The following is a 108,457-nucleotide window of genomic DNA, read 5'->3' on the forward strand; positions in this document are numbered from 1 at the left end:
AAAAAAAAAAAAAAAAAAAAAAGTGACTGGCTGTAATGCAGGGGACAAGGGTTCAATCCCTGGTCCGGGAAGATCCCACATGCTGCGGAACAACTAAACCCATGCACCACAACTACTGAGCCTGCGCTCTAGGGCCCGCATGCCGCAACTACTGAACCTGCATGCTGCAACTACTGAAGCCCGCGTGCCTAGAACCTGTGCTCTGCAACAAGAGAAGCCACCACAATGAGAAACCCGCGCACCGCAAGGAAGAGTAGCCCCCGCTCACTGCAACTAGAGAAAGCCCACACGCAGCAACGAAGACCCAACATAGCCAAAAAATTAAAAATTAAAAAAAAAAGTGACTGGCTGTCTCTATACAAATTCTATATATTTTCCTAGTAAACTGCTTGTCTCTCTACTAGAATATGTATTCTTTGAGGGCAGGGACATGTTCTGGGTTCTACATCTTTAGAACCTAGAATACTGCCTGGCACATAATAAGTACTCAATATTTGGTGAATGAACAAAGGAATGAATGACTACTTTAAAACAACCTGCACTATAGCTGAACTTAACGTACCCGCTGGAAAGGAGTTCAAGAAATTGACCTCAGAATGATGTTTAGAAAGAAAGAAATCCCTAACTACTGTAAGTTACACAAACTAGAGTACATTTATCCTATTCACCTCTTACATTTGTGCTGGGCAATACTTGGTCATATGACATGTAATTTTACCTTTTTTTTTTTTTTGACAGATTTAATTTTATTTATTTTTTTTGGCTGCATTGCGTCTTCATTGCTGCATGCAGGCTCTCTCTAGTTGTGGCGAGTGGGGGCTACTCTTTATTGCGGTGCGCAGGCTTCTCCTTGCAATGGCTTCTCTTGTTGCGGAGCATGGGCTCTAGGCACATGGGCTTCAGCAGTTGCAGCATGCAGGCTCAGTAGTTGTGGCACGCAGGCCCTAGAGAACATGGGTTTTGGTAGTTGCAGCGCACAGGCTCTAGGGCGCATGGGCTCAGAAGTAGTGGCTCGCAGGCTCTAGAGCACAGGCTCAGCAGTTGTGGCGCACAGGCTTAGCTGCTCCGCAGCATGTGGGATCTTCCCCGACCAGGGATCGATCCTGGGTCCCCTGCGCTGGCAGGAGGATTCTCATCCACTGCACCACCAGGGGAAGTCCCTAATTTTACCTTTTTAACAATTATTTTATTCCGTTGGCACAGGCACAGTAATGAAACATTATTAGCATTTACAAGCTGAGTTTCTCCAGGACCTAAAACTGTAAACCGGCATAAAAATTAGCCCATGCCAATGACCTTAAAAAAAAAAATAGGTTGTATCTTTCAAAGGTAGACTGGTTATCTTATGTTATTTTTCCTACTTACCAAAGCAATGCATATTCATACACAAAGAAATTTTTGAAAATACAGAAAAACATAGAGAAGGAAAAGAGGCACCTGTATTCTCACTACACAAGACAGTGTGGGAATTTAATATCCTAATTTAAATTCCTGGGTCTCAGAACTGATATTTCAGGCTGCTGGCTGACTGAAACATCACATCACAGTTAAATAAAGCTCATTTAAGTTTTCTGATCCTTTCTACAAGCTCTTGTACACATCAGCTCATTCATCTACACACAACACTAAAACAGTTCCGAGATTAAGAGAGAGGACTCTGGAGCCAGACTGCCTGGGTAAGAACTCCAGCTCCACCAGTTACTAGGCGGGTGGACTTGCACACTTGAAACCTTTCTAAGCTTCCACCTTTCACACCTGTGAAAAGAAGCTAATAACAGTACTTACCTCAGAGAGCTGTCACGAGACTTCAAGGAGTTAATATTTGTAGAGCATTTTAAAGTGTCTGGTAACATTAAATAAGCATTTGCAAAATATGTTTTCAGAAGCAAAAATAAACTACCCTTTCAGCTTCGAAGTGGATAAATGGTCTGCGTATTGTATACAAAACATTTTGCCTAACGATCTTAAAAACAGGCTGCAGTTAGGTAGAGAACTGTTCCAAGAAACTATAATTCCTACAGATCATCTAATAAGTCTTAGGTTAAATGGAAGAGAAGAAATTACCTCATAAACTTGTCTAATATATCCTCTACCCACATGTGCATTCGGAGGGACTGAAATCCATAGTGCCAAATTAGTTTAATCATGTTTATTATAAACCAGCTGCTCTCCTCATATACCAGAGTCTCTCCGTTATACACCCCCACTAGGCCACTAGGGCTCTGAACAGCAGAGAGACCTGTAAAAACAAAGAAAGGTAGCTAAGTCAGTGGTTTCTGTACTGCTCAAATGAGAGAAGATAATCTGAAGCTATCGGGGACGTTCTGAAGTGAGTGAATCCGGGCTTCCCCCAGTTCGCAGGAGACATGTTAAAGGAGCTCTATCTTTAGAACAGTGGGTGATACACTAGACACCACACTTTCCAAAAGCGGATTCCCTGAAAGATGGGTTGGATGATCATGCAGATATATCAAAATGAGACTGGCTATAGTTAGTCTAAAAAGACTAAAAAGTCAAAAGAAAAAAAACCAAAGGATGAGCTGAATTCAACTTAAAAACAGAAATGTCAGACATGACTCTTGGCAGCATAAATGGCTCCTGGCATACACTCGCCCTCACGGAGGAAAGAGGCCCAGGAGGCGTCCACCGGAGATGTGGCAAGCAGCTAAGGAAAAGAAGTCAGCCCCATTCCTGTGCAAATCCTATTTTGCATAACTGGATTATTTCTGATAACTGGAAGAAGGCCAAAATTACACAATATTCCCTGAGGAAACCGCCTGCAGAGGCTGGCCACGCTTCCCCCACACCTGTCCAGTGCCTCTGCTGGTAGGCAAGCAGTCCGATGTCCCAAGTTCTAGGCACATGTTTGCACCTACAGCTGTATGAGTGACCTTAAGCCAGACACCTCAAGTCTCTGGGCCTCATTTCCCCAGCTGTAAAATGAGCACGCTAGGGTTTCTGCTAACTCAAACCATTCTTTGATTCTTTAACACGAACCCAGAGGTTTGAGAACCCACAGCAGCAACCATCCCCACCCTGTGCCCCATGGCTGTAATTCCAGATAACTGAAGATACAGATAACTAGTGTCCCATTACAGCAGAGCAGCTCCTGAGGCAGTACCAACTGCTAGCAGGAAAGTGAGGAAAGCAGTTTTACCAGCTTCACTGTAAAAGATGATTAACAAGGCAGGAAAGTGAGGAAAGCAGTTTTACCAGCTTCACTGTAAAAGATGATTAACAAGGCAGGAAAGTTTCAGTTCCCTATCTGACAACAATATCCATGCATATTGCAGTCTGCTTGGCTCTAAGACCAAATTACATACCCAGGTCCTTGACAAAACGCTTCATGTGCAGATTTAAAGGATGGATGACGGAACCTCCTGACTCATATTCTTGCCCCTGCATAGTCACGGTGGCCAGACGGCCCCCCACCTCTCCTTTTTCAAACACGTCAATCTTCACATCGTTCCCAAATTTCTGCCGCAGATAATAGGCTGCTGAAGTGCCACCAATGCCAGCTCCAATAATCGCTATGGGGGGAAAAAAAGGAACAGGTTTTTTTCCCTCTTACCAGCTTTGTAGGTTTGCTTTGTTTTTGAAAGGCCGTAAATCAACAACAGACGTTGCTGAAGCCTGTTATCAACAATTTAGGGAAGCCAAGTGACAGCTGCAGTGAAGATAGAATTATGAATCTGGCCAGACACTGCCCCCAGACAAAAGTGGTAGTTACACTTTTTTTTTTTTGCCAGATGGCCCAAGATTCTCACAGTTCGTTGCGGAAGAACCAAGTGGACCGCCGCACACCCTTCTTTGTGCCCAATGCAAAGGAACAGAGGAGGCGGGGCCTTTCCAGGACGCATTTCAAATAAAGTGGCCGCCATTTTTGCCTTGATTTGTTCCGTCTCGTTAATGTAAACAGGTTAATGATTCCAAAGGACACGGCTTAAAGGGGAATAAACAAAACAAAACAAAACATAATAAACAGGGGGAAAACAACCAAAACGACTCAAACTAAAAGAGTGACTGTTTCGGCTGTGTAGTCGTCCTAGGCAGAGAACTTGTGCAAGCCAGGGGACTGTGCCAGCCGGCCGACTTCAGCAAAGCGGACGGGGGAAGGGCGCCCCAGCCCATCACTGGAAGCAGACGCGGCCAGCGCGGTCAGCTTATCTGCGCTGCTTGGTGTGCTGTGCCCGCGTGCGCCTCTCATCTGCAGAGCGGAATTGGCCCGTCGCTCCCGGACCAGCCAGAAGACCGATCTCCCAACAAGTGCAGCAAGGGAAGGCCGCGGGAGGGGCCTCAGCCTCCCCGGAGCCCAAGGCCTCCGACTCAGGGGCTGCAGGGAGGCCTGGCGCCCGCCCGCCAGCCCGGGTCGCCCCCCTCCACGGCCCATTGCTCAAGTGGGCAAGTCTCCACGCCCGGGAAAGAGCGGTCCGTGGGGCACGTAAAGCAGTCCTACGGTGCGAACCGGGAAGAGCTCCACTTGCGCAAGGAGCTCGTTCTGCGCAGCCCGGCGGGAGTCGCGGGTGCCCGGCCTGGAGCATAAGGCAGCGGCCGCCCGGCGTGGGGCGCGCTCCCACCGCCCCCGCCGCGCGCCGCCTCCTTCTCGCCTACCGATATTCTCCGGCGGGGCCCGTGGCTCGGCGCTCCCAGGGAACCCCCAGCTGCACAGCAGCAACAACCCCAGCCACAGCCCCACGGTCGAGCAAGCGAGCCGCCCACCGGTGCGCCCCATGGCTCTCGAAGCGCTGTTGTCGGACTGGAAAGCCCAGTTGTCCGCCCGCATTTGAGTCTGCGCTCTCTGCCCGCCCCGCCCCCTGGCTGGCCTCGCCCCTCCAAGCCCCGCCCAGGTCCACCCCCAACCTATCCCGCTCTGCTGCACAGGCCCTTGACACCCCACGGCCGCCCTTGACACCCCAGGGCCACCCTTCCGTCCAAGAGCTGCCAACCCGGTCCTCTCGGTCCCCTAAGCCCGCCCTGCCCCTCCGAAGCCCACGCTGCTTCAGGGAGAGACCAAAGGCCTCAGAGGCGGCTCACTTCAGCTTTTAATTTCTTCAGTCGTGCCTTCTTCTGTCCCTTCAGTCGCTCTCGCTCAAACAATGCACACAGCTAATCGCTGCCAGAAACAGACCAGGTGTGCAACAAACACTTTACTGAGTGATCACTATGTTCGGGACTGTTGGGTACAGGATGAATGGGTAAATGGTACTAGGTAGAAGGAAAAATGGGGGGGACCAGGGATGGGGTGGTCCAAAGTGAAGGGAGTGGAAAAATAGTGACAAACATGAATGAAAGTAGTGTACTTACCTCATATGCTGGAACATTATGCAAGCATTAAAAAGATTTGTAACATCAGTATCTATTGTCCTAGTATTGTTAGGTGAGAAAATCTGCTGACTGAGTGATGGGTATTATATGATCCCATTTCTGTAATTAAAATACCCCCCCACCCAGTCAAAAAAAAAAAGGAAAAGAAAAAACTAGTACATGAACATGAAGAACAGTATGGATGGAAGGAAAACAAGTTGGATAAAAAGAAAGGTTAGGGACTTCCCTGTGGATAAGACTCCGAGCTCCCAATGCAGGGGTCCTGGGTTTGATCCCTGGTCAGGGAACTAGATCCCACATGCATGCCACAACTAAGACCCGGAGCAACCAAATAAATAAATAAATAAAATTATGGTTTAAAAAAGGATAAGCTTGGAGAAAGGAAGCAGAAAATCCACTACAAAAAAGGATTCATTTATTGGACAAATATTTATTGAGTTCCTTCCAAGTGGCATGCAGTGTTCCAGGAACTTGAGAAAAATCAGTAGAAAATATTGATTTTTTAAAATATTGATTCTAATGACAGAGACATTCTAGTGGAGGGAGACAGATGACAATTAGAGTAAACAAGTAAATGATGTAGGGTGGGGAAAGAGGAAAGGGGAATGGCTTGCAATTTTAAATAGGATGGTCAGATGAAGCCTCATTGAGCAGGATGGCATTTAAGCAAAAGTTTGCAGTAAGTGAGAGAGTGGACCAGGTGAATATCTAGGGAAAGAGCTTTCTAGGCAAGGAAAATGCCTGGCATGTTTGTGGAACAGCCAGTAGAGCACAGTAAGAAAGGGGGAAATGGAGGTGTTAATGGAACAAGATGCAAGTCACACAAGAAAAAAACACTTCCATGTAAGAACATAAAAATAGGGACTTTGCTGGTGGTGCAGCAGTTAAGAATCCGCCTGCCAATGCAGGGAATACGGATTCAAGCCCTGGTCCAGGAAGATCCCACATGCCACAGAGCAGCTAAGCCCGCGAGCCACAACTACTGAGCCTGTGTGCCACAACTACTGAAGCCCATGTACCTAGAGCCCAAGTTCCACAACAAGAGAAGCCACCGCAATGAGAAGCCCACGCACTGCAATGAAAAAAAAGAAATAAAGTCTTTTAAAAAAAAACAGAAAGAACATAAAAATATGAAGATTAAGTCTCCTTTTTTACAAGTTACAAAGAAAGAACTAAATTATGTGTTTTTTACTTTTCTTTTTCCAAACTACATTATGCCCACAACACCTAAGTACATTAAGCCTAAAAGCCCTTCAATAAATATATGTTGGTTGATTAGAATTTACCATGTCAGTGAACTTCACACACCTGTCCTAAGTGGAAACTTTCATTTCTGCTTCTGAAACATTAGGAAAGATTCTGCTGAAAGGACCCTTGATGAACAGACAGTAAAAATGACTTGCAAAGTGGAGGTGGATTGAAGGCTTTCTCATTCTGCACTCTTAACTTTTCAAAAGAATACTGTCACTAAAACTCAAAAAGATTTTTTTTAAGTCATTGGTGGAAAATGTTACCATGTACATGAAGTGTAATAATAAAGTAATATAAGAAATATTTATTCAAAGAAGTGTTCAAGAAAGCAGTCTCCTTAAGAACCTAGACACTAAGATCCTCTCCTTGACCAAACTCTAGCCAGGTTCTTCTGAGACCTCTTCTCAACAGGGCCTCAGCTTTAGCATATAAAGACTAACATAGTTTACAACAGCTCAAAGCCGCATCCTTGGAATGAGCCCAACTTCCCTTAAAGTGCCTATCTGGAAAAACTCAAGGCTGCCAAAAAAATTTAGTGTTAGTTCCAGCTAACAAATGAAGATAGAGTCCCTATCTTCTAGTCTTTGTGGAAGGACTGGAGACTAAATTTGATAAGCAGCAGTTAACGAAAGCAGAGGGATTTCACTTGCCTAACAGCTGCTTCTCAATTTTTGTAATTTTTCATTTCCCTGACTTTACTGGTCCCCTACTCATCTCCCCACCCCCATTCTCTCATTCTCCTTTTAAAACATGAGATCACCTATGTACAAATCGAAGTTGATTTGAACATTTCCCTATTGCAACAGTATATCATTGATTAAAACTTAAATGTTGACAGGTGTCCAGCTTTGTATTCACACTGGACTTTTCCCCAGTGAAATACTAAATTACTGATAAAAGTTAAAATTTAACAAGTGTATGGCTTTTTTTGTCTATGACAACACTGAAATCAATAATTCTGCTATGTCTCCAGGTTTTTTTTCTTCATTGGAACTACCTTAAGAAATTCATTTGCATATGTTGTTACTTCCAAACATCTCATTTCTTTCTTATTCTAAATAGTGTAAATGATATTTATTCTGTCCTAGGCAAGATAGGAAATTTAGAGGTAATATGAGAAAAGATAAACATATTTGATTACATAAAACATAAACATTTTCAGATGGCAAGAGATAAAATTTTAAAAGTTTAAAAAAACAATGAATATTTGCCACTAAAATGACAGACAAGATGGTGGTTTATATCACAAACATACAAAGAACTCTACAAATGGATAAGAAGAGGTAAACAACTCAATATAAATACAGACAAAGTACATAATTAGGTAAATCACAAAAGAGAAAGCAAGTGCCATTGGTCAAAAAGACAAGATGAAGAAATTCTCAACTCCAGTAGTAGTTTAAATGAATGTAACTGCAAACAAGGAGATACCAGTTTTCATCAATCATATTGGGGGAAACTAACAAGAATAATAACATCTTAATGCAGAAAAAAAGGTGGAGTAGACATAGATCTCAGGTACTGACTTTGTTGGTGGGGGTGTGAATGACTAAAACCTTTTAAAAACAATTATTTATTAAGATACATAAAAAGATAATATTGGGTTGGCCAAAAAGTTCATTTGGGTTTTTCCATAAGATGGGATGGAAAAAAACTGAATGAACTTTTTGGCCAACCCAATATTTAATTTATAAATCCCATGTTTGGAAATCTACAGAGATAAAATAATTAGTCATAAAGGTATATGTACCAGGATGCTTACTGCAACATTGTTTGTAGTGGTGGGGGGGGAATAGGTGTAAAATACTAGAAGACATAAGGGAGACATTCACTGGAACACAAAAATATTGGGGAATTAAACACCAATATCACATCAATGGACAGATCTCCAGACAGAAAATCAATATAGAAACACTGTTCTTAAACAGCACAGTAAACCGGTTTGACTTAATAGATATATAAAGAAAATTGCATTCAAAACAGCAGAATACACATTCTTTTCAAGTACACCAGGAACATTCTCCAGGATAGATCACATGATAGTCCACAAAATAAGTCTCAGTAAAGTTTAAAAGACTGAAATCATGTCAAACATCTTTTCCAACCACAACACTATGAGACTAGAAATCAACTACAAGAAACAAAAAAGTGCAAAAAACACAGTACAAACATGTGGAGGCTAAACAATATGCCTCTGAACAACCAATGGGTCACTGAAGAAATCAAAGAGGAAATCAAGAAATACCTGAAGACAAATGAGAAAACAAAAATGCAATGACCCAAAAGATATGGGACCAAGCAAAAGCCGTTGTAAGAGGGTAAGCCACATTACCCCCTGGTAACTGTAAGTTTGTTTTCTGCATCTGTGACTCTATTTCTGTTTCGTAGATAAGTTCATTTGTACCCTTTTCTTAGATTCCATATATAAGTGATATCATATGATATTTGTCTTTCTCTGACTTACTTCACTCAGTATGACAATCTCTAGGTCCATCCATGTTGCTGCAAATGGCATTATTCCATTCTTTTTATGGCTGAGTAATATTCCACTGTATATATGTACCATATCTTCTTCATTCATTCCTCTGTTGATGGAAGCATCTTAAGTGCCCATCAATAGATGAATGGATAGAGAGGTATATAAATATACATACATATAGATATATATATTTACTATATATAATGAATATATAAAATAAATATATATAGAAAAAATATATAGAAAGAAATATATTAGATATATATAAAATTATATATTAGATATTCCTTCCTATATATTACGTAGCAAGGAATATATTATACATAATATATATAAAGGAATATTACTGAGCCAGAAAAAAGAATGTGATCATGACATTTGTGACATCATGGATGGACCCAGAGGGTATTATGCTAACTGAAATAAATCAGACAGTGAAAGATAAACACTGTGCGATTTCACATATATGTGGAATCTAAAAAACAAAACAAATGAACACACATAACAAAACAGAATCATAGTTACAGAGAATGAACAGGTAATTGTCAGAGGAGAGAAGGTCATGAGAAGGAGTGAAATAGGTGAGGGAGATTAAAAGGTACAAAAACAAACAAATAAAAAATAGGTGAAACCTGAATGTATGTCAATGAATGCCATTTATCACTTATTCAATTTGCCACTGAAAAAATTATGGCATATTCTGTGGACTCTTTGCTGCTTTTAAAATAACAATTAATTAGATCCATATTAGTTGAACTGGAGAATATCTATGATGCAAGTTTAAGCGAGAAAAGAAAGTTGCAAGTAATATCCATGGTGTAACCACATTTTTAAAAATAACAAAACCACAAAGTACTTACAGACACGTGCATCTGTATGCATGCAAAGTAAGATGTGGAAGCTTACAAACTAATGGGGGGAGGATAAGGTGATTATTAATCATTTCCTTATTTATCTACATTGTTTCACTTGTGACAGTGAGCATGTGTTACTTTTCTGAAAATAAAATAAGGTCCTTTAAGAAAAAGTAAAAAAATAAGAGGAATCTCCCAAGGAAAAACATAAAAAATGGACCAGTGTGGCTAATGGGGGCCAAAAATAAAATGGGACAGGCAGTCATGACAGACCTGGGGTTCAGTCACATACTGTGTGTTCGTAGAAAAACCACGAACAAAAACTTTAAAGACTTTTATTCTACTAAGGGTCCTACGTAGAAAAGCCCCAATCAAGAAGCTCCAATGACAGCCAATCACTGATCATGATGGGAGGACTTGTAGTCAGTCTGCAAGGGCCATCCAATCCCCTTACAAGTCTCCCAGCTATAGCTTCTGAGGGTTTCACTTTTAAAAATCCCTCACCCCTTTCCCCCACTGAGAACACAATTTCAGTTTCAGCTGAGGGCTGTGTATCCCCAGTTTGCAAACCTTGTGAACAATAAAGCTGTCTTTTTGCTTCAAGATAACCCTGATGCTTTTCTGGGTGTTATTTCTAATTTAGGACAACACAGTTGTAACTTTAATACTTTATTAAAGTTTTTAATAAAGCTTTAAAAATATATATAATATATAATAAAATAATAAAGTTTTAACAAACTTTTCAAAGCTTAAAAAATACTTCTGCTGTATCCATTGGAAGGAATTTTATTCGGAACAAAATAAAGGAATGAAGTATTTTCTTTTAATTTTGGTTGCGTTGGGTCTTCGATGTTGCACGTGGGCTTTTTTAGTTGCATCGAGAGAGGGCTACTCTTCGTTGGGTGAGCAGGCTTCTCATTGCAGTGGCTTCCCTTGTTCCGGAGCACGGGCTCTAGGCGTGCGGGCTTCAGTAGTTGTGGCTCGTGGGCTCTAGAACACAGGCTCAGAAGTTGTGGCGCATGGGCTCAGTAGTTGTGGCACACGGGCTTAGTTGCTCCGCGGTATGTGGGATCTTCCTGGACCAGGCCTCGAATCCGTGTCCCCTGCATTGGCAGGCGGATTCTTAACCACTGCGCCACCAGGGAAGCCGAGGAATGAAGTATTGATACATGCTATAACATAGATGAACCATAAAAGCATAATGCTAAGTGAAATAAGCCTGTCACAAAGGACTGCATATTTTATGTTTCTGTTTATACTGATGCAATAATATTATTTTTAAGGCAGGACAAGAAAAATTTTAAACATAAAATTCTCTCTGCCTGTTTGGGCTACTACCCTTGTTGCACTGTACATCTGTATGATATATTAACCAGCTCTCTTTAGCAGATGTAGGAATGCCTGCTCAACCATAAAAACAATTTTTTCCTGGTGCCAGCAAGGTAACTTCTTAGGATATAACATGTACTTTTTAATCTTGTAAGGGGTCACCAATTACCCACTTCTTGCCTTATACAAGGAGATCTGAACTATGTAGACTGTCAATACATCATTTGATATATAACCTTTTGTCTCCAAAATGTATATAACTGTGCTTTAACTTCTAATGGGCAAAACAGTCCTCAGAGCTTTCTGAAAGACTGTCTTCTATTGGCTCGAATAAAATTATTTCCTTCTTAGATTGACTACTAATAATTTTTCATAGTCATTTGCATAGCATAGCCAGCAGGATATCAGAGATACCCATCAGAGGACACCTGGAGACTACCTGAACTGGTTGTTGTTCAGTACCAGCTCAGGTCCTTTGAGTTCCACTGGCTTCTCAGTACTTTTCAGGTGTTCCTGTAAGTTCTCCAGATCTTATTGTTTTAGGTGATGGTCCTACAAACTGTATTCAAACTGATTTTACTTAAGACTTGGAGTCTTAAAGAGCACTGGTACATTTCTTAGGGACTTAGGGGGATCTGGGTGGGAGGCTCAGGGAAACCCAGATAGGTGGCCAGGTTTTTGTTAAATTTGGCTTAATTGAAAAACAAGTAGATATATGGTCTGAACAAACGGCTAGTGAAATGAGAGGCTGAATTATTCCACTCCGAAGAAAAGGGACATTTGCTCCCTCTGGCCACAAGGTGTCCTCAGGCAACTGAGAACTTAGTGGAAGTGTCTGAGGATTAATCCTTGTGACATGGAGCAGTCTCACAGGAAATCCCAGTACTATTGAGTCATTTCTGCTCTTCCTGAGACACATGATGTAAAGACTGATCGTCTAGTGCTCTGAGCACCCAAAGCAGTTTTAGACTATCAGAGGGAAGAACAGAGACATGTAAAAGAGTCAAACCAATCCAAGGTTAACTCTCTGAGGAGCCAGACTCAGAAGCAGCACACATTCGATACACCACACTGTTCTCAGGAAGTTGTTGAATTAGGCTACCAAATTAATAATGGGCAATTGTTCCTCAAAGGCCAAACAGCTCCCTGACAGACAAGCACCTATGGGAACCCCAGCTGGGCTTATGTATTACACTTATGGAACTGATACCTGCAAGAGCTTACTTAGTTGGGAAATGTGGAAAGTCACGCCCTGAAAATGACCAAGATGGGTCTCTTTCTGACATTCCCAAACTGGCTTTGCATATGCAGTTATATAATGCCAGCTTGATAAACATCTTTTCAGAATTCAGACCCTAAGGGAACAAGATCTTCTAGGAGGGACTTGCTTTTCTCTCCCTATGCCTTGAGATGTAAGTGTTCTACCAGGACTCTCAGGAACTCTTACCTTACTCTTATCTAAACCATCTCCAATTCCTGAGACCGAGAGGAAAAAAGGTGGAAAAGAGGCTTTTTTAAACTCATGCAGATAAACTTAACTTACTCCAATTGTTATTTACAAACTAGTGAGTTTATATTGTAATACCTGATTCATGACTAGACTTGAAAATGAAGCTATGAGATCTTTGGTTGTGTCTGTCTATACGTGTGTACGTTATAGATATGATATATCTTTACGTTCGGATGGCTTTACCAAAATTAAATGCCAATTAATGTAAATTAGCTCTATTTAATTGGCTTAAATAAAACTAAGCTCTTATGTAAATACTCAGAAATATAAAAGAAACTAACCCAAATGAATTTCATGTTCACTGGAAAATATTCAATGTTAAATTAATATTTGGTATCAAAATTAGTTTAAATTTTTTGGTTTAACTGATACAGATGTGTCTGTAGAACCATCAACATTAAATACTAGGTTTACTAGAAGTCAAATAAGATCTTACAATCTCTGTTAAAAAATTTGTCAGCAAGAAAAAGAACTTAATTTGATGAGACCAAGTTTCTTTGTCAATTGCATTGTAATTAGATCTTTAACCATACCTTTTAAAGTCTTTTTGTTTTTTTTGCGGTGCGCGGGCCTCTCACTGTTGTGGCCTCTCCCGTTGCGGAGTACAGGCTCCGGACGCGCAGGCCCAGCAGCCATGGCCCACGGGCCCAGCCACTCCGCGGCATGTGGGATCTTCCCGGACTGGGGCACGAATCCATGTCCCCTGCATCAGCCGGCGGACTCTCAACCACTGCGCCACCAGGGAAGCCCTGAAGTCTTTTTTGCCACTTACGGACATCTATTGTTGTACTCCGATGCTTTTGAAAAAAAATGCTTCATCTTCAAGAATATTCATAGAAAGAAACTTTTGACAAGTACAGGTTTCTGTTATCTTTCAAATCATACCACAAATCTGGGTAAGAAATTAAAGAGTTCTAATGGAAAACCAAATGGCTTCATAAACTGTTAACAGATGATCAAGCAACAAGGATTAGCTACATAGGACTGAGTGAACTGATGAATATGGTTATCATTTTTATGGCTTTTTGTCTGAAATATTTTTGGCTTTTAATCTTTGTTTTCCAGTTTCAAGGAAATCTTTCCTCTTAAGCTAATAATGACTTATAGCAACTTGGTAAGTTGTACATTTTTAAGCAGAATTGAAATATTTATCCTTTCTCTCAACTTAATTACTTCAGAATTTGGAAACTCTTAGTGAATATTCTCATTTTTAGGCAATATAGTTATTTGTATAAGTTCAATAAGAATCTGTTCTTCTTATAACAGGACATAATTGGAAACATTGGTTATATTAACGTGGCTTTGACTGGAATGTTGTATTACAGAATATGATAGAATCAGATATGACCAAATAACTTTAAAAAACTAAGGTGAGCTTTACAGAGCTATAAAGCCCCTGGGAAAACAACCTGGTGCCCTGCTTTCAGCAGCCTTACCAGGTAAATAAAGAAGTCCACCTGCTGGCTGGTGCAGGAATCTCAAGATATTTTGGGGACCTTGAGAAGAAAGGAATTCACCCAAATCTATAGATACCGCAGGCTGATAGCAAGCCCTTGATGTGGCTTGCCCACCCTTGACAGGCCTTTTAAAAGTTTAACCTGAGATTCCTTATGAAAACTTCCAGCAAAGCCACTTTAAAGAGCCTACATAATCAATTACACTTATGTAAATAATTAAGATAAGTTTATTGAAGCCAGGCTTATTTTGCAAACAAATTAGTCTTTTTTTTTTCTTTTTTTACAAATTAGTCTTAATTTGGCTATATTTGGTGGAAATGAGGATAATTTTAGAGAGAAAAATTACTTGTGGATATTCAGTTCTAGCGTTGTTCGTGTCTTTGGGGTTTTATATTTACTACCTAGGACTCACTTCCTGAAGGGCTCCTCATTACTATGTTATATTATTATAAAGTTTAATTAACTTTTTAAAGGACATTCTAAGTTTCTTTCTGAAGCTTATCCCAGTAGTCTGTCTTTGGGCAAAGATCAGTTGTCCCATGACCTGCAACCAGGCAGATTATGCATACTGGGAAAGACATTATTTAAAGGGCCATCTCCAACCTAGATAGAAAGACCCTTACCAGGTACACTTGACTAGCTCATACACAGTAAAACTAAAGGAAATTGACTTTTGGATCCTTATTTCCCACTTTAGAAGGGTCCTGCACTGGGCTGGTCTATAGAGAAGACTGCTGACCTCAACTCACTTTAAAACAGTGCTCAAATAGAAGAGAAACTACACCCACACTAGGACAAAAAGACAATGACATCAGAAGTAGACAGCTATCTTGAGATGCTGGACCTGACTTACATGATTATTTATAGTGTTTTATTGATTTCGTGGACTTCTGCATATATCAATTTTTTCTATCATGGGCATAAAACCTAAGCAGGGTTTAAAATTAATTCAATTGTTGGCTTTACAGTGAGTAATCTACGACAGATTCTTCCGGGTGTACCTTGGTGGATTTCTTCTCTCCAAGGCTCTAACTGGATGGCCCTTAGAAATTTTATTTTAGAAGAAAGATACGCTAGGACTGTGCCAGCTACCACTGATGTCACTAAGTGGGACCCTCTTATTCAGCCAATGAATGACATTTGTTCAGAACCTGACTATAAATACTCCTTTTCACTAGATATTAAATATATTACTTAGGGCTTCCCTGATGACACAGTGGCTGGGGGTCCGCCTGCCAATGCAGAGGACACGAAGTCGAGCCCTGGTCCGGGAAGATCCCACGTGCCGCGGAGCAGCTAAGCCCGTGCACCACAACTACTGAGCCCGCGTGCCACAACTACTGAGGCCTGGGCGCCTGGAGCCTATGCTCCGCAGCGGGAGAGGCCACCACAATGAGAAGCCCGCATACCGCAAAGAAGAGTAGGCCCCGCTCGGCGCAACTAGAGAAAGCCCGTGCGCAGCAACGAAGACCCAATGCAGCCAAAAATATAATAAAAATAATTAATTTAAAAAGGAGATAATGGATATAAATAAATATATATATATATATTACTTAGCTCCTACCAGGATCCAATGGATTTATTGAACAATTTTATGGCCTTGCCTCTCCCCAGGTTGGTTAGGAAGATGCACAATGGGTTTTACTCATGCACAAGGTCACCTAGAGGTAGCCTTTGAAACTGTTCCTGCCAATCTGCCTTTAATGTGAACACACTGAGATCAATCAGTCTTGCATTGGTATGATCGTTTGGTCACAATATTTATTCCTTCACTTGGAATAGAAGTTGTCATTATTCACAGAGACTTTAACAAAATTCACCCAGCAAGCCTTAAATGATAGTAACCAAGCCATTAGCTTGCTCAATTCAGAAGTTTCCATGATGAGAAAAGAGGTCCTATAAAATCACATGGCCTGGGCCTCCCTGGTGGCGCAGTGGTTGGGAGCCCGCCTGCCGATGCAGGGGACACGGGTTCGTGCCCCTGGTCCGGGAAGATCCCACATGCCGTGGAGCGGCTGGGCCCGTGGGCCATGGCTGCTGGGCCTGTGCATCCGGAGCCTGTGCTCTGTGGCGGGAGAGGCCACAACAGTGAGGGGCCCGCGTACCGCCAAAAAAAAATAAAATAAAAAATCACATGGCCCTAGATATTTTAACTGCTTCCCAAGAGTCTTCTAATATAACCCATATTGTGACACATATGAAAACGCAAATTTCCACTCTAAATGATCTTCTTCCCAGTTTAAGAGAAATACTAGGAAAAAGGTTTGGTTCGGGGGGAGGGTCCTGCTTTAAATCTTTACTAATGGCATTCTTACTCCTGTTGGTAATTTTGATGACAGTTTGTATAACTTATAAAGTGATGGTTTCTTGCATTTCGTGCTATGTGTCACCAACTTCTACTAAAATAATAATATCTAAACTGATTGAAACTATTGATTACATCTATAGTTCTCTATAAAATAATGAACATGCACAATGCACATGCAATGTAAAATTGACATAAGTCCTACTGGGCAACTTGGAATTCACTGTCAGTGCTTGACAGACATTATACCACTACAGTCCCCCTAAAAGGAAAGAAAGAACCAGGCTTTTAGAACTGGCAATGGAGGGACATGACAGACCCAGGGCAGGTAAGCAACCACAGGTGGCATCAAGGGACCAAATATTTGATCACCTAATGCTTTCTATCAAAACATTAATGATCAAAAGAGGGAACTGATGAAATAAAACTATTTTTAAGGGAGGACAAAAAAAATTTAAACATAAAACTTTCTCTCTGCTCATTTGGGCCAATACTCCTTTTTAGTGTGCACTATGCTTCTACAATTATACATAAACCAGATCTCCTTAAAAGACACAGGAATGCCTGCTTGATGGTAAAGAGCAATTCTTCCTGGCACCAGAAAGGTAATTCCTTAGGCTATAACATGAGGGATGAGACATAACATGAGGGATGAGGCAGCATTGAACATGGGGCTGTTTTATTTCTTTTCCTTCTCAACTAAAGACGGTTTTCATTTCCAGCTCAAGTGTATTTTATTTTATTTATTGCTATTATTTTTTGGCTGCAGCACACAGCTTGCAGGATCTTAGTTCCCCGACCAGGGATTGAACACAGCCTGGGCAGTGAAAGTGCCGAGTCCTAACCACTGGACCGCCAGGGAATCCCCATATTCCTTTCTTAATCCTTAATCAAGATGACTCACTACTTGCCTTGTACATGCAGATCTGGACTATGTAAACTGTCAATACATCATTTGATATATAACTCTTTGTCTTCAAAATGTATATAACTGTGTATTCTTTTTTATTTATTTATTTTTTAAGTACAAACATCCCAGCAACAGCACATGGTGAGCTGTTGCTAAGGGCATAGGTCTTTATTGGAGGAGGGGTACAGGCAGGGCATGAGGAAGGTTCCCCCATTCTAAGAGGATGGGAACAGTCCTGGCTGCCCCACAGTGGGTTGTGTGGTGGGGGGGGGGGTCTCTGGCCAGGCCACAGTCCACATGGGAAGACACCAATCAGTCACAAAGTCATGGGAATGCCACACAAGCCTGGCTGTGGGCCCAGGCACTACACAGGAGCCCAAGGCAGGTCCCCTGGGCTAAACTATACAGGATGTTAAACTATACAGGATAAGGCTGTACATGAGTTACTTACAAAAGAGCTATACTTACAAAAATCTGTACACACATTTGAAAAACTCACAAAATTGTCATCTATGTATCACAAGTTGCTAAATGAAAATAATTTAAAATGGAATAAAATTATACATTTCTTTTCTCAATTCTTTTCAAAAGGATTAATATTTTTAAAGCACATATACTACTTTCCTTAGCAAATTCCACAAAGAGACTGAGCAGCCCAGCCCTCCTTGAGCCCCAGAGGACTTGAGCTATGAATGGGCCTGGCCAGGGGACACTGCCCAGAGTCAGGGAAGGGGAGTCAAGCCCACAGTGCAGAGCAGAATGCTGAAACACAAAAAAGGAGGAAGTTGTCTCTGGCTACAACTCTGGCATTAAATAAAAGAGGCAAACAGGATGGAAACATGCAGCCCTGTCAGCCAGGTTGAGGCAGAGTAGGGGAACAGGCAGCCTTGAAGCCTGGCTCCAAGAAAGGTGGGAACCAGGCCTGGGCATGTACCTTGATGGGAGAAAGTTGTGTTTCAACCAGTTGGGTGTGCCTACTGGGCCTGGCAGGGAGCGCACGCATGAAAGAAACAGGGAAGGGCAGGTGGGCCACCTTGGCCACAGCCAGCTCATCCAGTAACTAAAGTGGATGTAGTACAAAAGTTGCAACCAAGTACTATGGACATGCTACCTGCTTGCCTTAAGGGTCATGTGGCAATGTTGGGCCAAAGGCAGGACCTTGTCCTTGTCCTGGGTGCCTGGGTCCTCAGCCACAGAAAGAGCCTCAGGTTTTCCCAATGTGTGTGGGTCAGAGGAGACAGAACACTCTCCCCTTACATGTTAGCCGAGAGCTCCTGGGTCCAGGTATCAAGGCTCAGAGTTTGTGCTTCTCTTTGTAGTCTGTGCCCCCTGTTGGCACCAGCAGGCTGAGAATGGACAGAGGAATATCTGGGCCTCTCACCCCATGGCAGAGCACCCAGCCTGAGCTCCAGCTCAAAATATCACAACAGCCCTTCCACACTGACAAGGTGTCCAAGAAAACCCACAGGGTGGCCTGCCAAATAGGATGCGATGCACAGTTCCATGGGGCAGAGGGGCATGGGTGGTGATGATCCTAGTGGAGCTCCGTGGCCCTCAGGTCTGCATCAGGCCTGGGAGGGCCATAAATGATCACCGAGGCAATGTGGTTGTTCTGCATGACCTCAAAGATCATCCGCTGAAGACCAAAGCAGAATGTGGAGCCAAATGGGTTGGTGTTGTCTGGGGAGCTCTTGGATGTTGTCCCCCTTGCTGTAGGTCATGCACGTTTCTGTCTGACCATCTGTGTTTTCTCTCTTTACAGTTAGTGGATTCTTGAACTCACAGTGGTGATAAATGTTAAAATTATAATGTCCAGGGTAATTGGCGTATAGGACAAAGTTCTTCACTTTGAGTGTATTCGCGTCAAAGAGGATGTCCACTCCAAGAGTGAAGTAGTTAAAAAAGTAGTCATTGCACTTGGATGGAACTTGCTTATCAGGAGAAGGAGAATAAATCTTCATTTTGTCTTCTGACTTGTAGAAGACCTTGTGTGGAGAGGTAAGCATGCTAAGAACATCTTGGCAGGAACTGCCAAAATACACTAAGAATTCAAATACCCACATCTTGGCATCTGTTAATACGCTGGGTCTGCAACCTGCGGCAAGTAGGCGAAGTCATAAACCTGAGGGTCCAGTTCCATCTCAAAGAACATCTATACTCTCAGCACACACATTGCCCAGGAAACAGCTCGGGGCATCATGGGAACCTTGGTATCCTGTAGGCTGTTTCCACTGTAGATGTGCATTCGTTTCACAATTGCTTCGTGGGTTGTCTGGAGAGAAGCCAGACCATGGGCAAAACTGGGTTCGCACTTGGGAGCCTCGGTCCATGAATCTAGCTGAAAAGAGAAAGACAGTCCTCTGAAGCTGAGGTGGAAGAGCTGCTCAGTGGAGTTGTACACTCCAGGATGGGTTGCATCGAAAGACTGGTCAATCTGCTCAATGGTGGGAGCTATGGCTTGAGAATTGAAATGCACACCACAATATTTTAACTTTACTTTAGTCAAGTCATATATTTCGATCACCTTAAGTCTCTGATAGTTTGATCCCATCCTGAGCCAGGTTAAAGATGAGGTGATGGCTTAGAGGAGACCAGTGCACATTCCCATTGCTCGTTTCCCAGAGAGCACTGAGGCACCACCTCCACACCCAGCATTGGTTTGGTTCGCTGATCCGGCGGCCTCCCTGCCGCAGCGCAGACAGACCGGAGCTCACCTGACTGGCAGCAGCCTCGGGATGCCCTGTGCATTAACTTCTAATGGGCAGAAAAGTCCTCAGAGCTTTCTGAAAGATTGTCTCCCGGGCTATAAGCCTCAGGCTGGCTCAAATAAAATTCTCTATTGCTTTCTTAGATTGACTATTAATCAAATTTTTCGTGGACAATATAATGTCCAGAATAGACAAATCTATAGAGACAGAAGATTAGTGGGTTGTGGCGGGGGGTGGAATGGGGAATAGGAAGTGTCTTCTAATTGGTAAGGGTTTCATTTTTTCGGCGGTGAATGTTCTAACATTGATTATAGAGATGGTTGCACATCTCTATGATTACACGAAAAAAAAACAAACATCGGGGCTTCCCTGGTGGCGCAGTGGTAGAGAGTCCACCTGCCGATGTAGGGATCACAGGTTCGTGCCCCGGTTCGGGAAGATCCCACATGCCGCGGAGCGGCTGGGCCCGTGAGCCATGCCCGCTGAGCCTGCGCGTCCGGAGCCTGTGCTCCGGAACGGGAGAGGCCACAACAGTGTGCTGAAAAAACAAAACAAAAACACTGAACTGTGCATTCTATCTTTATACATTTTTTTTCCTTTATACATTTTTTTCCTTTTTTTTTTTTTTCTTTTTGGCTGCCAGCTTGGGGGATTTCAATTCCGCGACCAGGGGTTGACCCCAGGCTGTGGTAATGAAAGCCCGGAATCCTAACCATTAGGCAACCAGGGAACTCCCAAACTGTACATTTTAAATGGAAGAAATGTATGTTATGTGAATTACATCTCAAAACGTTGTTTAAAAATACTATCCACTATTAACATTTGTCTTATTCATCCCCAAAAGACTAATATTTGATATCTTTGAATAAAATCCCAAGAATGTGCACCAGATTCTAAAGACAATTCTAAAAATGGTTATCCAAAAGTATCGAAGTCTAAAGGAACTAGTCCAAAGAAAACACCACATTTTGGGGCATGTACATTTCCCAATGTTTAAAAACTTTTACATAACTTATAAAATGCAATACAAAACACATAATGAGTATACTGAAGTACATCTCAGAGCCCTAATTTTTCTGCTTCCCTGGAAGAGGGCTGAAATTTGTATATATTCTGAGTCAGTTGGTTTTAGAATTCTTGGGACCTATTTGCATTAAATAACTATTTCTTAAATATTTTTCAGTATACATTGAATATACCAAGGAAATTCAAATATAAAGAAAAATTCCGCTAAGATCTAGAAATACATTCCAGGCTCTCAAAAATGTGGTTAATACCAAGAAGACATTCTTTTTTTTTTTTTAACATCTTTATTGGAGTATAATTGCTTTACAATGGTGTGTACTTTCTGCTTTATAATAAAGTGAATCAGCTATACATATACATATATCCCCATATCTCTTCCCTCTTGCTTCTCCCTCCCTCCCGCCCTCCCTATCCCACCCCTCTAGGTGGTCACAAAAAAGCACCGAGCTGATCTCCCTGTGCTATTCAGCTGCTTCCCACTAGCTATCGGTTTTACATTTGGTATGTATATATGAAGAAGACAAATTCTTAATGAAACTTTTTGTTTTTTGGCCGCGCTGTGTGGCTTGCGGGTTTTATTTCCCTGATCAGGGATGAAACCCAAGCCCCCTGCAGTGGAAGCGCCGAGTCCCGCCACTGCACCTCCAGGGAAGTCCCTTGAAACTCTTTTAAGCTAAAAATAAAATTTTTTTAATGAGATTTTTTCCGTACAGAAAAAGCAGGAACATCCATTCAACTGTATCGGAATGAGAGAAAAGAAATCATTTCTTATATTAAAAGTAACAGATTATATGGACTCTCAATAAACTTTTATTTTTAAATAAATAAACAAATCTTCCGGGAATACACGTATGCTTGTACGTCAACCTAAAGCATTTCAGCAAGACCAAACACCGTGAGCGCCGCTGGTGTAGTGGTATCATGCAAGATTCCCATTCTTGCGACCCGGGTTCGATTCCCGGGCGGCGCATCTAACTTTTGTCCCTGCCTTAAATAATTTTTATAATCTTTCTTCTTCTAGAAACACAATTTTTCATTTCCATGAAGATTTATATTTCACTATAAATTACTGTTGACACATTCGAATCTGGAGTGGAATTCAAAAAAGTTTCCTGAAGTCATGAACTAGTTAACCTTTACGCCTGCGCAGTCTGAGACATCCCCGAGCGTCGCTGGAAGAGCGGCTGCGCAACGAGTGAATATAAGGACTGAGGTGCAGCCTGGCGGCCAGGAGGTTGAAAGTGCAAGATTCTTCTGCGCCTGCGCGGCCCGGGTCACTTCGCTGGCCGCTTCAAGGCTCCCGGCTCGCCGCCATCTTGTGTTGGGGCTTCATTGTTCGCGCTGGGCCGGGTGGCTTAGTGTAATTGCCGCCGAAGCAGGGGGCGGAGTAACCTCCGGTCGGCCGAGAAACCCAGCTATTTCACAGACATAGCAGCTCAAAAGATTTGTGAGGTAGTAAAGGGTAGAGAGCTGGACCCGGAGGCGCCGCCGCGACAGCAGCAGCCATGGAGGACGAAATGCCTAAGACTCTGTGAGTCTGGGGCAGCGATGAGGGGGGCGGGATGGTGTTGGTCCCGGAGCGAAGCTTCGGCTCTGCGCCGCTCCCCAGCCTATTGTTCCCCGCGGACGCCGCGATATCATGGTTCCTCTCCCTAGCGCTCACCGGGATGCCTAGGGACCGAGACCCGGGCTGTGAGGGGACGAGATGGACGGAGACGGGGCTCAGCCCTCTAAATTAGTCCCGGCCGCGTAACTACCCCACAGCGCCGCGTTTGGCTTCGTCCCGGGCGCTCTGTGGTCTTAGGCGTGGAGAAAAGATTTTCATTCAAACCTGTTTTTAGAACTCGGCTAGCCTTTTTGTTCTACGCTTTTCTTCTCTCCCCCCATCCCCCTCCCCCGCGTCTCGATTAACCTCTTTTGATTTTTACAGCCGTCTCCCTTTCATTTTACTTTGATTTTCTCTAGAAACTCTTCCTTTCATTGTCTTTCGTTGATAAGAATTTTTGTCTTGAAAATGCTTATACTGATTTTCAGGGACTTAAACTTTATTCTCGCAGTTGCCAACTGGAAAAAAGCCAAATGTTTTTTCTTGAACTTCTCTGTGGCTTTCCTTCCGTGGCACCCCCTCCCCTGATCAAAAAGCCCCTAATCGGACCCCTTAAGGATCTTGAAACTGCTTTTTAAAAATGGAACTCTCCCCCGGAGGTATATATCAACTGAGGGGAAGTGAATATAATGCATTTTTATCGTCGCTTGCTACTTTTCTGATTGACATGTCGTTGAAGCAGCGGGGAGTTTTAAATGAAGCAACAATTGATAAGTACCTTAACATATTTAGTCACCTCTGAGAATTTTTAGACTTAGTGTTAAGTGATCTTAGTTTGGGATCTTTTCTTTGTCGTGTTGCTCTCCCCGCCCCCTCTCCTTTGTTTTTTTCGAAATATTATCCGCTGAGGTGATCCTGCCTTTGTTGCTTTTCTCGAAAAGAAGAAAAAGCCCGATGAGTTTTTGACGTAGCTTTTTTGTTTTTATTCTTAGAATACTGGCAGTTTGAGAACTCAAGGCAATAAAAATACGCTCAGGTTTCTTTTTGCAACTCTCTGGATATCACAGTTGTTATGAAGTACAACGTAATCAATTATTTTTTTCGCCAACAAAATAGTTTACGTTTTGTAATCTATATGAGAAATATAGTTACACTTGTTTTCTTAATGAATAGGTAAACTTTTTTGATAGTTTGTCTCATAATCTGTTAGTTACATTATGTGTCTTTTTAATAGGATGCAGCAATTAGCCCATGACTTTTGTCTTTTGAAAGATTATATCTGTAGATGAATACTCCCTAAAACATCATTAGCCCCATAGAGTTTATGGAAACCTTTTTTCCCTCCTGCCTCTTCGCTAGAAGTATGATAGCCAGCAGCATATTGGATTAAGAACGGCTCATCTTTTATAATGTCTTTAAGATTCTTATTTTGAAGTTTTTAATTTCAGAAACTGCCAAAAATAATCTGAGAATTTAACCTATTTAGTACGTTGATTTGGGAATATCAAGTAATGAAGACAACTTAAGCTTTCCTAGGCCAGTCTACAAAAGCAAGCAGTACTAGCTTGGGGACAGGGGACCAACCATTGCAGGAGAATTAATGAAGTTTTATTTTTTATTTAATTTTTTATTTATTTATTGAATACTTATCGTTTGCCATGTGTTCTCTGTTAAGTGCTTTATGAGCTTGTGTAATCCTCGTCAGAATTCTGCAGTAAATGGGTCCATTTTACAGCTGAGGAAAAGCTAAGCTTAGAATTAAAGTAACTCATCCCAAGTCATATACCCTTTTGTTCTTCATCATCCTGCAACTCTACTGTCCTCAACTCTTGACACTTACATTTATGACTAATTTTGCCTTGTATGCTTTACTAGAACACCCCATCCAAGAATCTTTTCCCCAAAGTAGTCCATGCTTTAACATTTCCTATTATCCCCTCCCTCGCTTCTGCCTTTCTCAACCAAAACTCCCATTCTTCCAGTCAGACCAATCTTGATTAAATATGAGTGGGTGCTCATCCCTGATTTTTCCCAGCAATGTTTTTTATTTTTAATATAAAATGTTTGTTTGAATAACCTTGGGAGTCAGAGGCTTTTAATATGTTCTTAGCAATGTCTGGTCCATGGTAAGTGATCAATAAATTTGTTTTAAAAACTGGTACAGTTTCAAGCAGTGAATCAAGATTTTACTCATTCTTGAGGGTAAGATACAGTCTGAATTTCAGTATTGCCTGTGTACCTGAATGGCTCAGAGGAAGTGCCTTCCTTTGCCACAAATGAGTGTTCAGCAGTGCCTTGTTAGAGACTGTTCAATTTCTTGTCAGCAGTACTCTGGAAATGTACAGTTGACCCTTGGGCAATGCAAGGGTTAGGAGCTCCAGCCCTCAAGCAGTCAAAAATCCATGTATGACTTTTACAGTCAGACCTCAGCTTCTGTGGATTCAACCAACTGTGGATCATGTAGTACATATTTAGTGAAAAAATTCCATGTGTATATGTGGATCCACACAGTTCAAACACATGTTGTTCAAGGGTCAACCGTATTGTGAGAAGTGGTTTGATTCTGGAAATGTTTTGAAAACAGAGCTGTGGGAATTGCCAGTGGTTTGGATGTTGAATGTGAGAGTGAAGTCAGCAATAACTTTAATTTGCAAGCGCGTAATTATCAGCCATCTAGAATGTTAGTTTGTTGTAAAATATAATTTAAAACGAGAACTGTCCTGAGAGCATGGATATCTTATTAATAAGTCTTCTGGGCATAGTGTTAGATACTTTTGTTCAGACTGGTTTATGTACAGTTGGCCCTCTGTATCCACTGAAGTGGAACCCTCAGATATGGTGGGCCAGTTGTAAGAAACCTGAGCATCCATGGGTTTTGGTAACCATGGGAGGGGGCAGGTCCAGGAAACAATCCCCTGGGAGTACCAAGAGATAGCTGGCTGCATATGGTCTGTTCTCCAAGTGAAGGAGGTGCTAGCTGATAAAATAAGAGGGTTTCAGCTATCACGCAACAGAGTGTCCTTTGTGAAGAGTAGACAGTTGTTAAATAATAGTAAGGTTATGATGCTGGTATATAGTATTTGTATTATGTACAACAAGCATTTACTGTCATAGATAATTTCTTTTTTTAAATTGAATATAGTTGATGTACAATATTTTATAAGTTACAGGTGTACAGTATAGTGATTCACAATTCTTAAAGGTTATACTCCATTTATAGTTATTTTATAAATTATTGACTGTATTCCCTGTGACGTATAATATACTCTTGTCATAATTTTGTAATTAGTAGGAGACATATACCTTTCCCCCCTGAACTAGAGTGACTCAGGCAAAATGGGTTAATTCCCTAGCAAATTGCAAATGTTCAAAAGTAATTCTGAGAGAGTACAGTTATCTCTTTGACAAATATTTATAGAGCTCTTAAATATTCCAGGCAGGGTTCTAGATAGTAGATATATAGTATGAATGAAAAAAAAATCTCTATTCTTATGAAATTTATCATTAGATTAAAACGTATTCATGTTTTTCACTCAGATTTTCAGAGGCCTCATATCAAAGTCTGCATTTTTATACGATTGTGGCTCATAACAAACCCAATACAGCATTCTGCCTTGTAAATTTTTCTTTGTAGCTTAAATTTTCTAGACCTGTACTAATCAAAATGAATATTTAAAATGTTTTGGATTCCAGTGTTATAACTGTTTGAACTTAATATCAGCTTTAAAAATATATATTAAATTGACATGAAATCCTATCCCAGAACTGCCAAGTTTTCACTAGCATTGATGACTTGTTCCATTGAATTTTCTCAGGAGGCTTTTTTTTTTTTTTTAGATTTATTTATTTTTACTGTACACAGGATCTTTGTTGTAGCATGTAGATTTCTTAGTTGCGGATGCACGTGGGATCTAGTTCCTCGACCAGGGATTGAACCTGGGGTGCCTGCACTGGGAGCATGGAGTCTTACCCACTGGACCACCAAGGAAGCCCCTCAGGAAGCTTTTTATTTTGAAAAATTTTAAACCTATGGAAAAGTAGCAAAAATAGTACGTTGTAGACTTTTTTTTTTTTTTTTTTTTTTTTTTTGCGGTACGCGGCCTCTCACTGTTGTGGCCTCTCCCGTTGCGGAGCACAGGCTCAGCGGCCGTGGCTCACAGGCCCAGCCGCTCCGCGGCATGTGGGATCTTCCCGGACCGGGGCACGAACCCGCATCCCCTGCATCGGCAGGCGGACTCTCAACCACTGCGCCACCAGGGAAGCCCCCGTTGTAGACTTTGATAACTTTCATGTGGCTTTACCAATTGCTAATAGTTAGCCAAATTTGCTGAACCATTTGAGAAGACATCATGACACTTAGGGGCTAAATACCTCTAAGAATAGGGGCATTCTCTTATGTAACGGCAATATAGTTTTCATATTAAGGAGGCTACATTGAGTCAGCATTGTTAACTAATACACAGTTTATACTCATATTTTATCCAGTTGCCCAAGGAGGATGTTTACTTTCCAGTTCTGCACAAGGTTGGTACATGATCTCAGAGGTGATATAATAAATATCAACATGGGATACTTCAGTCTATGCTGTTAACAAAAAGTTCATGGAACACATAGAAAGGGATATTTTAACGTTCTTGAATAAAAAGCATCTTGAAAAATTAAAACTACATAAATGTAAGAAATTTACATTTTTGTTTAGTAGTCCAGTTGACATTGTGACAGGGAATTTGGCTTACAACTGCTCCAGTATCAATTTTTGTATCACTCGGAATTTTCTTAAACGCAAGCTGCAAAAAAATTCAGGCATAAAAGGAATTTGTTTAAAAAGATATTGGACGCTCCCAGAATTTGCAGGAAGGTTATGGAACCTGGCTTAGAAAATGTTCAGGAAAGAGAGACAACTGTCAGGCCTACAGTCCTAATCAAGCCACAGATCATCCCAGAAAGGATACTACCGCCACACCGACTGAGGACCTGATACTACAGCTTCCACTTTCACTGGGCATGGGACTCTGCGGCTGTTTGCCACCAAAGTGGATTCTCTTCAGTCTCTGCTGCTTTCACCCCTATCTTTGTCTTCTGTGTTCAGGACTGGTATCTGTAATTGAGCTAGCCCAGATCACATGCAAGGGAGACTATATAACCATATTTAGCCTTTTCATCTTCTGAAGAGGAGTCAGGCTTTGCCACAGGGTGAGGATTTCTCTAAAAACAGGAAGATATTTGGCAGCCTAAAAGAAAAAAATCAGTTACACAGGTAACTTAAATCCATGCTGTTAAGAGGAAATCCTTTCACTTCAGAAACAGAATAGTATGTGACAAAGTATGGGACAACTAAAGAAACATTTTTATATAAAAATGGGAATGAACTACATGTATATATGTTACTTGTAGTTTATTGTATTGATGTCGAAGGTTGAGAGCAAGTTGTTGTGTAACTTCCTCTGAAGAGACTTTCTCTAAACAGCTGTGTGTAGAGTTAATTGATAAAGCCTCCTGGAACATATAGTATACAGCAGGCCACATTAAATAAACAAATATAAAGGCAATACAGACCTTAGTGCTTTTTAAAGTATGTTTTATTATTATTAGCTATCTTCAAACTACGTAAATCACTTAGAAAATATTTCTGAGAAAATCTTAAAGTTTTGCAAAGAGTAAATGATAGACTCCGGGTTCCCTAAATACTGTTCAGCTTGTCACTGGATTATCTACCTTTAGCAAAGCAGATGTTAGAATTAAATTTTCAGAAGAGCCATTTTTTTCATTTAGACATATGCAACCCTTAGGATTTCTGATAGGCAAAAGAGTCGGGTAAGAATAGATACAGAAGAGTTGCAGAGATAGTACAGAGTTCTCGTTTGACCTTCACCCAGCTTCCCTTAATGTTAACATCTTACTTATATAACCATGATATAATTATCACAACTAAGAAATTAACAGTGGTACAGTACTGTTAACTACAAATTTTATTACCATTTCCCCATGCCACTAATGTCCTTTTTCTATTCCAGGATCTAATCCAAGATACCACATTGTGTTCAGTTGTCATGTCTCTATCCTGTAATATGTAAGGAGATATCTTTCATTACTGTGGCACTTTTGAAGGGTACTGTTTCTCCACTGTACAATGACTACTGTTTTTCTCGACATACTCTGTCAGTTAGAATTGAGTCACTAAAAGTAGCCGACCCTCAAGTAGAGGGAAATTAAGCTTCACTTCAGAGGGAGGTGTATCAAAGAATTCTTGTCAGTAGCGATTATTACTAAGGTGTTTTAATGGTGATTTCTCTCATTTCTTCTACATTTATTAATTAGAATTCTGTAAGAAAAAGCTCTTGCCCCCCCCCCACCTTAATCTAGAATTCAGTCAAGGATTATTCATTGTATTAGGTTGTCAGTGTCTTTTAAGTCCCTCTTAATCAAACACAGTCTTTTTTAGGACAATAATCTTTTGCAGATGATCAAATAAGTCGCCATATAATAATCAAATAAGTCGCCATAATACACATATATATATGTGTAATTGTTTTATATGCCCAATATCCTGTAAACTTAGATCTAAATTTAAGCTTAGCTAGATTCAATTAGATCTTTCTGATTTGAATACTTCATAGATTGATATTATATAATTCATATTGTACATACAGTGTCTCATTGTTTATCCATAAAATGATTTAAAGTTTGAACAGTGGGTCAAAGTGGCCAAAAGCTCTCACTTTTAAGGTGGGTTTTCCCTTTGCAGTTGTTAAGTGATCTATGTGATAATTTAGGCACCCTGCAAATATCCATTTTCTTACCAACCTTTCACCTAATAGTTTTATATCCATTAATGGTTCATGCCTGAGTCAATTTTTCAGTCAGGCTTACACATTGCTAATTTAATGCTCTCTGTCTACATTTATTGACTAGCGTTTTTCTATAAAGGACTTGTTCATTGTTCCTTAAGACTCAGCACTTCTCCCTTTGCCATTTTAACCTATACCTGTGCCTTCACAGTAAGCATTCAATATTCTGTTGAATGGGTAAATGGAAGGAAGGAATTGAATCCACACTTTCTGGCATGTATAGATGTTTATTTTGGGGGGGCGAGAGTCCATACCTTTCATCACATTCCCTGAAGGATTCTTAGCAGAAGAATGAGAAACTACAGTTGTTGGGAGACAACTTTCTCTGATTCCAGAAGTAATAAACCTCTAACTCTAACATGTCTGGAGGTAGTCTCATTTTAAAATCCCCTTTTGAAAATTAATTTATAAACCCTTTAAATAAGGATCATCCCCCTTCCCCCAGAAAAAGTAAAGATCATCCCAGTCATGTGGTCTTATAATACATTATTTACACTAATTAAGTTTGTTAGCCACCACTTCATATTATCTGTTAAAAGTCTCTCCTAGACTCTTTCTACTCCCTTTCTACTATCACTGATCAGTGGAAGGTTTCCCATTGAAAGGTTTCCGATTCTTTTGTGAGCATGTACAACACCTGATAAGTGATTTATCCATGATTTTTCAAAAATATGTTTACTGTGTAAGCCAAAGTATACCTAAATTGGACAGTTTTAGGGAAATCATGTGAATTAAAAATTGAAGAAAATTTAATGTTCTCAGTAATACTGTAGAAGTAGAAATAATTGCAAAGCTTTCCAGGATTGATTGTATAAAATGTTCTACATATTTAATGATTCATTTGAGAGATTTTAAGCATATCTTCCTAAGGTAAGCCTAGAAACTTAGAAACAAGCAACAGGTTTTATTTGTACAACCTTGAATAAAAACACACACACACTAGCTTCCCCTCTACTAACAGTGTCTCATTAATATATTTGCAAGTAACGTATCTTCCATATGTTTTGAAAGAGATTTTGAAGTTTTCACAAACTTTTAAAAAGTTCCCAAATAGTAGATCCCAAAGATCTACCTATTCCCCATATTCACTCTCCAGTAATCAACTTTAGGAACTGATGCAAAAGAAGCAAATTTAAAATGATGAATTGTTTTTCTTTGTGTTTCAGATATGTCGGTAACCTTTCCCGAGATGTGACAGAAGCTTTAATTCTCCAGCTCTTTAGCCAGATTGGACCTTGTAAAAACTGCAAAATGATTATGGATGTAAGGGTATTTTGCTTAGTTAACTTTCTTTTTTTTTCTTTTCCCTGAGGTTGTCCATGATACATTATTTAAATCCATTACTTCCAGGAACTCTTAAATTGCTTTATACAGTCTAAATTCATAGGGGTTTTAGTAAATTTGTAATGAATCCGTTTTGGCCACGAAGTTTGTTTTAGTAAGTAAAGAAAGAAGAGAATGGTACTAATCATGTCTAAAGCAGGTGACAACTATATGTGGGCTCTTGTTTTAAAGTGTATTGAGGCATCAGAATTGTTTGTTTTATATGTGGTATCAGTTGATTGGCTAAACTAGAAATTCAGTTATTACAATTAAAATGGGAAATTGGGTAAAAAAAATAATAGACTTTGATATTGTGAAAGTGTTTTTAACTTAATTTTAAAGGTCATGATTCAAGTTTTTCTTGTATTGTGGCAGTGCCCATCCATCAGACCTTAATGTATAGAAAAAACATAGAAATCACTCATCTAATTGGTATTAATCCTGAGCCATAATGTGTGTTAAAAGGCACCTTAAAATTCTTTTGATGAGAAAAACAGTGCTAAAGAGAAATCCTTTTATCCCTGGTCTCACCTACCTTTAAACTTCTGGTTTTCTTTTCTCCAGGAAAGAAAATCATATATGTGTCTGTATCTACTACTTTCTCTTCTATTGTATTTCAATTTGACTATTTTTTACTTGGTATTTTTAAAAATAATTATTTAGCCAGTTGGCTTTGGTTTGCTGTCTCAGATTTTAAAATGTCAAACCTTTCTCCTGGGATTTCCCCAGTGGTCCAGTGGTTAAGACTCTGCCTTCCAATGCCGGTTCGATCCCTGGTCAGGGAATTAAGATCTCATCTGGCGCGGGGTGCAGCCAAAAACTAAAATAAAAAACTTTCTCCTAATGTGGTAGGGTCACCTACATATAATATAGATGGATTCAACAGATGTTTTTTGTCCTTTACACTCTTCTAAAGTGTTGGGTTTTTTTGTTTTTTGGGGTTTTTTTGGCGGTACGCGGGCCTCTCACTGTTGTAGCCCCTCCCGTTGCGGAGCACAGGCTCCGGACGCACAGGCTCAGCCGCCATGGCTCACGGGCCCAGCCGCTCCGGGGCATGTGGGATCCTCCCGGACCGGGGCACGAACCTGTGTCCCCTGCATCGGCAGGCGGACCCTCAACCACTGCGCCACCAGGGAAGCCCCTAAAGTGTTTTCTTATCACATTTAATATCTGTATGCCTTTGGATAAAGAAGAAAAGATTTCTGTACCCTTAGAGAAAGATAAGAGGGAGAGATAGGGGACTATGATGGAGAATTTAAAACCAATCTTTCATCTGGGGCTCCTTCCTTATCTTAGTGATAGTATTTATGGAATGCCTACTGCCTGTTATTTTAATGCTGATGCCTTATCACAAATGCTCAATAGAAACATTACAAAGCAGCTGTTATTCTTTTTTTATTATTTTATTTATTTACTTTTGGCTGCTTTGGTTCTTTGTTGCTGTGCGTGGCTTTCTCTAGTCAAGGCAAGTGGGGGCTACTCTTCGTTGCGGTACGCGGGCTTCTCATTGCGGTGGCTTCTCTTCTTGCGGAGCATGGGCTCTAGGCACACGGGCTTCAGTAGTTGTGGCTCATGGGCTCTAGAGCGCAGGCTCAGTAGTTGTGGCGCAGGGACTTAGTTACTCCGTGGCATGTGGGATCTTCCCGGACCAGGGCTGGAACCCGTGTCCCCTGCATTGGCAGGCAGATTCTTAACCACTGTGCCACCAGAGAAGCCCTTCCTATTTAATATACACAGAAATGGGGCAAAGCAAGGATGTAAACCCAGATTGATCTATTCTCTCCATAGGTCTGTAGGCTGCTATTCTCTCTGTGTCTGGGTCTTTCTAGATATTTGCCTGTTAAAGATCACTAGGCAAAATGTTAATGACTGCTGGACCTACAGAAAAGGCTAGCTAGGTTACCTCTGCCACTTTGTATAAATTTAGGATTTTCATCACTCAAAGGCTTAGATTAACCATTCCTTCTCCTCCTCCTTATCATTATTTTATTAATATTAAAGTCTAAATTCCAGTCTATTCACACTGATGCACTGATGTTCATATTTAGGAATTTTATACTCCCTAGAGTATAAAGGCTGATAATGTATATGCTTAGAATTTTTTTTTAATCTAAAAAGTAGTTTGTTTTTTTTCTGGGTACAAATTAAGTAAAATGAACATTCTTATTTATTTGTTTGTCTTACTCTTAGGTGTAAGCCACTTTTCTAACCACATTCTGATGCCTGTCAACATTGATCTTGGTAATAGAATTCCCATTAAATATAACATTAGTTTGATTATACATTTTTAAAAACATTTTTATATTCTGTAATGTTTTTAAAGTAAAATAATGGATAGTTTCAATGTCATCTATTTTGTGGTTGCCTCCTTGCTCTAAAATTCTTTAAAATCATTGCCAGTGACTTTTTTTAACTGTTAATTGTGCTTGAAACAAAATGGCATATTTCTTTCTTCTGTTATCATTCTAGTCTTTTGAATTAGTTTCTTATTTTAACAGTTCTGCTTAGGAGATTATGGAAAGAATTAAAAAGTCGTTTGGTATTTTGTACTGATAGGTGTAAAATATTGGGTGTTTTTTCTGCTTCTTTAATTTATAAGAAAACATCCAGGCTTCACCTGTCATCAGACCTCAACTACTTGGAACACCAGTAGAAAAGAGGAGAGAGGTTTTTTTTTTCTTTTTTGGCCGCATCACGGCTTGTGGGATCTTAGTTCCCTGACCAGGGATTGAACCTGTGTCCCCTGCAGTGGAAGCGTGGAGTCCTAACCATTGGACTGCCAGGGAATTCCGAGAATTTTTATTTTTAAAAGATTTCTAAGCAGGCAAAAATTTTGATGTCAGAAAGTCCACATTCTAAAACATATTCTAAAACTTTACTTACCAGAGAACCTCTTCAGTTTTCAGAGCCTGTTTACTTACATTTTAGTAACAGGTTTAAGAAGGTTAATTAGAACACTTAGGCATTAATAAAAGATTAAATTATATATAGTAGTATAGTATAAGCTGTTGAAGAAGATAGCTTTCTATAAAAATAGTTCAATTTTTAGTGTTTACTGCCTTATCGAAACATTTACTTGCAGAAAAGACCCTTCGTTCTCCATGGCCTGTTACTGAGATGTATAAAACTTAAAATTGGCTTTTGTGTTTCTTCTTCAACAGACAGCTGGAAATGATCCATATTGTTTTGTGGAGTTTTATGAGCATCGTCATGCAGCTGCAGCACTAGCTGCTATGAATGGGCGGAAGATAATGGGTAAGGTAAGCTGTCATAATTAAAGAAGGTGACTTGCACTGGAGAATTCTAAGTTGTATACGGTTCTGTTTCCTTTTTAGAAGCATTGTATTCGCTTTACAGAAAATGATCACATTTAATATTAAGAAGCTGGGATAAAGCAAATTAGAGGGTATGTTTATGTTAGTGTTCTTCATGGTGCCTTGCACATGGTAAATACTAAGATATTTGTTGAATTATTCAAGCTTTAATGAAAGAGCTAGGAACATTGGATACTAATGGGGAAGAATAAAAGAAAAAAAATTTATTGGTACTTTAGAAAGGTTAGTTGAATGTTAACAAAGAAATATGTATGGTTAGGATTTGTTAACATTATTTGCGTAAGTGTACGTTAAAAAAATAAGTATTGAGGGCTTCCCTGGTGGCATAGTGGTAGAGAGTCCGCCTGCCGATGCAGGGGACACGGGTTCGTGCCCCAGTCCGGGAAGATCCCACATGCCGCGGAGCGGCTGGGCCCGTGAGCCATGGCTGCTGAGCCTGCGCGTCCAGAGCCTGTGCTTTTGAATGCTTCATCTCAAACGTATACGTATGTGTTCATAGATGCAAATCTTGTAATATCTGATTATTACCTTTATTTTTATGGAGTATAAATGTAGAAAAACTTTTTTTAGGAAGTCAAAGTGAATTGGGCAACAACCCCCAGCAGTCAAAAGAAAGATACAAGCAGTAAGTATATTTTATACTCTTTGAACTTTTGTGTTTATTGTACATAGTAGTTTTATTTTAAAGCATATAAACATCATACATTTGCAGTAATGTTTTGATCGTTATCCTAAGATATGATTGAATGTGTTTGTGTTAATAAATTTAAGAACAAATCTAATCTTTGTCATCAGGTAGTACCGTTGTCAGCACACAGCGTTCACAAGGTAATTGTATCTTCTTAAACATAAAATGAAATCTCTTGAAAGGGTATTCACTAACCACCTGAAGTTTTTTTGTTTGATATTGGGGGGAGCGGGGAGGGAGGGGTCGTATTTCTATTTGTCTCTCTGGCAATATTTTTCCCCCTTTTTCCCACTGTTGACCAATTGTGGTTTGTCCACTACTTTGGTGGTATTTTAAGTTCTCTGATCCCCATTGGTAGCAGCTGATGCCTTAGAAGTACTTTCACCACTGAAGGGCAAGATACCCTTTTTCCTTGAGGTCATGATCTGTGCTTCATACCAGATCGTCTGATTGCTTGAGTTGCTCCTGAAACTGTGTTTCCCAAATGGCAACCCAATATGTTGCTTAAGGCCTGCCAAATAGGGGTAACTTTTCTTTCCAAATATACTTTGTCAGAATTGATATATATGTCCATTTAAAGTGTTGATCCAACTATTTTGTATTTTTAAAGTGTTTCTTTTTTTTTGAGCATTGTCTTTTTAAGAAAACTTCACATATGGGAACGTTTTTTCTCTCCAGTGCTTTTTTAATGGCTCTGATATAAAGTGAAGGGATTACTGTTTTCATTCTGTTGCCTTCAGTCTTAGTTCACTTGCACATGGATTCACATAAACTGAATGGTGTAATGTCTGGGCAACCAAAACTGTTGGCTTTTGAGAAAACTGTCAAATACTTTAACATCAAACTGTTGCAATGCAAGGTATTTCTTTGATTGTTCTTCACAAAATATGGTTAAACCAAGTATATCACATAGGTAAACTGAATAAATGTAAATAAGTACTATTAGAATGGTAATGAAGTCATAAATATATATATTTTTTTTTTTTTTTGCAAAACTTATTATTATTAGTTTATTTTCTTAGACCAGTATAATAATTGGCTACAAGTAGAAATATAACTGTCAGTTTCCCATTAGATATATCATAGTCTTTAGGAGAATCTTTCCTGTATTGTCACCTTGATTCATTATGTTTAAAACTGATAGGATTTGTCTAGGTATAGGATAGTGTTATACTTTACTATAATCCATAAATTATTTTAAGAATACTTTACTGAATAGATTTTAGCATTTTTTTAAATTCTAAAATTATATTTTTCTTTTCACTTCCCCTTCCTTCCCCTTATAAGATCATTTCCATGTCTTTGTTGGTGATCTCAGTCCAGAAATTACAACTGAAGATATAAAAGCTGCTTTTGCACCATTTGGAAGAATATCGTAAGTAACAGAAGATAAATTTAAAATGCTTTATATTAGAAACAATCTTACATAGAGGTAATTTGAAAATCTATTGTGAATTTTGGACATTAATTTTAACACTTGAATGTGATGTATTAATATTCACTTGAATAAGTGTATTGTTTAGAGACTATTCAAGCAGTTAACAGCCAAAGATTATTTTCCCATTGATAAATCTTTGGTCTTCAATTATCTTAGAACTCTTTTTCAATTAGCATTAGCTTTTAAGAAACAAATGTGCTGTTGTGCATATTGTTTCTTATATGAGTGTCTTGCTAGCTTGGTCATAATCTTTAGTGAACTTGTGCTATGACTAAGGAATTTAGACCCTTTGGCACTTCTATGATACCATGCATTTTCTGTTAATATATTTTAACAAAAAGAAACCTTAACAATTCAACCCAAAACGCAGTTATTAAATGTTAATTCCCAGGTATCTATCCTTTTGTTGTTGTTGTTGCTATTAACAATAATAATAATGCCTTTTAGTGTTTTGTGAAGCACTGTCTTGCTTGCATTTGTTATTAATTGTATAGTTTAGGCCTTTTATAAAAAGGTCACTCAAGGAGTATTCATCATAAAAGAACTTTATATTTTGAAAAGCATGCCTGTAATAGAGTAAGAATAATAAGTTGATGATTGCACTTTCTTAGAAGTAATCGTTGAATTTAGAAAACAAAATTTTTAGAGTTTCTCGTTGCTTTATTATTGTTATTCCAGCTAGAAGAGTAGGAAAAAGGAAATGTTAGCTTTGGTTTGGTTTGATGAACAGACCAACAGCAGAGATGAGAAGGAGACTGGACAGTAAAAGCTGGTGGAATTGGTGTTGACTTTTGGAAGTTTTCGTTTGAAGAGTTTTAGTTCATTGGTAGGAGGATGAAAATGCATAGTGACCAAGGAATGACCATAAGTAAGGGGCCAACTTTAAAGGCAGTCACACGATTAGGGTTTACAAGTAGACCCTTCTGTTAGGTGACATTTTTCTTTGTCTCTTAGAACTGACTTTAGGAAAATAAAGTTCTAATTTCTTGACTGTTCCTTTTAATCTGTTTTAGGGCTTTGATTATGGTTAGCTGGCTTTCTAGCTGGCTTTCAAATATCTAGATTGGAAAGGTCTTAACCTTTGGCCTCTCAAAGTTTCTGTAAATCTCTGTATGCAAAATTTTATCCTTGCTTTCATTTTGGTGTGGAGTATCTTTGTAAGTTTTATCCTATTTTCAGATTAGTCACACGGGCCATAAAAGATTAAAGAACTCTGATATAGATCTTTGCTGCTTCTTCCTTAGAGAATCCTTTCAGATATAAGTAAGCATTAAATATATTTCAAGGCTAACATTTCCTGAAACTTACCTTTAAAAAGAAAAGGCTTTTCTAACATTTTAACAGATTAAATGCTATTTTATTAAATGTTTCGATTTTGATTGCAGTAGCTTTTCTGAAAGCATGGGAATTTTAGTTTGGCATTAGGTAAAGATTGTTTAACAATTGGTGAGTTTAAGTTAAATGACATTCAAATTTTAGTAATTTCATTACTTTTTAATCAAGGATCAATAATTTCTTTTTGTTAAATATGTTGGTATCATAATTATAGTCTAGATTTTCTTAGAGTCAACTATGATTACTGATGTATATATCATTTTTTCTTGGTAAGGCCTTTAAGTTTTATAATTTTCAGTCGAGATAATGTCTAAGCTTTAGGCTACCCAAAGAGTTAGTGTTTCTAAATTTGAAGGAACCATTTTCAGTTGGTAGCATCATTTCCTGATTTTTTTCAATTAAAGGAGATAAGTTGATAAATATATATATTAAAAGGTTCTCATGATAGTCAGATATTCCCCATAGAGATCCTACAACAGTGCTTGATTTATAAAAGGTGTGTAGTAAATGTTGGCCTATTAAAATATTTAGTATATAAAATATAGTACTTTCTTTCCCTAATTTATATAGCTTAAACTTTTCCTGTTCCTTGAATTTAGGGTAGTCTAACAAATTTTGCTATAGAAATGAATCAGCTACAAATTAAATGCATGTGTACCATACAGATAATTTTAATAAGTATTTTTACATATTGAGAAGTGGCTTGCATTAGTTTTCCCCTTTCATCATCACCTCTTTGTCATTTTGACCCTAAACACTTAATAAATCACTCCTAAATTGATCAAAATATGCTTATGTATACTTTAATATAAAATTATATTGCATGGCTTTCTGACTTGGGTTTTTGTTGTAAAAGTGCCTGTTTTGTTCATGTGTCCTGAGAGAACAAGCATTGTGACATACCTGGCTAACTTAAAAGCAGATTGCCTGTGAAGCACAATTTGAGTCCAATTTTTTGAGGTATGGAGTTTTAGCTATCATGGCTGGGTTTTTTACTCAATCTCAAATAATAGGGCTCTGGTTATTTTGCAGAGTATCTCTGAAGAATGGACAGAATTGCCCTGGCTAACTACAAGCTACGGTTCACAGTGGATAAATGTTGGCGTGCTTTTTTACTTTCTGACTTTTTAAAATTTTGCTTTTATATCTTATAGTTTCCAATCAATCTTATATGATTGCTATTTTAGAATTTAGTGTAAAATTTTCTCTTATATAGTATAAAACTAAAGTGTGTGTCTAGTATTTTTCTTCAATGATTTAACATTTCTGAAAAGTCAAGTTCTCAAAATTTACCCATAGTCCGGAAGGGGGGTATAAACTGATCTGAGAAAATGAAAAAATTTAATTAATTTAGGGAATATACAACTTTTCCATTCTTTTAGTTTCCAGTTTTCTATTTTAATTTTTTAATGATTAGGTAGTAAGTATATAGTGTCAAATAGCAAATTATAAATTGCATGGTTAAAGAAAGCCATTCATTTAGTGTGCCTGTGAACCCTATAAGTTAAGTAAAATTCATGTGAATAGCTGCTTTTACCATGCTTAATATTTAAAAATTTAAAAACTTTTTGAAGTGGGAGGCAGTTTCTGTACAATGTATACATATATATTTAAGAAGTTACTGATTTGCATGTTTATAAAATTAAGCCTCATTTGCTAATACATGATAAATTTTATAGAATAAAAGGTGAATTTGCATTAAAGGTTCATTTTAATGAAGATGAAACATGAAAATGAGTTGTGTATGAAATTCTCACTTGATATCCAGAGGAGAGTTTGCAAACCTAAACTTCCGATTGTTTCTGATTTCAGAGATGCCCGAGTGGTAAAAGACATGGCAACAGGAAAGTCTAAGGGATATGGCTTTGTCTCCTTTTTCAACAAATGGGTGAGCTAAATAAATAAGAAGTGCATGTGTGGTGCTTTAAGAGTAAAGGATAAAAATATTCATTTTGTTTTGATTGTTACTCATTTTCCTCATCTGCCATTTGTTCATTTCACTGATAATTAATACCCTTACTAGAGGATATCTTTTTTCTCCTGTTTGGTCATTTAGTCAGCATTTATTTAGCACCTGATGCATGCAAACTACTGATAAAATGTTTTCAGAATATAGAAAGTAGAGTTGTTTAAATCATCAGCCAAAGTTAGATATTGACTATCTCATTTATATATTTAATTCATTATGTCCCTGTTTTATATTCCCATGGTAATTCAAACGTAGCTAGTGTGATAACTCAAGGTTCCAAACAATTAAATGCAGAGATAATCACATTTCTAAAAATATAGGGATGGATGGTAGGAGAATTTAATGCACTAATCCTGGAGTATACACTAAGGTTTCATTAACCTTAGATTTTATTGTATTGCCTCTATGTTACGACTGTTGTTTGCCAACGATTACTACAAAAATATTGTACTTTCTGTGTAAGAGTGCCTTAGAATGAGCCATTAAAATTTTTGATAATATAAAATTATTTTAGAAAGGATTTTCTTACTTTAGTAAATAGAGTATTTGAAATAGATATCATTTCTTGATGACTTCAGGTCAAATTTATGAGCATCATTCTGAGTCTTTTAAAAATACACCCATAAAAAAAAAAAAAATACACCCGTTCGCAGTTATGCCAAATAGTGTCAAATTGTCTTGCTTTTTTCTAGTTCCTGTCTGCTTACATTGAAACTGTTTGGTTATTCCTCCCTATGAACTCTTACTATCCAGCCAGCTTGCAACCATTTTGCCCCAAATCTACTTTTCAAATAGCAGCCAGCTTGCAACCATTTTGCCCCAAATCTACTTTTCAAATAAAAAAATCTGCCCTAAAAATGTTTACGTGGCTTGTAAGTTAAGGCAAAAGAGGGTAGAATGCACTGTAATGGTATGTCCGCTGATTGCACAGTAACATCATATCTTGCAATCACATTGTTTAAATGTATAGCTATCATCTTCCTCTCATGAAGTGAAAATGCCTTCTAAGAAGTAGGTTAGCCTAAGAGGTCAGGAAAAATCCGTATATTAGAAGAAAAGTTGCACATGGTAAAGCATATTGAGAGGTGAAGGGGTAAAAGCTCCGTCATGTATGTGTCCCATCTACCAAGTATAAGATGAGATAAGGAAATAAAAACTATGAGAATGTAGCTGGTTCTCAAAGCTTTACTGTTAATCACAGCATAATATTTAGGAAAGGTAGAAAAATACCTCATACAATGGATTGATAGCCACAATTAGTATGAGTTCCTTAAAGGATTGATAAATAGGATATTAGTGTCTTGTGCTACTTGGGGAAATAGGTTGAGGGCTTTGGGTTGACTAAGAGCTCATTTTTTCCATTTGAGATTATGGAATATATACCCCTGCTATATGAAAGTCACTATTTAATGCATATTTAGTATGAAAGTCGGATAGCAAACGATGTCTGTGTGTGGCCTCTGGAATTAGCCAGAGATGGATTGTAATCCTGACAGTCATCATATGATAGGTGTAACTTAGAGTAAGTGATTTAATGTGATCTTCCCAAATTTATATTTCACTTTCTGTACATTTGAGATATGTGATTCGCAGGCATTCTCAGTGCCACAGCGCTGACTGAAATTACCCCTGGCTTCCTTGCCTCTTCCTGTGTTGTGTGTGCTAGGCAAACTCCAGTACTGGTTGAACATAGCCTCTCTGCTTACTCTGAAGTAATTGAGTATTGATAGAGAAAAACTGAGTCAATGGTTTTGCTTCTAATTTAATGGTCACACATTAGATGAGTACATGTTACTGTCTTTGCAAACCTATGTTTCTCTAGTAAATATGATTTCCTGTTCTTCGATAACTATTTCATGCCCCCTCATTTCTCCTTGGATATTCCTCACTTTTCTCCATCACCACCCTGAGCTTCAGCTGAGAAAAATAGAAGCTATCATACAGGAATTCCCTGAGCTTTCAACCACCAAACCTACATTAAATGCACTCACCTTCTCCCTCTTCCTCCTATTACAGTGGAGGAAAGGTCCTGTAAAAGACCAAATCACTTATGATTGGGGTCCCACCACTCCATCCTTTTTAAGGACTTTGATCACGTGGTTATTCTGGGTTTTTTTTCCCGACTAAAGCTTTATTGAGATATAATTCACATACCATAAAATCCACTCATTTAAGGTATATAACTCATTGGTTTTTAGAATATTCACGATTATGCAGCTACCACCACAATTTTAGAACATTTTCATGACCCTGAAAAGAAACTACATACTCATTAGCAGTCACTAGCTTTTTTCTTCTACACCCTCCCCCCTCAGCCTTGAGCAACTATTAAATCTACCTTCTGTCTATATAGATTTCCCTGATCCAAACATTTTTTATAAATGGAATTGTATAATATGTGCTCTGCTTGTTCTTTTGTCCTATGTCATCAGTCTTTCCCTCTTCACTGAATCATTCCCATCAACCAAAAAAACATGTTCTGATGTCTCAATAAACTTAACCCCATATCCCTTCCTTATCTGTATCCCTATTTCTCTTAATAATTCAGACTCCAACTTCTCAAAAGAGTTGTTTGCACATTCTTCCACTTCTTTGTCTCCCACTCACTATACGCATACCCCCTCAGAAAAAACTTTCCCTCTTCTGTGAGCAAGTAATTGCATTTGTTTTCTAGGGCTGCTGTATCAAAGTAGCTGAATGACTTAAAACAACAAAAATGTATTCTTTCAAAGTTCTGAAGGATAGAAGTCCAAAATCAAGTTGTCATCATGGCCATGTTCCATCAGAAGACTGTGGAAGAATCCTTCTTTCCCTTTTCTTAGTTTCTGGTGGTGACTGGCAGTCTTGGTACCCTTGGCTTGTAGCTGCATCACTCCAGTCTCTGCCTTGGTCTCCACATGGCCTTCTTCCCTCTGTGTGTGTCCACATTAGCTTCTCCTCTTCTTACAATGGCCCTTCTTAAAGGGCCCACCCTAATTTGTATTGACCTCATCTTAACTAATACATCTGCAAAGACCCTATTTCCAAATAAGGTCACATTCACAGTTATGGGCAGGGTAGATAGGACTTCATATAAATTTAAGAGACACAGTTCAACCCACAACAGTAATTAAACATCGTATGGAGCTCAGACTTGTTAGTGTGGTAAGCAATATTTGTTTCTTTTTTAAGAATATGCATTTCCTTTTTATGTGTCTCAAGAACAGCTTTTAGTTTGCCTGTTCTTTTGTGCTAGTTTAAGCTGACGTTTGACATATGCAAACCAAAGCTGAACCCCATCTACTTTTCACTGTACTCTTTATTTTAATAAGTTTATTTTTTTGTATATTTATTTATTTTTGGCTGCGTTGGGTCTTCGTTGCAGTGCGCGGGCTTTTCATTGTGGTGGCTTCTCTTGTTGCAGAGCATGGGCTGTAGGTGCGCGGGCTCAGTAGTTGTGGCTTGCAGGCTCTAGGTGTGCAGGCTCTAGAGCGCAGCCTCAGTAGTTGTGGCATACAGGCTTAGTTGCTCCGTGGCATGTGGGATCTTCCCGGACCAGGGCTCGAACCCATGTCCCCTGCATTGGCAGGCAGATTCTTAACCACTACGCCACCAGGGGAGTCCCTTTCAGTCTGCTCTTAAGCTGGCTTTTGTTCTTACTCTATACCAGCACTACCCTTTTCAAGTTCACCTCTTGACTTCTGCTTGCTTGACCCTGACAGCACTTTTTTTTTTTTTTTTTTTGCGGTACGCGGGCCTCTCACTGTTGTGGCCTCTCCCGTTGCGGAGCACAGGCTCCGGACGCGCAGGCTCAGCAGCCATGGCTCTCGGGGCCTAGCCGCTCCATGGCATGTGGGATCTTCCCGGACCGGGGCACGAACCCGTGTCCCCTGCATCGGCAGGCGGACTCTCAACCACTGTGCCACCAGGGAAGCCCTTGACAGTAGATTTTTGAGGGTTTCTTCCTTCATCACTGGCTATTCCTTCTTAGTCACCTTAGCTAGTGATCTCTCCTTTACCCAGATTTCAGATTTTGCTGTTTTTCAGGACTCTATCCCAGGATGCGTTCTTCTCTCTAGTCTTTCTTCATGACTCTGAATCTTATATCTCCAGCTCCGTTTACTTCACACTTACTAACAAATGGTCTTCATTTAGATGTCTTACAGATATCTCAAACTTAATGTGTCTTAAATCATCTTTGTTTCTTCCTCAAACTTGTTGCCCTCCTCCCTCCCAGGCTTCTCATTTCCATTAATGCTAGCACTATCCTCCCTACTGCCCAAGCAAAACCTAGGAATTATCTTTGATTCCTGCCCTTTGGCTTACTGTGCACATCCCTCCCCACCAATTCTCTTGACTCTTCCTTTAGATTACATCCACTGCTACTGCATTAGTCCTGGTCACCGACTGTTTTTTTAATTTGGATATTGCATTAGTCTCATAAAGTGTCTTTTTCCTTTTACTATCTCCCCAAACTGTTCTCCTTCTTAAAACATAAGAATGGCCTTCTTAAAACATAAATCGGATCATGATAATCTTTCTTAAAATAATCAGTTTTTTCCTCTGGCACTTTTCCTTTTTTGCACACTAGATTCCAGTAAAACTAGTCATCTTTCACATGCTTCTCTAAGATGCATACCAAACATTTTCCTGCGTTAACACACCTTGCAGTGCTTTTCCCACTATCAGGAACACCCTGGTGTTTGGACTTTTCTAGCTCCTCTTCCTCTCTATTTCAGCTTAAATGTCATTTCAGAGACCTTCCCTAATCATGCTGCTCTAAAGTAGATCCCCATGCCTGTATCTCAGCATGGGATATTCTCTCTCTCAACCTTTTGTTTCTGTCATGGCATTTACCACAATCTGTAATTACTTTATTTGTCCCCCGCAAAAGAATGTAAGTTCTGTGGCAGCAGAGACCATGTCTACCTCATTGACCAACATTTCCCTAGCACTTAACCTGCTGTCTAGGACATGATAGCTGTTCAGTATTTACTTGTAAGATGAATGAGAAACCAAACACTGTCATTAAAAGCATGTTGGATTGTATAAAGTGCAATTTTCATCCATAATAGTATGGGTTGTTCCATGAACTTTACAATGGCTACCTCAATAAGGGCTTTTGGGCTCGAGTCTTTCAGGTGATTAACATTCCCAAAGTCTGATATCCAAGTAAAAGAAAGACAGTTTAAAAGCACCATTGTGTTTTAGGAAAGCTGTCATATATTGTGTATTTCACAAAGCATTTCATTCAAAAAACATTTGTGAAAAGCAACCATGAGTTTTCTCTATTGCTAACAATTGTTTAACGTCAACTAATAGTGGCTTCTTTGTCATTTCTAATGTTGTGTGGAACAGGATGCTGAAAACGCCATTCAACAGATGGGTGGCCAGTGGCTTGGTGGAAGACAAATCAGAACTAACTGGGCAACCCGAAAGCCTCCAGCTCCAAAGAGTACATATGAGTGTAGGTGAATTGGAGAAGAAAAGGAAATGTGGAATTTTGGAGGAAAATACACTAGATTTTAAATGTTAGAGCTGTTCCCGGAGACTTATTGCAGAAATAGATGAGAAGCAAATCAAGACTACTGTTCAAAAATGTACTTAGTTTTCATTTTTGTAATTATAAATAATAAATTATATCTCTAATGTCAAGTCTCCTATTAAATAGAGAATATTGAGTAATTTTTAGACATTCTTGGGGGAGGTTTAATCTTCAGTCAAATGTAATATGTATTAAATAAGCATTTTGATCAAGGTAAATATTACCATTACAGTAGTGTAGTTAATGTTGCTTTACTCTTTCTGAACATTTTATTTAATGAATTAAAAATATTACATTTTTCCTCCCCAGCAAACACCAAACAGCTATCATATGATGAGGTCGTAAATCAGTCTAGTCCAAGCAACTGTACTGTGTATTGTGGAGGTGTCACTTCTGGGCTAACAGGTATGGGGGCTTTACCTATGTGGCATCTTGAGATTAATTTTTAAACTAAAAGGCTTGGTATTTGTAGGATTTTAATGCGGGGTTGTTTTTTGTTTTTTTTTGTCTAACAGAACAGCTAATGCGTCAGACTTTTTCGCCATTTGGACAAATAATGGAAATTCGAGTCTTTCCAGATAAAGGATATTCTTTTGTTCGGTAGGGGTGGTTTTTAAAAAAATGTTTCCCCCCAGATCATTTTTGAACATTTAACTTAGTGGTTTTCTTTAAAATTTACTTTGGTTATAAAGAAATAAAAATTTCTCTAGTGTTTATCATATTTGCCACTTTTTTAATAACTCCCTCCTTCCAACACAAGGCAAATAAAACATTCTGTTAAAAGAAGTTTCCCCAGAACTATAAGATCTTTGAGGGGGAAAAAAAAATGAAAATATGCCATTTTATTGATTCTTTTATATTAACTTCCTGTTATATTTCAGGCTTAGTTTGATTTTTAAAAATAGGTTTTATTCATAAGCACTTTAAACTATTTATTTTTAACATCTTTATTGGAGTATAATTGCTTTATTTACAATGTTGTGTTAGTTTCTGCTGTATAACAAAGTGAATCAGCTATATGTATACTAAATAATTTATATTGGTAATTCTTAATATTATTTTCAATAGGTTCAATTCCCATGAAAGTGCAGCACATGCAATTGTTTCTGTTAATGGAACTACCATTGAAGGCCATGTTGTGAAATGCTACTGGGGCAAAGAAACTCTTGATATGATAAATCCCGTGCAACAGGTGAGAAGGTTCTTGACTTTGCAGAGTAATTGCTGGGCTAATAGGTATTTTTAAATGAAATTGTTGATAATCGTCATTAATGCTTCTAGCTAAAATGATAGCATATAAGGGCTCTTCATGTATTATAGTTCCAGAGTAGTGGTTCATGGATGCAGGGGTGACATGATGAATGTGACCACCTCGATTGACTCATGCTCACACAGTGGATTTTAAAATGCTGCAACAAACTTAACAGGGTATTAAATTTTTTCTAATACTTAGTAGATTTATTCACATACTATTTGGAGGACTCACAAGCATGTTTTTTTTTAATTATTATTTATTTATTTATCTATCTATCCGTCCATCCATCCATCCATCCATCCATCCATCCATCCATTTTTGTTTGCATTGGGTCCTTGTTGCTGCGCGTGGGCTTTCTCTAGTTGCGGCGAGCGGGGGCTACTCTTCGTTGCATGCATGGGCTTCTCACTGCAGTGGCTTCTCTTGTTGCAGAGCATGGGCTCTAGGCGCAGGGGCTTCAGTAGTTGTGGCACATGGGCTCAGTAGTTGTGGCTCACGGGCTCAGTAGTTGTGGCTCACAGGCTCTAGAGTGCAGGCTCACTAGTTGTGGCACATGGGCTTAGTTGATCCGCGGCATGTGGGATCTTTCCGGACCAGAGCTTGAACCTGTGTCCCCAGCATTGGCAGGCAGATTCTTAACCACTGCGCCACCAGGGAAGTCCTCACAAACATGTTTGATTCAGTTGAAACAAAAGCTATGAATATATTTAGGACCTTGGCATTTTCTTCCAGATTTTGCTGCCTTTGTTTTTCCAGGCAGTTCTAGTGGTTCAAACTTGACCCCACAAACATTTCTATGAGGAAATGGAGCGTCAAGATAGGAGTAAGAAAATCCTAAACTATATAACTTTCTTAAGTAAACTGAATATAGGAATAAATAGTCCTTATCTTCCCTATCTTCCCTAGCTAAAAGAAACGGTCATATGGATAATTTACAAAACACCTAAACATTATCCTGAGTTTAATAACCCTAACCCTAACCTGCTGCCTTACAAAGAGTACGCCATTTAGAACATCATTGTAGAGTTAAAGCAGTATAACCTCACTTTTTTTTTTATTAGCCGTGACTTTATAAACTTTTCTGTGTCCTTTAGTGTTTTCTTTTTAATATATGTATAAATTTATTTATTTTATTTATTTATTTTTGGTTGTGTTGGGTCTTTGTTGCTGTGCACGGGGTTTCTCTAGTTGCTGCAAGTGGGGGCTACTCTGTTGAGGTGCGCGGGCTTCTCATTGCGGTGGCTTCTCTTGTTGCAGAGCACGGGCTCTAGGCACGCAGGCTTCAGTAGTTGCAGCACATGGGCTCAGTAGTTGTGGCCCGCAGGCTCTAGAGCACAGGCTCAGTAGTTGTAGCGCCCGGGGCTTAGTTGCTCTGCATCATGTGGGATCTTCCCAGACCAGGGATCGAGCCTGTGTCCCCTGCATTGGCAGGCGGATTCTCAACCACTGTGCCACCAGGGAAGCCCTGTCCTTTAGTTTTAATTGTAATTATGGCCCTATGTGTTATGGCTATGTATTTGTGGTGTATTAGGACTGTATATGCCCCTATAACTTTAAATAATATTAAATTATCTGTTATAATTTTACTTAATAGCAGAATCAAATTGGATATCCACAAGCTTATGGCCAGTGGGGCCAGTGGTATGGGAATGCACAACAAATTGGCCAATATATGCCTAATGGTTGGCAAGTACCTGCATATGGAATGTATGGCCAGCCATGGAACCAGCAGGGATTTAAGTAAGCATACTTGTTCTTTTCCTTTATTGTTAGCCTTTGAAAATGTCAAGAACTTGGGAAGAGATTTTAAGTAATTAGTAGGTAATGTGCCTTCTTTCTAAAGCATAGCCTTTGAAAGACTTAGAGAGGTTTTTACTTTATAGTTTTAAGTGTATATCTAAAATTTTGCCTAGAAATGTGTTGTCTTGATTTATAACCAGCGTTATGAGAATTTTGGTAATGCTTGGCAGTGAATCAACAAATATTTAAGTAAGGAAATAAGAACTTAATAGTTGGCTAGGCTTACTGGATACAGTTATTTTGATCCTAATTGCTTTATTCATTATGCTTTTTTTTTGTGCAAGAGGGTTTATTCATACATTGTTATATGAAAGCTTCTTTATACATCCTGAATTACAATTTTACTTAAATTTCTGAAAAACAAACTGGAAATTAAAATGCTTTGCCATTTTTATTAAAAAGAATCTTGTAATGTTGAGAAAATTTATGAGTTTACATATACTAATAATTATCTTAATTTCTTCTTTGAGTAATATAAATGCAAGTCCGTATCATACCAAATGATCACGTTTCCTTCAGGTAGTGGCTTGTTCAACATATGTCAAACTCCAGATGGACAGTTTTCTGAGATTAGAGATGAGTTTTTCTGAGTTCAAGGGAATAAATGTTTATAGATAAAGGATATTTTCTTAGCTATAATTAAACTAACAGAATTAAACTGTACAAATTAAAGCTACAAGGATGCTTGTTTTTAAAAGAAAAAAGCTTTTGCCTTTGCTTTCTCTGGCATAACAGTTATTCTTATATTTGGGCTTAAGAAAAAGGATATTTCCCACGTATGTGTTATTTATTCTTGGCATTATTTATTCTTGGCATTACATTTTATTTTAACCAGTGGATTTCCCCTCCCCTCTGCTTCTTTCACATTCTGCACCAGTCAGACACAGTCTTCTGCACCGTGGATGGGACCAAATTATGGAGTGCAGCCGCCTCCAGGACAGAATGGCAGCATGATGCCTAATCAGCCTGCAGGGTATCGAGTCGCAGGGTATGAAACCCAGTGAAAAAGGACTCCAGAATCTAAAGCCAGTGGCTTAAGGCTACAGGGAGTGTAGTAAAGCCGTTGTTTACTTAAAGATTTATCAAATCAGTCAGTGCAAATGTCAGATACAATGTATTTATTTAAAAGATTCATTTTTTAATCATGAAATTACTTACCATCCGCATTGTTTTAAAAAGAAACAATATGCTGGATGTCTGCCAATTTTTGCCTTCATTACCTTTTTTGATAAAGTTTCTCAAATCCTTGTTTCAAATACAAATGCAGGGATTGCTGCCACTTTTTTAAAATTGAGGCAGAAAATTGCACAATGTTGAACTTTTTTCCACTGAAGTAGTGTGCAGTTCTAGTTTGCATTCCTGATATGATTTAAAACATGTAATATAAAGATGTAAAAAAAAAGAAAAAAGGAAAACCAAAACTGTGCAGAGTCTAGAAGTTCTTTGTAATCTTCAGCTTATGCACAAATTCTATTTTAGGTTTTTTTGAAATAGGCATTGTTCGAGCTGTCCCATCTCCACTGTTTTCCCTTTGGGGTTTTTTAATATAAGTTATTAGTTTACATCATTTTTGTATCTACATTTTTTTCACAAATTTGTCTTGCCTTATTAAAGTTCTATGAAATATACTTAAATGGAAAAAAATGATCTTTAGATTGAAAACTTTTCTCAGATGGATTGATAATTGCATTCATCTTGTGTTTTATATGAGAAGGTGCCTCAAGAATTCCCTGTTGAATTTGTTTAAAAGGGTTTTTATCTTCTGTGATAAACTTTGCTGTGTACCAGGAAATATAAAAACAAAAACTTGTTACTAAAGAAAATCTCTGAAATGTGATAAGTTCTTATGAACCCATGTTAATTTCATGTGTCAACTTCTACATTTACATGTATCATTTCATTATGTAAAATGTTTTAGCAATTTAATATTTTGCACAGTTAGCAAACTTTGTATGTCATTTCCTCCTTAAAGGCATCATGCAGAGTTGACAGGAGATTTATAAGGTTTTGTTTGCATGTGAATATCAAATACACACTTTGGTAGTCTTTGAATACAAAGTCATCTGCTCTTGTTTTTCAAGAACTTTGAGACACAAAGTTGTATGTAAAGAAATATATTAATTTGCCATATCCTAGTTATATTTACTCAAAAAGAGTAAATCAACTTGATTTTAATATGTACAAATGATAGCTGTGAAACTGTAGAATATCCTTATGTCAGGCTTGGGGTTTCTTGTGAACTCCAAAATTAGCCTGAATGACCAGCCGGGCAAAGCATTTTTTAAATGTTCAGAGGCCAAAAGATAAACAAACAAAAAACCGTGAAATCCTACCTCCTTAAACAGCCTTCAAAGAGGAGAATCCTCAGTGCAATCATTACTTTGATTCTTTTGGTACCTGTTTTCCTGGAGTTCCCAATTTTATTATTTTGGGGTGGCTCCGAGCATTAAGAGGTTTAATCTTTGATGGCATTGTTCTAGTTTTGAAATTTCTAGTATATTTCAGTCTCTTAGAAGAATTGTGGGAGATTTTGTTTTGTTTTGTTTTCAGCGAAAGTCACAAACTCTCCTCTTCTTTGACTCACAAAGGGGAAGGGTCCCCAGTATACATATTTGGATGCTTGGTTGTTTTTAAGACCAGAGAGCTTCTGGTGTTTTATTTAGGAACAGAAAAGGCCCATGGAATCCTAAGAGTTTCCTGGCCTGTATCCTCCAGGTAGGAGCAGATGACTCTAAGCTGGTCTCTAAGCCAATACTCCTGTAAACCAGAGCCCAGGAAAGACAGCTCATAAATGTATAATTCTCTGGAGCTCAATTCTATGCAGTTGTACTGATGTTTCATCAAGTCACTGTGTATTTTCTAAGTGTTGATACATTAAAAGTTGCTTTATGGAAGATGAGTAAATTTTTTAAACACTTGGAAATTTTATTTCCTTGTTAATTAACCTTCTACAGATCAGGGCATGCAACCAAAAGCAGCTTAAATACTCAAAAAAAATAACAGGATGCTGTTTTTAGATTCTTCTGGTTTATGTTCCTATTTTAGGACCCTCACTTTTCTCTTATTCAAAAGTATTTTATGTCCTATACATCTGTGGATTGCAGGGTAAATTATTTGGGCATAAATAATCCAAGCAAAAGTATAGTTTTTCTTTCATCTTGACTATCTCAAGAAATAACACTTTTTATTAGCCAATATTTTCTTATTGCACAATTCTAAAATGTACATTGACTACTTTTTGAGAAGAAAGTAGCATTACTCAAAGGCTTATTACTACTGAACAAATTTGCAATTCAGGAACATTGCTAACTTTGCTTTAAATCTTACTCTCAGTGTTAAATCATTTTAAAAATTTACAGTCTAAAAATCATACTGGTATTAGTATCAGGTAAGGAAATTAAAGTTTTTTAAACGGATTCATTCTCTGCAATATGCATTCAGATTTTACTTTAAAATACATCTGGTACTGTAAAGAACCTAAAGTGGTTCACACTTAATGGGTCATTAATCCAGTATTCTTTGCCCTGACTGTTTGGATATTAAAGTTCCTTTATGTTTTCTATAACCTTTGGGATCTTCTTGCAGTGATTATTGTGTGTGAGAGATTTTTTTTTCTTTTTGGTCTAGTTATATTGTTATATTCACTCTGGTATTTGTTAGATTTCTTTTTAATCTTTTTTCAGAAACCATGGTTTGCATTGGGTTAGTTTGATACCACAAAGAATTGCTGTAGATTTAACTCACTATGAAATCAGGATCTCATTTTCCTTGTTAATATTCTCTCCCTGTTGAAAATGAGATTCACATTCTAGTTTTATTCTTCTCCTGTTTTGTTCCTGTGCTTACTCAGCTTCCTTTTGTATGTGTTAGAGTTCTATTACTTTTGAGAAGGCGGTTGATAAGGACTAGTTTGCATACACAAAGAGAGTTAAGTTTACCAAGAGCTACAGGGTGCTCTTGAGGTTACAGTTGAATTGGAAAAATAAAATGTGTTTGTAGGAAATAAAAGAACAAACCCTTTCAATGAAAGAGTGATGATTTCTAAAAACAAAATCTTTTTGTAGGGGCTTGTTATCGTTTTTTCCAGTCACTGCATTTGACTATTTAGAACTTGAAGAACAACAAATTTTAATTTAAGAGCCTTGATAAAATGTATGTGAATGTTTCTGGGTTGAATAGGACTTTACACTGTGGTCTCTAAAGTTGAAGGCTGAAGTTATTCTGATAGTAATTCACCTAAAAAAGGGAAAAGTAGATTTCTGACTCAGGGTTAATAAGCTCGGGCGAGAGGCTGTGCAGAAAATAGTTATTAAGCAGCTTTATATACTAGATAAATGAGATCCCTAGCTCCTTATTTGTGTTCAGCTCTAGAAAACCAACAGCCACACTCAAACACACCAGGCAAGATTTGGAGGCTCCTACTGTGGAAAAACTAAGCAACTCTTGAGTGAAAAGACAGATGCTGACATTTGAGGGTCCCCGCCAAAAAGTAACTGGCCAAGAGTCCCCTTACGGTGGAGCGTACCAATCAGTAAGCCCTGCCCACGTACACAGACCTTCCAAACAGGTTTTTAGTGCTTCACTTCTAAATAAAGACAGCCAAAGATCACCAGAAATTGAGAAAAACCTTGACTGTAAAAGGTAGAGCTAAATAAAAGCAACTCTCAAGAATCAGAAAACTTCAACAACTATCATATCCTCAAATAAGATACTGTACTCAAGAAATTAGAACAGGATACTAATAAAATGTCACAACAAGAACTTAGAATATGAATAAATTCAGTGAGAATATTAAAAGAGATGTTCTATAACAAATCAAAAGTGTAGGGAAAAAAATAAATATGGATCAATTCAGGAGGTTTAATATTAAATCAATAGGAGTTCCAGGAAGAAAACAGAAAATAGAGGATTGAGTAGAATTTATTAAATAAAGGAAAATTTCCCTGATGAAATTTTGAGTTTCAAGATTAAAAAAAAGCTAATGTTGAATTTGCACAATAAATATAAAAGACCCATACGAAGCCATACCACTATGAAATTTTAGGATGCCAGACCTATAAAGAGAATATTCAGAAATTTACCAGGTAGAAAGAGGATCAAGGAAAATACTCAACGGCAACATTGGAACCTAGTGATCAATGGGGTGCTGTCTTCAAAAGTTTGAATGAATTATGTCTTGGGTGACAATAGAATAAAGACATTTTTAGACATGCAAGTTCTCAAAAGATTTTCTTCCTGTTCACTGATTCTCAGTTACTGGATAAACTCCATCAAAATAAGAGTAAATGAAAGAAAAAATATGATGTAGCGTCTAGAAACAGGATCAAACACGAGTGAGATAATGGGAAGTCCCAGGATTGCAGCTGTGAAGCGACCTGGCAGCCAATCCAGACTGATGGTCAGAGGGCTAGACTTAAGGTTATCTGAGACGCCAGCCTGTGTATTGTGAGATGTTTTATGGAACTATGGAGCATGTGAAAAGACTAAATAACTGGAAGAAAAGCAAATGGAAAGAGACAGTTGTCAGGGAAAGCATTCTATAAGAAAGGAAACATTCCCTGAGCCAAGTACATGCATCAAGATAATATTTCATGTTTTCCTGAATTATATTCACAAATATTTGTATCAATACTATTCCACTGCTTTGGTTTTCTTTGGCAATTCCAATTGTGTGTTGGATTTCCTCTGCCTGACATGGTTTCTATCATTTGTTCTTAATTATTTTTACCTTTTTGTTGGCGTTTTTCATTTCTAATCTCCGTTCCTTAATATGCTTCCTCTGGTATCCAGACTCACTTGTGTTCCTTTTAATGTAATCTTCATTTCTGAAAAAAAATTTTTTTTCTGTTTTCTAAATTCCACCAATTTTTTGTTTGACTTCAGGGATGTCTCTTCCCTGAATTCTTGTTTTTCTTAGCTGCATTTACTTCATTAGATTTTTAAAATTCATATTGGAATGTCTATATTATTTTCAACTGCTTTGTGGGAACATTTTTCCTGTGAGTCTTCTCCAGGGAAACTGTAGGTAAGTTTTGCCGTCTTATTTTTAATTACAGTATCTTGATACAAATGCTGTGCTTATTCCTATTTGTTCATATTTGAAACAGTTGGTTTTTCCTAGACCAAGTACCAGCAGGAGGATGAAGGGGAAAGACCTTGTCGAGGTTTCTCACCTCCCCCTGTGGCTACAATGAATTGTCTCCTTAAAAGTGTAGCCATGGGTCTTCTCTGGGATGTGATCTTGTTCAGAAGTTCTGTGCCAGCTCTGAGCTCCCTTGGTTCCTTCATCTGCTACATTAAGGGACCTAACTCATGTCTTCAATGAGATCCCCTAACTTGCTTTCTGAAAGACATCACCTTTGGACCCCTTAGGCACTTCACACACCTTCCCTCCCTGCCTCTCCCACACTCATATGCTTGTTCAGTCCTCCCCACAGCAGGCTCCAGCCAGGGTTTGGCTCTCTTCTCCGAGTGAATATTTGCGAGTGATTTCTGAGGTCTGCCACTACCAGCCCCCTCCTCACTCCCTGTCCTTCCCCCATGGCACTCAGTTGGCCTCCCATCCAGTACCACACTTCCACTCAATGTGGAATGTATAAGTTTTCTTTGCATCCCTAGTTTCACTTAAGATAACTGTTCGTGGGAGTCAGTTGGTCATGTTTTCCTTGTCGCTCCCTGTGGTTTCCAGAAGTGGAAAGATCCAGAACCAGGCTGCTAACATTTCTACCAGAATCAGAAGACCAAAGGAATCTTTTAACAGATGTAAATCTGATCATGACACTCCCCTGCTTGAAAGTCTTTGTTTCAAATTGTATTTAGCAGTAATCTAACATCTTTAAGGTGGCCCGCAGAGCCTTCTACAAATGCAATCTGTGCTTACCCAACTTCACAGCAAGCCGTTCTCCAGTCTCCCATAAGCCCTTCCACCCCACACTCATCTTTCACTTTCCTGAATAAGTAAACACTTTATATCAGTTAAGGTCCAGTCAAGGAGACAGAAGCCAACACTAAAATTTGAAAAGGGAAATTTTAATGTGAATAGTTGTTAAATAATAAAAAGTGGTTAACTACTAAAAGGGATCCAGAAATTGCAGGTGCAAAAAAAAGCAGCTACTATTTATGGACGGGGGGGACAATGCAGAAACTAAGGGTTTAGGAGAGCACTGAGTTTCTCACCTCTTCAAAGTGGGCTTGATTATCATAGGAACGTGCCACCTGCTGAACAAACATGCCAGAGGGCGTGGGTCAGAGCTGGTCCTTAGAAGCTGCCTGCCATCGGCCAGAGGTGGGTGGGCTGGAGATAATCTTTAGAAATGGTCCACCGTGTGGGGGAGCTATAGGGTTGCCAGAATTAGCAAGTGAAAGCACAATCGCAAATATTGCAAGAAACATACTAAAAGTCATTTGTTGTTTAACTGAAACCCAAGTTTAAGGGGTGTCCTGTATTTTATCTGTCAGTCCTCGAGAGTGGTGCAGCCAAAGCTGCCGTGGAAGCAGCTGCAGGTAAGTAAAGTGTGGCCTGAGGGTGCAGCCGGGGCAGGTCCAGAGAACCACTGACGCGAGCGCCACTGGGTCTTCTGTACACTGATCCATTGGCTTGCACACTGAATAAAAAGAGAGAACCAGAACCCATAAGGAATGTGCCTTCCTGTCACCATCACCTTGCCATGTTCCCCCAGTGCCCTCTATTGACAAAGCCTAACATTGAGCTAACTGGCAAAGAAGAAATGTTTCACAAAGCAAGGCCAAGAAGAGTGGACTGGGGACCGAGACTCCCATTGCAGAGCCCTGCCATGTGAATGCCTTTTGTCTGCTCTTTGTCTTCAACTCTCCGCTTAAATGTCCCTTCCTCTAAAATGCCTTCCTTTCTTTACCCACAATCTAAATCAGTAGCCTCTCAAGCCATCTTATGTTTACTTTTCCTTTATAGCATTTGTCATCATTTTAAATTATGTATTTGTGTGATTATATCGTTAAAACCTGTGTTGCCCACTAAAAGCTGGTGACTTTTCTTCAGTGCTGTATATACCCAGTAGGTAGTAAATCAATCAATTAATTTATCTCAATCTTGTTTTAACCAAATGGATTTCTACCATGTGCTGATAGTACTACCAGCTAGAGTACTGGGTATGAGGTGATAAGAGCTAAAACTAAAGGACCAAACCAGGGCCAATTCTTTATGCCATGCCAAGTAATTTGAACTTTTTTTTATCTTAAAGGTCCTAGGGAGCCATTGATCTAATTTGTTTTTAGTCAAGATGTCTTCCAGGTTCCTGGCATGAGCAATTAGATGGATGGTTGGGACTAGTTACTGGGGTAGGAAAAGGAAGAAGCGCAGTTTGCGAGGGTGAGTAAGGATAGATGCTAGTTACAGGGCAGAAGATGAAAGCTAATGAGGTCTGCCTTTCAAAATGTGGTGCTTGGACATGTGTGACATTCAGGTAGAAATAGCCAGTAGGTAATGATATGGAATTTGGAAGGGAGATCCAGGCTGAAATAGAGATGGGAGTCATCAGCATTTAGGTGGTAGTTCAACCCATGGAGTGGCAATCACCCAGAGAGACACTAGAGTGAGAAGAGGACTGAGGACAGAACTCTTAGGTCTATCAGTATTGAAGGGGACAGAGACAGAGAAGCTTGCAAAGGAGAATGACGAAGAGCTGCCAGACAGGTGGGAGAAATACTGAAGGTCCATGATGTTGCAGAAATCAAGGAGGAAAACATTCAAGGAGTAGTGAAGAGTCAAATTTGGCAGAGGGGAAAAATACAAGTTGTGAAAAAAAGTCCACTGGATTTAGCAATGAGGAAGTAATTGGTGACTTTAAAAATGAGCATTTTGGGGTTCCCTGGTGGCGCAGTGGTTGGGAGTCCGCCTGCTGATGCAGGGGACACGGGTTCGTGCCCCGGTCTGGGAAGATCCCACATGCCCCGGAGCGGCTGGGCCCGTGAGCCATGGCCGCTGAGCCTGCGCGTCCGGAGCCTGTGCTCGGCAATGGGAGAGGAAATAACGGTGAGAGGCCCGCGTACCGCAAAAAAAAAAAAAAAAATAGAGCATTTTCAGTGAGGTAGTAGGAGCAAAATGTGGACTGTTAAGGAGTGGGAGGTGGGGATAGTTAACTAGTGCAGCCTCTGCCTTCCCGATTAAGTGGGCTATAGACGGAAGGAGAGAGGAAAGAGGAGATGGGTTTAAGAAAGCAATAATTTTTTAAAATCTCAATACAATAAACTATGAATAAATCACAAAGATAAGTAAATGACCACCAAAAAAACAACCCCACTCTTCATTCGGAAATACACAACAAAAAACATTCACCTCCGTTTTATGTAGAAAATCGGAACAACAGTTAAATGCGTTTGTGTGCATGTGTGTACTGTTTCTCTAGGATACTCAGAATTGAATGATGGATTAAAGAATGTAAATTGCAAAAACTATGATATATATTGTCAAATTATATTGGTACTTTATAACGTACAGCTCTTTATAATGGTACAGTTATAATGGTACAGCTCTTAAAAGCTGTACCTTTTTACACTCCAACCAATAATGTCCGAAAGCACTCGTTTGCCCCCCTACTTTTACCAGTGCTGGTTGTTATTAAGCCTTTATTTTTGCCAATCTGATGCATGTAAAATGATCTCTTTTATTTCCCTGATTGTAAGTAAAGTTAGTGATTTGTTCCCATGATAGTTGGCTGTTTGTGTTTCTTTTCTGTGACCTGTCTGTATCCTTTGTCCATTTGACCTCCAAGGACTTTAAGACATTATAATAATCACATGTTGAATATGTGATAACTATATATCATATGTCTTTAGAAGTAAAAGATGCAGTAAAAATATGAGCAAGAAGTGACTATTGAATGATTAGGCAGAATTTTTAAAGAAACTAATAGAACCTCTAGAAATTAAAAACACGAAAGCTAAAATTAAAAATTCAATGGACTGGCAAAACCAAATTAGATACAGCTGAAGACATCTGTGAATTGGAACAGTACAACAGTGCAGAGACAAAGAGGTAGAAAATATGAAGAGAGCATGGAGAATAGAATGGGAAATCTAAAATATATTTAAACTGGAGTTCCATGAAGAGAGAAAACAATTTGGGATGGGAAATATTCGAAGAGATAGGGCTGAGAATTTTCCCGAATTATTGAAGGGTAGGAATTCTCAGACAAGATCCACAATGAATCCCAAGGAAGATAAATAAAATGAAGTCCATGCTTACATATATAGTCAAATTGCAGATTATCAAAGACAGAGAGATTTTAAAAGCAGCAGAGAGGGGGAGAAAAAAGACTACTACAATGATATGACAATTAGATTGACATCAAATGTTTCAACAGCAAGATGATAGGCCAGAATTCAGAGGGATATCTTCAATGTGCTGAAAGAAACAACCAACCTAAAGCAATCATACAAGAATGAGGATGAAACAGAAAAAGAAAAGCCAAGAGAATTTGCCAACAATAAATCCAATACTAAATGAACTTCTAAAGCATATATTTCAGGGAGAAAAAAATCCCCAAACAAACGTCTGAGCTGCAAAAAGAAATGGTAAGCAAAGAAATTTATACGTATGTAGTTTAATCTAAAGCAACAATAATAGTGCCTTCTTCTAAGGGAGAACTAAAATAAAATACTGGATAATAATAATATATATGACAGGAGGTGGTTAAAGTGTTCTAAGATCACTGTATTTTTTTCAGGAGAATAGCAGAAAAATGTATTAGCTTTGGCCTTGAGTTAAAATGTAAAGGATCATCACTAAAATAATAAAAATAGAGCATATAACTTCCAAAAAGAGGAGGTAACGAAAGAAATCCAAAAGAAGGCAGAAAAAGAAAAGAAACAGAGAAAGCCAGACAAACCAATCTTAGATGGTAGAAATAAAATTAGATGGTAGAAATAATTCCAAATGGATTAACAAGCATAATAAATGTACTAAGCTAATAAAAGAGATTGTCTAATTGGATTTTTAAAATCTAGATGCACTGCTTAGAAGCAACATCTAAAACAAAAGTATGCAGAAAGATATATACCAGGAAACCCTAAATGAAGCTGATGTAGCCAAATTAATAGCAAAGAAAATATATACACATCTGTTCTCAAGCACACATGGAATACTTAAGAAAATATTGGTTTTAAAAGGTCACAGGAGTTAGAAGGGTAAGGGAAGTTGAAGAATAATTATTGCCAATTGGCAAAAGTCAAAGAACTGTGAATAATTGTTCTAATGTGCCAATACCACACAAATTCTTTTTATTGGAAATGCCTTTAAATATCAGAAGCTATTATTCATCTATTAACAAATAAATAAATAAAGCAGAGTTTCTATGAGATCAAAAAAAGTAGCTTATCATGTTTTCTGACCATAAAGAAGTTAGGTTAGAAATCAATTACAAAAACGCATGTATAAATAACTTATGAGTCAAAGAAGATGCCATAGTGAAAATTTTAAATTATTTAAAATTTAAAGAAAATAAAAATATTGTATATCAAAATTTGTGGAATGCAAATAAAATGGCCCTTTGAAAGTAATGTATACCCTTAAATGCTTATATTAGAAAAGAAAGGTTAGAAATTAATGGACAGGGACTTCCCTGGTGGTCCAGTGGTTAAGAATCCTCCTTCCAATGCAGGGGATGTGGGTTTGACCCCTGGTTGGGGAACTAAGATCCCACATGCCACGGGGCAACTGAGCCCACACACCACAAACTACAGAGCCCGCACACTCTGGAGCCTGTGCGCCACTAGAGAGCCTGCGTGCTGCAACTGAGACCCGACGCAGACAAAAATAAGCTTTAAAAAAATAGTCTATATATATTAAAAAAAAAACAATGAGAGAATTAAGTAAAGTGACTGGGTAAAAAATATTAACATACTGAAAATTAACATACCATAATGAACCATAACTTGAGAATATTGTGCAATTCTGAGAATCCTATTTATGAGAAGAGCGTTCAGAAAGGACTTCGATGATGGCAATGTTTCTTCAAAGACCCTTCTTTGAAGAAGGAATGGAAGAACCCTGAGTGTCTGGCTTGGAAGAAAGAAACCTCTTCTAGAATGGGGTTGCCTGATAGCTTCCTTTCTGACTGGAACAGATAATGTGTCTCAGCAGAAAACCCACAGATCTCTTAGGACACATTTGGGCAATTCCACTGAAAAAAATTTAAACACTCTTTACAACAGGGTCTCTCAATTGTGGCACTACTGACATTTTGGTCCAGGTAATTCTTTGTTGTAAGGGCTGTCCTGTGCATTGCAGGATCTTCCATGGCATCTACTAGATGTGTAGCAGTGCTCCCAGTTGAGAACAACTGTTTTAGATAATCACTTGGTACTAATACAATCATAAACACAACCAGGCATTGAAACCCCACAGTATTATTAGGTGATCATCTAGATGATACAGGATATACTGATGATCATTTAAAACCTTATAATTGAAATGGAAAGACAAAATTGGAAAAATTTCCTTGAAAAATATGTGCCCTTCTCCCCATACCTCTAGTTTAAGAAACAACGTAGCAAACCTTAATCATGAAAGGGACCACTTCTCTTATTAACAGTTGAGAAGACTACGGTTCTACCAGCTAAAGAATGTCACTCACCTTCTGGCTCAACAAGGATTAAGTCATTAGCCACTGCAGTCACTGACCTTCAACACACCCTGAAAGGAGTTCAGGGTGGAGATCAGAAATGGGGCACTCCATGCTCTGGGAAAACTGGCAGAATAGGACTTCATATAGATATTTTCGGGAGATTTTATGAACCCAGTTTCTTGCATCTTCCCATACTTAGAAAAACACTGAAATCATTATCTGTGCCTTGTGACCAGCAGCAATCTTCTACCAAGCTGTGTGCTTGATTGCACATACCCCTTCTCCAAAATCACAGATGTACTAACCTCTCCCCATACCTCTTCAGATCACTTCCTCAAAGCTATCTGAGAGGTTGTCTCCCTGACTATAGTCCTAAGTAAGTCCCTGAATAAAACTGAAACTCACAGCTCTCACATTTTTTTTTATTTTAAATATTTTTATTATTTCCGTTGACAGTTCTCAGGCAACCAGCCCACAGTGCCACCACTAATAAGTAGCAGGATGAAAGCTAAAGGTGCAGGAAATCTCATTCCAGAGTTTTCCAACACACACACACAGGCCTCACCCTTAACACATTTGTACTCAGGAGCACAAATTTATTTATTTGATTAGACTTATTTATTAGACTTACTCTGTGCGATTCCAAGGACCAAAACTAGGTCATACCAGAACCCAATTCCAACGCCTTATACGGGAAAACGTTCAAGTAATATGTCAGAGTATAATTAAGGGAGAAAAAGATAACTTGATGCAAACACACAAGTGATAGAAGCAGCGAATACTTTGGTGGACAAGACCCCCTTGACAAAACACTAAATCGCAGCCGGCATCTGCTAATAATGTAGAAAATCTAAGGCGATTTTTGCATCAATGACCAATGGAATTCTACTCAGAAATAGGACTCACTCAGGCCTGAAACAGTCATGACCAGCCCTAGAGTTGTCTGTGCCTTCCAGCACCAGCAGGGTTGGCCAGAAGCACTCTTTCCACAGCAAAGAACCTAAGTAGTACTGCCGCCAGGTAGGCGCAGATTCCACCACCGGATTCCCCAATTGTCAGCCGCCTCCAGGAGGAGGAAACTACAACTCCCGTCAGACAACGCTAGCTGAGGTGGGCGGGCTCTCGCCGCGCGTGGGCGGCTCTGACCAATAACGACTGTCGTTACAGCGAACAGTTTGGCCGCGTTTGTAAAAGGCCGTGGCAGGCGAAGAGAGAGGAGGTGAGGGCGGTCATCAGCTGGGGGCCTGGGACGGCGGGGTGGGGGGCGCAGGGCAGGTAAGGGGGCTGTGTTGACAGAAGGCGGGGGCGGCAATGGGACAAGGGCGTAGAGCTGGGAATCCCGGCGGATAGCGTTTCCCAAGAGCAGGGTGCCAGGCAGGTGATGCTTCTGCTTGGGCCTACTTAGGACCGGAAGTGAGCGGTCGCTCGGGGAGGATGCCGGGAAGCAGGTCCCCGGGTGGGTGCGTCCGGGGGCTGGCCGCATCCCGGAAGCCAGGTGGGAGGTGCGGGTCCCGCAGGCCGGATGACAGGGGTCTTGTCTGCGTGGCCCCGGAGGCCTTTCTCCACTATTCCGAGGCAGTGCGGGGCAATGGAAGCACCTTGGAGCTGGAGTTGAGAGTCCTGGCTTCTAGTCCTGCCCCTTCCTCTCACTTGTGGTTTGACGGAATCCAGCAGATTCCAAACTCACGTTAGATTATCTAGAGGCCGGCTGAGGGACATTAATCAAATCACTACTTTCTCTGAGCCAGTTTCTTCATCTCTAAGATAAAATAATACCTACTTCACAGGATCTTGGTGAGCATACATGAGTAAATGCATGGGAAAAGCTTACTTGTACTCAGTAAACGTTAGCAAGTTTATGTTTTATTTATGGTGATCGTTCTCTTCACTTACTGTGCTTCACAAGCCTTAAACAGCATTCACCAAACTGTATATAGCTCTACAGCCGAATAGTACGGGGCTGAAAACCCAGCACTACAGGGAGTGTTCGTGGGGTAGCTCTTCCAGCACCAGTCCGTTTACACCATCTGAGGAGGCTGTTGAGTAAACTTGCTAGGGAGAGGAGACGCTTTCCTAGGCAGGATTCAAATACAGGTTCTTTATGAAACTGCACTCCTTCTTGGGTGGGACCCAACCAAAACTCAGACCAGGACTCCAGCCCCCCTGCACCTCACATTGGGAATTGAACCCACAATCCCTGACTTAGGAGGGGACTCGAACCCACTGTCTTTTAGTTGAAACTGCTCACCTGGTGTCAGGACTTACTGAAGCTCAGAGAATTCAGCGTGAGGCAAAGTGGCAGGTGAAGAGTGAGTTTATTAGCATAGGAGGCTGGTGAGAGATACGAGCTGGACAGCAGGGGAGCACAGCCCTGAGAACAAAGAGGGCTATATTTTTATAATCAAAGAAAAAGTGGGGAGGGGAGAACACCACCTTCTTCCTCAGTCTTGGGCAGACGTCAAGGCTTACATCATCGGTTCCTCCTTTGACCCTATCTGGTCTAACCCGGACTGCCTTGGCGCGATTTAAATCATCTGTATATTAGCAAAAGGGTGGTAAATTATACTAAGATATGGTAATTCATCTCAAGTTTTTGTATAATGTCCCCTCTCACCTAGTTTCTTTCCCCTTTCATCTATATTCCTGTCTTGGTTACATGCAGAAATGCTACTCTTCAAGGATCATTAACTCCCTGACTTCATGTAACAAGATTCAGACCCCATATCTATTGTCTTGTGTTGTAACTACCAGGATTTGTGGCTTGAGTGTGTCTGGTGCTTGGATGCACCTGGTCTTCCTTCAAGATAGTGTGGATTGTTGCTAGGTTACTGGATTCTTTTCTTGAGTGGTCATTAGCTTACATCAGTCTCCCAAACTCCCTTAAAATTCTCTTTCTCTCTTTAATCCCCTAGTGGGATTTCTAAGCTAACTAATCCTACTCTATCCCTATCATTTACAAATTGTGTTACTTGTTTATATATGCTTTCAATATAGAATCTGTAATAAGTGATACTAGTACAAGTTTAAAATTCAAATCGTATGGAACAGTGAAATGTATATCTCCTTCCCACTTTCTATTTCTCAAGTCCCCAGTCACTTCTTCTGAGGCAACATATTCTGTATGTGTGTATCTCCCCTGTCTTTTTTCTTTTTTAAACCAAGAGTATCACATTATACACGAAGTATTATACCTTTTTTTACTCCACAGTATATCTTGATATTTGTTCCTTACCAATACATATAAATCTGATTCGTTTTAGGGGCACTATAGTAGCATATTGTATGGTTACACCATGATTTATTTAGTTAGCTCTTAGGCTGCTTCTGTTCTTGTGCAGTTATGCAGCCTTGCATGGAGTACCCCTGTACATATTTTGTGTTCATGTGAGACTAGAACTCATGAAATCTTAAAAGTGGAATTGCTAAGTCAAAGTGTGTTTTAAGTTTATTTTATTTACATCCCTTTAAAGACGATATTGCAGTTTACACGCCCACAATAATGTACAGTGCCTATTTCTCCACATCCTCATGTGATAACATTTATCTTTTATGTCACTTTGCTGAAGTCTTGTTTTCATTTGCCTCTTGCTTATTGTAAGGTTGAATTTTGGACGTTTAAAATCGTTTTTCGAGAATTCCCTGGGAGTCCAGTGGTTAGGACTCCGTTCTTCCATTGCTGGGGGCCTGGGTTCGATCCCTGGTTGGGGAAATAAGATCTCACAAGCCACACCGCCAAAAAAATCATTTTTTTTCTTTTTCATAAGCTGTCTTTTTATGCCCTTTGCTCATTTTTTCTAGTGGGTTTGCTTCTTTTTTCTTATTGTAAAAATTCTTATTTTAGGAAATTAACCCTTTGTTATTTGTGTTCCAAATATTTTCCCTTTATTTTTAATGACAGATTTATTGAAACATAAATCACATAACATAAAATTCACCCTTTAAAATGTTACAATTCAGCGATTTTTAGTATATTCACAGAGTCGTGCAACCTTTCATTACCCCAGAAAGAAACATCACACTCAATGGCGGTCACTCCCAGTCCCGCCTTTCAACCCTAGCAACCACTCCTCTTTCTGTCTCTGTGCATTTGCTTATCCTAGATTGGTTCCATTTAAATGGAATGTAAGGCTTTTTATGTCTGGCTTCTTTCACTTAGCCTAATATATCAAGGCTCATTCATCCATGCTGTAGCATGTATCAGAACTTCATTCCCTTTTATGGCCAAATAATATTTCATTGTATGGATATATCATATTTTGTTTACCCATTCATCAGTTGTTGGACATTTGGATTGATTCTACTTTCTGACTTTTATGAATACTACTACAGTGAACACCAGTACAGATTTTTGTATGTTTTCAATTCCATTGGGCATATATAAATATAAATATAGATATAGATAGATATAGATAAAGATTCTCTTGGGAGTCATATGGTAACTCTGACATTTTGAAGAACGATCAGTTTTCCAAAGTGGCTGCACCATTTTGTAATACCATCAACAATGTATGAAGGTTCCAGTTTTTCTATACCCTTGTTATTGTCTATCTTTTTTTAGTCATCTTAGTGGCTGTGAAGTGGCATCTCACTGACGTTTTGATTTGCATTTCCTTAGTGACGTGATATTGAATATCTTTTCGTGTGTTTATTGGCTATCTGTATATCTTCTTTGGAGATGTATCCATTCAGATCATTGGCCCATTTTTTTTTTTGAATTTTATTTTATTATTTTATACAGCAGGTTCTTGTTACTTATCCACTTTATACATATTAGTGTATACATGTAAATCCCAGTCGCCCAATTCATCACACCACCACCACCACCCCCGCCACTTTCCCCCCTTGGTGTACATACGTTTGTTCTCTGCATCTGTGTCTCTATTTCTGTCCTGCAAACCGGTTCATCTGTACCATTTTTGTAGGTTCCACATATATGCATTAATATATTCTCTTTCTGACTTGCTTCACTCTGTATGACAGTCTCTAGATCCATCCGCGTCTTTACAAATGACCCAATTTCATTCCTTTTTAAGGGTGAGTAATATTCCATTGTATATATGTACCACATCTTCTTTATCCATTCATCTGTCCTTGGGCATTTAGGTTGCTTCCATGACCTGGCTGTTGTAAATAGTGCTGCAATGAACATTGGGGTGTATGTGTCTTTTTGAATTATGGTTTTCTCTGGGTATATGCCCAGTAGTGAGACTGCTGGGTCATATGGTAATTCTATTTTTAGTTTTTTAAGGAACCTCCATACTGTTCTCCATAGTGGCTGTATCAATTTACATTCCCACCAACACTGCAAGAGGCTTCCCTTTTCTCCACACCCTCTCCAACATTTGTTTGTAGATTTTCTGATGATGGCCATTCTAACTGGTGTGAGGTAATACCTCATTGCAGTTTTGATTTGCATTTCTTTAATAATTAGTGATGTTGAGCAGCTTTTCATGTGCTTCTTGGCCATTTGTATGTCTTCTTTGGAGAAATGTCTATTTAGGTCTTCTGCCCATTTTTTGATTGGGTTGTTTGTTTTTTTAATATTGAGCTGCATGAGCTGTTTATATATTTTGGAGATTAATCCTTTGTCAGTTGCTTCGTTTGCAAATATTTTCTCCCATTCTGAGGGTTGTCTTTTCATCTTGTTTGTAGTTTCCTTTGCTTTGCAAAAGCTTTTAATTTTCATTCAGTCCCATTTGTTTATTTTTGTTTTTATTTCCATTACTCTAGGAGGTGGATGAAAAAAGATCTTGCTGTGATTTATGTCAAAGAGTGTTCTTCCTATGCTTTCCTCTTTTTTTTTTATAGTGTCCAGTTTTACATTTAGGTCTCTAATCCATTTTGAGTTTACTTGTGTATATGGTGTTAGGGAGTGTTCTAATTTCATTCTTTAACATGTAGCTGTCCAGTTTTCCCAGCACCACTTATTGAAGAGGCTGTCTTTTCTCCATTGTATATCCTTGCCTCTTTTGTTATAGATTAGTTGACCATAGGTGCATGGGTTTATCTCTGGGCTTTTTATCCTGTTCCATTGATCTATATTTCTTTTTTTTGTGCCAGTACCATGTTGTCTTTTTTTTTTAATTTATTCATTTGTTTATTTAGTTTTGACTGTGTTGAATCTTCATTGCTGCACACCGGCTTTCTCTAGTAGTGGTGAGCGGGGGCTACTCTTTCTCATTGCAGTGGCTTCTCTTGTTGTGGAGCACAGGCTCTAGAGCACAGGCTCAGTAGTTGTGGCTCATGGGCTTAGTTGCTCCGAGGCATCTGGGATCTTCCCGGACCAGGGCTCAAACCCGTGTCCCCTGCATTGGCAGGGGGATTCTTAACCACTGTGCCACCAGGGAAGTCCATATTGTCTTGATTACTGTAGTTTTGTAGTATAGTCTAAAGTCAGGGAGTCTGATTCCTCCAGCTCCATTTTTTTCCCTCAAGACTGCTTTGACTATTTGGGGTCTTTTGTGTCTCCATATAAATTTTAAGATTTTTTTAAGACACAGACCTACTAGAGAATGGACTTGAGGATATGGGGAGGGGGAAGGGTAAGCTGGGACAAAGTGAGAGAATAGCATGGACATATATATATTACCAAACGTAAAATAAATAGCTAGTGGGAAGCAGCCACATAGCACAGGCAGATCAGCTCAGTGCTTTGTGACGACCTAGAGGGGTGGGATAGGGAGGGTGGGAGGGAGGGAGACACAAGAGGGAAAAGATATGGGGACATATGTATATGTATAGCTGATTCACTTTGTTATAAAGCAGAAACTAACACACCACTGTAAAGCAATTATACTCCAATAAAGATGTTAAAAAAAAAAGATATTTTGTTCTAGTTCTGTAAATAAAACACCATTGGTAATTTGATAGGGATTGCATTGAATCTGTAGATTGATTTGGGTAGTATAGTCATTTTCACAATATTGATTCTTCCAATCCAAGAACATGGTATATCTCTCCACCTGTTTGTATCATCTTTAATTTCTTTCATCAGTGTCTTATACTTTTCTGCATACAGGTCTTTTGTCTCCCTAGGTAGGTTTATTCCTAGGTATTTTATTCTTTTTGTTGCAATGGTAAATGGGAGTGTTTCCTTAATTTCTCTTTCAGATTTTTCATCATTAGTGTATAGGAAGGCAAGAGATTTCTGTGCATTACTTTTGTATCCTGCAACTTTACCACATTCATTGATTAGCTCTAGTAGTTTTCTGGTGGCATCTTTAGGATTCTCTATGTATAGTATCAAGTCATCTGCAAACAGTGACAGTTTTACTTCTTCTTTTCCAATTTGTATTCCTTTTATTTCTTTTTTTCTCTGATTGCTGTGGCTAGGACTTCCAAAACTGTGTTGAATAACAGTGATGAGAGTGGACATCCTTGTCTTTTTCCTCATCTTAGAGGAAATGGTTTCAGTTTTTCACCATTGAGAATGATGTTTGCTGTGGTTTGTCATATCTGGCCTTTATAATGTAGAGGTAGGTTCCCTCTATGCCCACTTTCTGGAGAGATTTTATCATAAATCGGTGTTGAATTTTGTCAAAAGCTTTTTCTGCATCTATTGAGATGATCATATGGTTTTTATTCTTCAGTTTGTTAATATGGTGTATCACATTGATTAATTTGTGTATATTGAAGAATCCTTGAATCCCTGGGGTAAATCCCACTTGATCATGGTGTATGATCTTTTTATTGTGCTGTTGGATTCTGTTTGCTAGTATTTTGTTGAGGATTTTTGCATCTATATTCATCAGTGATATTGGTCTGTAATTTTCTTTTTTTGTAGTATCTTTGTCTGGTTTTGGTATCAGGGTGATGGTGGCCTCATAGAATGAGTCTGGGAGTGTTCCTCCCTCTGCAGTTTTTTGGAAGAGTTTGAGAAGGATGGGTGTTAGTTCTTCTCTAAATGTTTGTTAAAATTCACCTGCGAAGGCATCTTGTCCTGGACTTTTGTTTGTTGGAATATTTTTAATCACAGTTTCAATTTCATTACTTGTGACTGGTCTGTTCATATTTTCTATTTCTTCCTGGTTCAGTCTTGGAAGATTTTGCCTTTCTAAGAATTTGTCCATTTCTTCCAGGTTGTCCTTTTTATTGGCATAGAGTTGCTTGTAGTAGTCTCTTAGGATGCTTTGTATTTCTGCAGTGTCTGTTGTACCTTTTCTTTTTTTCGTTTCTAATTTTATTGATTTGAGTCCTCTCCCTCTTTTTCTTGATGAGTCTGGTTAATGGTTTATCAATTTTGTTTATCTTCTCAAAAAACCAACTTTTAGTTTTATTGATCCTTGCTATTGTTTTCTTTGTTTCTGTTTCATTTATTTCTGCTCTGATCATTATGATTTCTTTCCTTCCACTAACTTTGGGTTTTGTTTGTTCTTCTTTCTCTAGTTCCTTTAGGTGTAAGGTTAGATTGTTTATTTGAGATTTTTCTTGTTTCTTGAGGTAGGCTTGTATTGCTATAAACTTCACTCTTAGAACTGCTTTTGCTGCATCCCATAGGTTTTGGATCTTTGTGTTTTCGTTGTAATTTGTCTCTAGGTATTTTTTTATTTCCCCTTTGTTTTCTTCAGTGATCTCTTGGTTATTTAGAATGTACTGTTTAGCCTACATGTATTTATGTTTTTAATGTTTTTCTCCCTGTAATTGATTTCTAATCTCATAGCGTTGTGGTGAGAAAAGATGCTTGATACGATTTCAGTTTTCTTAAATTTACTGAGGCTTGACTTGTGGCCCAAGATGGGATCTATCCTGGAGAATGTTCTGTGCGCGCTTGAGAAGAAATTGTAATCTGCTGTTTTGGGATGGAATGTCCTATAGATATCAATTAAATCTATCTGGTCTATTGTGTCATTTAAAGATTGTGTTTCCTTATTAATTTTCTGTCTGGATGATCTGTCCATTGGTGTAAGTGAGCTGTTAAAGTCCCCCACTATTATTATGTTACTGTCGATTTCCTCTTTTATAGCTGTTAGCTGTTGCCTTATGTATTGAGGTGCTCCTATGTTGGGTGCATATATATTTATAATTGTTATATCTTCTTCTTGGATTGATCCCTTGATCATTCATTATGTAGTGTCCTTCCTTGTCTCTTGTAACATTCTTTTTTTTTTTTTAAAGAAGATGTTGGGGGTAGGAGTTTATTAATTAATTAATTTTTGCTGTGGGGTGTTCGTTTCTGTGTGAGGGCTTTCTCTAGTTGTGGCAAGCGGGGGCCACTCTTCATTGCGGTGCACGGGCCTCTCACTATCGCGGCCTCTCTTGTTGCGGAGCACAGGCTCCAGATGCGCAGGCTCAGTAGTTGTGGCTCACGGGCCTAGTTGCTCCGCGGCATGTAGGATCCTCCCAGACCAGGGCTCGAACCCGTGTCCCCTGCATTAGCAGGCAGACTCTCAACCACTGTGCCACCAGGGAAGACCATCTTGTAACATTCTTTATTTTAAAGTCTATTTTATCTGATATGAGTATTGCTACTCCAGCTTTATTTTGATTTCCATTTGTGTGGAATATCTTTTTCCATCCCCTCGCTTTCAGTCTATATGTGTCCCTAGGTCTGAAGTGGGTCTCTTGTAGATAGCATATATATGGGTCTTGATTTTTTATCCATTCAGCGAGCCTGTGTCTTTTGGTTGGAGCATTTAATACATTCACGTTTAAGGTAATTATCGATATGTATGTTCCTGTTACCATTTTCTTAATTGTTATGGGTTTGTTTTTGTAGGTCCTTTTCTTCTCTTGTGTTTCCCACTTAGAGAAGTTCCTTTAGCATTTGTCGTAGAGCTAGTTTGGTGGTGCTGAATTCTCTTAGCTTTTCCGTCAAATCTGAATGAGATCTTTGCCAGGTAGAGTAAAGTTGGTTGTAGGTTCTTCCCTTTCATCACTTTAAATGTATCATGCCACTCCCTTCTGGCTTGTAGAGTTTCTGCTGAGAGATAAGCTGTTAACCTTATGGGAGTTCCCTTGTATGTTATTTGTTGTTTTTCCCTTGTTGCTTTCAATCATTTTTCTTTGTCTGTAATTTTTGTCAATTTGATTACTATGTGTCTCGGTGTGTTTCTCCTTGGATTTATCCTGCCTGGTACTCTCTGCACTTCCTGGACTTGGGTGGCTATTTCCTTTCCTATGTTAGGGAAGTTTTCGACTATAATCTCTTCAAATATTTTCTCGGGTCCTTTCTCTCTCTCTTCTCCTTCTGGGACCCCTATAATGCGAATGTTGTTGCGTTTAATGTTGTCCCAGAGATCTCTTAGGCTGTCTTCATTTCTTCTCGTTCTTTTTTCTTTATTCTGTTCTGTGGCAGTGAATTCCACCATTCTGTCTTCCAGGTCACTTATCCGTTCTTCTGCCTCAGTTATTCTGCTATTGATTCCTTCTAGTGTAGTTTTCATTTCAGTTATTGTATTTTTCATCTCTGTTTGTTCTTTAATTCTTCTGGTGTCTGTTCTTTAATTCTTCTAGGTCTTTGTTAAACATTTCTTGCATCTTCTCGATCTTTGCGTCCATTCTTTTTCCGAGGTCCTGGATCATCTTCACTATCATTCTGAATTCTTTTTCTGGAAGGTTGCCTATCTCCACTTCAATTAGTTGTTTTTCTGGGGTTTTATCTTGTTCCTTCATCTGGTACATAGCCCTCTGCCTTTTCATCTTGTCTGTCTTTCTGTGAATGTGGGTTTTGTTCCACAGGCGGCAGGATTGTAGTTCTTCTTGCTTCTACTGTCTGCCCTCTGTTGGATGAAGCTAAGAGGCTTGTGCAAGTTTCCTGATGGGAGGGACTGGTGGTGGGTAGAGCTGGCTGTTGCTCTGGTGGGCAGAGCTCAGTAAAACTTTAATCTGCTTGTCTGCTAATAGGTGGGGCTGGGTTCCCTCCCTGTTGGTTGGTTTGGCCTGACGCGACCCAACACTGGAGCCTACCCGGGCTCTTTGGTGGGGCTAATGGCGGACTCTGGGAGGGCTCACGCCAAGGAGTACTTCCCAGAACTTCTGCTGCCAGTGTCCTTGTCCTCACTGTGAGCCACAGCCACCTCCCACCTCAGCAGGAGACCCTCCAACACTAGCAGGTAGGTCTGGTTCAGTCTCTTGTGGGGTCACTGTTCCTTCCCCTGGGTCCTGACGCTCACACTACTTTGTGTGTGCCCTCCAAGAGTGGAGTTTCTGTTTCCTGCAGTCCTGTCAAAATCCTGCAATTGAATCCCATTAGCCGTCAAAGTCTGATCCTCTAGGAATTCTTCCTCCCATTGCCAGACCCCCTGGTTGGGAACCCTGATGTGGGGCTGAGAACCTTCACTCCAGTTGGTGGACTTCTGTGGTATAAGTGTTCTCTAGTTTGTAAGTCACCCCCCCCAGCAGTTACAGGATTTGATTTTATTGTGATTGCGCCCCTCCTACTGTCTCACTGTGGCTTCTCCTTTGTCTTTGGATGTGGAGTATCTTTTTTGGTGAGTTCCAGTGTCTTCCTTTCGATGATTGTTCAGCAGTTAGTTGTGAATCTGGTGTTCTCGCAAGGGGGAGTCTCATTGGCCCATTTTTAAATTGGGTTGTTTGTCTTTTTATTGTTATCTTATAAGTCCCTTATCATATATATGACTTGCAAATATTTTCTCCCATTCTGTAGGTTATCTTTTCAGTTTCTTTTTTTTTTTAATTTTATTTATTTTTTGGTTGCATTAGGTCTTCATTACTGCGTGTGGACTTTCTCTAGTTGTGGTGAGCGGGGGCTACTCTTTGTTGCAATGCACAGGATTCTCATTGCGGAGGCTTCTCTTGTTTCAGAGCATAGGCTCTAGGCACGCAGGCTCCAGTAGTTGCAGCACGCAGGATCAGTAGTTGCGGCATGTGGGCCCTGGAGTGTGCGGGCTTCAGTAGTTGTGGTGCTTGTGCTCAGTAGTTGCGGCTTACGGGATTAGTTGCTCCACGGCATGTGGGATCTTCCCAGACCAGGGATCAAACCCATGTCCCCTGCATTGGCAGGCAGATTCTTAACCACGGTGCCACCACGGAAGTCCCTATCTTTTCACTTTCTTGATGTGTCCTTTGAAGCACAAATGTTTTTAATTTTGATGAAGACCAATTTTTCTATTTTTTTTCTTTTGTCACTTATGCTTTTGGTGATATGTCTAAGAAACCATTGCCTAATCCAAGGTCTCGAGGTTTATTTGTTTATTTATTTATTTAAAAAAAAAATTTTTTAATTTGTTTATACATTTTGGCTGCGCTGGGTGTCAGGTGCGTCATGCGGGGTCTTCATTGTGGCATGCAGGATCCTTTAGTTGCGGCACTGTTTTTAGTTGTGGCATGCAAACTCCCAGTTGTGGCATGCGTGCAGGATCTAGTTCCCCAACCAGGGATTGAACTCGGGCCCCCCACATTGGGAGCGTGGAGTCCTCCCCCCTGGATCACCAAGGAAGTCCCAGTCATTAAGATTTATGCCTGTGTTTCTTCCTAAGAGTTTTAGCTCTTACATTGATGTCTATGATCCACTTTGTTAATTTTTATATACAGTGTGAGGCAGGGGTCCAACTTCATTTTTTTGCAGGTGGCTATTCAGTTGTTCCAGCACCATTTGTTGACAGGACTGTTATTTTCCCATTAAATGATCTTGGTGTCCTTGTTGAACATCAATTGACCATAAATGTGAGGGTTCACTTTTGAACTCTCAGTTCTCTTTCACTGATTTGTATATCTGTATGTCTAAGTCACATTGTCTTTTTTTCCTCCAGCTTTTTTGAGATGTAATTGACATATAACATTGTGTAAAGTTTAAAGTGTGATATGCTTATATTGCAAAATGATTACCACCATAGCATTAACTAACACTTCCATCACATCACATAATTAGCATTTCTTGTTTGTGGTAAGAACATGTAAGATCTACTCTTAGCAACTTTCAAGTATAAATGCAGTATTGCTGACTATAATAACTATGCTGTATATTAGATCCCCAGAACTTATTCATCTTATAACTAGAAGAGTTTGTACCCTTTCACTAACATCTCCCCATTTCTCCAATCCCCTAGTCCCCTGGCAACTACCATTCTATTCTGCTTCTATGAGTTTGGCTTTTTTAGGTCCTACATATAAGTGATGTAATACAGTATTTGTCCTTCTCTGTCCACATTGTCTTAATTTGCTTTGTAGTAAATTTTGAAATCAGGAAGTGTAACTCCTTCTACTTTGTTCTTTCTCAAGATTGTTCTGGCTCTTCCAGGTCCCTTGCATTTCCCTATGAATTTTAGAATCATCTTGTCAATTTCTGCAAAAAAAGGTATCTGGGATTTTGATAGGGATACATTACATTGTACCTGTAGATCAATTTGAAGAATAGTGCCTCTTAACAATATCAAGTCTTCTGGTTCATGAACATGAAAAGATGTCTTTCCATTTTTTAGGTCTTTAATTTCTTTCAATTATGGTTTGTAGTTTTCATCATACAAGTCTTGCACTGCTTTTGTTGCTTAGTTTGTTTTCATCTTCGGACTTAGTTTAAGGTACTTTTTTCCATGCAGAAAAATTTCATTTTTATGCAGTCAAATATAATGAGTCATAATTTTTAAATGGGCCAAATATTTGAATAGTTATTTCCCCAAAGAGATAGACATATGGCTAAGTAAGCACGTGAAATTTTGCCAACATCATTATTCATTAGGGAAATGCAATAAAAACCAAGTGAGATACCACTTCACACCCACTATAGGCAAATGGCTATAACCAAGGAGACAGTAACACGTGTTGGCCAGGAAATGGAGAAAGGAACCCTCATGTGTTGCTGGTGTAAATGTATAATGGCACAGTCACTTTGGAAAACAGCTTGGCGGTTTCTTAAAATCTTGTACTTAAACTTACCCTACCACCCAGTAATTCTAATTCTAGGTATCTACCCAAGAGAAATGAAGACATTTGTCTACACAAAGACTTGCATGTTAATGTTCTCAACAGTGTTCGTGATAGCCCTGAAGTGGAAACAATCCAAGTATCTATAAGGTGGTAAATGGATAAACAAAATGATATAACCATACAGTGGAATACTGTTCAGCAATATAAAGGAATGCAGTACTGATATATGCTACAATGTGGTCGCACCTTGAAAACATCATGTTGAATGAAAGAAGGCAGACATAAAAGGCCACATATCGTATGATTCCATCTATATGAAGTGTCCAGAAAAGGTAAATCTATAGCGACAGAAAGTAGATTAGTGATTGCCTAAGGGTGGGCATGGTGATTGACTCCAGAAGGCAAGAGGGATCTTTCTGGGGTGATGGAAGTGTTCTAAAACTTAATTGTAGGGATGGATACCTAACTCTATAAATTTTATAAATATTATTGAATTATACACTTAAAATGGGTGAATTTTATTGTATGTAAAATATACCTCAAAAAAGAAGTTTAAAGTAAAACCACTGAAATAAATAGGAAAAAATTAATCATTTCTGGATTTAATATTTTCTGGATTCTGGGTTTTGCGTCATTTAGGCCATCCTCAATCTGATATCCTTAAAAAATATTTTAAGAAAAAAATTCTCTCCTTTTTTTCTACTGCGTTAGCAGTTCCATATTTTGTAGTTGAATGTTTTACCTGCCTGGAATGTATTTGAGTATAGAAAGTGAGATAGGATGAAGAAGATATATTTAATGATGATAATATTTTTAGAAGTAGAACTTTTTTCTCCCAATAAAATCTTATTCTGTACCCAATAAATTCAGAAAACTAAAAACAATGTTCAGAATCTTTTCTACTGAAATGTTTGCATCTATGTACTGAGGTCAATGTTTAGGATGTTCATTGCAGCATTGTCTAGAACTAAAATCCCACTGGTAGAGCTGGTTCAACTATGGTCTATTCACACTACAGGTTACTGTTCAGCAGCTAAAGATGGTCTTAAAGCCATTTGTGCTGACATGGGAAGAAATCTATGGAAAAATGTTAAGAAGGCAAACTTCAGAGCAATGAGTATAATATAATTCAATTTTTATAAAAACAAAAACCCACATCCATACATATATGTATTTATTTATTTATAAAGAAAATAATCTGATGGATATATGGCAGCATGTATTACTGCCAAATAACTGTATTTACTCTTGAAAAGTGAGGATTTGGGGGGGCATGTAGGGATAGTGGTAGTGATAATAGTGGGGCATAAAAGGGTCTTTAGCTTTTTAGTTTGCTTTTGCACTGTTATTTTGTAAGATGACTTGTCTTTTAACATTTTTTTCAATTTGCATTTTTGAAAAGATCATAGATTTACATGATTTTTTTTTGTTTTTTTTTACAAATATTTTATTTATTTTAATGAAGCTGATACAGACAATGTCCATTTAAAACCCATATCCCAGGCCAAAAAGTATAAATAAAGTCAAAAAGAGCAGCGCTCTGCTGTATACACTTCTGCATGAATAACTTTAACTCCTAATGAAAAGTAGAACTTTTCTGGGATCTTCGGACAAGATTTTTCTTTCATCTTAAAATGCTTTCTCTTCAGTGAAGCCATCTTTGGAGTTAGTCATTATTTTCACCACCTCTGTCACCTTGACTCCAACCTGCTATTCCTCTTCTTTTGGTCCAGACCCTCAGATTTTAAAAGTAGCTTCAAGTTAAGGAAAGGTCATTTTTCCACAGTTCAGTTCTCTGAAAAACTTCCATCTCCCACGGAAAGTTACAGTCCAGGAGCGAAGCGATCACATGCTAGAACTTCAGGGCCAATTGGAAAGTCATTATGAGCACTCGCATTAGTCAATCTTATTTATCACAAGCCTGTAAATGCACAGTCCTGGAAAAGGCAGGCTCTCTGTGCACACATGTAATTTTTTAAAAGGAGAGGGCGATATGAACTGGGCTGAGGTTTGATCACCAAAAATCAGCACAATGAAAACAAACAATAACGAATAATGGGCACTAGAATTCAAATTACCAGATGTTCTAAAGAGATGGGGTGCCAGTTTTCAATTCTGTTTTGAACACCACATTACAAACGAACTATTTTTAAAAATAAAAAGGATTAAGGGAAAAGAAAAAAATAAAAATATCTAAATCGTTGAACGACCCCTTGCTTGTTCCTGATAAACTTCAATCACATCTTCTTCCTCCATTCCCAGTTCTTTTGGAGTGTTATTATCAGCAATTCAAAGAGAAACCTGAGTGAATTCATGGGAACTCCCTGTCTTTGACAGTATGATTCTTTGAGTTTCTTGAGATGTGTTGTCATTTTCACTTTGAAGTGAATCTCACTGCTATCCTGTCTGATGACTTTGAGTTTAATATATCCTCCTTCCTTCTTATCCCCCAAGTCCTCAGTTGAAGGTTTTGCCTCCTGATCAGACATGGCGACTGTGGTTTCCCCTGGGGTCTCCGCACAGCAGCGGCCTCGGGTAGGCAGAGCCTCGCTCTGGGGTCTACAAATCCGTCTCCCTTCCCCACAGCACAACACAGCGGCTCTACATGATTTATTTACAAAATAAACTATAACTGGCAAATAATTCCTCCCTTAATGAGCAAAGTTTTTCTGTTTTTACACTTTAATGATAATATGACATCATCGTCATCAGTGTAATTTTAAAATTGAATTATATGGACTTCCCTCATGGTCCAGTGGTAAAGAATCTGCCTTACAATGCAGGGGACGTGGCTTCAATCCCTGGTCGGTGAACTAAGATCCCACATGCCACAGGGCAACTAAGCCCACGCGCCACAACTACTGAACTCGTGTGCCTCAACTAGAGAGCCTGCTGTGCCGCAAACTACAGAGCCCGTGCACTCTGGAGCCCGCGCCACACCTTGAAAAGAGAAAACACCATAACGAGAGAAAAGCCCGTGCGCCGCAACGCAAGATCCCACATGCCACAACGAAGATCCCATGTGCCACAACAAAGACCCGACTCGGCCAAAATAAAATAAATATTAAAAATAAAAAGGTTTTTAAAAAATTGATTTATATATAAAACAATCTGAAGCTCAGAAGTTAAAAGACTTGGTCACAGAGATAATTGACTTTGGAACAACATTTTCTCCTAAGAACTCATGTTTGGCTGAGTGACAGTACCTATCAAAGAAGTTTATTGACCTAAGAAGGAAATGCTGTGTAAACAGGCTAATGTCTCTAGGTCAGTGGTTTTTAACAGGTGATTTTGCCCCCAGGAGGACATTTAGCAATATCTGGAGACATTTTTGTTTTTTTACAACTTGGGGAAAGTGTGTTGACTGCTACTGGCATCTGGTGGTGGAGACCCGGGATGCTACTAGACATCCTGTGATGTCTAGTGAGGCCCCCTGCAACAAAGAGTTACCCAGCCCTACACGTCTGTAGTGCCACGGTGCAGAACCCTGCTGTAAATCATATTTCACAAAGCTTTATTCACTCAGCAGATATTACAGATATTACAGTTGGGGGATTAGTTCATAGCCAATGAGAAGGTGGGCCTTCTTAGGCTTTTTTTATTTGTACTTTCCAGTTTGTTAATCAGTGGACTATAGAAGATGTGAAGGGAGAGTCTTTTATCAAGACCATTCTTGGGACTTCCCTGGTGGCGCAGTGGTTAAGAATCTGCCTGCCAATGCAGGGGACAAGGGTTTTGTTGTGGGTTTTTTTGCGGTACGCGGCCTCAGTGTTGTGGCCTCTCCCGTTGCGGAGCACAGGCTCCGGACGTGCAGGCTCAGCGGCCATGGCTCACGGGCCCAGCCGCTCCGCGGCTCGTGGGATCCTCACGGACCGGGGCACGAACCCGTGTCCCCAACAAGAGAAGTCACCACAATGAGAAACCCGCACACCGCAACGGAGAGTAGCGCCCGCTCACCGCAACCAGAGAAAGCCCGTGCGCAGCAACGAAGACCCAACGCAGCCATAAATAAATGAATGAATGAATGGAATCCGCCTGCCAATGCAAGTTCGAGCCGGGGTCCGGGAAGATCCCACATGCCGCGGAGCAACTAAGCCCGTGCACCACCGCTGCTGAGCCCGCGTGCTGCAACTACTGAAGCCCACACGCCTAGAGCCCATGCTCCGCAACGAGAGAAGCCACCGCAATGCGAAGCCCGCGCATCACAATGATGAGTAGCCCCCACTCTCCGCAACTAGAGAAAGCTCGCGTGCAGCAACGAAGACCCAACGCAGCGGAAAAGAAAAAAAAAAAAAAGACCATTCTTTGGGGTCAGGGAGGAAAAGCAAAGCTTTTCCCTACTTCAAAATCACAAGCAGATTTACCTTTCTAAAAAGCATTAAAACTATTAAACTTTAGTTAATAATATGCATGTCGATCTGATACCTGTAACTTACTTTGAAAGGCATTAAAATATGAAAGGGATTGATAGATGGAGAAAGGGTTGGATAGGTATGTAATAAAGCAAATATAGTAAAATGTTAATTGTAGAATCTAGTGGATGGGTATATGAAGGTTGACTGTATAATTCAATTTTTTAATATGTTTGAAAATTTTCGTAATGTTGGGGGAAATCAAAAACAGATTCGCACTCTTTTTAGCAGACACTGGGTTAGTAGAAACCACATTGCTGATTTTGCTGGGTGGCCTCAGGCAAGTTACTTAACTTTTTGATTTTCATCTGAAGAGCAATTGTTTGGCTCAAATAAGATACTAATATGGCGAGATTCAAATGAAATAATGAATGTGAAATCACTTTGAAAAGCATAAAGTACTCTAAAAATGCAGTGCATTACTATTAGGAAGGATGAGTGTTCAACCAATTATATACCATGGCTCTAGGTGTTCTTGACAACTCCCTGTGTAATGACATTAAAACACTGTTTTACCTTCTTGCGATTCAAAGTATAAAGCAACTATGACAATTTCTATCAAATATTTCTCAAGTATTTGTGAAAGACTTAGATTCCTTTTCTGGGAGGAAAGAATCATCCTGTCTTTGTATAACTTTAATATTTTTTTCCTGTGTTACTTATAGACTGCCAAGGTCTCCACTTAGGGCGGTGAGAATCTTTGACTGTGGAACATTGGACATGAGCTTTGCCATTGGCTGGTTGAGAAGGAGAAGGCAGAATGTCTGCACTGTTACAATACAGAGCTCAAACTTCAGAAGACTTTGAGTTAAGCAGTGTCATTTACTATGCACATGATTATGTCTTCGTCTGTCCTATATGATCATCACAAACTAATGAAACACCTTTTAGGTCTTATGAATTCAGCTCACACTTTTTCTGGATGCTCGGGCAACTGATAGAGGTAGGATTGGGCTGGGTTTTGTGGGGAATGGTGGAAGGGAAAGAATTCATCTTTCCCATTCTCCAGTCTTTGCTCAAGTCAAACATCTGTGCATGTAAAGATTAGGTTAACTAGGGAATTCCCTGGTGGTCCAGTGGTTAGGACTCTGCGCTTTCACTGCTGAGGATCCCCGCAAGACACGTGGCGTGGCCAAAAAAAAAAAAAAAGATGTAGGTTAACTAATCTAGGTTGTTGTATAGAACAGGATTGAATCTAGAAAAATGCTTCAGTTATTACATTAGGACTTAAAAAATAGAGAGAGAGGGCTTCCCTGGTGGTCCAGTGGTTAAGACTCCGTGCTTCCACTGCAGGGGCAGTGCAAGTTCGATCCCTGGTCAGGAAAGTTCCTCATGCCATGAGATGCGGCCAAAAAAAAAAAAAATTATAAAAAAAAAAAAATATATATATATATATATATATATATATATATATATATGGAGAGAGAGAGAGAGCAATGTGAAATGTGAAAGGCAAAGTTTCCTCCACTTTTTTTTTTAAACATCTTTATTGGAGTATAATTGCTTTACAATGGTGTGTTAGTTTCTGCTTTTATAACAGAGTGTATCAGCTATACATACACATATATCCCCATATCTCCTCCCACTTTTATTTTGCTTGAGGGTTTAAGTGGATGTTCTCTTTGAGGGTACAATTTGAGAATAGTGGATAGCTTCTTACATTTTACTTTGTATACTAAATGTCATAAGTGATTTTAACTTCATGTGTGTGTGTGCATGTATACTCATGCTGATGGGCTTACTGCCTTTTCTAGGACCTGTGAAAAATGGAACCAAACTCTCTAAGGACAAAAGTCCCAGCTTTCTTATCTGATTTGGGCAAGGCCACATTGAGGGGAATCAGGAAGTGTCCCCGCTGTGGCACATACAATGGAACCCGGGGACTGAGCTGTAAGAACAAGACATGTGGAACCATATTCCGGTATGGCGCACGGAAGCAGCCTAGTGTTGAAGCTGTCAAAATCATAACAGGCTCTGATCTGCAAGTCTACTCGGTGCGGCAAAGAGACCGGGGCCCTGATTACCGATGCTTTGTGGAGCTAGGTGTTTCAGAGACGACCATCCAGACAGTGGATGGGACGCTCATCACTCAGCTGAGCTCTGGACGGTGTTACGTCCCCGCATGCTTGAAAGCTGCCACCCAGGGTGTTGTGGAAAACCAGTGCCAGCACATCAAGCTGGCCGTGAACTGCCAGGCAGAGGCCACCCCTCTGACGCTGAAGAGCTCAGTCCTAAATGCAGTGCAGGCCTCCCCAGAAACCAAGCAAACCATCTGGCAGTTGGCCACGGAACCCACAGGTCCCCTTGTACAGAGGATTACTAAAAACATTTTGGTGGTGAAATGCAAGGCAAGCCAGAAGCATAGTTTGGGGTATTTGCATACATCGTTTGTGCAGAAAATCAGTGCCAAAAGCTTGCCTGAGCGCCGTTTCTTCTGCTCCTGCCAGACTCTGAAATCACAGAAGTCGAATGCCTCCAAGGATGAGGCGGTCCAGAGATGCATTCATTTCTTTGCTTGCATCTGTGCCTTTGCCAGTGACGAGACTTTGGCTCAGGAATTCTCAGACTTCCTAAATTTTGATTCCAGTGGTAGGTGGTGTCGTTGACACTGTTACTCTGTTTTTCTAAAATGGCAATGAAAGTGTCCCACTGATGGCATTTGGAGATTGTCCTAGCAACCTTCAGAAGCAGTTGCTAGATAAATCAAATGAAAAGCATTCCTTCTTTTAATCCCAGTGAGCATACTTGCATAAAGTTTGGTTGGTTGGTTAGTTAAAATTAATGATCAAGAGACTACTTGTGCATTTTCATTGAAACAATGAATCTAGCAAAGTTAGCTTTACTTTGATTTTTTTACTCCACAGATGCCCTATGTTAGTAAAAACAAAGAAAAAACAAACAAAATCCCTTTTATTTTGTCTTGCTTGCTTGTTTCTTATCTTTGAAGATGGGGAAAACTAGTACCTTGCTCAAAAGATCTTTAAATGTTTCTACATCATCTTATGTTTTTAACATTTTTATCTTGTAGATGCTTTTCATTTTCATTTCTGAACGATCTTTAGTTGGCAGCAGCTCCCAACTCTTTAGTTTTACATTTCTCTGTAGAGCCTTTTATCGTATTAATGGTCTATGAACAAAAACATATGTTTGGGAGAGTTCTTTAAAGGAACTGATTTTAAAGCAGACAGTCACTCTATAATTTGTTTTGGGGATTTGGATTTTTAGAAATTAATTTCCTCTAGATAGGGACCCATACTTACTCTTGGGTAGTATTAATAATTCATATATTTTCTTATATTTTAGGTCTAAAGGAGGTTATTGTGCCCCAGCTAGGTTGCCACTCAGAATCAACAGTATCAGCTTGTGAGTCTACTGCCTCTAAGCCAAAGAAGAGGAAGAAGGAGGAAGTATCTGGTGAGAAGCTGTTTGGTTTGTTTGTTTGGTGGTGTTACCTTTAGAGGTGGTTTTACTGTGTTCTATGTGTTTCACTGAATCTCAGCAAGTATAAGAAATAATGTTGTTGTTTCCTGAAAAAAGTTTTACTCTCCCTTGATGATTCTTTCTCAAGTGAAGCTAAGAGTCGGTTCTACTGGCCAAGTATAAGATCTGACCAAACTCCAATTTTAGTTTGCTCATCCCTTAATCAATCAGACTAGTCTTACACCTTACTCTGCCTTAGGACAGTGTTATAAAATTTTCATCAACAGATATATTTTTTTTAATTTGTGACAATGGTTAATTATATTTTCCACGATAACTTAGCAATATAGTTTGTTATCTGCATCTTCAGCAGGTGGCTCCATATATGTATCTTTTTTCTTTTTAAATTCAAATATATCAGTGTCAGTTAAAGACTCATATAAATCAGTATGAAAATGCTGAAGTGTCCTAGTCGGTAAGTGTTAAAAGACCTAGGCTCTAGGGACTTCCCTGGTGGTCCAGTGGCTAAGGCTCCGCGCTCTCAATGCAGGGGCCCTGAGTTCAATCCCTGGTCAGGGAACTAGATCCCACATGCCTCAACTAAGAATTAGCATGCCACAGCTAAAGATCCCGCACGTGGCAACGAAGATCCCACATGCCACAACTAAGACCCAGCTCAACCAAATAAATAAATCTTTTAAAAAATAATTTTAAAAAAACGACCTAGGCTGTAAACAAAAGGAAAATATTACCGGTCCCCACCTGAGGACCAAACTCCAAATACACTAGTGAAGAGAGAAATGCAAGCATTTTATAAATGCAGAATTAAAACAAGATACTTTGGGATACCAAATCAGCAAAGATATTTAAGCGATGAGACCACAGGCAAAGGTAAAATCAGTGTTCTTCAGCATGGCTAGTGTAGTGTAAGTTGCTTTAATCATTTGTAGTATCTGTTAAGAACCTTAAAAAATGTTCCTACCCGTAGAGGGAGTATTGCTGCAGGTGGGTCAGATGGTCAGGCACAGGCATTCAGGTGCTGGGAAGCTGGAGAAAGATGGAGAAACGAAGTGACATGGTTATTTCTGTGTTTTTGAGGGGTAATTCTGGCAGCAATAAAGAGCAGAGATCGTGGTTAAATGTTTGATTATGGGTCTTTCCCAGGAAAATTTGAAATGAAAAAAAAATTTTTTTTTACCCTCTAACTCAGTAATCCCACTTCTAAATAATCTCTTTTTAAGGAAATAATCCTTTGTACAGGAAAAGCATTTTGTCCAGAGATGCCTATTGTGTAGTTATTTATAATATTGAAAAATTAGAAACAACTAAGAGCCAGCCACTGGGGATAGTTAAATGACCCATGATAAACCACTTGATAGAATACCAGGCAGCCATGAAAAATGACTATAAAGAGTTTGGAGAAATGTTAGCTCACTCGGGTAGCCAGATAGAGTACATAATGCTCAGTTCAATTTGAATTTCAGATAAACAGTGAATAATTTTTTGGTATAAGTACTTCCCATGCAATCTTTGCAACATATTTATACTAAAAAATTATTTGTTTGTTTGAAGTTCAAAAAAATTTTTTTTTTGCTAAACCTGGAAATCCCAGTATATTTAGAGCTACTTAAAGCACAAAACCAGCAAAATAAACTATTTACAAAAAAGAAAATGGACAGTAGTTCACCAGAAAATTAATAGTGATTGTCTGAAAGGTGGGAACAAAGGGTGAAGTTTTTTCTTCCTTTCACTTCTAGTCCCCCCACCAACTTCCTGTAAAGAGTGTGAGACATTTAAAATGTTATGTATAAAGGCTAATGCTAATTCTTTCTAGAAACTGAAGCTAACTTAGAAATTAGCAAAGACTTTTTATATGTTTTAGACTTCAGAAATTAATATGGAATCGATTTATATTCTGCGGACATTTTATTAAACACTATAATGATTTGTGGTTTAGGTGCACAGACGAAAAGTTCACTGCTGCTTCAAGATGCAGTGAGCAGTAATCTAAGGAAAAGTGGCCTGAAAAAGCCTGTGGTTGCTTCTTCATTAAAAAGGCAGGGTAAGTTTCTCTTCCCCAGGATAGGCTAAAGAGTTGGAAAATCATCTTGAAGAAGCCCAAAGAGGGGACTTCCCTGGTGGTCCAGTGGTTAAGACTCTGCGCTACCAATGCAAGGGGCATGGGTTGGATCCCTGGTCAGATCCCACAGGCTGAGCAGGGTGGCAAAAAAAAAAAAAAAAAAAATGATGCCCAAAGCAATATAATCAAAAGAAATGCTGCATATTGTCCCCCTAGATAAATACTAGCAGGCACTGAGGCTAAGATCTGTGCTGTCAGTCCCACTGGTCTCAAATCAGTCTCAAAACCAAATTGTCTTTTTTTTTTTTAAGATTTACTTATTTATTTTATTTATTTTTGGCTGCATCGGGTCTTAGTTGCGGCACCTGGAATCTTCGTTGAGGTGTGCAGATCTTTCGTGGCAGCGCGCGGGCTCTTCGTTGTGGTGTGCAGGCTTCTCTCTAGCTGTGGCGCACAGGCTCCAGGGCGCGTGGTCTCTGTATTGTGGCATGTAGGTTCCAGAATGCATGGGCTCTGTAGTTTGCGGCACACGGGCTCCCTAGTTGACACTCGCGAAGTCAGTAGTTGTGGCACCTGGTCTTAGTTGCCCCGTGGCATGGGGTATCTTAGTTCCCCAACCAGGGATCAAACCTGCGTCCGCTCCATTGTAAGGTGGTTTCTTTACCACTGGACCACCAGGGAAGTCCCCCAATTTTTTAAATTTATTTTTTTGGCTGTATTAGGTCTTCGTTGCTGCACACAGGCTTTCCCTAGTTGCGGCGAGCGGGGCTACTCTTCATTTCGGTGCACGGGCTTATCATTGCGGTGGCCTCTCTTGTTGCAGAGCACAGGCTCTAGGCGCACGGGCTTCAGTAGTTGTGGCGCACGGACTTAGCTGCTCCGCGGCATGTGGGATCTTCCCGGACCAGGGCTGGAACCTGTGTCCCCTGCATTGGCAGGCGGATTCTCAACCACTGCGCCACCAGGGAAGCCCCCCCCCCCAGATTGTCTTTAAATAACAAATACAACAAAAATTACTGACATGTTTTGGCAGCACGTATTTTGTAAAATATTTTCCTTTTGTTGCTGACTACCCATATGCAATTTGGTATAGGGGTTCCAAATTGAAGAAGAAACATATCTTACAATTATACTGATAAACATTTGTTGAGAAAGACAAATATAGTCTGTTCTCCAAAGTTAGTGAACTTTGAAAACACCTAAAAGCAGTAACATTTAAGAGACAGAATGACTTAATTTGAATATAACTTATAAATTTATATATGTCAATTTTCTACTCAGAATAGTTAAGCTTGTATGTTTGGGGGTCGACATTTTCTTAACTCTCATATAATATGGCTGGGTGATTAAAAATTAGACATTATCCCTGCCCTCATACTCTGGTTTTGAAGACAAGACCGATACATAAATAGCAAACAATGCAAGACCAAATCTTAATTAATTAATTAATTAAGAACTTACACAGTCCAAGAATAAATGTTTTTGGAAGGTCAGGAAGTAAACAAATCAAAAGTATCTGGTAGGGCTTCCCTGGTGGCACAGTGGTTGAGAGTCTGCCTGCCGATGCAGGGGACATGGGTTCGTGCCCTGGTCCGGGAAGATCCCACATGCCACGGAGCGGCTGGGCCCGTGAGCCATGGCCACTGAGCCTGCACGTCCAGAGCCTGTGCTCCGCAGTGGGAGAGGCCACAACAGTGAGAGGCCCGCATACCGCAAAAAAAAAAAAAAAAAAAAGTATCTGGTAGAAGATTTTAAACAAATTTTTATCACTTTGGTGCAAAGAAAAAAGAAAATAGCTTTTAATCCAAATTAGCACTATATGCATTTATTTATGAGAATTGTAACTTAAATGAATAGTAGTTTTGGCATCATTATCTCTTTATAAAAGGGGATAGGGCTTCCCTGGTGGCACAGTAGTTAAGAATCCGCCTGCCAGTGCAGGGGACACGGGTTCGAGCCCTGGTCTGGGAAGATCCTACATGCCGCGGAGCAACTAAGCTTGTGTGCCACAACTACTGAGCCTGCGCTCTAGAGCCTGCAGGCCACAACTACTAAAGCCTGTACGCCTAGAGCCTGTTTTCCGCAACAAGAGAGGCCCCCGCAATGAGAAGCCCACGCACCACAACAAAGACCCAACGCAGCCAAAAATAAAATTAATAAATTTATTTAAAAAAAAATAATAAAAGGGGATATATACTTCAGTCATATGAAAACATTTCAGGAGAAGAAATAGAATAGAATGGTAGGTCATTGGGTATATAGACATATTCATCAGGAATAGGGCCAATTAATGGCTCTAAAACAGCCATCATACAAGGCTATTCTTCAATTTGCAGTTTGATGTTGAAAGGCTGCAAATTTTTTGTGGTTAATAATCTTAAACCCATTAGTCTCTCAGAGCTTTCTATTCCTTTTTTTTTCTAGTTGGATTCTTTAAAAGAATCCTGCAATATTCCATTTCACTTATTGTATCTACTTTCTTTGAATTTCAGCTTGTTCCTCTTTTATGTATAAACTCCTTAGCTTTTTCAAACTTCAACTCACCGTTAAATTCTGTAAGAAAAACGTTAATGAAGAGTTTTGTTTTGTTTTTCCCTAGGCTGTAGTCAGCTGCTAGATGAGGCACAAGTGACCTTATCCTTCCAAGACTGGCTGGCCAGTGTCACAGAACGCATCCATCAAACCATGCACTATCAGTTTGATGGTAAGTATTGGTCATCCAACTGGGCTATTGCTGAAAGTAGGAGAAATTAAAGTAATTGTGTTATAGTTCTACTCTGTTTTGATAGAAAAAGTAATTGGGCTTTAGTCTAGAGTGCACTGGGCCGCAAGAGAGTAGAAATCTAAATGAAATAAAGGAATAATCACATAATCAAAATGCAGGAACAGCAAAATGAATTTAGAGATGGAAGAGAAAAACCACAGCAAATAATAAGTCAAGGTAGAGAGCCTTGGTCTTGGGGTATGCCTGGGTGTGTATTTGGTAAGGGAGATACCAAAGCCTTAGAAGATTATTCTAATCCTCACACTTAAAGCAAGGGAGGAAATAGTTTAGAAAAAAATCTAAACCTGTGAGACTAAGACAGTCATATAAAATTACACAGACATGCTAAGGAAGATTGGAGAACACAAGCTGGATTTGGGTTGATCGTGATAGCCTCATTGAACCTCAGCAGTTTCAGAGGTGGACCATCTACCCAAGCCTTGCCCATTGCCTTAAAAGCATCCTTGATGGATGGTTTTCCAGGCTTTGTGCAGTGATGAGCAGCTCACTGCTTTTTGAGGCAGCTCATGACATTGTTAGACAGTGAGAACTGTGAGGAAGGTCTTCCTCATACTAAGTGGAAATGTTTGCTGATAATACTTCCTGTTGGTTCTAGTTCTGTGCTCTAGTCACACGGAATAAGTCTGTTCCTGTTTTCAAATAACAGTCCCTGCCACTGCACACACCCTTTGCTCTGCCTGACAGGTCTTCTCTTTTCCAAGTGATACATCTCAGGTCTTCAAACACTCCTCGTGGCATATTTACAAACCTCACATCATTTTGATGTTCTTTGCTGAATATGTTGAAGTTTATGAATATCATTTTAAAAATAAAGCACCCCAAACTGAATAGCAGCCCAACAGCAGACACTCAGTAGGAGGACATGAGTTTTGAAGGATTAGATCAGTTGTGGCTTCATGGTGAAGAAAGGGACAAGAATGGAGGTGTTGAAATACATGCTTAGTTTTATTTACATTAATTCAGAATAAATAAAACTTCAGAAGTTACTTTTTAGAAAAACAAAATAAGCTAGGGAAGGTTAAAGAGAAAGTCTATGTTTTTCTTTTCTTTTAAAAATTTATTTATATATTGTTTTAAATAATATAATAAATACCTACTAACCCACCTCCCAGAACTTAAAACAGAACATTGACAATAATGTAAACTATAAACTGTGGTCCTTTTTCATCCCATTCCTTGTAACACCCCCTCTCACCATCTCCATTACCACCACCTTTGTCAAAGTCACCATCAGCTCTCTCCTGGACTGTGATTCTGTGTCTTTTACAAGGGCTTTTCAAGATTAATTTACCTAAACCCTAGCATCCCATCAGCTGAGTTGTGGTAAGTTAGCAGTTTTAGAGCTGTAATGATCTCTGCAGATAGCCCATAATCTAATTTCGAGATGAAAGATTTTAAAAACCTTTCTGTAGTGACTTCTCTAAACTGCCCCGATATTAATATTTTAGTGGCTTGGGACTTCCCTGGTAGTCCAGTGGTAAAGAATCTGCCTTCCAATGCAGGGGATGCTGGTTGGGGATGCTGGTTCGATCCCTGGTCGGGGAGCTAAGAACCCACATGCCGTGAGGCAACTAAGGCCCGAGCCCCTCAACTAGAGAGCCCACACGCTCTGGATCCCGGGCGCCACAACTACAGGTCCCACGCGCTCTGGAACCCATGCGCCACAACTAGAGAGAGAAAACCCGCACGCCACCACTAGAGAGAAGCCTGCACACCGCAATGAAGAGACCGCGTGCCGCAACGAAAGATCCCGCGTGCCGCAACTAAGACCCGATGCAGTCAAAAATAAATAAATAAAAATTTAAAAATAATTTTAGTGGCTCAAAAGCAGTGACAGTTTTGTCATTGGCATTCTGCATTCAATTAAGTAGGTAAAATCAATTGATAGAATGTAAAACCTTAATATGGAATTCTAGAAAACCTTTCATTTTCATTTTTCTTGGCTTGATCTTTATTTCAGAAAGGCAGGTAAACTGTCTTTAAGAGCTACACCTTCTACACGCAGGTGGAATTTACATGTTAAGCCATGTGGTTCTGGATGTTTTCCCTCTGTTGGAGCTTGCTTCTTGGGCAGAGTTTTTAAGGAAAACTCTGAACTCTTTCACCCTCTCCCCTGAACACTCTTTCTGTTGACCTAGTGTCTTGCAACTTTTTTTTTTTCTTGCAACTTTTTAAAGGAGGTTTGTTACGTATTTTCAAACAGTTTGCCTGTCTTCACATCAGAGAGGAGACTGATGCTTATTGGATAAAGTGTCCTAACTTTGCAGTCTCTGGCATTGGCAGTCCTGACCATCTGAGAAAATGAATGCAAACAGCAGGTGCCTGGGATAGTGAGCAGCAGTGAATCAAGTTTACCTTCTCATCTCAGCCTCAATGTTCTCATCTCATTTCATGTCCTCTTTAAAGGGAGAAGTCTGTGCTGTGGCAGTGTTTACAAAATTAGGGATTTGAAAAGTTATCTTTGGTAGATGACAAGAGTGTGCTGTATTTGTTATAATTGCAAGGGATCAAGAGTAGGGCAGGCGACAGTGCTTGACTCATAAAGGTCAATCAAAGCCTTCTTTTTGCCTCTGTATAAAGAAATCTCAGGGCTTCCCTGGTGGCGCAGTGGTTGAGAGTCTGCCTGCCGATGCAGGAGACGCGGGTTCGCGCCCCGGTCCGGCAGGATCCCACGTGCCGCGGAGCGGCTGGGCCCATGAGCCATGGCCGCTGAGCCTGCGCGTCTGGAGCCTGTGCTGCGCAACGGGAGAGGCCACAACAGTGAGAGGCCCGCGTACCGCAAAAAAAAAAAAAATCTCAGTGGTATTTTTAGTTATTACTACCCATCAATTCCATTTCTTCCACCTTCCCCTACACACCAGAAAGCCCACTGAGTTTCTTTAAATGAGCTTCTTCTTATTTCCTATAGGCAAACCAGAGCCACTGGTGTTCCACATTCCTCAGTCCTTTTTTGATGCCCTGCAACAGAGAATATCCATAGGAAGTGCAAAAAAACGGCTTCCCAACTCTACCACAGGTATGGGATTTTTCCTCAGGAATAGCAATAGATGTCTTGACCTTAGAGAATAAAGTTTGGGAAAATTGTGCGGAATTTTCATGATTAGGACTTCTAGTTACATGCTCAGAGCATGAAGCCTTAGCCCATCAGCTCTTAGAATAATGATCACACTCTTCAAAGGCCCCATGCTTATGCCAGTAAGAGTTGATGGAAAGATTCCGAAAGCACAATGTTGGTAAAAGAATCACCGATGAAGCACAATGAAGGTGCCCACCAAGAAGTTGGATATTTTCTAGATATGAACCAGTTTCAACAAAAGCATTGCAGTCTCCAATTGTTGTTTGGGCTGGCTTCTTGGAAGCATATTACAGTATGTGTCAAAAACTAAAACTTGTTTTTCACGATTCCCCATTTATGATGAAGGGAGATTTTATTTTTAGAGTGATTCTCAGGCTTGGAACATTTTATAATTACAGTATTCTGATACTTATTTCTTGGTTTTATATAATATCTTTCTACTAGAGATCTCAAGATACTTATTTGGTAGTATAAGGAAATAAGGGAGAAAAAAGGAGAAGGAAAAGATTGCTCAGGGACAAATAGCCCAAGAGTAACTACAGCTAGAAATCAGAGCTATTTCTTCAGTAAATTGTTATTTGATGATGTAATAGGGACTGAAGCGTTTGTTTGTTTGTTTTTTGGCTGAGCCATTCAGCATGCGGGATCTTAGTTTTTGACTAGGGATCGAACCTGTGCCCCTGCAGTGGAAGCTCAGAGACCTAACCACAGAACCTCCAGGGAATTCCCAGGACTGATGTTTAATTCTGTCTTTTAATAGTACAAGCTGTGAATCTCTCTGTTTAGGGCCATAAAAATCTCTGTCTTTACACCTTATCTTATCTATCTGACTTTTGAGACAGTATTTTTTTTTTAATAAATTTATTTATCTTTTTATTTTTTTTTTTTTTGACTATGTTCGGTCTTCATTGCTGCACACGGGCTTTCTCTAGTTGCGGCGAGCAGGGGCTGGTGGCTTCTCTTGTTGCCGAGCATGGGCTCTAGGCACGTGGGCTTCATTAGTTGTGGCACATGGGCTCAATAGTTGTGGCTCACAGGGTCTAGAGCACAGGCTCAGTAGTTGTGGTGCACGGGCTTAGTTGCTCCGCAGCATGTGAGATCTTCCCGGACCAGGGCTCGAACCCGTGTCCCCTGCGTTGGCAGGCGCATTCTTAACCACTGTGCCACCAGGGAAGTCCCTTGAGACAGTGTTGATGCTTCCAGTTTAAACTTTAGGCCTGGAATTTCCTAGCAGTCCAGTGGTTAGGACTCCACACTTCCACTGTAGGGGCATGGGTTCGATCCCTGGTCGGGGAACTAAGATCCCGCATTCTGAGTAGTGCAGCCAAAATAAAAACAAAAACAACCCATTTTAGGCCTAATACATTAATTTTAACCCATTGCTTAGATCTTTTGGGGTCCTTCAGTGGAACCCCTTTATAATCTGGGAGGCAGGGCAATAGATTGGCAACCACGTGAGCAGGCTTAAACTCTATGTAGTTATTTTAAGGACTATGATTTGACCTCTGACTTATCTAAAGTTGTAAGAGGCTGTTTTATAATAGAGTCCTCTGTGTGTAGACTTACCAAACAAACAAGTTGCCAAGATGTCAAAAATCAGTAGTATCTCAAAAGAAGCATCAGAGACTTTTTATAGCAGAAGTCCTTATCATTTGATTCATCACATTTCTGCCAAAACTCTATTATAGATTTGCTTCTAGAATTCCTTTTTTAGGGAATTCCCTGGCGGTCCAGTGGTTAGGCCTCAGCACTTTCACTGCCGGGGCTAGGTTCGATCCCTGGTGGGGTAACTAAGATCCCTAAAGCTGCGCGGCACGGCCAAAAAATAGATCTATTGGGTTGGCCAAAAAGTTCCTTCGTCTTTAAAATAAAAATAAAAGACACATTTTTCATTTTCACCAAGAACTTTATCGAACAACATATTCACCCTTTTGTTCCACTACCTTCTGCCATTTTTCAGGCAACTTCATAATCCCACATCTTCCCAAAACTTTTTATCTTTTTGAGCAAAGAACTGTTCTAGGTGTCTTTTACAGTCTTCCAGGGAATTGAAATTTTTTCCATTAAGAGAATTCTGTAAAGACCGAAATAAATGGAAATCTGAAGGTGCAATGTCTGGTGAATACGGCAGATGAATCAGAACTTCCCAGCCAAGCTCTAACAGTTTTTGCCTGGTCATCAAAGAAACATGCGGTCTTGCGTTATTCTGATGGAAGATGAAGCGTTTTCTGTTGACTAATTCCAGACACTTTTCACTGAGTGCTGCTTTCAGTTGGTCTAATTGGGAGCAGTACTTGTTGGAATTAATCGTCTGGTTTTCCGGAAGGAGTTCATAATAGAGGACTCCCTTCCAATTCCATCACATACACAACGTCACCTTCTTTGGATGAAGACCGGCCTTTGGTGTCGTTGGTGGTGGTTCATTTCACTTGCCCCATGATCTCTTCCGTTCCACATTATTGTACAGTACCCACTTCTCATCACCCATCACAATTTGTTTCAAAAACAGAACATTTTCATTACGTTTCAGTAGAGAATTGCATGAGGAAATACAGTCAAGAAGGTTTTTTTCACTTAACTTATATGGAACCCAAACATCAAAGCGATTAACATAACCAAGCTGCTGCAAATGATTTTCAGCGCTTAATTTGGATATTCTGAGTATGTCGGCTGTCTCCCGCGTGGTACAGTGTTGATTGTTCTCAATTAATGTCTCAGTTTGATCGCTATCAACTTCAACTGGTCTACCCAACCGTGGAGCGTCGTCCAGCAAGAAATCTCCAGCACAGAACTCCACAAATCACTTCTGACACATTCAATCAGTCACAGCACCTTCTCCATACACTGCACAAATCTTTTTTTGTGTTTCTGTTGCACGTTTACCTTTCTTGAAATAATAAAGCATAATATAAGGAAAATGTTGCTTTTTTTCTTCCATCTTCAATATTAAAATGGATACACAGAAATTCACCAATTTTGATGTTTTTTTTAAATGCAACTGATATGACAGTTGTCACCATACAATCTAACAAGATTGTTTCAAATGAAGTTAAAGACCACTAGGCAGGGCTTCCCTGGTGGCGCAGTGGTTGAGAGTCCGCCTACCAATGCAGGGGACGCAGGTTCGTGCCCCAGTCCGGGAGGATCCCACATGCAGCGGAGCGGCTGGGCCCGTGGGCCATGGCCGCTGGGCCTGCGCGTCCGGAGCCTGTGCTCCGCAAAGGGAGAGGCCACAACAGTGAGAGGCCCGCATACCGCAAAAAAAAAGACCACTAAGCAATACTAGAGCCATCTTATGGAAGAAAACGAACAAACCTTTTGGCCAACCCAAAACATATGTGTGTGTGTTTGTGTGTGTGTGTGTGTGTGTGTGTGTGTATAAAATACGTTTTTTAGAGGACTGAGATTCTATAAGGCAGGAATATCACTTCACTGAACTCTCCAGAAACTGGATAACAAATTCAGTGAAAGAGCATGTTATTTTTCGATAGTCTAATTTTACCCCCTTTTTACCTTGAAGCTTTTGTTCGCAAAGATGCTTTGCCACTGGGAACCTTTTCCAAGTATACCTGGCATATCACGAATATTCTGCAAGTTAAACAAATCTTAGATACCCCAGAGGTAAGAGTTTATTTCTACAATAGTGGGAGGGCAGAGAGGGGAAGAGAGGGAAGCAAGTGCGGGAAGTATGTTTGCACCAGCTCCTTGAGTCATGGACACCAAAGAGAATTCCTTTTTTCATACTAAGAGATTATTCAGAAATATTCATGGCTTTATTGTTCCAACTCTGATTTTAATAGGTATTCCCTGTAGCTTGAGGATGTATCTTAAATTGGAGTATCCTTTTTTCTTTGCCTTTGGGATCAGAAAACAGGGATGCTCTTTCTTGTAAATTAAATAATGATCCCCTACTAGCCATGGTGAGCCCTAGGTTAACTGGCAAGCAGCTAGAAAGTATATATATAATTTGAGATGATATACTATTTGTGAAGTCCGTGGGTCCAGCACAATTCAGTGTTCCTCTCCAAGCTGCAATTTAGCTCTCATTAGAGAAATGATTGTTAAGTAGTTTGTGTCCTTTCTCACAGGGGCAATATTAGACATTTTTTTCAAGCAGATCCTAAAAATGTGAGGATTTTCCCTTCCTATGATAATGGAATAGTGTGGAAAACTCAGCATCATGTGATTTAATACATTAAGATTAGCTGAATTGCAAGGCACTGTTATGTTCAGAAAAATAAATTGTTTGATAACTATAGAACTTACATGGGAACTTTAGGAAAGGCCTATGTTTGCACTAAAGACACCTGAGGAACTTCTTTAAATGGAGGATGTCGCAGAAACAGCTTCTAGCCTGAAAAGGGCGGGGTTCAGGGAGGCACTGCAGCAGCCCCAGAGCAAAGTCAAGTCGTGGAGCTTCTGTGTTGTACGTTACTTACCTGTATCACCCCATTCAATCTCACAACCATGCACTGGTATTAACAGTATTTTGCAGATGAGAAACAGGCTATGAGAAGCTCAGCCTGCTGTTTAGTGGCAAAGGCAAAATTCAGTTCAAGCTCTGTCTGGCTTAGTCCCAAGGATGGTGGAAGCACACAGGATGTGAGGTCAGCTATAGGTGCTATTGGTAGGGTTTTTAGGAGAAGATTGTTGCTAGCAGAGCAGTAGGGGAGGGAATAAAACTGATTTTAGAGCAGGTCTGTGCCAGTAGCAGTCATGTGACCATGAAGGTATTAGGCGTTCAGTTCAGTATGGTTTGGTAAGGGTTCAAATGAAAGTTACAGAGAGAAAAGGAAAGGCAGAACTGTTGAAAAAATTTACTTGAAAATACAAGGGGAGATTTTAGTTAATTTGAGTGTACTTAGAAAAGAATGAATAAAATCTGTTGTCATCCAGTGTTTGTCTACTTTGAAAGTTTTTCCTTTCTCACCTTTCTTGGTATTGTCTCCAATATGCAGATGCCTTTGGAAATCACCCGGAGTTTTATCCAGAACCGGGATGGGACTTACGAGCTGTTTAAATGCCCTAAAGTAGAAGTAGAGAGCATAGCAGAAACCTATGGTCGTATAGAAAAGCAACCAGTGCTGCGACCCTTGGAACTAAAAACTTTCCTCAAAGTTGGTAAGTCAATTGGCGGTTTCAATAGCACACCTTCCTTTGAGGGTCACCTGTGTGTATTACGCTGTCCTCGACTTTGGGCCTTGACCTTGAACAAAGAAGACACATTCACACATTTTGTAAAGGCAGTCATGGGATAAAGTGTTTTGTTTCATCTGAGCCAGTACTTTAAAAATAAAATTAGAGGGCTTCCCTGGTGGCACAGTGGTTAAGAATCTGCCTGCCAATGCAAGGGACACGGGTTTGAGCCCTGGCCCGGGAAGATCCCACATGCCGCAGAGCATCTGAGCCCGTGCACCACAACTACTGAGCCTGCACTCTAGAGCCCGCAAGCCACAACTGCTGAGCCCGTGTGCCACAACTGCTGAAGCCTGCGTGCCTAGAGCCCGTGCTCTGCAACAAGAGAAGCTACTGCAATGAGAAGCCTGCGCACCGCAACGAAGAGTAGCCCTCACTCACCGCAACTAGAGAAAGCCTGTGCACAGTAACAAAGACCCAACACAGCCAAAACTAAAAACAAACAAATAAATAAATAAATTTTTTAAAAAAAGGAAAAGAAAAAGAGTTTCTAAAACATGGGATCATATCTTAGCAGCTTTTTTCACTTAAAAATATATCATGAACAGCTTTCCATGTCTGTCTTCAACATTATTTTTTAAACTTTTTTTATTATTATAAAACATGTAATATAAAACTTAACATTTTAACCATTTTTTTTTTTTTTTTTTTTTTTTTTTTTTGCGGTACGCTGGTCTCTCACTGTTGTGGCCTCTCCCGTTGCGGAGCACAGGCTCCAGACGCACAGGCTCAGTGGCCATGGCTCACGGGCCCAGCCACTCCGCGGCATGTGGGATCTTCCCGGACCGGGGCACGAACCCGTGTCCCCTGCACTGGCAGGCAGACGCTCAACCACTGCGCCACCAGGGAAGCCCCCATTTTAACCATTTTTAAGCTTAAGGTTTTCTGGCATTAAGTACTTTTGCATTGTTGTGCAACCATCACCACCATCCATCTCCAGAACTTTTTCATCTTTCTCAACTGAAACTACCCATTAAATACTAACTCTGCATTCCTGCCTCCCCCCAGACCTGGTTGCCATTCTACTTTCTGTCTGTATGAATTTGACGACTCAAATTAGAATCATACAATCTTTGTCCTTTTGTGACTGGCTTATTTCACTTAGCATAATCTCTTCAAGGTTCATCCACATTGTAGCATGTGACAAATTTTCTTTCCTTCCTAAGGCTGAACAATATTTCATTATATGTATCTACTACATTTTGTGTATCCATTCATCTGTTTGGATACTTGGATTGCTTCAACCTTTTGGCTATTGTGAATACAACATTTTTAAACAGCTTCATAAAATTCATTCGTTATCTCACTCTAGTCAATTCTGAATTTAAGTTGTTTCAAACTTTTCGCTATTATGAACAGTGCTTCCTTTTATAATTAACTTCCTTTTAGACAAGCCTTTTATAGCCTTAATTATTTCCTAATTTATTTAGGATATTCTTTCGGGTAAATTCTTAAAAGTTAAACTGGAGGGTCAAAGATTATGTACATTTTTAGGCCTTTTGATTGTTTTTGTCGCACTGCCGTCCAGAAAGATTGTAATATTTCTACAGTTTACTCCTGCTAGCCATGCATGAAAGAGTTTCTCTTTTTTATTTTTTACTTTTGGCTGTGTTGGGTCTTCATTGCTGCCCATGTGCTTTCTCTAGTTGTGGCAAGCAGGGGGCTATTCTTCATTGCAGGGGGCTACCCTTCATTGCGGTCCATGGGCTTATCATTGCGGTGACTTCTCTTGTTGTGGAGCATGGGCTCTAGGTGCACGGGCTTCAGTAGTTGTGGCATGTGGGCTCAGTAGTTGTGGTGCACGGGCTTAGTTGTTCCGTGGCATGTGGGATCTTCCCGGACCAGGGATCGAACCCATGTCCCTTGCATTGGCAGGCGGATTCTTAACCACTGCATCACCAGGGAAGTCCCCAAGAGTTTCTTTTTTTAATCTTTATTGATTTGATAGCCAAAAAATGTTCTATCATTCTTTTAATTTGCATTACCCTCAAATGTTAATGAGAGTAAATTTTCATATTAGTCATTTGTATTTGATGCATTGCTTTTTCTTTGTCTATTTTTAACTTGGGTATAATAATTTAATAATAATAATGACAACTATAACAAGTAGCACTTAATGAGCACCTACTCTGTGCCAGCTGTTATTTTAAGTTCTTTACCTAGATTAATCCATTTAATGCTCATCAGCCCACTCAGAGGTAGATTCTGTGATCCCCATTTACAGATGAATAAACTGAGGTCAAGATAGGTGCAGTAACCTGTCCAGAGTTACACAGCTAGTAAAGTGGTGGAGCTGGTCCTCAATTCCAGGCAGTTTTGGACTCCAGAGCCTTCACTCCTAGCCATCCAATACTCACCTGTCTTTCCACTGACTAGGCTATAAGCACTGTCAGGGCAGTGAACTGTGTCACCAAGAAATTTAGAATTTATAATTATTTTGTCAAATTCTTGTGAAATATATTTTTGGCTGCTCTTGGGAATAAGATATTTATCATGTGTCTAACTTGTTACTGCCAATGTATGGAAAGCTCTTGATTTTGATATAATTACTATCAAATTGCCCTCCTTAATGAGTTCCTAGTAGCAATGATAGTTGTTTACCTGTTGTTTCTGGGAAATCAATTATATCACTTGAAAAATAATGATAATTTTGTTTCCTATCAAATGTTTATATCTCATTGTTTTTTTTCTTGTTAAATTAGCTACAACTTCAAGAGCAACAATGAATAATAGTAAAGCTAGCAGCTGAGATTTTCATTTTACTATAGTAAAACTATCATTTTTACTATAGTAAAAACTCCTCCAGCATAGCATTTTCCAACTCTGTCCTGAAGAAGAGATAGTGATAAGTATGCTGTGAAAAAAGTGTTCCATGATCTGATAAGTTTGAGAAATGCTACATACTGTATTTCTTTGATTCTAAGACTCCCTGAACCCTTGTTCAGTCAATTTTGTAATAACTTTTTTGCTGGGAAAAAAAACTTTGCCACATGAGAACTTCCCTGGTTGTATGATATACTCAGATCGCAGATAATGTTACAACTGGAGTAGGGAGGCAGTAGGGAGTAGTGTCTTAGAATATAATGTATCCCTCTTAGTAACTCATCCTATAAATTTGCATATTAAAAAGATCCTGAAATTAAAATACCTGTTGAACTTTATTTAACTTAAGTTTTCCCCAGTTTATTTGACCGGTCAACACTTTTCAGGGGAATACCATTAGCATTTCATAGAATTTTTCTGGGAAAAGCTGCTCTGTGTTTCACTATTAAATAATGAACTATTGGTTATTGATTTCAGATAACATTTTTTATTATAACAGCATATCATATTCTTGGTTTATTAAGTATTTTTATTAGGAACTAGAATTGATTTTTTTTAATGTAGTTGTTTTTTAAATTATTTTTATTTATTTATGTATTATTTTTTGGCCTCACCACATGGCTTGTGGGAGTTCCCCAACCAGAGATTAAACCTGGGCCACAGCAGTGAAAGCACCAAATCCTAACCACTAGACCACCAGGGAACTCCCTAGAATTTAATTTTTTGAAATATCTTTTTTTTTTTTTTTTAAATTTTTGGCCACACCCCGCAGCACGTGGGAACTTAGTTCCCCGACCAGGGATCAAACCTGTATCCCTGCATTGGAAGGGGGAGTCTTAGCCACTGGACCACTGGGGAAGTCCCTTGAAATACCTTTTTACCATCTTTTGAGAAACCTCAAAAGATGAACTGTTTTGACCCAAGTGCAATGAAATTTATTTATTTTATTTAAGTATAATTGATTTACAATGTGAATTTTATGAATAAATGTCTAATATTGAAGTAATCTTGCCTTTCTGGAATAAATCCTGTGTGGTCTTTTTTATTTTAATATGTATTATGTAGAGTCTATTTGCTAATACTTTATTTAGGATTTTTTCTTATTGATTCATAAGTATTAACTGCCTACAGTTTCTTTTTTGGAGGCTATCTTTTTGGGGGTTTTGTAATAGTTATATAGAAAATGATTTTAGAAAGCTTTGGACCAAATTAAATATCTTGGGGGGAAGGGTAAATTGGGATTTGGGGATTGACATATACACACTACTATATATAAAATAGATAACTAATAAGAACCTACTGTATAGCACAGGGAACTCTACTCAATTCTCTGTAATGACCTATATGGGAAAAGAACCTAAAAAAGAGTGGATATGTGTATATGTATAACTGATTCACTTTGCTGTACAGCAGAAACTAACACAACATTGTAAATCAACTATACTCCAATAAAACTTAATTTTAAAAAATAGCTTAGGAAATATCTGTTCCTTGAATGTTTGAAAGAATTTATTCTCTTGGACCTAAACTTTACTTGCAGGCAGTTCTCTAAAAACTTGTTTAATTTCTTCTGATTTATATTTGTACTCACGGTCCCTACCTCTTCTTTAGTCAATTTTAATTGTTTTTTTCCCAAAAAATTCTCCTATTTTCATCCAAAATTTAAATTGTGTACATTTTTATAATTTTTGGTATAGAGGATAATCACATAACTTTTAAAACCTAGGTCTATAGTTATATACTCCAAGAATTTTTTGTCTTTTTCAAAGAACTGGCTCTTGTATTTATCTGAATGTCTGTTTTGAACTATTTTATGCTTTTGTCTGTAAAAATTTCTCCTAACTCTTTAAAATTTTTTTCTAACACTTTCTTGGAATTTTTAAATTTTTATACCTTTTGAAATTATCAGTTAATTTTTAAAATTCATGTTTGATAATAAGAACATTTAAGGTTCTTGTTATTATTAATATCTAAATAGTCTCTAATCATAGTTTAGTTTCTCTGTGTCCCCAACACTTTGTATTTAAAATTTCCAGTTGGTTGAGTTGGTTTGATTTTTATATTCTTAGCTATCAATTTCTACTTTTATTATTTTGAGGTCAGAAGATGTGCCTTTTCAATTTCTATTTACTTTAGGGATTTAAAAATATTTTCTCACTAACCTAATGTATGATATTAATTTGTGCTAGCAAAGATGTTATTTTTTATCCAATGTAAAGTCTTGTATAGCTTTAAGACTTATACAACTTAGATAGCAGAGTTGTGAGACAATTTCCTACTACAGTTATGTTTCTCTAAATGTCTTCTGATATTGCAAAAAGCCTTTGAGTATTGTAATGCAGTGTTTTTGGTACATCAGAGTTATTGACAGATGTCAATGTAAATATATTGTCTAGTCCCATTTGGGCTGCTATAACAGAATACCATAAACTGGGTGGCTTACAAACAACAGAAATTTATTTCTCACAGTTCTGCGGGGTGGGAAATCCAAGATCAAGGCACCAACAGATTCGATGTCTGGTGAGGGCCTGCTTCCCGGCTCAAAGATGGCCATCAGCAGTCTTCACTTTGTGTCCTCACATTACAGAAAGGGCAAGGATGTCTCGGGGGTCTAAAATAAGGGCACTCATCTCATTCATCTGCCCTCATGACCTAATCACCTCTCAAAGGCCCCACCTCCAAGTACTATCACATCAGGGATTAGGTTTTCAATTTATGAATCTTGGGAGGATACAAAATTTGGGAGAAATTTTGGGAGAATGTAGATTCAGTATATAGCAATACTTTATCAATGTAAAAATAACATTTGCCCTAAATTCATCTTTGTTCAATATTACAACAGGGACACCAGCTTTCTTTTGTTTTACATTTTTCTGATGTTTGCCATCCTTTTAACTTTTTTGTGACACTTTGTTCTTATTGAATCTCTTATCAATATTATATTGTTGGTTTTGATTTTTCTCCAATTTCAATAGTTTATCCCCTTTATTATAATTGATAGAGTTGGTCTTCTGTCTCCTTGTTTTGTTCTTCTGTTTTTTGCTAAATGGACTATGTTTTCTATGCTTAATTGTCTCCATAGTTTTGAAGGTGATACCATATGCTTATTTTTAATTCTGCTAGTATTTTACATTTTTTCAAAAGCATTCTTTAACCTGAGTTTTTCACGTTTAAATCTTTGATCTTCTGGACTTTATCTTGATGTAAGTTATGAGGTAAGATTCTGCCTTTTATTTTCTTCCAGATAATTATGTAGTTGATGCACACCATTTGTTATAAGAAACACTCGTGAGTTTCCCTGGTGGCGCAGTGGTTGAGAGTCCACCTGCCGATGCAGGGGACGCGGGTTCGTGCCCCGGTCCGGGAGGATCCCACATGCCGCGGAGCGGCTGGGCCCGTTGAGCCATGGCTGCTGAGCTTGCGGGTCCGGAGCCTGTGCTCCGCGGCGAGTGAGGCCACAGCAGTGAGAGTCCCGCATACTGCAAAAAAAAAAAAAAAGAAACACTTGTATTTCTTGTACTAATTGAAAATGCCATTTTTACCTTATCTTAAATTCCTGTTCTTTTTGTATCCATTTTGGATCTTTCTGTTTTGTTTTGTTAATCTGTGTAGACATATGCCAGTGCTTTTTTTTTTTTTTTTTTTTGCGGTACGCGGGCCTCTCACTGTTGTGGCCTCTCCCGCTGCGGAGCACAGGCTCCGGACGCGCAGACTCAGCGGCCATGGCCCACGGGCCCAGCCGCTCCGCGGCATGTGGGGTCTTCCCGGATCGGGGCACGAACCCGTGTCCCCTGCATCGGCAGGCGGACTCTCAACCAGTGGGCCACCAGGGAAGCCCCACACTCTTTTGTTATTATGGATTTGTAATATGTTTTAGAACCATGTAGATTTTAAGTCTGTTTCTTTCTAGTTTCCTTGAAACCTTGACCTTTTCTTGATAGTCTCCCTTTTTAACCTCATCCAGCTGTCTTTTCCTCTTAGTCTGGCTGGGCTCTCCTTGTGATTCTTTTGGCCCTATTTTCATAAAAGCTGGGTCTTATTTTATTTGAGGATGCCAGACAGTTCCCTGAAACTTTGTTTTGGATAGATACAGCAGTAGTCACTTTTCCCTTCCCTTGATTCTTCTTGTTGGCCCCCCGCGCCTTTTTTTTCCTCATATAGTTTTTTTTTTTTAACTTCTTTTTCATTTCCTTTTAAAATTTGTGAACAGGATAAGATCTGTCCAGACTCAATTTTTTTTTTAATTTTATTTATTTATTTTTGGCTGCATTGGGTCTTTGTTGCTGCGCGCGGGCCTTCTCTAGTTGCGGCGAGCGGGGGCTACTCTTCATTTCAGTGCGCGGGCTTCTCGTTGTGGTGGCTTCTCTTATGGCGGAACACGGGCTCTAGGCACACGGGCTTCAGTAGTTGTGGCACACACACGGGCTTAGTTGCTCCGAGGCATGTGGGACCTTCCCGGACCAGGGCTCGAACCCATGTCCCCTGCATTGGCAGCAGATTCTTAACCATTGTGCCACCAGGGAAGTCCTGTCCAGACTCAAATTTATTTTGGAATTGTACTAATCAATCTTTTTTCTTTTCTTTTTTTTTTTTTTTCTTCAGGCAACACTTCCCCAGATCAAAAGGAGCCAACACCTTTCATCATTGAGTGGATTCCAGATATTCTTCCCCAATCCAAGATTGGCGAGCTGCGGATCAAGTTTGAGTATGGTCACCACCGCAATGGGCATGTGGCGGAGTACCAAGAACAGCGGCCCCCCCTGGACCAGCCCTTGGAACTGGCCCCTCTGACCACCATCACTTTCCCTTGAGGCAAAACAAAAGAGTCTTTCGCTGCTAAATTTGCACATCCCCACCCTTTGACAACTTTAAATACTAGTTAGGCACTTAGATGGCTCTGTTCCTTAGTGAACTACTCTTAGCTAAGATGCGGTTTCTCAACACATTCAAGTGGATTCTGTTGAAGAAAAACTCTTCTTGTACATAGCCCTTTTGGTGCTGCTGTGTATAGTCTTCATTATAAATTGGGTGGTATTCCTGGCTAGTTTTTGAAGGAACAAAAAGAAAACCAGCCCACATACCTTCTCGAAGGACTCACCTTTAGAGTTTGTTTCAACCTTTTCCTAATTCTCTAAGAAGTTAGCAGCACCTGCCTTACACCAACAGTGTTGAAAAGTTAATAATACCCTGGTTAGGGCAGAATGTTGATGATCATCCTGGCAGAATTCCAGTCATGCCCTTTTATTCTCTTCTCAAAGCACAGTGTCACTAGTTTTTCCAGATTATATCTTATGTTGGCCTAATTATAAAATTATAAACCTTTCGGGAGATTCATGTGATAGTAAAACAGGAAAAAGAGATCCAGGTGTCAAGGCAGTATTTGACATTTCCAACTAATGCTTGTAATTACTTGTTTTCTTGATTTTTCTTTCCTTCTTTACTCTCCAAAAAGTTTAACAGGTGGTAAACTTCAATTCCTATTTTTTAATTCATTGATCACAGAATGGAGATACACTGAAAGACACAGAATGAAAGCCTGCCTTTAAGGAGAAAAGAAGGGAATGAACATTTCCTGTTTGCCTACTACATCCCAGGCATTTTCATTTAGATTCTCATTTGATCATTTTTCTCATTTAGTCCTCATCATTCTTTGAGTTTAGCCATCACCCCTTCTTTTATAAATTTAAACAGTCTCTTTGAGATTAAGTATCTTGCTGGAAACAGCATTAAAAATGTTTCATTTTATTCCAAAGTGCATGTTCTTTCCACTCTGTCATGTTGCCTTATAATATAAATTCCTTATAATTCACTGTCCTTGGGAAGACAAGAAAAGTCCTTAGGTAGGCTTTTTGTTTTGATTGCACATAACAAAAACCCAACTCTAACCAGCTCAGGCAAAATGCGAATGAATGACTGGTTCATGGACATTAAAATAGGGCTGGACAACCATCCTGGGGTGGAGCTGGGGTGTGGCTAGGCCTCAGAACCCCTGCAGCCAGGGTCCATCTGACCCATCTCTACCTCTCCTGAGGCTTCACTCTCTCTCAGCACAGAGCATCTCCTTCTGGTAGGAATTCTGGTTCCTAATGCACCTGGGAGTGTGGCTTTCACTTCCACACTAGAGCAGGACTGACTGCTCTACTCTCCCTGATCCAAAGTCCAAAATCCCCAAAAGAAAGGCTCTGCTGGGCCTAACTGGGGTGGGGGTGGAGGAGTCTGTGATCATTTTTGGTGAAAGGGGGAGCTGTGCCCCTACAAGAGGGGGATGGGTAGGCAAATTAAGGGTTGTCTATCTACGATTGAGGAGCTAGCTTGTGTGGAGAGCTCCCAAGTGCTTCTGACAATGGGGAAGATCCTTGAGGAGAGTCCAGAGGTCCATGGAGAATTAGACCTGTGCTGGGCTTTAAAGGAGAGGAAGGTGGGGATTCCCTGGTGGTCCAGTGGTTAGGACTCCACGCTTCCATTGCAGGGGGCATGGGTTTGATCCCTGGTCGGGGAACTAAGATCCCACAAACCGTGCCACACGGACAAAATAAAATAAAATAAAGGAGAGGAAGGGCTTGGATAGGTATAGAGAAGAAGAGAAATTAAAACTAGGTGCGGCAGAGTGTTTGCTTTAAAAGCAAAAACACCTGAGGAAACACAGTGGTTGGCCTATTCTGAGAAGTCTTTCAACCTCAGTACTTTGAGGACATCAGTCACAGCTTTTTGATCAAGCTAAACCTGTGAGTGACAGGCAAATCATGGCTGGATCTAGCAGTACTTGACTCCAACCACAGGGGCCAGAAGAACCACAGGAGCCATAAGACACATGGCTGGGGCAAATAATTCACCAAAAGAAGCCCCCACTCAAGCGCCAAGATCTTCCACCCAGGACCACCCCAGCCCACCAACACAGTTTATCAAAATCTGAAATGGGGTTCAGAGTTACATTGACCTTTTCTACATTGATACCCTCTCTACCAGGTCAAGCATGGTCCTAGGAGTACCAGTAGGGTCGCTACACCCACTCCCAGCATCCAGACACCTTTGGGACACCATCAGTATTGACCTCATTTCAGACTTGCCCCATGCCAGAAGAGTAGAGTGGTCCTAGCTACTCCCAACAGTCCAGTGTTCTTCAAACCCTGCGCCCACCCATACATACTCCCATCTGTACCATCCACTGCACACCTCCATTAGGTGTTGGAATCTCCCAGCTCTGAGGGCTGCCCACCTGCTGCTTTCCCATGCTGCAGCCACTATTTGTGTTCTGGAGTGAGCAGCGCAAGACCCTCCAGGTCCACACAGCCTCCTGTCTACTGCACAGACAGACGGACCATCCTCAGACTGAGTGTATTGATGGGTCTGAGATGGATGGCATCTTAACTCCTCCTCCAGGCAACATGGCGGGGGGCCCTAACATGATGGGCATCATGAGAACAGCTTGCTACTCCTACACCCAGAACACTTTGGTTCACACCTGCCTCTACCAGAACTGCTATCATCTCAACAGCTTGCTACTATTTAGAGGAGCGATAGGCCACTCAGAGACCTCCAGAAAATCTGACTCCAAGAAGCACCCACCTAAGTGGAGTTCTGTAGGCCTGCCACCTGGCTCTCTCAAGGTACCAGATGTCATCAGCTCTGTGACTTTCTGGGCCTAGCAATTTCCAGTCACATATGTCCACCCAATCTTTCACTGATTCTTGTCATGTCTGATCTGCTAATCACTTCCCTTCCCTCCAGCCCACATGTGCATACACATGCACCCACACCAGCCCCCAGGCCTGGCCACTTACAGAGTGCAACCTGTATATGTCATCCAAGAAGCACTCTGCTGTCACTGCCTGGTGTCCCATGTCAGAAACAGGCCAAAATTTGCCCTCCACTAGAATTCAGAGAAATCCCACTCTATGTGCTGAAGGTGAGGGAATGGGCAGGGGCTGCCCTCCTCCAGCCCTTCGAGTGAATGGACCCTCTCAGGCAAAAGTCACAGACAACACAGAAAAGTCAGTCACAGAGAACAGCCCTTGTGTCTATTTTTTTGGTGAATTTTCCCAAGATGGACCTGCTTCTCCCCTCAATATACTCTTTTTTGTTTTTTAATCTCCCAGATTCTGATTTCCTAGTTTTCTTCCTTCACATCTTGTGATATTTGCTGATACTCCGTATTTGATCCTCTTTTTAGACCTCCTTATAGGGAGTTCCCTGGTGGCCTAATGGTTAGGATTCCAGGTTTTCACTGCCATGCCTTGGGTTCAATCCCTGGTCGGGGAACTGAGATCCCACAGGGCACGTGGCGCAGCCAAAACAGAAAACCAAAACCTCCTCCCTATCCCTGCCCTCCCACCATCCAGCGCCACAAGCTCCCTTCACATCTTTCTACCATCCCACCTGTATCACCAAGGGAGCAGGGTGACATGATAACAACAGTTCTTTAGTGTGCATAGGAATCACCCAGGGATCTAGTTAGAAAGCATATTCTCATTCAGAAGTTCCAGGGTAGGGTCCAAGACTCCGCATTTGTAACATCAAGCTGAATAAAGAAAGTTGATGGACTGAAGAAACACTGCTGGACTGCAAGCCTCACTTTGAGTTGCAGGACCTAATACCTGAGCAGGTGCTGACCCCCACCTTTCATTGGCAGTGCTGGAGGTCGGTGACACTCTGAAACTAGCGGCCCTTGCATATAGCCAGGTGTTTCAAGGCAGCATATTAGTCTGGGCTGCTTTATGGCACGCTCCTGCAAACCTGATCCAACTGATGGAGGCAGTAGCCATGTTCCTAGGAACTAGTTCCCATCGACAGTTACAGAAGTACAAAGCCAGTCTGCTACCATATATGTTCCCTGCCGTTTTTCGCCCTTCTCCCCAGACCACCATCTTAAGGTTCAGATTTTAACCCCTGGGTTCAAACTCCCACTCTGCTACCCGCTTATTAACAGTGCAACCTTAGGCAAATTATTTAACTCTCTGAGCCCCAGTTTCCTCGTCTGGATGATGTGCAGAGTAAATAAGATAGTCTGTTAAACGCTTATTAAATACTATTACCCTTTCGTCTCGCCTATTCTGCACTTCTCTCTTCTACCGTGTTTTCTTATTTATTTACTTTTGGCTGCGTTGGGTCTCCATTGCTGTGCGCAGGTTTTTTCTAGTTGTGGTGAGCGGGCGCTTCTCTGTAGCCGTGCGCGGGCTTCTCACTGCAGTAGCTTCTCTTGTTGCGGAGCACAGACTGTAGGTAAGGCAGGCTCAGTAGTTGTGGCTGGCAGGCTTAGTTGTGGCGCGCAGGCTCAGTAGCTGTGGCTCACAGGCTTAGTTGCTCCGCGGCACGTGGGATCTTCCCGGATCAGGGCTCGAACCCGTGTCCCCTGCATTGGCAGGTGGATTCTTAACCACTGCCCCACCAGGGAAGTCTCTACCGTGTTTTTCTAACTTAGCTTTGCTGCTTTTTGTCCCTCCTTAAGAGCTTTTGTACTTACACTGACATACAGCAAGATTAAAGTAAAAGAAAGTCTGGAAGTAAATATGAAAAGGGGTACTGCTATTCCTTCTCTTCATATCTTTTCCTTTATTTTTCCACCCCAAATTTTCTACAGCAATATAACTTATGTTGATAAGTTTGAGAAAAGGCAAGGTTTTAACCTTAAAAGAAGGGGCATAATAATCAAGCTTCCACACTGTACTAAAAAAATGAGGAATTGAAAGGCTCCCGGCGCCGAGGGCGGGGACTGGTCACGTGGCAGCCGCCCCCTCGGCTCCGCGAGCTGATGTCAGTCACGTTCTCCTCTCGCCCGCTCCGCCTTTTCCGGCGGGTTTGGTGCTTTTCTTCCACCAGGCGGCGCCGCAGGACGTTCTGTTGCGGACGTCTCTTGCGCAGCCGCATTAAACCCCAGGACACGTCACCACCTTCGCGTCTTTTCTGGAGAGCGCGGGAAGGCGAGAGCTGGAGGACGGTGACGTCACCGGGGTTCCCCGCGTGGCTCGCGGGGGCGGGGCCGGGGACGTGGCGCGCGCCGGGCGGCGGCGGCGGCGGCGGCGGCGGC

General features: G+C 39.7%; 3 protein-coding genes, 1 non-coding gene and 2 pseudogenes across 20 annotated transcripts in view; 3 read left to right on the forward strand and 3 right to left on the reverse strand.

Moving 5' to 3' along the window:
- Positions 1–4,788, reverse strand: part of PCYOX1 (prenylcysteine oxidase 1) — a 22,966-nt gene extending 18,178 nt beyond the window's left edge. Inside the window, exons 1-3 of one of the 2 annotated variants that reach the window (XM_029231869.1) lie at positions 4,612–4,783; positions 3,324–3,530; positions 2,065–2,239 (exon numbers count right to left, since the gene is read on the reverse strand). In XM_029231869.1, coding sequence (XP_029087702.1) covers positions 2,065–2,239; positions 3,324–3,530; positions 4,612–4,783 — 554 coding nt within the window. Of the gene's footprint in view, positions 1–2,064; positions 2,240–3,323; positions 3,531–4,611 lie in introns of both variants that reach the window. The other variant, XM_029231870.1, reaches the window with a different exon arrangement.
- A 14,166-nt stretch (positions 4,789–18,954) lies between these two features.
- Positions 18,955–20,075, reverse strand: LOC114900448 (annotated as a pseudogene).
- Positions 20,076–22,053: 1,978 nt separating this feature from the next.
- TRNAG-CCC lies at positions 22,054–22,124 on the forward strand. Its single transcript has one exon. It is a non-coding gene; the product is annotated as a tRNA-Gly (tRNA).
- Positions 22,125–22,296: 172 nt separating this feature from the next.
- TIA1 (TIA1 cytotoxic granule associated RNA binding protein) lies at positions 22,297–52,239 on the forward strand. 12 transcript variants are annotated; one of them, XR_003794881.1, is made up of 13 exons: positions 22,297–22,685; positions 30,715–30,811; positions 34,033–34,131; positions 34,777–34,831; positions 35,002–35,034; positions 36,182–36,269; positions 39,480–39,555; positions 44,974–45,215; positions 45,470–45,565; positions 45,676–45,760; positions 46,229–46,352; positions 48,010–48,155; positions 49,093–52,239. XR_003794881.1 is itself a non-coding variant. In XM_029231803.1 (13 exons), exons 1-13 carry the CDS (start codon positions 22,660–22,662, stop codon positions 49,217–49,219), a joined length of 1,158 nt encoding a protein of 385 aa, XP_029087636.1. In that variant the 5' UTR covers positions 22,297–22,659; the 3' UTR covers positions 49,220–52,239. The 12 variants fall into 12 exon arrangements, 7 of the variants coding, with proteins under 7 accessions (XP_029087636.1, XP_029087641.1, XP_029087637.1 ...); XR_003794882.1 differs by having other exon boundaries at positions 48,013–48,155; XR_003794885.1 differs by lacking the exon at positions 35,002–35,034 and adding an exon at positions 38,700–38,765.
- Positions 52,240–61,938: 9,699 nt separating this feature from the next.
- On the forward strand, positions 61,939–104,146 carry CUNH2orf42 (chromosome unknown C2orf42 homolog). 5 transcript variants are annotated; one of them, XM_029232693.1, is made up of 10 exons: positions 61,939–62,036; positions 79,719–79,996; positions 80,808–81,642; positions 82,357–82,467; positions 84,431–84,535; positions 87,153–87,257; positions 90,247–90,354; positions 93,935–94,035; positions 95,373–95,535; positions 103,036–103,713. In XM_029232693.1, exons 3-10 carry the CDS (start codon positions 80,820–80,822, stop codon positions 103,242–103,244), a joined length of 1,725 nt encoding a protein of 574 aa, XP_029088526.1. In that variant the 5' UTR covers positions 61,939–62,036; positions 79,719–79,996; positions 80,808–80,819; the 3' UTR covers positions 103,245–103,713. The 5 variants fall into 5 exon arrangements, with proteins under 5 accessions (XP_029088526.1, XP_029088528.1, XP_029088530.1 ...); XM_029232695.1 differs by having other exon boundaries at positions 62,019–62,036; positions 90,256–90,354; positions 103,036–104,146; XM_029232694.1 differs by lacking the exon at positions 61,939–62,036 and adding an exon at positions 74,916–74,973.
- On the reverse strand, positions 76,685–78,186 carry LOC114901070 (annotated as a pseudogene).
- Positions 104,147–108,457: the final 4,311 nt, after the last annotated feature.

Source organism: Monodon monoceros, unplaced genomic scaffold (genome assembly GCF_005190385.1).
Source record: "Monodon monoceros isolate NGI ecotype Baffin Bay Population unplaced genomic scaffold, NGI_Narwhal_1 Super_Scaffold_19, whole genome shotgun sequence".
Taxonomy (NCBI): Eukaryota; Metazoa; Chordata; class Mammalia; order Artiodactyla; family Monodontidae; genus Monodon; species Monodon monoceros.

Coding starts and splice junctions, on each gene's coding strand:
- TIA1 (XM_029231802.1), top strand. CDS start 22,660: ATGGAGGACGAAATGCCTAAGACTCT. Junction 34,132..34,776: donor GGCGGAAGATAATGGGTAAG/GTAAGCTGTCAT, acceptor AACTTTTTTTAG/GAAGTCAAAGTGAATTGGGC. Junction 45,761..46,228: donor AAAGGATATTCTTTTGTTCG/GTAGGGGTGGTT, acceptor TATTTTCAATAG/GTTCAATTCCCATGAAAGTG.
- CUNH2orf42 (XM_029232693.1), top strand. CDS start 80,820: ATGGAACCAAACTCTCTAAGGACAAAAGTCCCAGCTTTCTTATCTGAT. Junction 81,643..82,356: donor CCTAAATTTTGATTCCAGTG/GTAGGTGGTGTC, acceptor CTTATATTTTAG/GTCTAAAGGAGGTTATTGTG. Junction 94,036..95,372: donor AAATCTTAGATACCCCAGAG/GTAAGAGTTTAT, acceptor TCCAATATGCAG/ATGCCTTTGGAAATCACCCG.